This window comes from Neolamprologus multifasciatus, chromosome 6 (genome assembly GCF_963576455.1).
Source record: "Neolamprologus multifasciatus chromosome 6, fNeoMul1.2, whole genome shotgun sequence".
NCBI lineage: Eukaryota > Metazoa > Chordata > Actinopteri > Cichliformes > Cichlidae > Neolamprologus > Neolamprologus multifasciatus.
Window position 1 is genome coordinate 29336454 of NC_140444.1, and position 117998 is coordinate 29454451.

The 117998-nt window shown below is 41.6% G+C and overlaps 1 protein-coding gene across 3 annotated transcripts; it reads right to left on the bottom strand.

The window, feature by feature from the left end:
* Positions 1-1897: 1897 nt before the first annotated feature.
* Positions 1898-116276, bottom strand: grin2ab (glutamate receptor, ionotropic, N-methyl D-aspartate 2A, b). 3 transcript variants are annotated; one of them, XM_085163591.1, is made up of 20 exons: positions 114808-116276; positions 113821-114027; positions 85313-85537; positions 85061-85219; positions 32652-32818; positions 32417-32551; positions 32216-32315; positions 30673-30878; positions 27127-27241; positions 26814-27016; positions 21115-21283; positions 18674-18827; positions 17089-17214; positions 14586-14815; positions 13778-13938; positions 11550-11737; positions 10517-10755; positions 8288-8471; positions 6609-7392; positions 1898-6514 (listed from the first exon to the last, which is right to left on the bottom strand). In XM_085163591.1, exons 1-20 carry the CDS (start codon positions 114823-114825, stop codon positions 5512-5514), a joined length of 4773 nt encoding a protein of 1590 aa, XP_085019717.1. In that variant the 5' UTR covers positions 114826-116276; the 3' UTR covers positions 1898-5511. The 3 variants fall into 3 exon arrangements, with proteins under 3 accessions (XP_085019717.1, XP_085019718.1, XP_085019719.1); XM_085163592.1 differs by lacking the exon at positions 114808-116276 and adding an exon at positions 85657-85722 and having other exon boundaries at positions 113821-113926; XM_085163593.1 differs by lacking the exons at positions 85061-85219; positions 85313-85537; positions 113821-114027; positions 114808-116276 and adding an exon at positions 60538-81663.
* Positions 116277-117998: the final 1722 nt, after the last annotated feature.

A 117998-nucleotide genomic window follows, 5' to 3' on the forward strand; every position in this document is an offset into this window, starting at 1 on the left:
CGCTTATGCGAGCAAAGTGTTGGAAAAGACACTCAAAGGGGCAGAATGGAGGACAGCAGAGAAAAGCAAACCAGTGAGCTATGTAATTGAATTAACACATAACAGTAATAATGATAATACACACACAATGGGACTGCAGTGAAGTGGATACAGAATCCTGCTTTTTTGTCTTCACAGGAGTGTTTTTTCTTCTTCAGTGACACAGATGATAGAGGCAAGTCATACATCATGGCTTTGCAAATTGTACTGCAGTATCTTTGGATCACGATATCATCGCTGTCACTGGAAACCTGTCATGATAGCAGCGATAGTGATAGATGCGTTACACTGTGATTGCCACCTCTCGATGCTTTTGGTACTTTGATTGGATGAACACAAGTGTCGGTTGTGATCACGTTTCATTTTTTGATAATGCATCAGTGTAACACACTGCTTTTCTAAATTCAGTAATCACATTACAGCTATGATTGTGTCTTTTTTGATGTATTTTTTTTTCATTAGGTCATTAGGTAGGGGTTTGTATGTAAGACTGAATAATGTAACGAGCAGTGTATCAAAATACTTTCTCCAGGGAGTAATTAAGTACTGCCCTTTTTAAAAATGTAACAAATGATGTTTTATATATTGCTTTTACCAAGAAGCCTTTCATACTGAGGGTAAACAGGGAGAAGTTAATCAGAACTAGACTCATAATCAAAGGGAACAGGCTTTATGGAGTGATGACAGCAAGTTTGAACATTTTGGTGCAGATCATCATCAACGTGTACGGAGAAAGGCAGGAGAGGTACAGCAGTGAGTGTCTACAACCATCTGTAAAATATGGTGGAGGCTCTGTTATGGTTTGAAGCTACATTTTAGTCAGTGGTGTTTGGGATCTTGTCAAAATGGATAGAATTATGAACACAAATATATTGACAGATTTTGATCCACAAAGCAATACCATCTGGAAAGCATCTGATTGGCAACAGCTTCATTAAAATCATACCTGGATAGAAAAACAATGGAGCGCTGTCAGTCATTGATTGGCCTCCCCAGAGCCCAGACCTCAGCGTTATTGAAGCAGTGTGGGATAATCTTGACAGAAAACAGAACAAAAGGCAGCCAACATTCAAAATAAGAGCTTTGATTGTCCCTGTAAAAGCCTGGAGAACTATTCCTGGAGACTACTGATAGAAATGAGAAGAAAGTTACGAGTTCGGGCTATTTTGCCTTCCATACTGTATTTCCATGTATATTTTCAGATGTTTCCAAATCTATAGGTGTGAATGTGTGAATAATTGTCTGACTGTATGTGTTAGCCCTGTAGCAGGTTGGCAACCTGTCTAAGGTGTACTCTGGGACAGGCTCCAGCCCCTACCCCCCTGTGACCCTGAAGTGGAAAAGAATGGATGGATAGTCATAGAGCTTATTTTTCTGAGGATACAAAAGAACATGGAAAAAGTTCACTGGCTTTTTGTAAATGGAGCTTAGGCAAACCCAACTTAGGGGACTGGCCCACAATGTCTATAAGACCACTCTCAGCCCCAAAAAACAGGGTTAGAAGAAGTTTCAGGAGTGAGAAGGTGAATTCCTCTGTCAGTTACAAGGACTGTGAAAGGTTGTCTCTGGGCCAAAAGCACATAATAAAGAAAATGAAGACATTGAAATAGTATTAAAAGACAATAAAGCATCAAAACAAGAAGATACTACCTGATGGTTGACCATTACACCGCCCCAGAGTTCCTATTAGCCCTGCTAATGCAGACAGTAGAAATGCCAGGAAGGTTCCTGGTTCTCCGGATCTGTTTAGTCTAAAAGTGGCTAATGAATAATTGTGTTTTAGTTTTCTTAAACTTCATGTTTAACACTTAACACAGAAGTGTGTTTAACACAGAAGAACTGACACAACCCAGACAAGTAGAAAAATGTAACCTTTACTTATTTACAGATTGTACAGAGGTACTGAGTGACAAGGTAGTATTTACAACACAACTAGTAGCTTAGAAACCCCTGAACTTATACACAAGTGAGATACACGGCAGGGAGACCCACAGGACTACACACCAACACACTCTGTCCACCTAGTACAGTGTATGTGTGTTTGTGTGTGAACACCTGGGCCAAACTGAGATCTGTACTGAGCCCCGGGAACACTAAGTGTGCTCCTCGATAGCGGCTATGTGGGAGCCAGCCGGGTGCCTTACCGCTGACATCATGGGGCCAGGAGCCAGGAAGTGTAACCATCCAGGCCTCTGACCAAGACATGGAAGGGTACGTGTTGGTTCGTGTAGTCCGGTAGGTCTAACTCAGGGAGAACTTAGGTGTTGCAGCAAAATATGTACCACCAGAAACACGAGCACGTCATGCAATTTGAAAAATCTGAAAGTAAAACCAAAAGGTTGGTGTAAAAACCTGTGATGGTGGACATACAAAAACGCATACCTCATGCTCGCTTAATCACAACGGTACAGACGCAACATGTGTGTGTGTGTGTGCCTAGCTGTATTTGTGTTGTATGAGTAAGAGCCAGGTCAGAAGGTTACGTGTGGGACGAAGGGAAGAGAGTCCAGAAAAGCACACACACACACACACACACACACACACACACACACACACACACACACACACACACCACAAACAACCTGTAAATACACACATCCTCTGTCTTATATAAATGCCTGCACGGTGTAAAACACACACGCACACAGACACACACGCACTCACACTCGCTCACAGGTAAAACAGCACAGACTTGTAGTGGAACTACGTGGGTGGGAGGGGGTTTTTGTATTAACCACACAGGCTGGACGATCATTATTCATTGAGTGTGAATCAGATGACCCAGCTACGTGCAGCTAGTTAACAGGCATAGTTAACTAGTCATTAACCCAGCAGTGACGACTGTACAGTGAGGTCCCAACCAGCAACACACCAGAGGGGAAAAATAAAGAAATAAATGAAAAAAAAGAAAAAAACAAAAGCAAACAAAATCACGATAATCTAAACCATGCCAGTCTTTTTTTGTTTTTAAGAAGCAGAATTAAAAAGCCACGTTGTTATTGAAATGAATTCAACACTTAATACCATTCAAATCAAACAAATGAAATCAGTTTCTAACATTTAAAACAAAGATTTTCTCTGTACAGAAGTATAATATTGCAACCTGATATTGTGCATATAACTCACACATCAAACCTGTTAAGATTACCAAAAGAGGGGCAGCGTTAACCGTTCAAAGGTGCTTTTTTTGTTCAAACTCTCTTGCATTCTTTGCAGCCAATATATATATTAGATATATGTGAGCGTGGTTTGCCTGTGTGTGTGTGCGCGCGTATGAGAGAGAATAGAGCATAGAAAGAAAGAGAATAGACAGACGCTCAGCTAATGGGATATCAAGTCCTTTTTCCATCAAAATCCTTGTGTTAAAAAAGAAATTAATTAATAAATTTAAAAAACAAATCAGTGCCCTTACTCAGTAGATTATGGATTTCTAGAACACTCATACACACATTGCCAGCTTGTTGAGTGTGTCTGTGTGCGTGTGTGTGTCTGTGTGTGCGCGAGTGTTGCCTCTGTAACGAGTCACTTTGCAAACTCTCCGCGTTGCCACGTGACTCTCAGTGCTGAAACACAGCGCCGTGTTCTCGCCAACACAAGAGCCACACAAGTACCAGCTTACTCTGACGCGCGTCCAGGAGCATTCATTAGATGAGTAAATCTGCAACAGCGATACACTCAGCCTCTAAATTCACTACGGAGACATTAAAACCGGCTCCTTTGCTTGACATAGAAAGTTATTAGAAAAAAAGCACTGGGATCCTACGAGAGCCGAACGAGTTCTCACAGCTACTGATGTTAAGTGATTTCCAGCAAAATGTTGAGTTTTTTTTCTTTTTTCTTTTTTAAAAACACCACGACTGAACTTTAATCTTCTCATACTCGGTCTACTCTACAGGAGGAAGCAGGGGGAGTGAAAAAAGAGGAATCGAGGAGGAAACCTGGTTAAGGAGAGGGGTGGAGGAAAAGGATCAGTGGGAGGGGGCAGGGCGAGGGGATAGAGCGCGGGTAAAAGTTCAAAAAGAAGAGAACGATTTAAAGTTTGTGTTGTGTATACTGTATGCATGATGCTGTACCCCATTATCTAACACTGTAAAACGTCCGACCTCACAATGGAACGGTGCCCTAAACCCCAATGCCAAAGAAGAAATTAAGAGAAAAGACATCTATTCAGCGAATGACTGAGAATATTCATATTTTTCAGTATAAAAGTGTTTTTGGTCAAACGTCTTGTGTAGGTGGCAGGGTATAAAATCTACAAAGTGCACAAAATGAAGCTATCTTGTAGCCTCGACACACACACCCAACCCTACACTACTATCCTAGACTACTGCGTATGTGTATATGTGTGTGCGTGTGTGTGAGTCTGCATGTATGCATGTGTGCATATATGACCCTGTATAGGAGTTTAACTGTAACACAGGGCAGTAGGAAGCATGCAGTATGACCTGAAGGCTAGCTAAGAGAGGAAGCAAGGATGCTATACTGTATGTCTCTAGATCGATAAAACACTAGAACACACACCCTCATCCTGAGAGGCTTTTAACTGGTGGCCGCGTTCGGACCACTTTTTGGAATGTTCAATTATCTGACATCAACAGTGACAAACAGTCTGTGGTTTTCCTGCCCCCCACCCCCGTAACAACAGACAGCACGTGTGTGTGTTCGAGTGTTTGTACGTCTGCGGGCGGGCGCCGATACACTTCTCAGACCTGTTTCCTGACCAGCTGCCCGCTGCCCGGTCCGGTCTGTTACATAGATAGTGGTTTCTGTTCAAGTCAAGGATTACTCTAAGTGAAGTTTACTACTCTTTAAGCCATGCTGGCAGTGCAGTTTGGAGGCTCAGACAACATACGGGTTGACTGTAGAAATCATAGTGCAACAGGAGAGTCCTAGAGAGGGGGTGGTTTAGGTTAAATATGCGTGTGTGTGTAATCTCAGAAAGAAAGGGGTTTCTTGTGTGTCCCCTTTATCTCCAAGAGGCTGGTGAGAGGGCGTGACAGGTCGGCTCGTCTTCCAAACACTTCATCACAAGTTCCCTTACGTCCCACTGCTGGCGTTAAGAAACCGTGTACAGTGTCCCTTGTATTCCACAGGATGTCGATCCGTCTTGTCGGACAAATTGTCAGTTCGTGCCTCGTTGCCCGCGGCTCGAGGTTGGTACACACACTGACACTCACACACACACACACACTCTCTTCATCTTGTATTGTGCTTCCAGCTGTCCCTGTGGCCCTCCCATCTCTGACCTATGGAGGGTGTGGTAAAGAAAACATTGATTTATTTACTCGCTGTTAACCTTTTTAGTCCCGAGCTTCCCGCTTTTCACCCGTGTGTGCGTGTCTGTCTGTGTGTGTGTTTCTTGTGCATGTGCTTAGAATCAGAGCTGCCTCGTCCGGTCACACACACCTCTTTCTATGCATGCGTGCGTGTTAGTGTGTTTCAGTGAGATTTTTAGTGTGCTGTGTGTGACTCTCAGACGTCAGACTCGATGCTGGGCATGCGGCGGTAGAGCCGGGGTCGGTTGCCGCCCGCGCTCGAGGCTCGCGGCGCTGTCACATAGCTCATTGGCTGCGAGGCAGCAGGTGGGACCATGTAGGCCACAACGGGAGGCTCCTGCGGAGGGTAGAACACCTGTTGGTCGACCTGGCCGCCATGCTGGTTGAAGTGATGGTTGCCATGGTTACCCAGGGTAAGTGACACAGGCATTCGCTGCTTATAGAGCTCATGGGCGGAATTTCTCTGTGGCATTCGTGTCGTAGCCTGGGAGGCGGGATCGCGTTGTGCCGTGCCCGGTGCCGACTGTAGGAAGGGGTTGTGGGATGGGCGGTCGGGGAAGAGGCTCTTCGAGCGCCGTGGCAGAGGCATCGGGGTGTCTAAACTGTGGTGGTGGGAGGGTGAGGGAGAGGGGGGGCTGCGGCTGCTCAGCGGACGATCAGAGCGCATTGTGAGAACATTAGCATAGGCCCCCTCATCCAGGGTCAGCTCCCTCTCCCTATCTCTGTCAGGCAGACTCAGCCCCCGCATGTGGGGGTGGGCCTGCGACTGCCGCTCGGGAATGCCGTCCGGAAGCACATTCTCGTAAGAGTGCTGGCGACTCAGCTGGAGGTGCTGGGCCGAGGAGGAGGTGGGGAGAGGGGACGGGGAGGAAGGGGTGGGCTCAAAGTGGCTGACAAGCCCGTCCCCCTCACCCACCAGGCCCAGCTCGCTCTGGGGAAGGTAGTGCGTGAACATGTCCGCGCTGTGTGGGTGAGGGTGTGTGTGGGAGTAGTGCGAGTGCAGGTGGTCTTCACTGATGTCATACAAATTCCCCAGGTGGGCGCAGGCATCGCAGCGAGCTTGTGGCGAGCGAACAGTGTAGAGGCCAGAGTAACCGCTCAGCTTGGTGAGGCAGGAGCGACAGTGGCCGGGCCTGACACTTTGCGTCCCTGGACCTGCGTTTGGAGCTTCGAATGAACCTCCGACCTTCTCTTTCACACTAGAGGGAGAGAAGACACCGCTGATTATACACAAAGAGACAAAACAAGCACCTTAAACGGGGCTTTATGTGCGATTAATGCTAAATAAAATACCTGCTGTGAGTGTAGGTGCTGTATTTCTTATCCTTCAGAGAGTGCAGGTCGGCCTCAGCGCTGTGACTGTGGTGTAGGAGGCTGGCGCTCAGCTGCAAAATGGGTGCGTCTGACTGGTGGGAGTGTGTGTGCGGGTATGTGTTGTCAGGTGGAAACAGGTCAGGGGGGTAAGGGTGCTCATCACTTCCCCCCTGGCTGTCTCGCTGGTATGGGGGAGCGGACTGGAGACTGGCCTGGTCTGAATCAATGGAGTAGATCTTGGATGCTCCACCTCCACCGCCTGCTCCTCCACCGCCCCCACCCCTCTTCCTCAGTTGATTGATTGGCTTAAATCCGCCCCTTGCTGCCATGGAGTCAGAATCTTTGTGCGAAGGTGGCCGACTGGAGCACTCCGAGAGGTCCGAGTGTTGTGGGTCCTCGGGTAGGTAGCGCTGGCTCTTCATTTGTGGCGGTCCGGGCCCAGATGCAGGGGCGGGGCTGTGGCCTGGAGATACGACGCTCGGCTGAGTCTTCAGGGTCTCGACACTTTTCTTCCACAAGGCTCGGGGCTTTGATGCAGTGAGGCCCGCCCCGGTGAGGCGGGTCTGGCCGTTGTCATCTGTGATTGACAGCTGGGGCTTGTTGGGGCTGGTCTGGTGGGGTGGAGCTTTTTGTTGCCCAGGAAATGGCGCAGCATTATTGAGGAGGTTTTTGTGCCTCCCGGACAATGACAGGAAGCCCTGTGGACCCGCAGCGTTGCTATAGAGACCTGGACCCTTCTGAGGCAGAGTATGGAGGGAGTTACCTAGGAGACAAGGAGAGATGCACCTTAGACAGAAGATACAAAAGATGGACGATTGGTTGGATGCTCAGCCAGGTCAGCTGATACATCATCTACTGCCTCGACATGCAATGTGTGGCATCTAATGCATTTCTAATCACGAGGAAGGCGTGGACATGACAGTCAGCAAGGTGAAAGTAGTCACCTTTACTCACGCATACACACAGTGTAAAGAAAAGGCAGCTGCTATGTGAACGATCTTATTACAGGTGACACGGCTTCCTGATTTGCGCTGACGCAATATATTAGTTTTGAGCTCACAGCTCAGAAAATACAGTTAGTAGAACCACTCTATGGTTTAGAAATGCCCTTGTTCTTCCAATTAAAGCTTTTATTTAATATAACATGAACCTGATCAGAAGATCTGCAAATGATGATTAATGATTCATGACATCATCATAAATTATGTTTCATTTTTAACTGAATAACTGTGTAGGAAAACAGAGGCCCGTTTCCAGCAACAGTGTGTGAATTGCTTATTGCGTTGCCTAATGTAAGTTTATTAAGTTAGACAGTAAACTGATCGTGTTAGCCCGGCTGAAAACTGTTGATTTAAGAAGCAATAAATTGGATCAGTCATCGGTTCGTCTCCAAATGCCCCCCAAACAAGAACACTTTCTTCTGAAACTTGTCTACACCAGGCCATATAACAGTCGGTTTCACTCTTCAAAACCAGCACATAAACGCTTGGATGATTCTTTCAGTTGACGACCTTTAAGGCACCTCAACCGCTCATTGTTATTTATCATCAATGATTCCAACAACCACTAACAACATCTAACCAATGCCATTTAAAATGATAGACTTGTCTTTAAGAAGTAAGGACATTTCCAAGTGACCCTCTGAGTGTACTGAGTACCTTTCCCTGACATCATGTCCATGATGCTGGGCTGCACAACGACTGTGTTGCGTTTGGGAGAAGGCAAAGCGATGGACTTGGCAGACTTGAGCAGGTGCAGCATGTTGGCTTGAGGACTGAAGTCCAGCTCTGGTGCCTTCTTCTTCATATCTATATGAACGCCGTGGATACAGCTCCATATACCCTGAGAGGAGACGAGGAGAGGAAATTAATGGAAGAAAAGGAAAGGAAATGAGAGCCGGGGAGCAGGGAGATAGGAGAGATAATAGAGAGTTAGTGTAATTCACAACCCAGTGACTTCACAAAAAAAGTTCAGACAATCCCCGAGACTAATTTCCTTGTGAGGTAAATTAGCAGAGACCTCTGCATCCTCTCTCCAGTGCGTTTACTGCAAACCTTAACCTCATTTTGTTTTTGTAATGTGGCTAGAAGAGATAATCACCACTTTTTTAGATGAACTGCTTTCTGAGGCGCCTAGAAAATTAAATTTAGGTGATGATGTCACTGGAGGGGGCCTTTGAGTGCAAGGAGATGTTCTTCCTAGAGCCACTTAACCTCCAGCATCGCTGCTCTAACAGCATGTGCACGCCAAGAAACACACACAGTCACACAGACACACACACACACACACACACACACATTGGACTCTTTTTGTAAAACACTTAATGTGTGAAATGCTGCTCGTCTGGAATAAAAGCCCTGCCTAACACAGAGACATGACATATGAATAATGAAATAGTGGTCTGTCTGTGTGTGCCCATTTTGTTTTTTGGGTGTGTATTTGTGTGTGCGTGTGCATATATCAATGTGTAGCCCTGCTTGGTCAAGCCTGTACCTCATCTCACTCCACCTGCGAATGTGTTGCCATTTTTAGAAGAGAGCCAGCGACGCACCGAACGTCAGAATATTCGAAATCGGATGCCATCAGCCTATCAGCAAACAGGATGACATTTAGCAGTGGTGAAACTGGGAGAATATCTTTGTTCTTTCACTATTTTTTTAACTTTCACGTGTGAGAGAGAAGGGCGTTGTGTGTATGTAAATTAACTCGCGTCCGCGTTCTCATCCTCTTGTCTGATTCCTCTAACCTGTCGTCCGTGCGCGCAGCAGTAAATTCATCTCTGCCTCAGCTGGGCTCCATTATCACACTGCCCCTCCTTCCTTTTTAATCACACATACACATGTGCAAAAAAATTGTTGTATCCTAACAGTAACAACTGTTTGTGTTTCAGACAGTTTCAGACAGCTGAATCACAGCAACACACACACACAGGCCCGTAGATTTATGTGAGTTTCTGATTCATCTGTTAGAAAAGTCCTTGCACATCCCCGTGTGTATTTTCGATGCCCCGGAATAAGCATAAAGATTAGGCAAATTACAGAATGGATTAAAATTTGGATGCTTTGTTTGAGAGGAAATTTTTCACAACAAGACAGCAGCAAACTAATCATTTCTTAAAATTTACTGTGCTGTTTGAATTATTGCTGTTAGGCACCACAAATGCTCTCCACCGGCCCTCACAGCCGCAATAATGTGCTGAGTTGTTTTTCTCTGTTATTTCTCTGCTTCGGCCTGAAATAATCTACAAATATAGTTATGTTTGTTTCTCTTGCAGATTCTCTGTATGTTTAGCCAGCTCTTTCTCTTTATCGGATTTTCTTTGAGAGAACTCTGTTGTGCTGTGCTGTGCTGTTAAACATCAATAACATTATGAGACACTCACAGCCCTCATCCCATTATTGATATAGGAAAATCCAGTGCTTTCTTACAGTCTGAATGAGCGTTGTACATCAGTTGTTATACCCTATAGGGCCCTGTTTTATCACTAAGTGCCATTCACTGCTATGAATTCTAATAGTAGCTATCTATTCCTCAGTCACGCTAGAGTAGAAGAGGACGGAGACTTCCTTGTGACTTGGAAAACTGGCGATTGCATTGCATTGAATATTTTCACATTTGGCAGCCAATTGCACATAGTTGAGGTGACCAACTCGTCAAAGTCTGTTTGAACTGACTGTGAGTGGCTGCAGACTCGGCCCCTGTCTGTGAAACAATCAAAGGCAACAAGACTGCAAGTCCATGCTTCAAAAATGCTGGCAATGCTCCAGTGTGACTGAAGCATTAAAGTCCTGCATGAGATTTTGAAAACTAGGAACCAAAACTTCCTGCTGTGAAAATGTGGGTTCCTGTGCACGCTTCCAGGTGTGTGATGATTTCCTCTCTCTTACCCTGCTGATAGTGAAGAGAATGCCCGGCCTTCCAGAGCAGACACCAGTGAAGCAGTATCTCAGTCTCCAGTAGAAAAGGTGCTCTGAGATGAAGGTGAGGATGGAGAGGCCCATGGCCGTGGCCAGCATGTAGAATACCCCTGCCATGTTGTCCACATCCAGCTGACTGGACATGACCTCATTCTTCTCATTGTGGCAGATCCCAGTCAGCCACTGAGCTTCCAGCTCCTCCATCTCACCTGTTGCAAAGATGAATGTGAAGGGTTAACACTGGAGGGGAAAAAAGAACAACGTGAGGAATGAAGGCAAAGGAATTCGAGACGCAAGGAGAAAAAGTGAACAAGGTGATGGGTGGCAGGGGGCAAGAAAGGGATGTGGTGGGAAAAGAGGCATATGAGGCGAGATGGGGAGAAGGGAGGAGGGGCGAGAGGTGAAGTGGTAAATAGATCGTAATGGAAAGGAGACAGGAGGCGGAGTGGAAAAAAAGAGGTTGTAGGAGGAGGGCGAAGAATTGATAGTGATGGAGTGATAAGGAAAGATGGGAGGAATTATTATCAAACTGAGTGTGTCTGAGAACGTGTGTGCTTGAGCACGAGGGTGTTTGCCCTGAATAAAATGGCCGTGTGTGAAGCGAAGCGCTTTAGTGGTTTCAGCAGTTTGATTTCTGTCCGACTGATTCTCTTTCTTCCATTCGCACCATCTCACAGCTTATTATACAGAACAATCTGGAGGAGTAAACATAACAGGACACGGTGGGCACACACACACACACACACACACACACACACACACACACACACACACACGCATGCGCGCACACAAACCCGGAGAGTAATGATGATGAAATGGTGTGTTAAGACTAGCCCTTGATAGCTTTCTGACAGAGGGAGGGAGGAGGGAGGCTGAGTGTTGGAGGGAGAGGGGTAAAGGAGGAGAAAGCTGAGCGATGGCACAACTGAGCAAAGTCCTCCAACAACTTAGAGACTTTCAGTTTCAGTACAGTGTGTGACTGAGATGGCTCTCCACGGCTTACCATCTCCTATGATGCTCAGTATGGCCAGGTCAACCAGGCGTTTCCAGTAGGATCCTTTCTGCAGGGCAATGCCATAACCTGTAGTGGCAAAGATATAACCGCTGCCGATGGTCACCAGCTTACACCCATCGTCTCTCCCCGCCATGTAGTTCAACACCGCAGCATCGTAGATGAAAGCATCCAGCTTCCTGTAAGTAGTATACAATATACTTATTAAGCACTAACAGATTAAAGCCAGAATATAAAACAATCAGGACCTGGAGCTCGGTTTGGGTGAAGTCCCATTAGGTGATCACTGTGTCCAAGTTAGATGAAAGTCTCACCAATGACGTTGGAAGAGTAATGCTTTTTGTGAATTGTGGGCAGATGATGGATGTCTCACAGTGGCAGACACTGTTCCTTTGGCCAGATGAGCTAAAAAAAAGAGTTTACTAATACTTGTACAAACTTTTATTTCACTGACAGTCAAACTGGCTCAGTTTTTACTGTGAACTAAATTATTAATAATAATATCTAATGTTATTAATTAAAATTGCAAGATTTTAATTAATAACTGATCCACTGATTTTGCACATAGTTGAGGTGATTTTATCCACTGATTTTATACAAAGCTAAAGCCAGTTAGCTTTACATATTACAGAATGTTTAGGTTTCTTTTTTTAAAATTAATATTATATATATATATTATAATATTAATATTATAATATTGTGCTAATTATTCAGCTTTTGATATCATTTGGTGTAGTGTTCATAACATTTGGTGGAGTCAGGACAGCTGTTTTTGCTCTAAGCTAACTGGCAGCTAGCTTAAACTCTTACATTTAGAAATCAAAGTGGCATCACTCTTGTTAAACAGTGAGAAAGAAAACGAATAGGGGTACTTCTAAAATGCTCAGTTTTACAATAGCTGTAACAATTGGTTAGTAGTAACTGAAGTTACTATTTTTATAGTTTTTGTATGAACTTTTGCCATTTTCTCATAAAACCAAGAAAAACGTACTTCTCCAGGGATTAAACCCCCCCATTTCAGTTAAAAACAAATACAAGAAGGAAAGATAATTTTGTGTAACTGATATTTTTCACATAAACAGGCTTGTGCTCTTCAGTTTTTAGATCTTGTTTTTGCACTGACACTATGGGCTGCTAGCTAAGAGGCCACAGTTTGTGTCTGATACTAGCCCAGATGTGAGCCTGATAGGTCTGAACTCAGCAAAGGAAAAAAACCCGAAAGAATAGAGCCTGATGAATGATTGACCAAATACAATGCAACAAGGACCCTCTATCATCATCCCATATAACAGAAGAAGCCTGCACTTAACTTCATTTTGGTTTTATATAATAGAATGAGTATACCTTGGGGCTAGACATGTGCATAAATATAAGTTATACTTTGGATGTAAATGCGCATATACTGTATGAAATGAATACATGGGCGATCTGTTGTTGCTGAGAGTTGCTGCTCCACAGATAATTTTAAACTAATATTCACTTGTGTAACTGTGCACAGCACTGGAAAACAATATAACTTAATTAAAGGATATAGAACGTCCTGAATGTGCGTCTTGGGCCACAGACCATTTCATGACTAGACTGAAATTTTAACTCAGACTCCCAAGTGTTTATATTTTTCTCTGTCAAACAACAACATTTTTTTTGCCTAATAAGTTAGCTAAATACTGATGATTGCTGCTGAACGTCTTCATTATACAGTTTTGATGTTGTATAAACAACGCCTAGTGTATTAAAAAACAAACCTTATTTCTTTCATATGCAGTATCAATAAAGTAATTATTACAGAACAAGAAAACCAAAGAAATGAAAATTATTTCTGGAGAAAGATCAAAGCCCACAAAACTAATGAACAAATAAGAGCACTGTAGCCATCCTTCTATTTAGTGTGTGTTTAGATGGAAGAAAAAAGGTAGCGAACTCCAGAACAAATTACACTCTCCCTGTTTTGGCAGCTCGTTCTTTCCAGCAGCAACAAGACTCTATAATGAGCACTTGCAGACAATGTCAGCGACAGAAACACTCAGCACAGTTACTGCAGCATTTTAGCATAAGCTACTGTTTAGCCCCATGGGGTCGAGTTCCTGCATGATGCAATGACTCTTTTTGTGTTTGTTTTCACATGTTCTTAAGCATATGTGGTGTTTGCCAACAGAATGACCGCCTCAGGTATAAAGAATCTTTCCTTGATGTGAGTTGGCTTGACAAGTTAACAGTACCCGGTCTTGAGGCTGACTAGTGCATCCACGACGCCGGTCTGATGGTATTTGGTCATGTACTGATGCATATCTGGGTAGTTCTTCCTGATGTTGCGCTCGGTGCTCCCGTTCGGAACCGTCCCGAACCGAAATGGAGGGGAATAGGAGTACGGGCTCTGGAACTGCAGTGAGGAAAAATAAGTACAGCGAAATAGTGACAGCGTGAGACAGGAGCACAAAGAGGGAAAGAGAAACTTTAAAACAGAAAGGCTCAGAGATGAAGAGCAGTGGTGAGAGACAGCAGGAAGACAAAATGGGGGGGGGGGGGGGGTCTAAAGTAGGAGTCGGAGCTAAAGTGTGAAAACGAAGGAGAGGAGAGAGGAGGAAGAGTGGAAAGTGACAAGAAGAGACAGAGGAGGAAGGAGGTGGGAGAGACAGTGGAGTGGACTCATCAGTCATCATCATTGTGTGTCCAGTCTAGCGTAAGACTGGCTGGGGTTCTGCTGACACTGCCAGCCCCTGGAAACTACACACACACACACATCCAAACACAAACACACACGGCTTTGATCTATGCAGCTTGTGTGTGTGTGTGTATGTGAGTGTGTGTGTGTGTGTGTGCCTGTGGGTCTGCTGTGCTGGCAGTGTTAGTGTGGTGACAGCTACGGCCAGAGGGTTTGGGCTGTTGAAGCCCAAGGGCGCTCCCTAGAGAGTCCTGTCTGGCTGCAGGGCTGGCATCCATTACAAGAGCAACCCTGACTGTGAATGTGTGTGTATGTGTGTGCGCGCGTGTGTGTTTACATGTCCATTTGTGTGTGTTTAACCCCACCTTCTTGTCAGAGAGTCCAGTGACTTGGTCCACAAACTCTTCTTGGATCATGAAAGCAGCCAGGTTGGCAGTATAGGAGGCCAGGAAGATGACAGCAAAGAAGGCCCACACCGAGACAATGAACTTACTGGTGGTGCCCCTCGGGTTCTGCACAGGCACAGAGTTGTTGAACACCAGACCCCACAGCAGCCATATGGCCTTACCGATGGTGAATGAGGGGCCATGTGGGTCTGTGAGAGAGACGGAGACAGGGACCAGGCAGGGGAGAAGAAGGAGCAACAATAAAGAAAAGGTGAAAAAACGGGGAAAGGACCCGTGTACAAAACCTTAAACTCACAACATGAACTTCAAAAAGTTTGAACTTTGTGTAAAATGTAAATTAGAAAAATGATGCAATGACTTACAAGTCATTTCAACTGCATTTAACTGAAAATGGTGCATGTTTCAAAAAGAAAGTTAAGACAGGGGCAACAGAAGACTGGAAAAGTTGTATATAAAGAAAATAAACCCAGCAGAACTTATGAGGGTTTTTGCTAACGTGAGCAGCTGTTTTTAACATAAAATACAAAGAAACTGGGGATTTTATTATCTACATATACAGTGTTATTGCTCTTAATTGGTTCTGTGACGCACTTTGGCATACCTCTGGTTTTTAAATGTGCTATATAAATAAAATTGTATTGTATTTTATTATTAAATGATTACAGTAATGTGTGGTAATTCCTGTGCACGGGCTCAGAAATACAACAGAAAATCAAAATCTTGGTGAATACAGGTCATTGCTGCACTAACAGTAAGTTCAAACTCTTCAAGAAAATCACAATTTAAAGCTCAAGTTGAGGGAAAAACGGTCCTGTGGTCTGGGGGAATCAATATTTGAAATTCTTCATGGACAACTTGTGTGCGCTCTGGGCAAAAAGATGAGAGGGGCCATTCAGCTTGTTTTTTTTTACTTCCAATTCAAAAGCTGCCATCTGATATTGTATATGGAGTGCTTTAATGCAAATGTGCACATCTGTGAAGGCACCATTAATCATGAATGATGCTAAATGACATATTATTTCATCAAGATAAAACCAAAATACTTTCTGTGAGTAATACTAGAGCATGACCGAGTCCGAGAGCTAAGCCTGGTCAGGCCTGCGGTCCAGAACAAACTGTCAACATATGTTGCAATATTTTACATGAAAAATACAACAAAGGAAGTCCTGTTGAGCAAGGGAAACATTCTGCTGTCAAAACAACAGCAACTGGTTGTTAACCCTTTTTCGAGTGAGAATCACCGAACTTCAGTAAACATCTAAAATGGCCTCAACCCCCTCTCTGTGAAGTCGAAGAGCTTATATGTATTTCTCCCAGCCCCTCAACATCATGGCATCTAACCAGCCCAACCCTAACCCTAAGGTAACTAATATGGTAATTTCACTGACCTTGATTTGCAACAGAAAAATGAAAAACTAAAGAATTAAATAAATTTTTGTAACGTCTTCTACGGCTGATATTTTTAACTTCCAAGTATTTAAATTAATTTAAAAAAATAACAATAAGAATCAGAAAACCCTTGTTTTCTCTTACACCCGACTGTTTTTTTTGCGCAGGTTCTTCTTCCACCTCCTTCTCCTCACCATCATGTGATGCTTAAAACAATTTTTTTATAACTGGCAGCCTATTTTAGAATAGAGACATAATTTGTAAATGAAGGAAAAAGTGCTTTATAATTTAATAGAATCAGGGGGATGATTTTTGTAAAACTGCACTCAACCTGAGCATTTTTCAATGTTACTGTGAAAAACAAGCATTTTCTTGGGTTTAAAAAAAAAAAGAAATAGTGGGGAAAAAAAGTTTTTGGCCAATTAAATCAAAGTCTCGAACAAATTTGTCCACTAACTGATCTAATTTCCAATTTGGTGGGTCGAGCCAAACCCAAATGAATGTTTTTCAGATTAATATGTTGCAAAGGAAAAGACAAAAAAAGAAGATGAAAAAAAGCAAAAGAGGTAATCAGATTTCCAAATTGTGGCTTCAGTCAAATATAAATGGATCTAAATGTTCAGGTTAAAAATCTAGTTACAAAGTTTTAAACCAAGCACTCATTGTTCAATCAGTGGGAGGTGAAAAAAACAGCAAGCTAAACACAATGTATAGATTTCCTGAACTTTCAGAAGTGCTGAGTGGGAAATCAAAGGAAAAAACATTCACTTGCTCCTTCTGGATCGGCCTTTAGCTGATTTAAATGTTAAAATAAGTCACAACATTTTATACAACATTAATCTCCAATTCAGAGCCGACAGGGAAGCTCCAAGTTTTGGTTTTTGATGACGCCTCAGATTACAGGTTTGGTAGTTCTGGGAGAGAAATGCTAATGCTCTGTAGCATTACCTGAACTGTCTGAAGTCAAGTGATAATAGGTCACTTGTTTTGCTTCAGGGCTTCTTGCTCCTGGGAAAAACGATTGGTGTGATATTCTTTGTGTGTGTGTGTGTGTGTGTGTGTGTAAGTCTACCTTTGCCTTGGGCCAAGTTGCGGTTGAAGCCCAGCGGACTGACAAACTCAAAGAGGAAGACGGCGATGGCTGTGACAATGAGCAGCATCACAAACATCATCACCCAAACCGATGCACTGAAGGGCTCTGAGAGGAAGGAGAAGGAGAGAGAGAGGGAGCAGAAAGAGTTAAAGGCAAATCGAGTACACGAGACAGCGAGATATCGTGGAGGAGCAGGAGTGAGGGACGTAGAGGGAAAGTGGAGGCAGTCAGACTCGCGGAAATAAAAGAAGAGACGCACACACACACACACAAAAAAACAGGATTGAGGGGGGAGATAAAGTGAGGAAATGATGATAGAGAAGAAACAGAGAGGGGGAAAAGGGATACAGATGGAGTGAGAGAGGAGGCAAGGAGAGGGAGAGTTAGTCACAGAGAGTTTGACGGAGCACATTTCCATATTTCTCATTATTCCCTTGGATGAGAGCTGAGAGAGAGGGAGAGGCCTGGGGCGGGGGAGATGGTAGAGGAAAGGGTTAGAGAGAGAGAAAGGAAGAGAGAGGGAGAGAGAGAGAGGGAGAGAGAGAGGAACCAAGCCCAGAGTGATCTGCTGTGCCCTGCTGTGGGCATGTGTATGTGATCTATTTGTGTGTTTGGTGTGTAGCAGGGCAGGAGTTCAGAGAGCGGGATGAGTGCCAGAGACATTGAACCCAGACAAATTGTATGTGAGTGTGTGTGTGTGTGTGTCACTGCATGTGTAAGTATGTGACTGCCAGGGTTAGCCAACCCTGAGAGATTGTGCGCTGAGGTGCCTCTAATATGAGTGCGAGATACTGAACCGTCACTGATACCCTGGCGCAGGCTCAACACACACATTTGCTTAAACACACACACATGCATACATGCACGCAATCATACAATAAGCTTTAACATAAATACACGCACAAAGCATTCACCCCTTAACATACATACGGCCACAGCACCTTCGTTCTCCACACATCCTTGTCTCACTACACAAACGTCCCAATATATAAATATATATAAATATATATGTATGTATATATAATATCGCAAAAATGTCTCGTTTTTGTTTTTTTCCCAGCACACACACACGTGCATACTGACACATGGCTTGATACGCTGGGACCAACACACGCATGGTCCAATACACCCCCTCGCTCCCTGCCTCGCTCCAATGACAATACAAGACATTAGGCAACCACAGAGGAGCGCTTCAATTCCTAGTCGTCTGAACAACTGGAGAGGAGGAGAAGGCAGGAGAGAGGAAAGGGGGGAGGGGTGTATCAAGAGTGCTTTGTCTGAGCTGACTTTTCAAAAAACAGCTGGCACGCTCCACTTCCTCTGCTCTGGTAGAAATATTAATGTGCTTAGGGTGTTGAGGCTCAGATAAAGTCAAGAGTACAAGTGGAATTTGGCCAGCATATACTGTCTGAATAAAATATTCCATTTTATGTGCAAGACTTCGCCAACATGTAAGCACCTCCCCTTTTCTCTGCCCCCAGTAGTCAACTGAGTTGGGGGACCGCCAGAGAATAAAAAAAAAAAAAAAAAGGGGGTCGAGTTAAAAAGAGAGCGATGGATTTACCGAGGAAGGCTGAAGGCGAGACGGTCCCGTTGCTGCGTGACACCATGACGCTGATGCCAGTCTCCACAAAGGGCACAGAGAAGTCAATGACCTCCGACCTCTCCTCGTTAATGGTCAACGAGCCAACGGCCATCTCTGCCTTTTTATACACCACCTAGCAACCAGAGAGAGAGAGAAGCGCTGTTATACCGAGAGCATGACTTACTGCCTACACTGTCAGAAATAAATACAGTGAGCTCTGTAAATATTTGGACAACATCACACAGTTTCACTCTGACTTTTTCCTGCTTTTTATTTTGGATGTGAAATATCACATTGTATCACAGGGTATAACTCGGAATGTCAGTCGTAGTTGGAGGGCAGCTCCAGCCAATCCGATGAAAAGTGAAAGTACAGCTGTCTTTTTCATTGTGCCACCATTTGTAAATGTCTCAGTGTATTGTGACAGAGGGACATTCTGCTCATAAAGATGTCTTTTTTAGTAGGAAATAAAATGATATGTTTTTCTTTTTCAAATGTAATTGTTGAAAGGCTTCTAGTGGTCTGATCCGTGAACAATCTGTGGATCGTAATGTCAGGTTTCATTATCTCTGGTGTCAATTTCAGTTTAAAGGTTTCCCTGTGGCAGCGTTTAGCTTTAATATCATTTGTGGCTGAATAAATCATTTCCAGATAAGATAATTGATAGGAATTGGGTAAGACTGATGGTGTCCTGTCCCCCTTTTAAATCAGGACCCACGGACATAACTGTTCAGTGAAAAGAAACAAGCAGCTGGGCAGTTGTTGCATTTCGGTTACATTTTGAAGCTAATCAAAACAGATTAAACAGTACCTCCCAGTGCTGTGTTTTGAGATCTGAGAGTGCAAACTGTAGGTTTGAGAGCAAAGCTGATATTCTATGTTTTTCATATTGATAACAAACTATGTGAAACAACCAGAAACATTGAACTGATCCAACTAATCGCATTGTTTTTATAACCAAAGTCTAAAACATGCCTCGGTGTCCCCAGGGCTCCATCGTTGTCCTTAAAGTAATAAAAAGAAGTCATTAGAATTACAAGTTCCCTCATTAGAATTAACACAGGCACTGCAGTTTATTTCAAGTTCATCCCACTTAAACAGTATTGCTCTTGTACTGAGACATTAATTAATTTAATTAAAAAAAAACAATTGCGATTACTGAGCCTCTTTTAAAAAAAACTCATTAGCAATCCATTTTTTAAGAATCGCTTTCATCGGTATTAAAGGAAATGAAAGTGGGAAAAATGGGCAACTCCCCCCCAAAACATGATGAAAATGCTCTTACGGCTTATTCATTTTTACTTTGCTAAATATTATTGTTTAACTGGCCCCTTGCCTCTCAGGCCATTCATGTTTCTGGGACCATCAATTAATACTCATTTGGCCAAACTAGCATGGCTCATTTACCCACGATGCCCTGACAGACCGGTTTATGGTTAGTGAGATAGGTCTGTCACCCCTAACTTGTCATTTGCCAACAAGTGTCATTACTAATGTGAAGAAGCATATTTTACACTGCATCTTTTAATAAATGTAACTAAATGAGGGTATTTGGGAGTCTCGTTTGGTGCCTAAACCAAAGCAGAAAGTGAAAATAAGCCAAATTAAAAACAAAAGTGTCCAACCTTGAAGCAGATGGCCTATAGCAGCAGGAGACCACACACAGGATCTGAGGCTACAATTCGCACAGGCATACCAACATTTTCTGGTCTTATCAGTCTGGATTTCTAATGTGATTTTTGGAAGTAAAGGTCAACAACATGAAACCATGGATCCATCCTGTCTTCTGATGGCTGCTTCAGGATAATGCGTCATGTCACAAAGCTCAGATCAACTCAAACTGGTTTCTTGAACATGACAGTGAGATCAGTGTACTCAAATGGCCTCAAAAGTTGACAGATTTCAAAACAACAGAGCACCTTTGGGTTGTGCTGAAATGCGATTTTCACATCTTAGACAATCAAAATCAGCGAGCAATGTTTCGAGCAGCTTGCTAAAACTGTTCCATGAAGAATTTCGGTAGTTCTGAAGGCAAAAAGGAATCCAACCCAGTGCTGGCAAACTGTAACTAGCTGTAACTAGCTACTAAGTGAAAACGTGGGCATTGTTGGTTTCTAAAGGCAGCCAATATATCTGTGTGCCAGTATGTGAAGGAACCAACTCTAAACGACATCTTGTGTGTAATTAGAAAACGCAGGTGGCATCTCACAGAACATCATTATATTACGCCCGGAGAGAGAACAGGTTTCATTTTGCAAAAGTAGCCCGGCAGACTAAGCATAAAAAAAACTTAGCAGGCAGCACTATGTCACTGCTATACTTAAAGTTCTATTTCATATCATTGTTAATTGAAATGCTTGCACAGAAAGTCAGACTCACAGAGTAATACATTCATTTATTAAGACAGAGACAGGCAGTACCTCGCCAACCATGCCATTCCAGACGTTGTTGATCTTCTTTCCGTGTTTCCCGTTGGTGACCAGGTAGAGGTCATAGGTAAACTTCACATTCCTGGCTATCTTCTTGAGAATGTCAATGCAGAAACCCTTGCAGCACTGCTTAATATAAGCGCCTCCTGATGTGCTGTTACTGCAACAAACATATGCACAAACAGAATTAGGTCATTTTTTATATCAGAGGACTTGAGTGGATTTGAGTGTTATGTGTGTAACTGTGCGAGCTGCCTGCTCGCTCCACATCTGGTGGTTCCATCAAACTGTAAAACTAGAATTATGACACTACTAAAGGGCAGAGAGAGCTTTCACAGTGTGTGTGTGTGTGAGGGACTGTGTGTTTCCCTTAGTCCCAGCTACCCAAACCAGATGAAAACACAGGGGTACCGAGCATAAGCTACTGGGCTTTAAATAGAGCTACAGAACAACCAACCCACATAATTAAAATATCAGCTGTCCTTTCCTCATCTGTCTTCTGTGTCCTTTTCGCTCTGCCTCCTCGGTGTTTCTCAGCTTTCGTCTGTAGGAAGATGCTGCCCCAAAAAACTCCGCAGCCACACACATAGGATGCACAGAATTCGAGCCGGTGTTTAAGTAAACTTTTCTGACAGCCGTCCCCGAGGACCTCAGAGCAGTGAACTAAACTGCATTGTTGGATCAAATGATTCTCATAATCTATTAAACCCTACCAGCATTTTCAAAAGCATTTCCATGAAAAGTTAATTCCGTTCCCATGTCAGCAATCTTTGATGTAGCGTACTGTATGCGGATGGGAGCAGCAGCTCTGTGACCTTTTCACTTGCCTTTTTCGCTGACTCCAATTCAGGAGAAAGTTCATGAAGAACTGAGGGATTCGCGCACACAGAACACCGAGAACGACTGTCAAAGACACGACACATCAAAGGATTAACAGATCCTTTAACTGCAGTCGACTGTATCTGCGGCGCATCATTACTGCGTGTACGAGAGAGACAGAAAGAGCCAGAGCGAGCATTGTATACATACGTGTGAGTGAGTCTGACTATGTAAAATCTCAGTGTCGCAGGTGTTCTAATGCACACATACTGTGTGCATTAGTTTTTCCCAGCTGTGCTCTCTCTGAACATGCAAACACACAGACACATATACACACACCAACAGGCTGCCTGAGCTTCACATACAGTACATCTCTTTGATTATTTTCATAACAACAAACAGATGCAAATGATATGGAAGTAGTGACTGTGTAAATGTAGCAGCTGTAGGGGGTTAGATGTATGTACTGTATACAGATGTATGGACATCTGCACATGAAGTGCTGCACATAAACATGACAATTGTAGAAGAAACTTGTCTTTTTACCTCAGATTTTACAGCAATCCCCACTAGCGGATGACTGGTTAAGGTCACAAGTTAAGCTCTGTGTGAGAGGTGATTCAGACGTCTAATAGTCCTTGCCTGCAGTGCTGATAATCTCAGAGGTTGTTATGATGCATCCATTTCTCTGAGGCATCTCCCGTCTGCCTTCTTTGAGTTCTACAGATGCAAAACCTTTAATATGGTGGCTTCTGGCTGTTAAAGAAATCTTCAAAGAAAGTAATTACCGGTGAGTTTTTGCACTTCCCCTGTGGTTAGCAGTGACAGTCCTATCCTATCCTATCTATGCTAACCCACGCTAATGACTATCCTGAACAATTTCAACTATTTTCTGCTGTCTGGATGAACCGATGCATTGATGACACAGAATGCTTCAGAAAAGAGATGTTAGTTGAACACTAGGGCTGTGTTGTGGTTAATGAAAGCACACATATGGTACTCAATAAGTGACAAAATGAACCTCAGTCGATTATAATGCATATTTAGTTGCTCCAAACTGGACATCCAAAATGTGCAAATGAGCAAAAAAGAAAAGCTGCCTTATCTTGTCACGCAGAGCCACTGGTCGAGGTGTCCATTTGTAAAGTAGATAAATGGAGCAAATCCAAGAGGAGTTTAATTGAGAAAGTTCTACTTTCACTGTATATCTGAAAAATATCTTCTTTTTGTTTATACATTCAAGACGGCATGCGACATATTTCAGCCTCTACAATAATGCCTTTTAAGTTCTTTCAAAGAGAACAGTCCTCAGTATTGTTTGACATGCCGCTGCTGAAAAAAGGCTCAAAAGCTCTCTGCAGGGCTGACTTAAAAACAAATGTCATGTACGTTAAAACACATTGAACTGATATGACATCTGAGGAATCTATATTTGATGTTATTAAAGGCCTATTATCAAAAATATCTTTTCATCATTTTCATCTTAAATCAACTGAAAAAATATCAATTTGTTGCAACAGAAATGACATGCAGTGCAGAACAAACATCAATCAATGAGGTGGACAGTAACAGTAAAAGTGTACTATGTTGTCATATATATATATATATATATATATATATATATATATATATATATATATATATATATATATGTATGTACACATAAAATAATCACATTAAATGAAGCAGCATGGCAAAGCCTGTGTGAATTTGTGATACTGTTGTCAAGAGTGCTGATAGCAGATAACAAAATGTTATGGGATCCAGATAAAGACATCAGATATCAGATAAAGACTTGCTAAAAATAATGATAAGAAAAACATTTAAGCAAACGGGTATGAGGGATGTTTTTAATGTAAGTGAGGAATCGAGATATTCAAGGGAATATTTTACAACACAGGATATGGAGCAATTCTGCTTTCCCGCCTGGAGTAGAAAGGACATTTTGCTGTCGGGGAAGAGCAAGAGGAAAAAAAAGAAGAACAAGTCAAGGCCAGGTGAAATGACGACGAAGCTGCCGCAGGGAGCAGAGAGCTAAGTGGCCGGTTGTAGCAGAGCACAAAGCACAAGCTGGTGAATTTGGATAGGCCGCAGCCTGCAGATATGGACGCACGACTCCCCGAGGAGCCTTGAGCGCCAGGACCAGAATTTAGAATTCGATGCGAACAGCCACCGGCAGCCAGTGAGGAAGAAGAGTGTGGAGGAGGTGCGGAGCGCAGGGAGAACTTGGGGAGGTTGACGGCAGGGCAGGCTGCAGCGTTCTGCTGAACAGAATACTTTACGAGGCCGGCTTGGTGGATGTTGCAGCACTCCAGATGGGCGATGACAAAAGGTTGGGCAGCGTCCCACATGAAACATCTTTTCATTTTCTGTCTCCAGGCATGGTGCAGGCTGGGGTTTGTTCTTTTTTTTATAATATAAATTAACCTCTGCTAAAATTGTTACACATAACTGAGTGCCCCGGAGATGCCCAGAAAGCAAGATTATGTTCTTGGTATGAAAACAAAAAAAGCTGAAAGAAATTTAATGCCTCTGATGATCTAGATTTTCTAATCTACTGAACACTGTGTTGATGCCAAGATAAGGTGCTTTTTTCACAGAATACCACATATCAATAATTTGATATGTGCTATCAATTCAGTTTACATTAAGTTTATTGATATAGCACCAAATCATAATAGCAGTAGCCTCAATGTGCTTTTTATTGGAAGGTAAAGACTATAATCAGACGGCTGCCTGTGAGCAAGTACTTGGCGACAGTGGGAAGGAAAAAGTTCCTTTTAACAGGAAGAAATCTCCAGCAGAACCAGGCTCAGGGTGGGGTGGACATCTGCCACTAGTGGCTGGAGGTGAGAGGAGGGAGACAGGACAAAAGACATGCAGTGGAAGAGAGTCGAATAATAACTAATGATTAAATGCACACTGGTGTATAAACATATAGAGAGTGAAAAAATGAAGAAATACTCAGTGCATCATGGGAAGCCCTAGCAGCCCAGACCTGTTGACATAACTAAGCCTAACTAAGAGAAGGTTTAGGGTCACCTGATCAAGTCCAAAAAGCTTTATCCAAACAACTGTCTTAAACCCAGTTATTTAGTGTACTGCATGTACTTTTCACATGTACAGTAAATAATTTAAATAATCGGTCCATCAATGAATCAATTAATAAACAGTAAAGTGTAAAAAATTATTTAAAAAAAATACCTTTCTATAGAAAAAACTGTCCAAATTTAAACTGGAATTACCACCTTTGGGGTTTTTGGCCTCTGCAAACCAATCAAGATAAGGTTTACGGCCATATCAGTCCAGATTCATTATGTATATTCCATGCAGGCTCTGATATAGTTTAAAAGATGGACACCCAAATATTAAAAATGGCCACAATGTCCCCTTCTGTACCTGAGCTGTGACATAGAATAATAGCTACAAAAGTGTGTTTGCAGAACAGCAAAGATGTTGCTCGACCTTTTGGATATAAAATGTCATTCTCTCACCATTTTATCCTGTTATAAAATTATGTGAAGTTTTTGTTATAATTGCCTTATGAATTCTTGATTTTAAAAATGTGTTTTGTGAGGTCAAAGTGAGCTTTGACTCTAAGACTCAAACCAGTGCCTCCTTGAGTCAGGCTGAACATCTGTGCCAGATGCAGTGTTCCTGTGACACTGCAATCAAAACAATGTTGTGTTAAATTTCCAGAATATACCCCCTTCATAAGAATGGGATGGACAGAAGTACGTGATGACGCAGAATCAAAAGATCTTATAATCAAGCTCAGGCTGAGAGATCCGTTGGTTGTTTTTGAACCCATAAATTCAAGCCAACCTCTTTAAGAAAACAAAAATCAGGAAGAAAAAACTGTATTAAATAATATTTTGAATAAGTTCTCCAAGTCACATGTAAAACCCAAATCATGAAAGGTGCAGAGTACCACCGGGGGGTTTAATTTTCCCATTATGAGTAATATCCACATTCTTCCAGGATCCAAGCACGCACAGCCTTAATGAGAGCAGTGTTAATGTACAATATGCAATATGAGGAAAACAATAAGCAGGGTTACTAATTAGCTGTGTTGCAATATTTAAAAACAAGCAACATATTTAGAGCATTTAAAATAAAACACAAATCAAACCGAACTAATGAAACAATAAAACCACAGAGGGCTGCACTTGCCACTAAAGCGGCAGGAGAAACAAAAATCGAGTATACCGACAGATTGGCATTAGCGAGCTGACAGCAACAGAGAGCAATTAATTATTAATGCTGACAGAACTGATTACCTCTGAACCAAATGAGAACTCGGGCTGTGTGTGTCGGTTCTGTCTCTGACACAAGACTTTTATTCTTGTACAACACTGGCAAAGAACAGAGAGCGGGAAAAGAATACAAAAATCGAGCTAGGCGAAAGCTGCTCCTCTTATAAGTGCGAACATTTTCAGTCAAGTTGTAACATGGGCTGCAGAGTTTGTGAGTTTAGTTTAAGTTGTGCTGAAGCGTAATCGAGTTTGCCTCGATTACAGTGCAAGATACGTACTGTACATTTGGATTTCAGACTAGAGGACAAACAGATGGTGAATCATTATTATATAAACTAAAAACGAGTGGGCCCAGTATAGATCCCGAAAAGTGCAAGAACAAAGGGCAGCTGATTGACAATCATCCCGTCAGACACACTGAGACTGGTCAGAGAGGTGTGATTCTGTTCAGCCAAGAGATACACTACCTGTGTCCTAATGAGACTGAACCTATTCGAAGAACAAACAGGTATCTGTCTCTTGTAGCGTCACCATTTCGGGGCATGCGAAGTATGGCTAACAACCTGGCTTGTGATTTTATGTGGGCAGTGGGCAGGTGTGGGTGCAGGTACTTACTTTTTGACGTGTTTGCGGCAGGGCACTGAGTTTCTCATGCAGGTGCCAGTGAGGATGTCTACGTTGTCCACAATGACGAAAGGTTTCTCTTCCAGAGTGACAATGGAGAGGTGGTTTTCATCGGCATCCTCGTCCCCATAGGAGTTATACCTCGGCCACACCGGGAACATCAGCGACAACGTCCCGTTCTCCCAGCGGCCCATCTGTGAGCACGGGAGAAAAAACACACCAAAAATCACAGTCACAAAAATCACTCCAAAAATCCACAAACTTATTAAAGTTTTTTCTTTAAATTTTCGCACTCATTTGTTACCTTCTCCCACTTCCTTTCCACATTTAGGACGATCACCACCAGTTTTGGGTTGGCCTGGTAACCGTCTGGAGTAAAGGATAAATCTCGGCCTTCATTCCACACGTGCATCATGTGCCTGAAACACAATTGTGTGTGGGGGGGGGGGGGGGGGGGGGGGGGGGGGAAGAGAGATTTGTTGTTGATTTGCATCTGCTGGAGTGTTTGTATATGTGCACAACAGCAAATACGTTCAAAATAACAAGTTAAGCACTATGTAATCACCGCAAGTGTCTCCACTTCAAATCAATGTTGTCTTCACCCACTGTGTGTGCGCAGATGCCTGAGTGTGTACGCGTGTGCGTGCATATATTTGTGTGTAGGAGTGGGAAGAGTCAGAGGCCACGTATCTCTCCCATCAACATTCTGCATTGATTTCTCCACAGATATATGCCTGAAAGACAAGTCTCTGGTGCAACAAGGCTGCCCTCACTCTTTTACTCACTAAAGCTGTCCTGCATACGCAAACAGATCCTATGCTGAAACGTTTACACACTCGCTAAAGTGAAGCAGCAGAGAGAAGTAAATGAACCGGTATCACACACAGTGATATGGGGATTAAAGATACACTCGCTCCAGTGAAACAATTTTCAGAAGGAGAGGATTTCTGAGTGTGAGGACTGGGATAATAGTGTGGATTCCCACTAGGGGAGAGAAGGCCTGTCCAAGAACGTTTACCTTAAAGACTGAATCACAGGCAGGACAGCAGCTGTCCAAAACAGACAACACCTTTTCTCTGACACCTTGTGTTCTGTTTTATTAGAAATTGTCTGAATCATCTCGACACCGCATCGGGTGATGCCGTACGAATGAAATATCTTTCAGCTAAAACAGAATATTTCAGAAGGCAAACATCTGCTTTATAAACATATTCATACTCTGTACAAGATTCCCCTTTTCATCCAGAAAAAAACTGTCTCAGTCCATCATCTATCTAAACATACATTGTCTGAATTACTATTAAAAAGGAAGAGTTACAAGCAGTTTTTTTATGTGAGCTAACCAGGGCATGGGGCCATGAAGGAGTCATGCGTGCACTCAGATATTGCGACAGCAAGTCAAGATGCATAAAAAGAACCATGTGAGCACTGTTTAGCACGCACCCTGCAGCTGAAAACAATGATAATTACACTCCAGTTCAAACAGGTGGGATTTTATGTTGTCCCATCTCCAGGAGAGGTATTAGAGTCAACACACATAAATATTGTAGTCGGACAGTGGATTAGAGGGAGCTACATTAATCATCTGTTCTTACAAAGACTTGGAAAAAGGCCTGTGCTCTGTGAAAGCTGGCTCCACTCACACTGAGAAAAAGTAAACAAAAGGTCCCCATCTCCCTCGTGTACTGGCACTGCAAAATAAATAAAAGTAAATATAGATATATGCGGTTTAGTTATGTCCTCTCCCAGCAAACACAATAATTAAATATGAACCTACACAGCCAAACATCACAGGCTTCACTCTACAACCAGACCTACCTCTGTCACAGATCACAATGCTTTGGACTATAAGGGGCACGTCAAGACAAATATATATTTTTTGTGTTGGAAAAATCTTCCCGGTGCAGCAGGTGATGCCCTTGTCACAGCGCATCGCCACGGCTGAGTACACGTAGCGGAAACGCTGTGGCAGTTTATTCTGGGAAACTGCTGTCGCCTCCTATTTCAGGTTTGTTACCATTTTGGGGGAGAAAAAAGTTTCTGATGTAAACGAAAGACGCCGCTGTGTTTTTGAGGCACGCAGGAGAACCAAATCCTGTTTGTATTGTGATTCCTTGTGTAATGAAAATGAAATGTAAAGCTACATTATGAAGTGGGTTCAGCGATTTTTATATAAATGTATCATCATCGCCTAGAAATTCAGTAGAGGTTTAAGTAGTACGTGGAAGAAAGAGTTGCATCATAGAAAGATATGAAACCCCCTCCTTCAGTAAGTGCAGTTTTTAATGTGGATCCTGCTACCACTATGTGAGAAGCACTTTTCTATTAGCTGAAATACTCTCTGAGCACTTTTATGAAAGTATGAATAAAGAAGAAAGGCAGGCTTCTTCCCAAATTCTGTATTATGGCAGAGAGCATATTTTTAGAGGAAAGTGACAGCTTAGGGGTTTGCACGCTACACTGGTTCCATCAAAAAGAATAACCTTTTGAAATTTACAACAAGGACAAACCTTCCATAAAAACCTGTATCATTGTGGAGACCAAATAAGCTCAACTAGAGTCAGAGATATTAATTCCTGTCAAGCAAGAATGACAGAAAATCCGGCGGGTCTGATAGTGTCTTTTAAGTGCCGGATTATGTTGTCCTATTCCTCCCCACCTCGTGTTGTTTATATGCACACTGCGGCAAGATTGTATCTAGACTAATGTATGCAGAATCCTGATCACAGCCTCACCACTTTTCCGAATCAGGGTGGGGGAAATCCAACCTGTCAGTTTATTATCACAAAAAAATTGGCTGCAGTTGTTTTGACAAATATGCAAATTCTATCTAATAAGTTAGTGAGACAAATGAGGTACCTCTGACAGTAAGAATAGAGCTCTGAATAAACATTTGAGTTCCTGCCGAGGTCTGAGTTATATTGGATCAAACTGTCAACAACAGCAGTGTTGTATATGCCTTGATATACACTGTAGCGGCCTAATGGGAGAGAAAAATGGGATAATAAAGCCATAATGGTGAAAATCACACTGTGGCTCTCATTCTAATGAGCCAGCTCATAAGTCATCACCAATGTGCAGACCCTAACAACATGACCTTTATATTTTTAGTTAGTTTAATATAGACTTCTGGATTTATAACAGCATATTCGCCACTGCATGCTTCATATTCAAGATGCAGTCACAATATCACTCCGAAAAAAAACTTTACAGAGGCAGTTTAGCTAACGGCCCTGTAGCAGCGACTGCTCAGTAGCTCAGTATGAATCTGCATGCTTGTGTTTCTCTGTGTGTATGTGTGTGCGCCTGTACATCACAGAGACTTCAGAGAAGAGTACGTTATCTTGCATGCTGGTATGCACACCTACACACACCTTCTGACATACACTGTATGAGCCCCCCACAGATCAAGTAAAAAAGAAATCCAGACAACAAAGCCAGTAACACCTGCTCTAATCCAAACTTAATGACAGTCGAAGTGAAGCAAGGTGCACACGCAGAGGTTCACACTATCATACACACACGCATACACAAGACACATCCTAAGCTCTAGTTAACACAGGGTGGCAACAACAAGGTCTGCCTGAGGTCTCCCAGCTAAGGAGGCAGAATGAGCTCACACACCGAGCAGCCGTGTACACAACATCTAACAGTGTTAAAAGCCATTAGAAATCACAGTGTTTAACACTGCTGTCATCTCTGCTTCCTTTCTCTCCTCTTCCTCTCTCATTACTACATTAAAAAGAGTTATGTAAGGCTGCCGAACAGTCAGCCACAAAGCCAACCGAGTTATGCAAGTCCCCGGACCTTGATCTCCTCGCAATCGTCACACATCCACAGTTACACACACCTGCGCAGGGCACTAGGTGGGAGCTTCCCCGGGCTCCTGTCTGATGCTGTGCTGTAGCAGCTGCTCTGGGCCTCTGGTAGCTCTCCCTTCTCCCGCAACATGAAGGTGGCTGCAGAGGAAATGATGCCCACCCCGTCCCGCACCCGTGTCTCGAGCGGGTACTCCCAGTCATCATAGGACACAGAGATCATACCCAGGGGGAAGACCTGAGAGGGGGAGGAGAGGACAACTAAGAAACGACACATATGGTTTGTAAGCTTCAAGTTTAGTTTAATTTGACATTTTTACCCCAGATTTGAAACATCCATATGCATTTCTCAAAGGTGTCAGGCGGATGATTTATTGGTTCTGTCTGTCCTCCGGAAATAATTCATAGCTGGCTACTAGATGCGTGTGAACAGACTGTATGTCTATAAACTGAATTACTCATTCAGGTATCGCCTACATCTTGCAGCTGTCATTGAAAAAAATAACTGTATAGCTCAAACTTTATCTCTCTGAAGCAGACTGAGCAAACATCAGAAAAACAAATGCAGGCACAGCAATCTGTCTGTCTACCGTACAGTACTTTGTTTTTACATTTTAATTTGGCTTTAGTTGTAGAGTCAGATCCATGACTGAGAAAGAAATCAGAGACGGAAACCCAACACAAACAGGAAGACTCGAGTCAGAGATGGAGAAGAATTAGGAGAATAAACACTTGAAAGGCTTTTGAAAAGTGAGTATTTTATGCCTTTGGGGCTGATCATATGTTGTTACGTACAAAGTAGTGTAAAAGATGACTTTTTGCTGGATTATCTGTAAATTAGTATGCTCTGACGTGAACTGTATTAGCGGTCAACATGATTTGTCTTTGAAGCATCTTTTAATATGTAATACATGGATTAAAGATGAAGTTTCACAAATTCTGGGAATTCTGCACAGACACACAACGTCACTTGTCTATGTAATCGCATCTGCCTGCCAGCCCCTCTTAACCCTACTAATTAAGAATTTCTATCTTGCTTGTCTGATCTACAGACAAACAAAAACAGGTAGAAACACAATATTGCAACCAGGGTTCAACTGCCAGGGTAATTGTTTTGGCTGGAAGCTTTGATTTCCTGGAATCTTGCTGTCGTGAGGTTATAAAGAGTTTAACAGCGTTCAAGAGTCGAAACCAGCCAGCCCCTCATAAAACATCTATCACAATTACATTTGATATTTTAATCTGTAATCTTCATATATATATATATATATATATATATATATATATATATATATATATATATATATATATGATGCATATATACAATATGTCAGAGTTTTTATTTATTTAACTAGATGTGAAACAATTAATCTGGGGGTACGGGGAATTATATTATTTTTTATTTAACTTTTTTCAAAAAAGCTGACCATGTATCGTATGTCAGCATTCATAAATAAGAGGGGAAATCTGGGATAGTCAACAGATGACCTGCAACAGCCTGGGATCAAAAACACTGCTTGTCTTGTCAAACCACTCAAAAGTGGCCACCTGTTACTACATATGGGACCTCACTACCTCAGGGGTAAAGTCTGGGTTGCCAGTGGTGAGACTGGACACGATCCAGATGTAACCAGCTCCTATCAGACCCAAGGACCGAGCCTCCTCCATTATATACCTGTCAAACAAAGGAGACAGATCCAAAGCTGAAGTCTGTGAAGGCAGTGTGTGACAAAGAGACAGAAATGGCGCAACGAAACAACACTCGCAAATACTTACAAGGCTTCATCCTTGGAGCAGTAGAGCAATATAACAGGACTCTGGATCCTCTTGAGTGCAATGTGTGATTTAGAGTTTGGGTCACCATCCACAGCATCTAGAGTCACCACACTCTGCATGTCCCATCGCACAAAGCTGTAACAATAAACCATTAAACAATAACACACAGCTTGTCAGCTGTCATAAATAAAGGAAAGAAAACAACATGTGCGTTTGTATGTGGTGTTTTCATTACCTGTGATCCACAGTTACCCTCAGCGTGCTTATGAATTCCTGGTACCCGGGGAACTTGGATGTGACGATAGAAAAAACATGCCAGTCGTATTCCTCCATGATAGCAAGCATGAGCAGAGCCTCCTGCTGCAGAGCCGCGCCGAACTGGAAGAATGTGGATTTCTCATCCTGCAATGACATGTGGCGCCAGCAGCACAGACAGTCAGCAGATTTTTCAGAGGAAGTAAATTAATTGCAGAAAAAGGGATAAAAAAAGGCACTGGAGTCTATGTGAGCAAAAAACCAGAATTAGAGCCCTTTTCAATTTTACAATCAGCGAGACAGACCGAGGGAAGAAGGGAGATAAGAGAGACTTGCAAGAGCTGGAGAAGCGACAAGTAGAGAGGGAAAATGGGAAAGGGCCGAAGAGATGCTGAGAGATTCAGACAACAAGTGAGACTGCACAGCAAGAAGAGTGACTGCTGGCAACAAGGGGGGCCTAATGGTAGGAGATAACTGCCTCATAACTCACAGGTTTGATTCACTTCAGCACTCCGTAGCCAATATACCAAACAGCCAGGCATTGTCTTGAAAGGTAATTGAGCCAAATACTGATGTCTCCGATCATGTGAACTGACTTAAAAACATTTGAGTCATTGAATGTTTTGTTTTTTTCCTTTTTCCCCCCGTGCTAACTGCAACAATATAAAGTCATCCTATAACTGTCTCATTTGGAAACCATCGTCTCTAAACTGCGGATCGAAATGTTCACAGCTTTGGAGCAATAACTCACAATGCCATGCACACTTAAATCATTTCGTCTCAGATTCAGGAGGAAACTGTGTGAGAGTAAAAGAGCAGTATGCACTATCAAAACCAAAGCAGCTGTTAAGCAGAATGAAACCCCAAACCGAGTGTGAAATAAGTTGCTAATGATCGCAGAATGTATATTTGCATGAAGGATAATCTACCCCCAACAAACAGACAGCAACACGGCCGAGCCACTAGAGAGGGAGGGAGAAAAGAGGAGGACGGGGTGGGGGTGTGGACGGGGAGAAAGAGAAAAAGGCTGAGAGGGGTGAATGAGATGGAGAAAAATGTTCCAGCCCTCTGAGTGAGATTGAGATACCTGCTGCAGAAAGAAGTGGGGGGAAAAGTATGTGAGCGAGAGAGAGAGAGAGAGAGAGAGAGACACTGACATCAAACCCTCCTTCACTATGACTGTGCCTCTATTCTGCAGGCAGAAAGATCACACGCGCACATACATGCTTTAACCCTCTTTCAGCAGAGGGCATCGAAAAACGTGACACATTAAACATCAAAGCCCTCGTGAACACAGACGAAGAGTCCGTTCTTCTCTTCAGTTGTGCGTGCATGTGTGCGTCTATGCTGTTTGCGCACGTAAAAGGGCTCAGGCCCAGTACTTTGGTCCAACAAAAATTTCTCGGCTGTAGCCGTAACGCACATCAGATCCAACACGCCTCCCTCAACCACAAGAAAAAAAGGAGAAAAGTGGGAAGGGGAGAGGATGAAATTGTACTTCAAAAAGATCTATCTTGCTGTTTTCATCTGTGTGTGTGTGTGTGTGTGTGGCTTTATACTTTACTGAGGTTTAGAAAAAGGAAAAAAAAAGAAATCTCCCTCTGTGTGGCAACAGGCACATCCTCAGCTCTTCCTAGATAAGAGGGACACACAAGCACAGGTACTACCACACACTAACACTCGCTTATATTCAAGTGCACAGCTGTACACTCACATATAAATCAGTGCGAGTGAGATTACAAGCAATCTGATTTGTCAGGTAGCCGGTCAACCTAATTATCTGCCAGAGCTTTAATAACGGTGATGATTTTGGGTCACTCTTTTCTACTTTTGACCACTGCAGATTATTAGTCGTCAAGGCAAATTGTTAAGATCCGGAACAAAGGAACATCCTGACATTGCTACAAAGTCCGACTTGCCTGATTGTCTGAGTCGTCTTGTAAACAAGACCAAATTTACATATAATAGCCACATTATCTAAATCATTCATGTGTAAATGAGTGCACTCAAAATGACAGTAATAATGCATGTGCACAACTGCAGCAACAGCAAGTGCGTCAATATCGGAACGAGGAAGCCAGCAAACCATGAGTGATTTTTACCACTGATTAGGTAATTATTGTACTATGCACCTCGGTTTTCACATTTAAATAAGTTTGCCTAGCCTGAAAGGTTTCGAGATTGTTGGTTGGACACATAAAGCAACTGAATATAAAATATCTTGTTTTAAATTTTATCATTGTGCGCATTGTATTGCAACACACACAAAGCTTCTTAGGTGGTGCTAAAAGTTATATGTACTGACTGGCTTCTGACTGTACTGACACTTCATTTGGTACACCTGGTCAACTGCTTGTTAAACCTAATATCTTATAAACCTAATCTACCCACACATGGCAGCAACTCAGTGCTTCCAGGCATGTAGACATGGTCAAAACAAACTGCTGAAGTTCAAATAGTGCTTCAGAATCAAAAAGAAAGGTGATGTAGGTGACTTTGAATGTGCATTGTTGTTGGTGCCAGACGGCCTCGTTTGAAACAAGCTCCTCTGCTGTAATTTTTTCACACAACCATCTCAGTTGTATAGCGAATGGTCCAAAAAAGAGAAACTATTGAATAAGTGGTAGTTTTCAGGGTGAAGATGCCTCGTTGATCTGAGAGGTCAGAGGAGAATGGCCAGACTGCTTGAAAGTGACTGGGAGGCAAGAGTAACTCAAATAATCACTCTTCTCTATAATCAAGGTATGCAGAAGAGCTTCACTGCAGAAGAGAATCTCTGAAGGTGGACTACAGCAGCAGAGGACCACAGCCTGTCAGCTAAGAACAGGACACTGTGGCTATAATACGCACTGGCTCACCAAATTTGGACAATAGAAGATTGCCTAGGCTGATGAGTTTTGATTTCTGCTCCAATATGTAGATGGTAGAGTGCGAATTAGGTGTAAACAACATAAAGTGTGGGTCCGTCCTGCTTCGTATGAGCAGTTCAGACTGCTGCTAGTGATGAAATAGTGTGGGGAATATGTTCTTGGTAGCTTTGGACCCCCTGGTACCAACTGATCATTGTTTAAACACCACAACCTACTGGAGTATTGTTGCTGACCATGTCCATCAGTTTATGACCTCGTTGTACCCATCTTCTGATGACTGCTTCTAGCAGGTTAACAAACCATGTCACAAAATTCAAAAAATCTCAAACTGATTTCTTGAACATGCGAATGAGTTCACTGTATACAAATGGCCTCCATAGTCACCACATCTCAGTTCAAATTTGGCAAGTATGCAGCGGTGTTTCAGAAGCCAATTAGCCTGGGACTAGCAACGCATACCCAATAAAGTGTCCAGTGAGTGTATGTTCATGGTATATTTACACCTGTCATCGTAATCGAAGCTGTGCTTTATTGAAAATGAACAGCCAAAAGAAAAAAGAAAAAAGATGAAAGCCATAGAAAGAAACCTCTTTGTAGGAAATGAGTCTTCTTTGTCTGAGAAGGCCTTTGTATTAGAATAGTAATCTTATTTTAAGACAATATATCCAACTTTGTTATAATAGGATACTCCAGCTAACACTGAGCTACAGTTAACAGGCTTGAACAAATCGCTTACATAATATTCCAGCAGAGGAACAAGATTGTTTTCCCTAATTTAAGAGTAAGACCTCTTGCATAACTTCTCAATTTAAGCTTCCTGGTAAAACTCTGGATCTAACCAAGACTTGCAGTCTTACATCTCACCATAAAGTCCTATTCATCTCATTTTGAGAACAATATACTATGTAAGAGCTGATTGTGTAAGATTATCCAGATTGTTTTAAGAATATATGTTTTATTTCTTAGTGAAGCTGGTGGATCTGAAGCTAGTTATTCTACAACAAAATTCAAGCTTAATTACCATCAGCTGTATGAGGCAACATCTTCTTACACTGCTTTCAGCTGCAAGACTGTTGCAAAGGCAAAGACTGTCCAGTAACAAGAGCTTAAATCACACTTATATTTCTTATTTATATAAATGCTGGTGTTGCATTTGCATCAAACATTTTGTATTATCAGCAGTATCATCAGACACCCCATTATGGTTATTAGTTTCTGATTTTAAGTAGAACATCAGAAGGGTGCACACTGTTAGAATAAACCGGTTGAATAACCTGATGTGTGATCATCCACCCTTTCAGCATCTATCAGCTCTGTTTTCCTGGGCAGGTGTATTAGATTATAGTAGCATATGCTCACAGATCTCTATTCGGAGCAATAAAATGAACAGTCCAGATGTTTTTTTTTATTAGTTCACAGACACTTACACTTCCTCTGGTCCTTTCATTAGTGAACTTATCACCAGTAAGAAAAAGTCACTTTACAGCGCCTGCATTTTAACTCATCCCAGCCGAATAGGTGCAGGTGTAATGAATAACCCTAATGACTATTGAGATGCATTAAGTGTCACATCAATCCATTTCAACCAGCCAGCAAAATACCTGGAAAGGACTCACCTAAATGGGATGCATCCATTGTTACTGGCATCAGCTACACCTGTGTTTTTCCTGCCTCGACAGTTAAAAAATGTTGGTTGTTTTCTCCTCCATATGCATCACTTTGGGGACTTGACCAAGCTCCTTCTTAACTTAAAAAAAAAGCCACCCAAAGCAGCTTTGTGGTTCAGTGACCTGACACAATTTATACAGTTGGAAAAAATAAAGTACGCTCGCAAGGCGTCGAAGGAGAGATTCTTTGCCGTTTGGGATACATTAAAACCATAGCCACCTGATAGATGCTTGACAGCTGCCATACATCCTTTTTCTGTGTGATTATGATTAATTTTGTGCAAACTACTGCCCTTTAGGTGCACATCTTCAAATATGGTGAATTTTCTTGTATCTCATTTAAATTCACTTTATTCATCTATTTATTTTAATTTTTTTCCCCTCTGGATCGGTGTCCAACATGTTCTTGGGGTGGGGTAAATATATAAAAAGGAGCATTGTGGCCTTGCTACATGTATATCTTCGTATTACATTTTGATGCTCAATAAACAGAAAAAAAAGGTGACCAATGACTTCCATACACTTTGAAATTCAGTTCAGACGGTGGTTTGATTCCTCAAACCTCTACACGCCAAAGTGTTCACTGCTCCACTCTCATTGGTACGTGAGCTCATGTTTGAACGGGTGAATGAGAACGTCAAGCAGTTGTAGAACTGCAAATACAATATTTGCAGTTTCATATTTCACATTAATAAACAAAAAAACATTTTAAAAAAGAACTGACTAGATTTAAGTGTCATTTCTCTTGCAGTTTAAAAAGAAACCTTCCTCATTGAAACATTCTTTGGAGAAACCCTTTTTCACTGATCTCAGTTAGTGTTTAAGAAAACTTCAAGGACATTTAAGCTAGTTAAAAAAACATATTTGCACTGAACTGTGTTGCCATGGATAAGAGTATCAACATGTGGCCAGATTTAGGCACAACTACGGCACACAGGTCTCACTCAGACTCACTGGATGTGATGAAACCGATACATGTTGCGAAAGCAGCTCGGGTGAGTTGAAGGTTAATGCCAACAACGGATGGAAAGAATGTGACAGGCAAAAGAGGATGAAGCAAGGAGTGTTTTCCACTACAGAAAGGTGCCTGTTTTTAATGCTGTGCTGCCTGACACCTCAAAGATCACGGCCGTTCCATATTGATTTTTGGCCTTGTCTCTTGTGTACAGAGATTTTCACGGATTCTCTGACTGACTCTTTTAAAGATATTGGGAACAGCAGATGATGAAATTCCCATGTCCTTTGTTATTTCACACTGAAAAAGGTTATTTTAAAATTGTTTGTGTTTAAGAGAGTAGTGATACCCTCCCTGTCTTTACTTCTAAAAGAGTTTCTCTTAGATGCCCTTTTAATACCCAATTATCAAATTTTCCTGCAGGCAATTAACATAATTAGAAGTGAGATTTTCCGCTTGGTATTTTTTTTCTTTTCGTATAACTTTAATAATCCCTAATTGTCCCTGTCTCAGCTTTTAGACAAGATCATATATTTAAAAAGACATTTTCAGAGTTTCAAAATCTGATGTGTTTCATTTTTGCCTTTTTAACACTGTAAAGACCCCTCATACTTTAGACAGATACTCGAGAACGTGTTTTCCGCAGCCGCTAATTCCATAAAACCTCACATGAGATGTTGGTGAGGACTTTTAGCCTGACTCGCAGGTTTACCTCTAATCTTTTTCTGTTCTTTTTTGTAGTTAAACCACAAATGTTTGTGCTCTTTTTTTGTTTGAGGGGTGTTAAAAATGTACTGTGTGTGTTTGAATTACACGAGTGTGTTTGGATACCTGTGCATATCTGAGTTTAAAACATTTATGGCAAAACATTATTGCAAACTGCCTTAGATTACCAACTTAGACTACTAACTGCCTGGATGACTGAGAACCTACACAGACATATATTTGTAAACTGCTACACAGATAAAGCTAAAGCCACAGGTGTTTTTCATTTCTAGTATTTGTGTCTAGGCGTTTCTTTGTGTAGTTATTTAAATGATGATTTATGTTCCAAGCAGTCTGACACATTTTATAACACTTGTTTGATTTTTGTTTTTTTTGGTGAAATGGGATGTTTTGTTGGTTTAGTGACGAGTTGTTCATTACTCCTACAGTTTAAAGATTGTAGCTAAGCATTCATTTATTTTCTTAATAGCTCACTCAATTCAGAGTTGCAGGGAAGCTGCAGCCTATTGCAGTGGTCACGGTTTAAAATGCGGGGCACTCCTTTGACAGGTCTCCAATCTATCACAGCAGTGAGACACAGACACATCCATTCTCATATTCACGCATACAGCCAGTTTAAAATCACCAATTAACTTAACATGCAAGTCTTTGGATTGTAGGAGGAACCAGAAGTGCTGTGCAATACTCTAAATTTTGGTATTTGCGTCAGAGCAAGAATCTTCTTGCTCTGACGCAACAGTGCTGCCGAGGCATCAGAACGCCCCTCCTTTAAAACAATGTTTTGAAATACAGAAATGTTTGAAGGAATCAGTATTGTGGAGCTGTCCACCACTGACCTGTGCCTGCAGCAGTGCGTGGATAAAGCAACTGCACCCTTTGAGTACGGATCAAAGGAAAGGTCAAAGTCCGCTTACTGTCCAGACCTAATACCCAGACATGGCTTTGATTTTACAGCTGTTTATTGTGTCCTGTAATGTGTTGTTCATTTAGATTCAGGATTCTTTGTCCTTTTTCCTTTTCTGTGTTATAATAATAATGGATTGCATTTATATAACGCTTTTCTAGGCACCCAAAGCGCTTTACAATTCCACTATTCATTCACTCTCACATTCACACACTGGTGGAGGCAGCTACAGTTGTACACACCAAAAACCAAAATATGAATAACCGTGCTGCAGCTGACTGCATGCTGGACTCTTGTTGTTGGCGGAGATCTGACTGGTATCGAAATGAGGTCCTCCAAATTGTACCTGTGCCACTCTTCCAGGAGGATCCTGTCCTATGACTGTTACAGCCGGACAATGCCCACCCAAACACTGCCAGGAACGCCAGAGCAGTGAAGGCCTTTCTGGATCAGGAGCATATCCAGACACTTCCTTGGCTAGCATTTAGTCCAAATATGTGTCCTACTGAGCATGCCTGGGAGATTCTGGGTCGGCATTTTCATCAGGGTTAACCACAACCAATGACCATTGCACAGCTGCAGGCTACACTAACCTGGATGGAGAGCCATTCCCTCAACAGATTGGGACATTTTTACAGACCTTGGGCAGACAGGTGTGCTGCGTGCATTGCATCCAGAGGAGGCCATGCCTCACAGTAAATATCTCGCATGTACATATATGACAGTGTCAGTGTAATAAATTTATTTAAAATAAAAACTTGTGCTTTATTTTTAGTATAGATATTCTCAAAAAGCAAAATGCATTTACTTTACACATGCTTTTTCTGCAGTGAAGCACTGGTACCTTATTTCTTCTTGTGTAAAAAAAAGCATAACATTAACAGTCTCACTGCACGACCAGATGAATTCATCTTTCACAGGTACACATTCTCAAATCTCATGCTTTTTTTTCAGCTACAGATTTGTGCAGTGTGCCTTCATTACCTCAGCGACGAGGGCAGAGCGAAGGACGGCGGGCATGTGGAGAATTTAGAATGAATGAGGCGAAAGTCTTTTTGGAAAACTGAAGGAGAAGATGATAATTGCTGGTGGTTGCTGAATTATAAAGGATAAGAGACGTTGACACAGACCTGCACCTTCTCATCAAATCACACAAGTCCACCAAGAAGCTTACCTATGAATAATGCATGACAAACTGCAAATGTGTCTCCACATTATAACCGCACATGCCTAGAGATTCTCTGTGCATCAATTATACAAATACAGTGAACTTCACGTACAGTTTCACATCATTCCATGTGCATGCACACGGCACATACGCATGCGCACACGCGCACAAAGAGCGGCTAAAATACAGCCTTACTCATGAGCCAGCATACTGATGAATAATACACCATCAAAACCAAGACAGTATCTCACTTATTCTCGCTCCCCCTCACACACACATGGTGCTTTATGTCAAAATTCATTTTTGTTTACAGCAATCAGATTAAGAAAATATGAAAGTGTAGTGGGAGCGGTGCAGATTCAGGCTAATGACGGATGAACTGACACATTTCTAGAAATGGCTGGGAGATGGAGTCATACGGGATAGAGGATGGAGGAGGAGTTGGAGTTGAAACTACCGTTAGTGAAGGTGGATGAAGCAAGAACTGAGCAATCACATGCTAAGACACCACAGCCAAATGACTGGAAGGAGAGTACATGACATGGGGCAGAAGGAAATAAAAGAATAAAGCCAGTGTGCGGGATGATGACAAATAGATGGGTGTGAGGGGGGAGAAGGAGGAGAAGGAGGAGGAGGGTGATGAGGCCAGCAATGTGCTATATTAATATTTAATGCAGCAGGTCAGTTAGGATAGAGCAGCTACATTAACTTAGACTGACAAAGTATGGCCCCCAAGTGCAAACAAACTAGCATGGCAAAATAAAATCTGTGTCAACAAAGTGAAGCTTCAAGGGTCACTTGTAGAAGAAAACAGCCACAGTGACAGTGGCAGAGGTTTTTTTTTCTTTTTTTCATCCCAGAATTAGATTCTGCCCAAAGTTGAGTTGTAGAAAGCTTAAAATAAATCCCCACATTATTCTAGTGAACTGAACATCAAAGTCTACTGGCTACATAGTGCAGAAAATGTACTACCTCAGTTCCCTGTGGTCTGAGATACAGGTGACTGACAAAAAAAAAGAAGTACTTTGGTATATAAATTATGGGATGGCATCAGTAAGCACATTTGGGGACAGCTGTACACAACAGATTTTGTTTTTTTGTCCTAGTCTTCCTGTGATATTAGATCTTAGTGCAATTAGGAATAATTTAACACTGCAGGTTAGTGCGTTAAGAGGGTGAAACATCGGGGCATGACAAGAGGGCCTGTCAAACATTAAAACTGAACTAAAGAGCTTCACTGGCGAACGCGACACATTTTCTGCTGCAGTCTAATTCTCTGTAAATGCTCAGCAGATGTTCTGCAAACCCAAGTGCTGACAAACACTGCTCTAAATCCATGCGCTAACATAGAATTAGCTCAGGAAATCTACTCGCAAACAAACACCTCGGGTAGCCAAGGAAAGGAATATTTTTTTACTTGACCAAAACCAGAATAATCAGGCCAAAGAGGAGTTATTCAAAGAGAGCTGCTTGTGTTAGAATAGCTTCAGTACAACGGGGGCATTTTATTCTACATGTGTACTTTGATTTCTTGGTGTTTGAACTGTGCTGTGACTTCAGGAACTCTACAAAGAGCAGTTTTATGAATATAATAGTAACACATGTTACATCAAACATCAGTCTGTGGGTATTCCTGAAAGCTGCAAGCAGGGACATCACAGTCGACAACCTCTGCTGCATTAAAAACACTGACGTAAGGCAGGTCCTTCAATAGCTAACAAGCAGAGGTCCCTTAAGCTCTATAAGCTCTTCAGTTTTAGAACACAGAGACAGGTCCCAAAGCCCACATCCACCAACCATGCACAGGCTTTCTACTTTTCTGGGATTGACAAAGAGCTATAGCATTTAGCTTGCAGACATTGGTTCCCAGTGCTAACAAAGACTACTTTAGTATTTAACAAGAGGTAAGTCCCACTGCTTAAATCTACTGTAGTATTTAAAAGTCTTGCACTCCCCGTGGAAACACAGAATACCATTTAACAGAGCGCAGAGCCCCAAAGCTAGCACAGCCTAGCTTAGATTAGGTCTCACCACACAACCATGGGAAGCACGTAATGGACAGCAGCGCAGCCTCAGATAGACAAAGCTCACAACGAAACCTCAGAATGTAAATGGGCCTGGAATACGGCGGGTCTCCTGACATTTAAAACACTTTTCCGTCTCCGACCAAACACTTAAATGGTTTTAATGTTATTTTACTGCTGAGTTATCCAGAACACACGGTCCTAAATGGTCACACTGCTGAGGATGTTACTTTTAAAGTAAAGGTCTGCATCCACTGATGTAGAGAACTATGGAAGAAGAAAAAGTTATTTCTAAAATACTTTAAAAATACGCACTAACCAGCCATTGTATCAGGTACACATGTTCAGCTACTCATTAACACAAATATCCAATCAGACCATTACATATTAGCAACTCAATGCATTTAGCCATGCAGACGAGATGACCTGAAGTTTAAACCAAGCATCAGAATGGGGAAGAAGGCCATTTTAAGTGACATTGAATGTGGCATGGTTGTTGGTGCCAGATAGAAACCTCTCTTAAACTGCAATTTTTACAGGATTTACAGAGAATGGCCTGAAAAAGAGAAAATATTATTATAAGTACCTTATTCATTTGAGCTGTGCTGCTTTGAGCTGATAGGAAGACAACTGTAACTTAAATATCCACTTGTTACAGGTAAGGTATGCAGAAGAGCATCTCTGAATGTGCAACAAAGTGAAACTTGAAGCAGATGTGCTACAACAGCAAAAGACCACAGCATGTACTACTCCACTCTCTCAGCTAAGAACAGGAAACATAGACTCGCAAAAACTGGACAAGAGAAGATTGGAAAAATGTTGCATGGTCTGATGAGTTTCGACTTCTGCTGCAACATTTGGATGCTAAAGTCAGATCAATATGAAAATCTGAATCCATCCTGGCTTATATCAGGAATTCAAACTGCTGGTGTCTGGGACATTTTATTAAAACGTTATGGATTCCTTAGTCCCAACAGAGCATTGTTTAAACATCAGTGTTTTTCTCTGAAATTATAGGAGAAAGAAATCTTTCTATCTATCTGTTATGCGAATCACCAGACACCCCATGATACAACATTATCACAGTACTTACAATATGAAATTATTGTGATTTTTAACATTTTCCAATATTTGCAAAAAAATTCAAATTCATTTATATATTTATTTGTATATTTATTTGCCTCAAGGTGGTTTATATTGTAAAGACCCTGTAATAACAGAGAGAAAAGCCCAACAATCAGATGACCACCTATGAGCAAACACCCAGCAAGAGTGGGAAGGAAAAACTCCTTTTTAACAGGAAGATACTGGGGGTATTTGCACAAATTGCATGACTGCATCACTAAAAAAAAGGCTGCCATGAGATAAGATGGACTCAGTCTGCTATCAGTCTGCCAACTTGAATGGGGTCAAACTGGTAATAACATGCAGACTTTTTATGAAAATACACCAATTAACTGTGAGAAATAACTGAAAATCACATATCTGTAGCTTTCTATAGAGACAGAAACACACATTTCACTATCACATTTGCACTTATCAACCTTTCTGTTCTACAGGAAATTAACTAGAATGCAACCAGCTGGCCTTAAAAGAGTCAAATCCCCTCAGGTTGCACTCATTGACAAAGACTCATTCATAATGATGGCAACACTTTGGCAATCTGTCTGTATTTAGAAATTAGGCAGCAATTATTTGCAGGTTGCTTCCTGTCAGACAACCTGTGCAGTCGCCGTGGTCAATTTCACTTGTGTGACTGAGCCATTAGCCTGCTCTGAATTGGGAGGAAGCTTTGTCAAGGCGAGTGTGTCCAGTGTTTTTCAGCTGAACCAATTTAATGTGAGTGTGCTTGACTAACGTTATCTCAGGATGGTGTTGAAAGAGAGGACCCTCTTTTTCTTGTTCTGTTTATTTAATTAAATACATACATTTTTGATGTCCCAGCATTGACATAACATCACCAAGCAAAAATATCACAAAACTATCTTGTATCAATTTTTTTTTATCAATCTATCAGTGTAGCATCATTTACACTTGCTCATTTACATTTCCCGTGCTACGGGAGTATGGGGTGTCTGGCCCATTGCTACGGGCCATTTGATCCCTATACAACCGTTGCAAGAGCTTGGTTCGCATTGCCGGCAATAAGTCAGACTCGTTCCCGGTGGGTGATGGGCTCCGCCAGGGCTGCCCTTTGTCACCGATTCTGTTCATAATTTTTATGGACAGGATTTCTAGGCGCAGCCAAGTGGCGGAGGGCTTTCACTTCGGTGGCCTCAGAATCTCATCTCTGCTTTTCGCGGATGATGTGGTTCTGTTGGCTTCATCGGGTGAAGGCCTCCAGCTCGCACTGGAACGGTTCGCAGCCGAGTGTGAAGCAATGGGAATGAGGATCAGCACCTCCAAATCTGAGGTCGTGGTTCTCAGCCGGAAAAGGGTGGAGTGCCCCAAGTGGAGGAGTTCAAGTATCTCGGGGTCTTGTTCGCGAGTGATGGGAGAAGGGAGCCGGAGATCGACAGACGGATTGGTGCTGCGGCCGCAGTGATGCGGACGCTGCACCGGTCCGTCGTGGTGAAGAGAGAGCTGAGTGTAAAAGCGATGCTCTCAATTTACTGGTCGATCTACGTCCCTACCCTCACCTATGGCCACGAGCTGTGGGTAGTGACCGAAAGAACGAGATCGCGAATACAAGCGGCGGAAATGAGCTTCCTCCTAAGGGTGGCTGGCCTCTCCCTTAGAGATAGGGTGAGAGGTTCAGCCATCCGGGAGGGGCTCAGAGTAGAGCCGCTGCTGCTCCACATCGAAAGGAGACGGCTGAGGTGGTTCGGGAATCTGACGAGGATATCTCCTGGGTGAGGTCATCAAGGGGAACGCCTTGGTGTTCCCCCGGATAAGCTGGAGGAGATGGCTGGGGAGAGGGAGGTCTGGGCTTCTCTGCTTAGGCTGCTGCCCCTGCGACTGCGACTTCTTACTGTATTAATTTGACTTGAAGTATTAAAAAATATATATAATGAAAGAAAAAAAAATATATATATATATATTTTATTTCAAGTTTTGGAATATTTCATGCTTATATAAAAATTTTAAACCCCTTTTAAACACACAACTAGAAAGATTTTGATATATTTAGCAAAATTTTTAAATATGGATGTTTTTAGGACGCGTTTAATTCATCATTATAATTACAAAGCCAGTAAAACTTTCCTCCTGTTTGTTTTTGCTTATGTTCGTCAAGTTTTGGAACATTTTAATGCTTATAACTGCTGCAGGTTTACCTTCATTATCTCAGAGAAGTCATAAACTCACATTTGTTTTCCAAAAATCCATTAAAAACAGCTCGCGGACACGCTGCAGCGTTGAAGAACGTATTGTAATCCATCACACTCGTGTAATGCATTCCTCTCCTGCGAACATGTCTGTGAGTTGGATTTTTTTGTTTGTTTTTTTACAGTTTTGTTGGGAATCTCTGTGAAGCAAAAACAAATTATCAGTTATTAATGCATGATGAGATTAGCAGATTAGTGAGTTAGTAATCCGGTGTCACACTCCTCTTAACGTGCCAGAGCAAATCCGGATGATTAAATCAGGTAAGATATCTCTTCTCCACTCTGCCATCAACACCAGCTTTTATTTACAATGTTGCTGTTGTAACACTGCACTCCAGCTCTGACACCTGAGACGTGTGCCTTAGTTTGTCAAAGTTTGTTTTTTGGCGATGATTCGTATTAATTGAAGAATCGTTATTGCAAATATTAATAAGGAGGAAGAAGTGGATTACTACATAAAAAAGGCTGGTTAAATAATTTCTTTTTGAAGCTGGATTTCACTGAACTTACAGTGTGAAGAGTAAAAAAAAAGGTTTTCTTTTTGTCTGATACGAAGTAAATGTATGCAACTGAAACAGCCTGCTTTTTAGGTTAGGACTGTGAAACACAAACAGGCTCTTACAACATTTGGATCCAATTAGCAAAACTTTTGAATGCAGATGTTCTGAGGATGCATATAATTCATAATTGTGACTGCAAAGCTAACCGAGTCATCCCCCCCAAATGTAATCCTTTTGTTTGTGTTTACTCATGATCGAGTAATTTGACATTGATCGTAATGGTGACACTTTATTCCTATTGCTGGCACGAAGGGGCTTCAGAAAAACAAAGCACGTTAAAAAACACAGAATTACACAAACGAAAAGGCCTCGAAAACAAAACCCATTGTAATCTGGTGATAAATACTGCACGCACACAAGAGTTCGTGCCTTTTCTTTAAATATATCGCGTGTGCTCACAGAAATAATCCATCAGCTGTCCCCGATAAATCAAGATGCACTCTGCAGTGCTGACTCCATCACATATGTTGCTGCATCAGCGTGCAAAAAGTCAATGAGAATAATGTAAAGAAATAATGTAATTTTTTGGGCACAGCCGCAGAAAATTCATTTCGAGCACAACTTCAACAAAGCCCATTGTACTGGAGGGCGGACGTGCGCTTGCCAAGCACTGCTGGTTAAATCTGTCTCCAGAGTGGCAGCTGATGGTTGTGTGTATGGTTGGCCCTGCCTATCCAAGTGTCAGAATCCTGCTCACGGCAGAGGTTAATCACAACACCTGTTTAGGAGAGATTACAGCAGGATCTGCCAGAGTATTCAAAGGCCTCTGCTTTATTAAAACCAAAGTGTCTGTCCAGGCTGTGACAACCACAAACATGCAAGCATATGCGTGGCAGGAAAAAGAATGCGATGCCTGTTTATATATGGTCTGCGTGTGTGTGCGTGTGTGGCCATGGCTGTTTGAGTAATAAGTGCTTGACTTATAGAGCTTCAGAGAGAAGGAGATGTTAACGTTATTTCATCCCTCTACATGGAAAATAAATGACAAAGCCAACCCTATTCCTCCCTCGGTTCCTCTCTTCCCCCATTGGTGAATGAATTTAAAGCAGCTCGAGAACTGAGCAAGACCCTGCATCCTCCTCCCTCCTTTGGCAGCCTTCATTGGTAAATCAAAGAATTGCCAGTTTGATATTTATAGCTGGAGTGCCTTGGGGGGGTGAAAAAAAATCCTACTTTCTCTCTCTTTCTCTCTCTTCCAGCCTACTGACGGTGACTCCGTTGGACTTTAGAAACCTTAGGCCTGGTGTAAAAATGGCAGCAAGCTTTGAGTCAGCCCATCCTGGCTGACTACCGCAGCGCTGATCGCCGGAGCACGCTGGTGCCGCAGGTATGGGAACCGGATGGTCAGTCATTGTCGGGGTCAGGGCACTTGTCCAGAGTCACTGCAACGCAAACAAATCTGGCTGATGTAGGAATACCGCGAGCCAGAAGATTAATTAGACAATTCAAAGAGTGTTAGTATTCCTGCGTTTAGAGAAGCGCTTCAGGCCCTGCTGAATATTAAAACACTGGTTTATCCACATTTTGGTTAAAATTACAATAGACTAGTGTTGCTTAAGTGAATCTATGACAGCGGCATTATGTCTACTAAATACCACAGTATAAGTTTATACAATGACACAGATGCCCCCGGGGCTTGTCAGTTGGGCGCAGGGCTGATTCTGGGAGCAAATGTTAGAAAGCCGTGAAGGCGTTTTGCGAAGATTGTTTGCGGGGAAAGGAGTGTGTGTGTGTGTGTGTGTGTGTGTGTGTGTGTGGGGGGGGGGCTTAGACAAATCACTAATTCTGCAGAGGAAAGAAAAACGGTAGCTGAAGGGGGATTCATTCATTATATATAAGCCTTACTCAGGTTTGTGTAAGCCTTTTTATACCAAAAACACTCCCACAACTCTATTGTGCACCCACTCTCCCTTTGTGAAATGCACACATAAAAATCTTGTTGCTACATTTAGTTAAGCCAGCAACAGGCTAGCGAGCATTACTCCTCCGTCTTGTGGCCTCTGTTGAATTTGTCCCAGTGTGAGTCCACTTGTGCCTGTTTAATGCCACCACCGGCCTCCTCGATTCCCAGCTCCCCTTGTCTCCTTTCTCGGTGCCCTTCCAATCCAGCCACTTGTTCTCATCGCTTTTGTTCACACGACAGTCACCAGCCACTGTTACCATGGCAAATCAATGGCTAGTCTACAGATGGGAGCAGATTCATTTCGCCCTAGCACATTCTTGCACACACACTGACACACACAAAGACACACACACACACATGCCTGAACACACAATGTATTTGGGCATTCCACCACTGTGTTAATGGTTTAGTGTTGATTTGCTGTGGCTGAGTGCATGCAGGCAGATGTGAGTGCACACGTGTGTGTGTGTGTGTGCGTGTGAGTGTGTGTGGCCAATATGTTGAAGATCAGATAAGCAAATCTATTTCCTTTACTAATTAAAGGAAGGCAGTGCTCCTAAGGAAAAGAGAGCATACCAAATGCCAGGGCATGGTGCTTTAGATGTGGTGATAACCGCACACACACACACACACGTGCACAGATACACTCACACATGCACAAATGACTTTTGGCAGTGTGTATATTATCTCTGCTGTGCGTCGGTATGGGGTAAGATTGTACATGTGTGTGTTGTCTATTAGTGTATGTGCTAAGTTATTAAGTGTCCACTGGGGGAGTACGAGCAGCTACATGGCAGATGCTTAAAGCCAGTGGCTGTTAGACAGCAGAGCAGAGATAATAGGCTATGGCTGCCATTACCTACTACGCCCTATTAGCCAGTACCCAAGCTGGAGATAAACAGACAGACACACAAATGGGGGCAAATCTGTACTTTTGTGTTTGTATCTGTGGGTGTGAACGAGCGTGTGGGAGAGAGAGAGAGAGAAAGACAGAGAGAGAGAGGAAGGATAGAAGGACTAATTTACCAGGCCTCCTATTAGTGAGACAGATCTTTTCCAGATGGGGAGGGAGTGCAGGAGAAGGTAAGGCAAGACTCGGAGGATGGGGAGGAAGCAGAGGAAGTGCTAACACATTCAGAAAACAAAAGTACATTACAGTCCATGTAAGCAGGAAGATGAGCAGAGAGTTGACAGGCAGAGCGGAGGGGATGGGGAGGAGCAGTGAGAGAGAGAGAGTTAGAGAGACTGACAAACAGAAAGAAGGAGAGAGTGAGATATGCAAGAAAACCCCTTCCATGTGACATCCAGTGAAAAAAGAAACAAGAGGAAAAGCCTCACTTCTAATATCTGACTTGTCTGCAGATGATGCTTCCTAATGTGCATGCGTGTGCTGAGCAGAGCACGAGTGTGACACACACATCACATGCTGGCTCTCTATATCCATCTGTCTCTCCATCCACCCCTCCTTACATCCTTCTGTCACCTGGTTTGATGCTGCAACTCTCAACGCATGCAGGCTTTGCCTTCGTGGCTGCTCCTGCTCCTTGAGAGTTACTCTTAAAAAAATGGTGAGAGTGTATTGGGAACTGGCATGGGAGGGGGAGTGATGACAACGATGATGATGATCAGGCACTATCACCACCCCCCACCCACCCATGTCCTCCCTCTCCCCTCTCTCTGTGTCTCCCTCTTTCTCCCTTCCTGCTCAACACACTTTACAGAAGTTTGAGCCACTGGGAGATCATTAGCACAGGATCAAACCCCAACACTCACTGTCCACACACACACACTGGCAAAAACACACATACACACTGAAAGAAAATTCACACAGACCACACAAGAACACACACATAAACAAGAAATGGGGGCACACACACACACACGCACACACAGAAGAGAACTGCAGCTTGAAATCCAAAACACAGAGCAAGGGAGACAGTGCGTTTTAGCATGAGTGTTCATATTGGTGTGTGTGTGTGTGTGTGAGCGGATCAGGCAGGGAACACTGACACACAGTGTGGTGTGACAGAGGGGACAAAGAGGACTGATTGACTACAATTTAGTTTTTTTTTTGAATACGAGCAAAAAAGTAGCCGAAGACAGAAAATACACATTTACTTCAACAGACTTGACAGACGTGTGTGCGCACTTCGCCACATGCACGTAAAAGTGAGCAGCCACCCACACATTGCGAGCCCATTCAGTGGCTCTGAGCAGCCTCTCTCTCCTACACTCCTTCTAGCACACAAATAAAGAAAAGTTCAGACAAATGCAAACCAAACTTGCATTTCTCTCTCTCAACAAATGAATTCACGTGCTCACGCCCATACGCGCACGCACAACGCAGGAGCCAGACATGCAGACGCACACACACAGTCATAGTCAGTCTCTCCATCAGGCGGGTGCTGAATAATTCAGTTTAAGGGAAGTACACAAGACTGTTAGGAGTGTATTCAGCGCTGGCCTGAGGGCCGGCCTCTGCTCTAAAAGCATGATGTCACTTTCAGCCTCCTCCTCCTCCCCGTCCTCTTTGCACCTTACTTTATCATTTCCACTCTCCGCCCTCTCCCTCCTCCCTTGATAAAGCCGATGGTTAAATTTACCTTGGTGGCTCATCGTTGCCTAATTGGATCCATAAATCACAATGTGTGTAACCACAAAACAACAGTAAAAATAACCTTAAACAATTTTAGGAATGTTCATGCTTTATCAAGTATATTTAAACATGAGAGTCAGGCTACCCAGATTTTTTCTCCCGTCTCTCCAAATTTCTCCCTCATTCGTTTCATCACCCCTCCCTCCCTCTGCAGGTCCGCCAGCTGTTCTGCTGATCCACCAAAAGCCTCTCAGATGTAGGTCACTTTCTCAATTAAGGCAATTAGCAGCAACCGGGCGAGACTGAGAATGAGACTCTCTCATAACAGCAACAGGAGCCATAGGCCCGCAACTCATGGCGAGCACTTAACACTCCACTTGGCACCTGCATTAGCCTCGCCTAGCGCCAATCTGCCAGTATTTACATGCACTAAGGCGGACTTGGCCCCAGCAGAAAAAAAAAGAAAAAAGAAAAAAAAAGAAAACCACACTGCTCAAACTGCACTGTTCAAATCGGATTAGATTTGCTCAGGCTGTAATTTCCCAGATCATTCATACAGCATAAAGAATCTCTGCTGATAGGAGTGATGTAAAATGTCCAGTTCGCTTCTGGTCTGCCAAAAAGAAAAAGAAAGGGAAAAAAAAAGCTAAATATTCCAGCGAGACTCCCAAAAATTCAGCCCAGCAGCAGAAAAGAGACGTTTGCACCTAAAGAATGATGCTTGTTTTGAGGTCAAAAATCTCCCTCCCTCCAGTACATGTGTAATGACAATCTGCTGGCTGCTACACAGGAACGCCATTATTGAGATTATAGTGGTGTCACTTCAAGCTGGATTGCTATTATCAGATGATTTTGGAGTTGCTTGTTCCCCTGTTGTTTTTCCCACATTGATAAAAAATGTAGACAAGACAGAAAGGCTGTCAAACAGCGCTCCCAAAAAGCTCGTTTTGTAGCACGAGTCGTTCTCTGAGTTCAAGAATGAACCTCTAGTCCACACATCCTAATAACTACTATTTCAACATCTTGCAGTAAAACTAATAAAATGTGAAGAGTGCCTAAAATAATCTACATAACCCCTGCCAGACTTGTGATGCAAGCATCTGCAGTGTGCTGCTCTGCATTGCAATCTTTTAGGATGTGCCAGGCTTGTAGCACCGCTGGCCATCATTAACCGGCCTTAGTGATGTAGGCCTCTCTCACACTACTTTGATTCAAGTCCTCTACTATGTAGCCTCGTACCAATAACACTTGATTAGCACTGGTCTGCAGAACAGTGTTCTAGGATGCATCACAATCAGCTAGCCCAGCAACACCTCTGGCCATCATTAAAGTGCTGTAGCGAGGTAGGCCATGTTGTTCCATATTGCTCACACACAGCCCGGGTACATTTAATAACGCTTTAATTTTGTTTACAACTTCACATGTTCACATTTGATAGAAATGATTTCCTCCAAACAAGTTTTATATATATAAACAAAAGCATTATTACAATTCACAATTAAGTTCTTTTTTTGTCCACCGGGAATCTATACATCAATAATATCATCTATTATGTCAGCTACCTTTGTGTTTTGATTTATTACACTGAACAGACTCACGTGCCGTGTAATTAGGTACATGCAGAATACATTTAAAGGAGGATGTACATAAGATAGACGGGGAATTTGCAAACCCAAGATAATTAGTTGACAATCTATGAAGTACATTGCACTCGCTGGACACTTTAATAGGTACACCTTGCTTTTGCCTCTAGAACTGCTTTAATTCTTCATGGCAAAGATTCAACATGCTGCCAGAAACATTCCTCTGAGATTTTGGTTCATGTTGACACGACAGCATCGCAAAGATTGCTGCACAGTTGTTGGTTGCACATCCATAATTTGAATCTTCCGTTACATCACATCCCAAAAGTGGTCTACAGCATTAAGTATGGAGGCCATTTGAACTCACTATCACGTTCAAGAACATGTTGGAGATGATTTGAACTTTGTGACATGGTGTGCTATCCTGCTGGAAGCAGTCATTAGAAGATGGGTACATAAAGGGATGGACATGGTCAACAGTTGGACTGGCGTTTAAAGCAATGCTAAATTGGTACTAATGGCTCAAACAGCACAAAAAATTGGGACCCTACCATCTGAATGTAGAAGAAACTGAGAGTCAAGGGAATGAGCAGTGCTTGTAAAACTTCCTATTGTCCAGTTCTGGTGAGCCCATGTGAATTGTTGCCTACTGTTCTTAGCTGACAGGAGGAACACATGGTTTGGTCTCCTGCTGCTGTAGCCCATCTGCTTCAGTGTGTTGTGTGTTCAAAGACGCCCTTCTGCATATCTTGGTTGATACAAAGTGTTATTTGAGGTACTTCTGTCTTCCTATTAGCTTGTTTGGCCATTCTTCTCTGACCTCTGATATCAAAAAGATTTTTTCAGCTGGAGAACTTTCCCTCACCCATGGCAGTGTGGTGCAATGGAGAATTACACCACAGAGAAAACACCACCAGAAAGACACCTTGTTTGTGTAGATCGACTTATTTCAGATTTTCAGTAAAAAAATTCCAGTAGATGAACAGTTTCTGAAATACAAAGATCATCCCCTTTGACACCAACAACCATGTGATAGTCACTTCAATCAGCTTTCTTCTCAATTCTGATGCTCAGTTTGTACTTCAGAAGATTGTCCTTATCGTGTCTAAATGCCTGAATGCACTGAGTTCCTGCCATGTAACTGGCTGATACGATATCTGTGTTACCAAGGAGTTAAACCTGTATACCTAACAAAGTGGCCAGTGAGGGTATATCAATAAGTGTTTTACTTCTTGCAGTTCAAAGTGTTGATGCCAGCTAACCACATAAATCAGACTAAATGAGACGTTGCCTGATGTTCCAAATGCTTATGTTAAATGCATTGAGGAAAATCACTAAATAATACAGGAAATTTATTATGACTATGCACGCAATAACAATTGGTCCATGTACAGTACACATAATGAATCTGTCGTAACATATTTGGCAGAAATCTAAGCTTTACTTTTTTTGATTTTTCATCTTCTGATGAACAAAAGAAAATCTGAGAAAGTTAAAGAGTTAACAAATGGTTAATGCTTTCCAATGGTGGTAATTTTTTTCGGCTCTGAATAAAACTTGCATGCATATTAACTGCAGTGTTAATAGGTACAGTGATTTTGGAAAAATTCTGCTGAACACGCATGCTGCGGTGTTTGTAAGACAGAAAGGGTTAATAGATTTATATGGGAGAATACAAAACCCGGGCAGTAAATACTGCTTTCCTGACACATGTTGCTGGTGTCACAGAGATACATGAAGGTGCCCTTTGGTGTCTGTGACTTCATGCACTAGCTGCAGAGAGAGAGAGAGAGAGAGAGAGAGACCTCTTTTAAAAAGCGAGAAAGTCCGCATTGGAAGTTGAAAGGGTGGAGATGGAATCAGTCACGTCTGCCATCAGAGAAACTGGTTTGCTTCCTGCTTTGCACTGAGTTTATCTTTTGTTATCATCCATTCACTACATTTAAGCCCCAACCCCCAACAAAAAAAAAAGAAGCAAAAAACAAAAACAAAACAAAAAACAAACCTACTTGTACCCTGAATGTTTGTGATGCTTACCTAGTGTTCAATTTTTTTCCTTTACAAGCATCCATATGCATGAGTTTGAAAAGAAACCTGACAGAGAATTAATGACATTATGATGAACTGGATTTTCTGCTTCACTTCCAGTTTGTTGTATTTCAGTTTATGAGAATATTAGGGGTGCACAGCAACAAAGTCCTGGGTTAGAATCCCTTCTGTGTTTAGTTTGCATGTTCTTCCTGAGCCTGCATGGCAGAATTTCAAGCTTGCTCCCACATACATGTATGTCAGGTCAATGGTGATTGTAAATCGGCTGTAGGTGCAAATGTGACCCCTTTGATAGACTGGAGACCTGTCAAAGTTACACTCTGTTTTGGCTGGGATACCCCCCTGCGACCCTAAATTGGATATGCACTTAAGAGAATGGATAGATTTGAATATAAAAAGTTTGTATCTGGTCCCTGGGCTATTCAGTTTAACAGGCAGTGTCGACCAAAGCAACTGGAGACAAACCGTTTGACCAGCTGGGAGCACTTGACAGCACTTTGGAGGTGTAGCGGAGCAGCTTTCTTTGCTATGATACAGAATATCCACAAAGGTATTTGTACAGGTACATCCACAGCTAACAAAATGTTCCTCCGTGTGAATATTGTGGCCGTGCGGTGGTGCCATTTGCTACAGATACGGACACTTATAGAGCAGCAGTGTTAATTTCTCCTTCACACTTGTTTGGCACTTGTACTTGCAGGATGTGACCATTGATCTGTGTCATATTTGCCTCCTTCCTCATCCACTAGGACTGGACAGCTGGTTAATTGACAGTGACGAGCACACGTACCTGAAGTCGAACGTTTTTCATTTCTTGCTTTTTCAGCGCAATGTGAAAAAAACTAAACAACAACACTCGGATTGCAAAGATGTGAAAAAAAGGCCACCTGCCTCGGGTAAAAACCACTTTGATGGACACACACACCCCGAGAACATATTTAACATTTTGTGAGAGAAAAGCTATGTGACCCGACTGAATTTAATTACTGTCACTGTGACAATGGCCACTTAATTATTTAGGGATCATGTGAAGGGTAGAGGGAGAGGTTTTGTCATCCATAGGGTGACGTGAGGATGGTTTTTAACGGCTTACTGTGGAAAAAAACATTGATTTAACTTCACAAGTTAGTCCATTAATTAACGTTTCTTTTTATTTTAAAAATCCCCAAAGATTTAGGAAGGTGTTATTGCTATAAAACGCCTACACAAATTGTATAACTGTCATTTATTTCATCTTTAGGAACGAATCTGCAAAAACTACTGTGACGTGTGTCTCACTGTAAACGTGCGGTATCTGTTCATCGTGTTGTGCGTGTGACTCGAACATGGGGAAAAAAATGGCAGAATTAGCTGTTGTGTATGTAAGCAAAATCATTAAAGATCTGCTGTTTGGCAGTGATGAGCTGCTGCAGTATCTTTACACTATTAATCATCTTCACCATGACTAACGCTGATGGTGTCACACAAGCACCGCCTAAGACAGTCCATCTCATGAGATCACAAACACACAAACACACACAAAACTCTCCCTCTCTTTCTCTCTGAAGGGTTTGTACTGTACATCTTCACATCCATTTCTCTCTCACACTTGTTCTTTCTCTCTCTCTCATCTTTTCAGATCGCCTCATACTTAACTGTTACCATATATGGTTCAATTATTCTACAAGCGCTCTCAATCTCCTCCATCTCTCCCTCTCTCTCTGCAGTACTTTTCTCTTTGCTCTCTTTTCCTCTTGAACGCTAAAATCACTCTGATCAACTGTTTCTCTGTCTTTCTCTTTCTCTCACCATCTCGCTTGCTGTAGCCCCTCCAACATTCAAGCCCCCCCCCCCGCCCAAATCTCCCTCACCATCTCTTTCTCTGCTGTTACAGCCTCCCTCATCCTCTCTCTTTCTCTTTCTCTCTCTCTGATCTGCTCTGAGAGTGTTATTTATACAGCAACAACCCACGCAGAGTAGAGCAGAGCAGAGCAGAGCAGAACAGAGCAGTGAAGGGAGTTTGACTTGCCAAAGTGGGCATCACCTCAGAAACACAAACAAAACTCTTCTTTCTTTTAATCCATCTATGGCCACGTCGCTGCGCTTCTTTATCTTTGCCTCATCAAATGCTTGCAGTTCACACTCTTAAAGCGACGTATTCTTAATAGTTCAAGGGCAGCAGCTTAAAAAAAATGACAGTAAACAGGATAAGAAATGACTACGTAAAACACGCAAGCTCTCCTTCCAGTGTAATATGGCAGAAACTGTTTGAAGTATTGCAAAATATATTCAAGTATAATTATCATAACGGATTAATAGCGAGGTTGTTGAAAGCTGTCTAAAAAGCGTTTGAAGGCTCTTTTTTTTTTCTCCTGCAGCACATTTTCCTGATTTGGATACTGAAACATCATATTATGTGAAGTGAGTCAGAGCTCTGTATGGAGGTCAGAGAAGTGGGACTATGACTCAAAGGTTGCTAGTGTGAATTATTGACTGGCTGGGAACATCTAATAAAAAACAACATGGATACTCACTCAAGTTTAGTTGGATAAAAATAGAAAAATAAATCCCACTGCCTACCCTGACTAACATGACTTCCTCGCTTATCTGTACTCTTTTTGAACTCACACATATTGTCCTTTTTCTTTTTCATATTTTAGAACAACACTTTTAGTGTGGGCTGCAGCTACTATGATTGGCCCTGACAGGGATAACGGGTCATTTTAAGAAAATTCAGCAGGAAACCATTTGCTAGACTTACCCTCACAGAGCACGGTGATAATGTAAATGGCCTGTAAATGGCCTGTATTTGTATAGCGCTTTACTAGTCCCTAAGGACCCCAAAGCGCTTTACACATCCAGTCATCCACCCATTCATGCACACATTCACACACTGGTGATGGCAAGCTACATTGTAGCCACAGCCACCCTGAGGCGCACTGACAGTTGGTTAAATTAGCCCAGAAATCAGCTTCAGTCAAGTGTGAAAACAACAACATACATACATATATGTATATGTCAGTTATGTCTGAAAATGAAATCTTTGTGTCACCCTCCAATGACCCTTAGATTTTAATCACTTTAGGCAACAAACACACCGACAAGTACAAACAAGGCTATGAAGGCACATGAGGAGATTATAGCAGCTGTTGATGTGCAGCCCAAAACTAAACAAATGACTTCACTGAGCATCGCTGAAGCACTGGACTCCTTATGACAGGAAAAGGAAACGATGGATAGAAAGTACTGATGCGGCTTAATGGAGATGTGGGACGGCTTTAAGCAGCTGGCTAAAATGCTCAACTCAACATACAACAGCACAGGTAGAAAATAAGCTCCTGATGAGGAGAAGGTTATTTTAGTTATCTCTACACTAGTCTTATGTGCAGTTATGTCACAATTTTACATAATTGTTTTTAATGGGAAAAACGCTAACGACGCCACTTTTAAGCTTGTGTTTGACTTGGGTTGTATCAGTGGATATAATGCTGTGTCACTACCGTTACACTATAACGCTGCTGCTGCTGGCACCTTGTTTTAGTAGATTCACACTTTGAATTAGGCAGTCTGTCATCTACGACAGCAGCTCGTTGGAAACAAAGGATGGAAAAATGCTCTTCATGTTGTTTGCACTAACAAATGCTGCTGCCAGCGAGCTGCAATCTTAGTATGTTTGTTTTCTGTATCATCAGAAATATCATCATCTCAGATTTCCCTGAAATGTTGTGATATCATTTTTAAGCTATATCGTCAACTTCCAATGAGCAGAAATTTTTAATTATCTTTCATTTTTTCATAGCAGACTTCATTGTGGCTTAATTAACATATTCCTCATGGATATTTTTTTAATTAAGTTAACTTTTAACTCCTTAACCGTTTCAGCTCTAGTTTAGGTAGCTCAGCTAGTGAAGCTACTACAGGGTACGGTACTGTCAGTGCATAAATATCAATTTTCTGAAGCTGCCAGTTTTTTTACAGGACTATAACTGAATGTGAGGAAATATAATGGACAAGACACAATTTCCCAGGTAACATCCTTCAGCCACACTTAAAGGATCCAGTGGCATTGGCACTTCCTTTCCAAGGTGACACTTCCAGTAGGAAGCACCAAGGACAGTTTCTGCCTGGACACGCTGACCGTTCTTGGAAATTTTAAGGCCAGCAAACCTGTGGATAACCACAGTATCCATATCCCCAATTTCATTTCTCAGAAACAAGCTCAGGCTCCTGAAAAAACAATAGATGAGGACTGTGGTTTATCTTAACCAGCAAACTGTCTCTTCTAAATTGGCTCTGCCTCTGCCACCGCATTCTGGTGCAGCACCCACGTAGCAACAGCACTTGTCAACTTCCTGGCCCCTCTTTTACACTCATAAGTGACAACGACCCAAAGGTATTCTAACTCCTACACCTGATGCAGACGCTCCCCTCTGTCTGAACACAGCCAGCCACAACCTCCGATTTGGAGGTGCTAACCCTTTTCTCACCAGTCAGAAGTAAAAAGCTCAAACTGCACACTGGAGGTCGCAGACTGATGAAACCAGAAGGACAGCACCATCTGTGATTTAAAGAAAGCGACATAAGTGGAGTTTTTTTTCTTTCTTCTCAGCACACCGCACCACAGCTGCAGCTCCCTGCCTCTCTCACATATGACAGGAAACCAGGTAAAAATGCAAGATCCTTGTATTCTTGATCTGTCTTGAACATATTAAATATAATGGCAGGTATAACAAAACAGCATTCACTTTGGTATACAAGAACTAAACGTGTCATATTAGGAGTTCGGTGCACAAAATTGTCCAGTTTGCCCGTACCAAATAAGCCTTAAATCAATATCACAGGTGGTGGGGTCACAACACGGCAGCTTCCTGTTGCTTTTAGTCAAAACACAGGCACTAAGTGTACAGCTTGGCTGCAAGCTCAAGTCCCCAGCCCAGCTTAACGAAAAGGAGCCACTAAAAGCAAACTCACTGCCAAGTACTGAAGATAAAAGTCTAACAATAAAATATGAGATATTCTGACTTAACAGATATAACTCAAGAGACAGTTTCTCTGCAGCACAGACACATCTGCATGCATGTCTCACATAATTATTGGTGATTGAAAATAACATTTAGTGCTCCATTGCTATAGAAAGGAGAAAAATGAGAAAACAAACCAAAACGACAAAAAGATAAAGGCTCTCCTACCATCTAATTAATACTTCAGTTGACTTCACTAATTGCATCCTCTCAGCTTTAAGGTATAGCTAATCAGTGACATCAGCTGCCATATGGTGACTATAAAGTCACACAATCTCAGAAATACAGGTAAAGTAAAAGTCTATGTCTCTACACATGCAAAATGCACAGGGCCAATTAGTGCACCTTAAAGTAACCATGTGCACATTTTCAAAGGATTAAAAAAAATACATACACATATATTCTTCAGCAGTTAACACATATTTGCACCATGTTTGATGTTTTTTTTTATGGCGCTGTTTATTTGCTTATTATTTGTTTATGTCAGTCCTGTGAGAGACTGGCAACCTGTCAACATTTCAACAGTCTACTCCACCTTTCCCCCTTGATGGCAGCTGGGATAGGCTCCAACTCCCACCTGCAACCTCGAATTGGATAAGCTGAAGAAACTGCGTGGATGGGTACTCGGCTTCCTCCCACAGTCCAAAGACATGCTTGTTAGGTTAATTGGTGATTCTAAATTGGCCGCAGGTGTGAATGTGAGCACAAATAGTTGTCTGTCTCTTTGTATTAGCCCAGCAGTAGGCTCACTGCCTATCCAGGGTGTACCCAGCTTCTTGTCCTATGACAGCTGAAAAAAAAATGGATGGATGGAAAGATTAATGGGTACCTCTGTACGCATTTTTGTACCCTTATTTAAAAGATTAGCTTTTTTCCTGTCGTTACATAACAGTGCAGCACTTCCACCAGGGGTTGGATGTCAGTTTTATCATGACACAGAAAGCTAGGGCCAAAAAACGATCCATTTATTTTGCAAAACAAGCATCCGGAGACATAACCTGGAGGGAGTTTGGAGGCTTTCCTTGCTCGTGACGGCAACAGTTTTTTCATTTTTTTCATTAACCCTAAACTGTCTTCAAGTTGATGTGACTGAATAGCTCACACGACACCCCCCCTATGTCACCTTCTACAGTAATGTGCTTTATACCTTATTTTCTAAATGCAGAACACTCGGCTACAGCCAGTGTAGTAAAGAGATAATCATGTAAAAGCACCTGGAGAGACTGTGTACTCCTGAACAAATACATGGATACTTCCCTGCATTTAGAGATGGGCTGAAAGCCTGATATTACACAAGATCAATGGCTTGGCATTTCCACTCTCTGTGCACAATAAGCTACAGACTAAATGAAATGTCATGAGAGAAACATGAGCAAATATAAAAAAAAAGAAAGAAAAAAAGCTGAGTTGTTTGTTTGAATGGAGATGCAGCACACACAGTGAAGTCAGCTCTCCAAGGCATATAATTGAACAGCACAGCTGCATGTAGTGTTTTGTTACCAAAACTATCACTCTGCTTTTGTTTTGCTATCTCCTCATGTCCTTGCTATTGTTTCCAGTGTCCGTGTCTCTTCTTCGTTTCTGTGTCTCAGGGCCAGTTGGTGTGTTTTCCCTCTGAGGGAGAGAGAAACTTCTTAACATGGAGGAAGAGGAGTGGAACTGACACCAACATGGTATGCCTCTGACACAGGCTTCACTCAAATCTACTTTTTCTCTACCTTTTCTTTGTCTGTTTCCCCCTCTACCACCTTCTTCCTCTCTCCCAATAGATCACATAAAGCACGTTGAGGGTGGATGCCTCGAGGTATGTGCTCACAGTCTTAGCACAAATGGTTGCCCGCCTGTACAGTAGATAGTGGTGAGAAACACTATGTTGCACATATGCAGGTTTAATCATTCATTGTAGCTGTCTATTATGTAGAGCAACAGCTCATTTGTAGCTGTTACATGTCAGTAGTTATGTCAGTGTTACATATGATTGGGCAAATTACGTAACGAATACCGCTGGGCTGCTGTGGTAATGATAATCAGGGATTGTAAATATAGTACCACATATTCATGAACCCATTAGCATGTAAAAGTAAGACTCTTTAAGTACAAAGCGTTTTTTTTTTTTTAATTTATCTTTCATGTACACCAACATAGCTAACTTATACAGGATACATTAGCTCAGCATTCATAGTTTAGGATGTCCATCACAAGCCCCTGGAGGCTGTTCAGTGACCCCCTCGCAACATCCAGGCCAGTCTTGATTTGCCTTGATTTGTTGCTGGAGGTGTCAAAGAGGTAGACGGTGCTGTGGTTGGCATGGCCACCTGTAGTTTGTGTGGAAGACACCAACTTGTCTGCAACTATTCCCCAACTACTCACTAAGCAGTAGCAAACCTGTAAAAAGGTATGTTTGAAAGTAGAAACAGTTTGCCTTCAAAGGAAAAAAAAGTGCCTTCAGCCAACGTGGTTCAAAGGGCACGTGTTTGCAAACAATCTATAGCAACTAAAGCAATCACAAAGAGCTTTCTGCTGACAGCAATATGGCCATTGGCTGCCCACTGCTTCACTGAGTGAATGGATTAAATGCAGAGAGGAATTTCCCCACGGGATCAATAAAGTATACATTATTATTATCACTAGTATGTCAGACCAATGACATATGTTATATAAGTTGCGCAACAACTAATTGTTCCTGAACTAAATTAAATTAAAACAGCGACAGGACTTTTTTTCATGAATAATTATCTCATATACCTTGTATATTCTATTCAACCTGCTGCTCCGGTGTTTAACTACAATTTAATAAAATGGATCTAAAAATCTCCTACTTTCAGTATTTTGCAGTTGCTTTCAGTTGCGAGATAAGTGATGTGAAACAGAAGCTACTGGTCCCTCATGTCTTGTGACTTTGTCAAGCACCGTCCTAACTGTGATTGATTGGGTTACATGGCAGCTGCAGTAATTGGCATATCAAAACAATCGAAAAGTTAGGAGGTGGTATTCCACCTATGGAGAATATCTGCTCTGGAGAATTCAGCCCTTTGTTCACCAAACCAATTACCGTGAGTGAGAATTGCAGCAGTAACTCTACAGTAGAAGTATCAATAAATACAGAACTTTTAGCCTGCCACCTATCTTTGTTTCAGATAATTACACAACACTCTGCTAGTCAATAGATGTTTCTTCTGGCCGGGCTGGAATAGGCAAGGATTATTACAGACTGTGATCGCACCCAGATTTTATAAACGTTTTTGGGGGATTATAAAATTAATCTTAACTACTGGGGGTTAACTAGGAGGGAAGCACTCATTGGCTTGAGAACTGAAAAATATGGCAGCATTTTAATGTTATTTTTTACCACCACTGAGTCTTTGCATACAGTAAGAGTGTGACTGCTTGATTAGCTGCCTCTGCCTGTCATGCTTTCCTGCAGCAGAAATAAGAATAAGATGCCTGTTTGCAAAGTTTAATGAATGCAGTATGAGCCTGAGCCCGTAACGCAAACAGGTCCTATTTATTCAGGCCTGAGCTCGGGTCCAGATAAACAATCCAAAACAATGTTTGAGTATGCATTTGCCTTGAACTTTAAAACTATAATCTCATAATAGTTTTATTACCTCCTAATTAAAATATGCTCTGAACGTTGGGCCGCTATTTTGGCTTGGGGGTGAAGGCATGGCCAATGAACTGCAATGTCCCTGCTTTGCATCCACTGCTGACCTTTGTTGCGTGTCATTTCTCATCTCTTCTCCTCGTTTTTTTCTCGCAGCTACTCCTCTTCTGCCATCTGTCTAATGAAGGCAAAACAATGCGGTGAAAACACCTTTAAAAACGCTCACGATGCATCAGCTAACTAGTGGTTAACGCAGTGTTCTTGTCACCAGTCTTCCGCAAATCATCAGCCATCCATCTAATCCAGGCGAAATCGTTAACTCTCCTCCCAAGAGAAGCATCACTGCCGTCTGCCGAGCGGCTTAATGGACAAGTTTGTTCAATCGACACGTGCATAAAACACTGCTTCAGTTCATATCAGGTCAGACCCAGTCAGGCTGTGTCGTGCACCTATTTTCACCGTGTTGTTTAATTTGCCCCAGTTTACCACCAAAAGTATGAGCATGTGTGTGTCTGCATCATTAATTAAGTTATTGGAATAATAACAAATGTCAAAAAGATACCATAAATAAAGAGTCACCATGGCTTCTGGTTTAGTCAGTGTTTAATTGCGCTGATTTGTCTTGATTTGAATTCCCATTCCCCCTGTCCCCCTGTCTAACAACTTAATTAGGAAATGTACTTTCCTAACGCTGATGATTTGGATGATGCTGTTCTTAATCTGTGGTGCTAAGCACATGTTTTCGCAACAACAGCTCTTCACTGAGCCGAATCGCTGATAATATATTCAAACAATAACTTTGAAATGAAATTCTACATGATTAGTGGGATTTTGAAGGCAAACACTGCAGTGAACAGCTTTGTTTTTCAGGGGACGGACCACTTTAATTACACAGCAGATGTTTACATTATTAATGTAGATGTTATTTTACCGTTCATTAGCATATAATATGAACACTGTTTCCATATAATCTGAATATTGCGCAGAGACATGTGAAATCCTTTTTAATAAAAATAAAAAAATACATAAAAATCTAATTACAGAGAATGACCTCAGTGCTGCTGTGATGACTATTATTTCCTATTTCCTGACATCAGAGATAAAAAGAGCTCTCTAGTCTTCACAGTATCTTCACCACTCATCACCATCTAAATCCTTGTCATTGTTATCTTCATCGCTGTCATCATAGTCGTTATCATCTCTGACATCACTGTCATTATCATCGACAACTGGAGCTTAGAAGTCCATATGTCAAAGACTTGGACTATTCTGATATAAAAGGCTATTAAGTTCTTTGTCCTGATAGACAGTGACAGTGGTATGTAATCTCGTCAATGCTGATCTTCTCCTGGTGCTACGAAGAGGTACTTAATTTTCAATCCCATAAATTCACTCATGCACAGAAAACACTGTGTCCTCATAAAGTGCAAAAAAAAAAGGTTATAAAATCCATTTTGCTGTGAGCAACATAGAAAAGAGTTGATTTAAATACTCTATGCCAGAATATGTCAATAGTCTAAGAAAAGGCAATGGTGACTCCTCTGAATATGGATCAATAAAGAATCCCCCGTGACATAAACAAACTGTTGATAAAGAGGAACTGATGTTTGAGCCATTTCAAGGGTCTTTAAAGAACAACCACAGTTAGGCTTACAATGCCAGACCATACGCAACACATCTGTGCTATGAAAGCGCAAGTGTGAGATTAAGACAAGCCGACGGGGAAATCTGGTTTACCTTTCTCTTATAAGACTGGCAGCAATGTACTATTCGTCAGGCAGGACTTGAAAGACAGACCAGTCCATATGTGCGAGGATTTAAGTAATCCAGCAGAAAAAGGATAAAAGGCAGTGGTCTCAGAATTAGAGACAGTCTATAGATGCTATGTGGTATCCTATCGGCCTATGTTAATACAGTTTTTTCAGTAAATGAAAAGGAATTATAGTTATACAATAATGTGCAATGGTGTTGAGCCACCCATGATTTCTTATATTTTGCTTCTAAGGAACAAAATATAATTTTTGACATTTTTGCTGTCAAAAATGATTAAACTATGAGTGCAGAGTCGGCAGTGGCTTCATTTTTTTTGCCAATGCGGTAAAAACATAGCTGGACAGAAAAGCACACAGTGGAACGCTATCGGTCGTAGATTGGCCTCCCCAGAATTCAACATTATTGAAGCAGTGTGGGATCATCTTGACAGAGAATAAAATAAAAGGCAGCCAAGATCCAAAGAAGAGCTTTGAGTGTCGTTCAAGAAGCCTGGAGAAGCATTCTTGAAGCCTACTGACTAAAAGAGTTCAGGCTGTGCTGAAGAATAATGGTGGTCATATTCTTCAGCACAGCCTTTCGAGACAGTAATAATTTGTACAATCTCAGTTTTTGCCTTCTATTCTGTATTTCCATGTATGCTTGCACATTTTGATAAACTGTTGCACCTTTTTTCTATTTTTTTAGCAAAATATAAGAAAAGAAGCGGGTGACTCGAAACTTTTGTACAGTAATGTATTAAAAAGATAAAATAATGTGGTCATTATTTATATCTTTGCAGCAATACACTAGGTAAAAACAAGACAAGACAAAAAGTTTTTCATATCAGTACATATTAGATAACAGTGTGAATACTCCATTTCTAAATTGTACAAATCAATAGGTTTTAGCAGGACATATCACTGGGTGTTCTCAACATAGCAGTGAAAGGAAATGTAAATCTTGAGTTTATGACTTAGTAAAGTAGCAAACTAATGTAGAAGACAAATGTCTTTTGAATCGAACCCTGTGGGACCCCGTGAAAGATCTAAGTCGAAGTAAATGAAAAACTGTCCGAATGATTCTGGTGCCTGCTTATGATGTAAGCACAGCCAGGACAGAGCTGTCTGCACTAGCCCTTCTCAGAACAATCAGTTTTAGTTGTATGATTTACTTTATCAAAGGCACTGCAGTAGTGTATGAGGAAAGCACAAACAGAACCAGCAGTCAGGCAAGTGTGCTTACTATTCAAAAGCAGCACACAGTCACCAATATGTAAATGGTTCAAAAGACTGTGTAATTTTAACAAGAGTCCAGCCCATTGCATGTATAAAACAGGACGGAAAAGCCCCAGTGGCCAAAGAGCTATTTACAGTGGAGATGACACTTGGACCGACAATATCAGAAAGCCCTTAAGGGGGCTTGTGGGGATAATGTCAAGAGGCAGGTTGTAGATTTCATGTAGGAAACAGTCTCTATTAAGAAAGAAAGCTCACAGCAGTTCAGCACAGCAGAATTTCCCAGTGAAATAGAAATGTTGGGGGACATTTGTAGGACACCACCAGAGCAACACATTTATTAGTGTGGAACAGGGCCCATGAGACTGTCCACTCCAGAAAACAACAGCGCTGGTCATTTGTTTGAATTTGTAACAGCAGATGTTAATGTTCAGAGCGGCGATGGTGGAACACACATACAACCGCATTTAGTCGCGTGCTGGAAGTATTCACTTAACTTGGTCTATTTTCTGTTATCATTTCAGTTATACTGAACCAAGAGATTTATGATCAAATTTACGACCTGTTAGTTTTATGCTGTGCTCCTTTTTCATACTAAAGCCACAAAACTCTTGTGGGTGATACAAAGGTACTTTTACATTGTTGTATCTGCTATATGACTGTAGTACTTCTATCCATCCATGAATCCATTCTCTCCCACCTATCCTATTCAGGGCTGCAGGACGACTGGAAGCGATCCCAGCTGGGATTGGGCAAGTTTCTGTTGCACTCTGGACAGACCGCCTGTCACAGGGCTCATGATTGTAAGATAATATATACACACGGTGACCTTGTAAATATAACAATTTAGTACAAAATTATTTTAGTATAAAGTATGTAACAGCTGTGTACAGCAGTATAAGTCTAAATTAGCTATAAAGTTTAAATCTAGTGTATACTTTAGGCTTAAATGTTAACAAACTGCAAGGCACTCCCTTTCTAAAATAAAACGAACATGCCTTTTTTTTACGGTGAGGTTATGTAAAAACTCCACCATGTTTTACACACAAAGCCTATATGTATCCCTTCCAAAGAGCACCTCAAATAGAAGCGGGCTGAATTCAGGAAGCGCTCCGTCTCGAAACAATACCAGAGTGTACTTTATTTTAATGAATCAGTCATAACACGGGATAATATATACAGGATATATGACTTTTAGCTGCTAAAATGCATTTTGTTCTCCTTAAGTGACACTTTATTGCTGGGCTTTTACCCTGTTGGAGTAATTAGCATGGTGAGTTTTTACTGTGAGGGCAGAGAAGTATATTTCTCTCATGACCTTGAATGTCTCGTGATGTTTTAAGCAGTCTATCAAATAAGTGAAAATCCCTCCTCTTTCTCACCTTTCCCTCCAAGGAGCACAGGTGCAGCGCTGGCTCAGAGCCACGGCTGTGCCACTCTTTATTTTTTTATAAGTTTAAAAGGGGCAATGACTCAGAAATGGCAGACCAGGCGCTACGGAAAAGAGAGAACTGCTACTCTGTGCTAATAACGGACATATGACGAAGGCCGAGGGATCAAACAGTTCACAACTGGAGATATTACACTGCTGTGGCAAAAATGAGCAGGCAATATTCTTTGAGTCAAGTTTTACTGCCAGGTTTATTGTCTGGAGATCTCGCCTGTTTTATTAAAACACCGGCTTTGCTTTTTAAATATTCAAGTTGACTTTTTTTTTTGCTGAGACGCTAACAGTTTTATGACCCAGCAAAAACACAAATGTGACTCTGCAAAAAAATTAACATAGCACATATAGATTCAGAAGCGACGGCTGCTTTCCAGGTATACACTTGCTCGCTGTTCAAAAAGGCTTTAAGTTCATAATTTTGACATGAAGCCTAAAAATGCTACGTGCGCTCAGCTGCCACGACTGAAAAACATACAACCATAACTAAAAACTCACACGCTCACTCTTTCTCGCCAAACACACTTGGTGCACAGTACGTGGACAAGCTTTCCCCATCGAAGCTTCTTTGAAAAGGTTTATAGAATCTTAAAATAGCAGTGTGGTCTGTGAGCATGGGGATTAAAAAAGAGAGAGCCACTATGGAGCTGCTGTAGTGTGACATCACACAGACAAACACACCGCACCGCACCACACAGCCCTGCCATTGCCATCTCATTGTACTCCCCAACTGGGGCGTGAGAGAAGGAGGAGAGGAAAAGGAGGGGGGGGGGGTGACAAGAAAAAAGGAGAAGAGATAAGGCAGTGGCTAGATGTGACGGGAAGAAAGGGAGTAAGAGGTTATAAGAGGAGTGAAACAGGGCAAAAGATGGAAAGCGTGGACTGTGACAGATGACAGTGGTAAGCAGGAAAAAAGATGAAGATATATTAACATAGACTCAGAGCGGGTGCGTTGGGCTGGGCTGTTTGAGGCAGAGATGACTGCTGACAGATCTGAGTGATTCGTGAGCACTCGTGCACACATTCTTTTTCATAAACACAAACACAGGTGGGGGACGGCGGGTCCGGCTAACACAGCTCGCTCAGTGCGTGTGAGACACAGGAACCTGTTGGCTGACAGCGACATCCTGCTGTTCCATCACACAGCGCAGACAGACATCAGGACGCACCAACACAGTGTATGCTAAACAGCTGCAGCAGCTCTGCTGTGGAGAGACTGACATCCTCAGCAGCCGCTTCCAGCGAGCAAACACCAATAACTGAGACTCACTGCCAACACAGACAGATAAACAGAGAGTAGACACACACAAACACATAATTACACAAGTGCTGTTACACTGTCAACAATGTTTCACAGAAAAAAAAGCCAGAATTTTGCAGGGGTTTTGTTGTTGTTGCTTAAAATTAATGAATCGTTGGACGAAACGTAAAGTTAGACATGGATTCAACTGATGTGAAATGTGTGGATGTGTGAAATTAAACTTCAGTGAAGTTTTATTGATTTCTTTTTGATACATCAAGGCAACTCGGATCTTTCTGCGAGATATCATTTGAATCTGTTTATTTCCTCCATGTGGAAGATGGACACATTATGTAGTAACAGACTCTGTCAGGATGAGTATTAAGGGTACCTAATAAAACCCAGTGCCCCACTATGTCTCACTGTTTGTCATGGAGTCTGTTGTCTTGACTTAGGAGTCTTCATGTTCATGTTATTCACTTATTATTATTCAGATTAAGTTATTCTGGTCATCTCAAACTGGTTTTGTAAGGATGCCAGTGAGATCACTGTACCTAAATGGCTTCCACAGTCACCAGAGCTCAATAAAAAAAGCACCTTTGGGATGGGATGGATCCGGAGGTGCACATCAAAGGTCTGCAGCTGACAAATCTGCAGCAACTGTGTCAATGTGTCAATGTGGACCAACATCTATGAGAATGTTTCCAGCACACCTTGGTGAACAAAGAATTCAGCTCATTCTGAAAGCAAAAGGTGGTTCAACTAAGTAGTGAGAAGGTGTACCTAATAAAGTGGCTGGTGAATTTCTTTGTGTGTCTTTGTGTTATTTTTCTTCCGTCCTTCCTTTTTTGATTGCCTGAGCAACCCCGGTTTAACCTGAAGTTCACCAAAACAAGGCTATCTGTATCCTTATCTGGCTTCACTTACCCTAACATCAACAGGCAGCGTCAGGCTTTCACAGACGTGGCTATCAACTCGATAAATCAACCCAGGGTTTCCACACATAAAAGAACGGAAACCTATAATATTAGAAAAATCCAAAGAGGTTAAAGATACAACGCAGACTAAAAGGAGCACAGCTGCTGCAATCAAAGTAGCGCTGCGTGAGTGGTGGTGATGTGAAAAGCACCGTGCATGGCATGTAGGTCTGTAGTATTAAAAAGCCCTCCATGAACATTTGCGTGCTTTAAGGCCTTTGAATGTAAAAGCTCTATTTACTGCAAATAAAGACATGCTTGGGAAAAAAAGCCCACTACGTCAGGTATTAGAATTATTAGTATCACTGCACCATCATTAAAACACAGGCAAGATCTGAGTATAATTACAAGAGTGCAGCCTCTCCCGCTTGAATTAATTTATTCAAGCGGACAGAATTTCCTACAGTGTGCAAGACACTTTTTGCCTTTTCCTACAGCTCCAGCAGCCCTTAGCTGCTAACACCTGAGAGAAGGTAAAGAACAAAGAGACTTAAACCTTTTAAGTATCATATGGTGCTACATTAAGGCATATAGAACAATACAGGTTTTTAAAAACTGTTTGTAACCATCAGGGAAACATGTAAGGAATACAGTTTCTCGTGAGAATATATATATTTCTACTGAATCCCATCAGGGAAAGACAAAGACTTTAAAAAGTCTCCTATAACGACTGACCCTCTTACCATCTGTGCACCAAGGCCAACTGGATCTTTCAGGAACTCCAACTATTTTCCAGAGAACTGATTGCCCAGTAGGCTGCGATTTCTTACCTGCTGGCCTCTTATCACAAACACAACCTGCCCCAGAGAAGTGAGCCAGTGAAGTTGCCTCCTTATCCTAACGCAGGCCTCTGTACTTTGCTCTGCACTCCCCTCAGTCTTTTTCAGATTGCCTGTGTGCGCTGTGCCACTCCACGTCTGTGTTCCTCATCTCTAGGCTTTGTCAGTTCCACTAGTTTATGTCTCATTTAGTTTTTACCTTTGTTGCACAACACTTTGGTTTGCTTCTCCATGCTTTCTCTATTGAGACTTCTTGCTTAGCTAAGTCTAATAAAGATCGATGTTGCTTCTACCTGTTTGCGTTGGCTGCATGTGTCAGCGTGATGGAAGTCCATGGCAGCATTTAGCGCTAACCTTTTCTCTCTCTACTTTTAGAGATAGAGCATTTTAATGTGGACACATATTGCTTAGCTGTTGCGATGCAAGGAACTTTTCCAACTTTAAGCCAAAGGAACGACACATCCTTTACTTGTTATCACTATGGCCAGATGTAGCAGAGTAGTTTGAATCCGGTGACATGTTCTGACTTCAGCTGATGGTGAGAGAAGTGCAGAGGGAGTTTTTTTCTGAGATAACATTCAGGTTTTTTCTTTCCCTTTCCTTCAGCTCTGATGAGCTAAGGGCACCCGAGTTGACATCGGCATTTTGGACAGCCAAAATGACTTCCCACTATAAGCAAGCAGATGACGCTATGGATTATTTCACATTTGATAATAGGTTGTCAGCATTGCCTTGCTCAGGCAGTTTTCAGGGGCATGGGCAAAAAATAAATAAAGGCTCTAATTCTAACTCAGCTGAGCCAGAGAAGGTCATGAACTATGAAAGGGCCAGGGCAAGGCCTGAAAAGTTTTGATTGCTACTTGAAAAGGGCAATTTGCACCCAAGAGGAAAAAGGGCAGACCATTCCTGCCCCCATGAACGCCAGGCGTTGTCAGTGTCAAAGCTGACTTGTATGAGCCTGAGTCACCACAGTAGGAAAAAAGCAGAGGCTTAGGCTGGGCAGCAACACCACTAGCCAGGACCTTAAAGACGATGCTGTCAAATATCAGCTGCGACTGACAGCACTTCTGCTCCTGGTGTCAACAGAAACCAACTGATCACCAAAGGCTTTTTATATCTACGGACTTTTAGCACAACATCATCGCAAAGAATGGTTCTGTGTTACTACAATCACTGGCTTAAAACAGTAAATAAAAAGTGAATCTGCACGTCCTTTAAAATGAGTGTTTCAAAGGGTTGGTAAAGCAGGGATTACTTGCAGAGCCTGATCCTAAACATCTTGCTGCGTGCTTAGCACTTAGCTCGACACACAGCGAGATGGGAATATGACGGTGCTTGAGCATCACAATAGCTGAGATTCTTTCCATTTTCCTCATACTGAGTCATTTTACTGACATTTCGAACATTTTGAATACAATAACGAGGCGCTGAAATGGAATAAAACATTTCTGAACAAGCAAGTTAACTTGGTTTATTCAAAAGACATATTCGTAGTTCTGTTTAAAGGAGTCATTGGTACAAATGGCTGTCTACATCGATTTATACTATCATACAAAGGAGGCAAAATTAAACTCATTTTCATCATAACCAATACATGTATAATTTCAAAAGCTGCAATTGTGCATACCGTAGAGGTCAGAATCACCAGACACCCAACAATATGATATTATCACAATACTTAACTCTCAATACTGCTTTTAACAGTATTCCAGTAACATATACTTCAGCTATTTTCTTACTGCAAAATGACATTAAGCATATCAACACTCACACTACAACCTGCTATTAATGCTGCCATAAGACAGATTCAGTCTGCTATCAGTCTGTGACTGAATGGGGTCAAGTTAGCAATTACATTTAATCTGCTTCTGATAATACAGCAATTAACTGAGAAAAATAGCCAAAAATGACATATCTACCGCTGTCTAAATGAAAGAAATTCACATTAAATAGAAACACTGATCAGAAACATTTAATGATTACATTTGCACTCAGCAACCAAACAAAATACAACCAGCTGAAAGCCAGACGAGTCCAGTCTTCTTGAGCTATGCTCATTGATGAAGACAAAAGAGCTCGAAAATAAGTCAACTGGACTTCTTCACGTTGTTTTAAGATGTTTCACTTCTCATTTTCTTTTCAAGCTCTTAAGACCTATCTTAGGATCCTATCTGGTGACCTGTGCCATCACTTTGTAAACAAAAGTGGTTATGAGTGTGAAACACCCTCAAGCTATGGGTAATCACTCACTCACCAAAAGTTGCATTCAGTGGGAGAATGTGAAAGAATTCAACACAATCACCAGGCAGCCACTGATTTTCTTGTAGATAGAAGGAGACTGCTGTTCTATCTTTACTCGTGTGACTGAGACATTAGCTTGTTGTGAATTAGGAGCTAGCTTTATCAAGCTAAGTGCGACCAGTGGTGGATGTAGTTTGTTCGGCTGACGTTCTCACAGGATGGTGGTACATCAGATGAGCCCTTGTTTTTATAGTATTGCCAGAGTTTTTATTTTAATTTATTTAATAAAATATTGATATTTATTGTCCCTGGATTGATGTCACCATGCAAATTATCGTGATAGTATACTGTATCTTTCCCCTCACCCATAACTGTTTGTATTCTTACTGTAATTATGTACTGTATTTGTAATTTTGGATAGAAAGTGGGTAAGTTATCAAAACTGACATATTCCTTGAGTAAAAATAGCAGCGATAGCTTAGATGTAAAGTGTGTGCCTGCCTTCCTTTCTGAGTATAAATATAGAGTTTAAAGTCACGTCCAGGTAAATACACTCATTCTCCTAATTGATAGCACTGAATAAATAGCTATTATAGTAATGAATACATTGTGCACTGATATTCATGGTCCTTTAATAGATAAACTGTAAAAAGAACCAAAGTAGAATGGCTTTAATGGATGGTATTGACCTTTCAGACTGGTCGTCCACATCACTGGATGCAAATTATTTCACTTAAAGCAATCATGTGAAGAGTGGGAGCAGAAGGTCGGATCAGAGGAGCTTTTGTTTAACGGAAACAAATGGATTGCTCTTCTGTCATCCTTCAAGGCAGTGATCCACTCATTCAGCAGTTTGCAGATTAAATGAAAAGCAACTTTTGCTAATGTGCTTATATCTACAAACGTCGACTTTTAAACAGGGACTGTTGTTATATGTCTTTTCCCCTTTTTTTCTAACATCTTTTTCCTTTTGTGATCAACATTTCACTAATAACTATATTACTATAATAACAAAATCCATTCCATTGATGGTGGTAAAAAAAGAAAGAAAGAAAATCAAAAGATGCGTGTAAAGCACAGTTCACCAGAACTGAATAGGAGTATTATTTTTCTCCAAGCTTTTGTTACCTTACTACTGTGCCTCAGTTGCGTTCTGCTTGAATTTGGATTTAATATCTCAAAGGAGGTCCAGTCAAGTAAAATATATATGTAATATATAGCAATGGTTTCTTTTTCTTTTCTTCTTTCCACAGAAATGGACGGCGAAAGCATGAATTCCCAGATTGATCTTTAACAAGTCTGTAAGGTCTTGTCAGTTTGTTGTAGGTTTCTTTAGGACAACCTACAGAAAATCAAACTTCATAAACAGAAAATTCAAGGACAAGGAAAGTGGAACATGTACTAAAAGGTAAGAACAAAAGTAAGAGAGAACATCATTGTTCACAGATAAAAAGCACTCCAAGTTAAAAGGTAATGATGATGAAAGGGAGACGTGTCAAAGCTGACACTAGATTGGAGGCTGATCTATAGAGGATTTCTTGGGAAGATGTGGCTACTGAGGGCAAAATTCTGATATTGTTTTAGATAGGTAGATACCACTGTCATACATAGCATACTGTATGTATGACTTTTAAAGACTATATATAAAACATTTACCTAATCCTGCATTATTTCTGTTAGCAGAAGGGGGTCATTCCCATCCATCCATGGCTTCATGCATTCTCTTCAACTTATCTAATTGAGGGTTTCATGGAGGCTGGAGCCTATCCCAGCTTTCAGGGACGGTACAACCATCAGATTTGCACCTACAGTCAATTTAGACTGACCCCATGCATATCACTGAACAGCGGGAGGAAGCTGGAGAGAACATGCAAACTCCACACAGAAACCTATGGTCCTCTTGCTGGGACACAACAGTGGAAACCACCTCATCACCAGGGCACCCATTTTAATACATGATGTTCATTCGTAAGTTATTGCCTCTATTGTAGACAAATAAGGCAATAAAGTAGGAACAGCTCAAAAATGCTCAGCTCAAAGCTTTAGGACTGCAGAGCAGTGGGGTCATGTCAAGGTTACTTAACAACTTGACTTTACTTCACAAAAAGTTTTCAGTTTTTTACTGAAAAAGAAAAAAATGATGATGTCTATTAATGTTACACAAGAGTCGGGGGATCTTTGTGTTTTCACCAAATCCACTTTGTTACATTTGGTAAAAGATATGTGGCATCTAAAAGATTGTGGTATATGGTCCATCACAACATTGATCCTGCACATTGACAAACGATTGACTATGACTGAGATGCCAAAACATCCTTAACAAGCATTCATATTTGACAAGTTGCGAGTGAGACCGACCACAACTGCCGTATCAAGTATGATGGCAGTGAAGCTTTTACAAAATGGCAGAATTTGACACCCAGCAAATTAAAACAGGCTGTAATACTTTGAGGCTCTAATGAAAAAAACATCAACAGAAAACAGCATGACGAGGAGACGCGCTTCAGCTCTTTTCTTCTTGGAAATGGTGACCTCACCACCAGACAGCCAAGTTCCAATATCCTGTTTAACACAATAGGGCATAGACCAGCTTTTTTTAAATCGTTCAAGTTTCAAATATATTTCTTCAACCCACAAACAATTTTGATGAATTTTAATGAAATATGCTACAAATGTGATGTTTTTTTGGTCTTTTTGTTTCTCTTTCATTTTCAGTTGTCCATTTTCTGATTTGTGTCAGTGCACATTTTGTGCTGTTCTATGTTCAACAATGGAAAAAAAAGTCTCAAAATTTTGTTTCTATTTGAGTTAAACACACCGGATCTTTAATTATACTGCGTAGTAAAAGTGACCCTGTTTTTTTATAAAAGAGAAACAGCTTGGATATAAAGTATGAACACGCCAAAGGTGGAAAAACACACACAGTGTTAGACATTAAAGAGTTCTATAGGACCAAATATTAAGTGCATGTAGTACTTACTGGTACCTCTGAATGCACACGAGGTATTATTTTTATTGGTAACAGCTTTGACATCATGTCAGCTGATGACAGCAAATGCTGCAACAGGAAATGACCTTAGATGAACTCAGTAATGTTGATGTTTGAAGCAGTAAAATGCTGCCTAGTGATGAGCTGGCAGTGGCCACATATATTATTTCATCACCACTTTTAAGGGTAGGTGTGTAACATTAAAGCAATGATAGTCTTTGATGTGCTGCATCAGTTGGCAGATGTCTGGCTCCGCTGCAAACGGTGACTTCACTGTGCACTTAGGATAAGTCAAAGTCTGTTCGTCAGCTATGTCACATTCACAGACTTGATGAACAGAATATCAGCAAAATGGGGGCTATTCCCAGGATAACCGTGATATGACCCACATTATGGTATTGTTTAGTTGTTTTTTTTTCTACTGCATTACCATAAGAAAGTGCCAAACAGAAACTGTAAACACATTTTTCCCCCTATGTGTCGACAAAACCGGAGTTTCCATTCACTAAACACATTTTTAAAAACAGTCTCCAAAGTGAATGACTCTAAAAACATCTCAGTGTAAAAGGAAAACTGAGGTTTTGGAAACAAAACAAATGAATTTCTTATATTTTTTGTACATAAAACTGAGAGACATTACTGTGAAATAGGCATGGGCACAACTCACCACTCACTCAACTCAGGCATATTTACACCCCGGGTGCTATAACATATATTTTATATTATACATATAGAATGTATGTATAATATAATCATGTGTGACAGACAGTATTAGTCATGTGATAGACTGCTAACCTATCCAGGGTGTAACCTGCCTCTCGTCCTATGATAACTGGACTAGCAACTCTGAACTGGATTAGCAGAAAAAATTGGATGGATGGATTCTTTAGAACTGTCTTCTGATTGGTTTGAATAGGAGGTGGGTGGGGCTTTTGCGAAAACAGCCAGGCAGGATCTTAAGGATACTCACTCTCTCTGATATCATAAAAAGCCAAGAGTATGAAAAATCCTGTCAGAGATTGAGCGAGCAGTATGAAGCCTGAACCTTTGGTTCACAGTGATTACATGTAAATACATTATTTCAGACTCTGGCCATGTTTAACAGTGTGTTTATTCCAGAAAATACTGAAGACCTCTTTTAATTTCTTTAACCTGCATTTGAAATACACAGCGTCTGCTTGCTGTGAATGTTGCTGCTTAGGTGTTTGTCGACCAAAACAATAAGACAGAGAAGAGGCTTCCTATTTTTCAGGTATTTTAGTGTGGATAAAGACCTTTGCTAGTGTGGACATACTTCATATTTTTTTAATTAGTCATAACTGGTTCATTATATTTGGAGAAAAAGACCTCAAATGTGGTTCACACTGCCAGTCGGTTGTGTCAAAGTGGTGCTCAGCCAAGCTCAAGGAACCAGGCATCAAACCCTGTGGAGCCAGAGAAGCACAGGAGCCAGGAAAACAGGACTAAATGATGTCGTCTGGTTTAGTCACCATTGTAAGCATACTAACCGAGCTACTCTCTCTTTCCCTCCCTCCTCTTTTGAGGTTTTTCTTTATTTCTCTCACATACAGACCCACAAAGCCATCATCCAAGCATGCTTCACAGGCTTCAAGGCCAGCAAGACTTCCCAAATCCTTCTAACATGGCTGGCTGTTCTTCACACAACCCGAGCCTTCTGAGAATAACAACCACGGAAGTAAGAGTGGATAAAATGAAAAAAACAGAAGAGAGAAGGATAAGGTGGCAGCACAAATGGAGATGTGTGGGAGAAGGAAAAAGCAGAGGAAGCTCAGAAAGAAACGTGGGACTGGAGGAGACAGGGAGATACGAAGGAAACAAATGGCAGAGAAAGGGAAAGAATTAGAGGTGAAAGCATGGAAGAGCTCAGCGAGTGAATGACACAGTAATGTGTCTTCAGCAAGTGACAGCAGGTGAGGGGAGCAGGTGTTAAATATTAAAGAGTCGCAGCAGAGAACCTGGGCAAATGGCCCCTACTGATATGGGACATCCCAGGCTGGGACACACACACACCCACACACACATGCACACGCAGATACAGAGACACTAAGAGTAGCATCCGACCACAGTGGCAGAGCAAAGCAGAACATGCATGTTTAATTCACAACCCTCCATTTCAGCATGTTCCTGTTCTTACACACTGTGACCCTCTGCTCCCCCCTCCACATACACACACACACACATGTGAAAATAGAAAGTTTAAAGTCGAGATGAACAAGGCTGGCAGAGAATAAGCGAGCATATATGAGGCTGAGGTAAAGCCAACAACATGTCTTATTTCCCAAAGCAGTTTCTTTGAAATGGAAGCACAGCATTCCAAACTAATCCTGTTCCTCTCCCGGGCTTACACATACACTCTGTCCACATCCATTCCACGTTCCCTAACCATGTCTCTCTCCTAACTGCACAACATCAAACTTCCCACTGTTTCTCCCCTGACATGCATTATGAGGGATGAGGAGGAGGCAGAGACTGGAAAAGAGAGAGAAAGACAGCAGGAAAGAGTGGACAGATCTCTAAGCTGTTTGTCTTTAATTAGGAGAAAAAAAGCATCTTGGTCTGCAGCTGGCAGAGGCTGATTTAACTCACTTAATTTCAGTTCAGGAGCCAAAATTCTGCTGTGCAATAACAATGTAGCGTGATGGTGGATAAGGTTACTATCTAGAGGGCCAGTCTGTTACTAGTGTGCAACTGCAGAATAACCCTGAGGTATAAAGCTTCTTTTATAAGGTGTACCGCCAGGACTTATTAGAATTTCAGATAATAAAATTCTCAAAGCCACAAATATAGACAAAGACAAAATTACTGAACTGAGAACAAACAAACTGCCATACCTTTCATGTTTTTTACTGAACACACTGTGGAAAAAGTAAGCGAACAATTAAGGAAATGAGATTGGATGCGTAGGTTGCCAAGGTGCCTCGCTCTACAAAAAAAGGCAGACAAAATCTGGTTAAAGACAAAGTCTGCTTTTCTGAGGAAATATAGCTTTGTGTGAAGCATTCCTCGATGACAACAACTTTTAAAGGGGTTAGAAAATCTTTATAGAGACATATGAAGCTGGAAAGGCTGCAAAAGATTCTTAAAAACCTAGCTGGTCATCAATTCACAAAGACAAGCTGTCAGCAAATGGAGGCAATTCTCCCTGGGAGTGGGCGTCCTGCAAAGTTAACACCAAGAATACATTTTGAAATCCTGAAAGATTTGAAAAAGAACTCAAGGGTGACAAGAAAACACCAGCATGAACTGTGTTCATGTATCATTGATGAGAAAATTCTGTGTAAAAAAGATGTAATGGAATGGATAGCATGCAAACCACATTCAAAGTAGGTGTAGGTGTTAAAGAACACTTTGTTCTTTGGACAGAAATCCACAACACTATGATAAGGATGAAATTAACTGTACCCCAAAAACTTGTTCTAACTGTGAAGCACGGTGGAGTGAGCATCATGGTTGGGGGCTACTTTGGGTCCCGGATCCAGTGCAGTCTTTGGAGGAACAATGCCCTCATTAATCCAATCTTAAGTCGGAAGCTGTATTTAAAGAGGACTGATGACAAGCAGTCCAAAATTCCTTTGTGCTTTGCAAGAAGCTACATGAAAGCCTGGTAGACGGTTCATTTAAATATGTGCTCACTTAAGCCATCTTGTTCCAGTAGCCAACTTCTCAGGGTGTAATTGTTCCTCAACACCTGACGTGGACCTTGCCAGGTGTGACGTCCGAGCCGGTATTCATATTTATGTCTCTTGCTCATGTTTGAGGGAGGCTTAGTTAGCATAGGGGGGGGGGGGGGGTCTAGCCTAGGGACCCTTACTGGATGTAGAAGTCCTGGTATGGAGTCAAACTCATAACTCCCGTTCCATGTAGTCTTGCCACTACGCTATCCAGCTGATTATTGAGCACAAGATCCATAGAGGCTGGGGTCTATCACACCAGGTGATAGATGTAGCGATACTGAATGACAGCAACATCAGGAAGAAGGACATGAGAAGCTGCAGAAGTACCAAGAGCTCAAAGAAGAAAATGGGGAGGGTAACAGTGGGCCCAGTGGTAGTCGGAGGGTTCAGTGCAGTGATCCCCAAGTTAGGCGAGTGGCTCCAGCAGATCCCAGGAATAACATTCAAGATCTGTGTCCAGAAGAGCGCAGTCCTAGGAACAGCTAAGATACTGTGCAGGATACTCAAGCTCCCAGGCCTCTGGTAGAGGACCCGAGCTTGAAGGATAGACTACCGGGAGGGGCGAGAGGGGAATTTAAAAAAATGTATATATGTATATATAAATATATTAGTGCTGTCGGTTAATCTTGTTAAAATGACGTTAACGCCATAACCACATTAACGCAGCAATTTTCCATCAACATGCATGGCACCGTGCAAGGTTTGCACGGCATCAACGCGTTAGCACAGTTAGCTCCTTAACATGCTAGTGCCATGCAGGCCCTCGCACGGGGCGGTCCGCATTAACTCACTAATGGAGATTTGCCGTGTTAATGCAGTTATGGCGATAACGTCATTTTAGCGAGATTAACACTAACAGCACTAATATATATATAAAACTAAGAGGACCTCTGCCTTTCCCTTACAGTATAAATACCTCATTGTATTTTTGGTGACTTAGTACAAGATGGCCAAAAATTATGAGTAATCACTTCAGAAATCCTGGTAATTCCAAAGGATTCATGAAAGATTCTTGAAATCCATAAATCTGACAGAACAATCCTGCTCATAAGTCTCCAAGCTTCCCTCATTCCAATCTACAAGATGCTGAAAAAAAGATAATCGCTGTACATACATGCACTATCCAAGCCAACTGGATGTGGATGCACCGTTATGTTATTACAGTACTTTATTATACAGAAGCCTGAAAAACCAGAAAAATGTACACATACAACAACCTTTAAGACTTTGCTTAACTGTGAGATATGGTAACCTGCCAAGATATCTGAAAAATGTATACATTAAAAAGCAATATTGCTTTTTTTAAAGGTGGCTGGGGGCACGAATTTCAATTCCCTGATTTGCTTCAAAGACAAACATTGTGGAGCAAAAATAAGCATAATTATTATTTTTATGAAAGTTGACCAAAATCACTGATATTGATGGTTTTGGTCAGTTTAAAAATGGCCCCCAAAGCTACATTCTCACTACTATGAAAAAAGTAAAAAAAAAAAACTGAGCCAAACACAACTTGACAAAAAACCTACTTGAAATTAGCCATTATCTCCAACTCAAAATTACTGAAAATATTCGAGTTTGTGGGAAGAATATTCAAAAGCTCAGAATTCATATGGTGTGCAAATGAAGACCACCTTGAAAAGCAAGAAATACACACACACACACACACACACACACACACACACACACACACACACACACATATATATATATATATATATATATATATATATATATATATATATATATATATATATATATAAATCCTCGTTTTAACACTTATAATTGCCTTAAGTCACCTCACCCTGGTTCTTTATCAGTTTACATGGATCGCTTCAGTGCCCTTCCCTGTTTATAGCTAATAAATGTGACAACTGGAGAAAGCCTTTACTTGAAATGTGACACAATCATGACAGTTAAGTTGGCATTCTGGCAGCTTAACACTGCTTTAACACCGAGGATTTCACACTTGCACTGCCCACCTCTATGTATATCCATTATTTTAGAGCACAAGTTTTTTTTTCTTCAGTATTTTCTTGGCATCATCCTCTTCCTTCTGTTTTTGCTCTCCATCTAAAGCATGCTGTCTAAACTGATACTGTGGCCAGCTAACATACCCAAGGTACCACAGGAGGATCTGCTCTTTTTTCCACTCCTCTAGTACAAACTTGATTGGCACACTAACAGAGTGAAATTTATGTATACGTGGTGACAAAGAGCACACAACTCGCTCAAGCTGCAAAAAAGCACAATATTGTTTGTTAGTCCACAGTAATCAAGCTGAATTGTTACCAGCCCACTGGGATTTATTTCGATCCTCCAGATTATCACTACACCACTGACAGCAGGTATGAAAGCAGTGGTCACACTGCCAAGAGATATTTCACATAGCCAGACCTTTTTTTTCTTCCTCCACAGGAAATCATGTTTGCTGGAGTTGGTTTGTTTTTATTTTTCAAAGTCTTCAGACCATTCCTGCTTAAATGTGTCTGATGTTGTGAGATTAATGGGAGCTAATAGAGCTGAAAAAAAAAGTGCTGAAGGGGGTTATTGTGAAGCTGTCACGATCACAGAGGGAGCATCAAGTGCAAAGCATGTGTCAGCCTCACTGAGAGTCCTCGGCACCTCTGTAATTATTTTTAATAGGCGCCATCAGCAAATGCTGTAGCACACCAGTATGTCTGACGCTCAGAAATATTATCAAAAGAATCAATCGGTTAATAAACAAATAAATGCCAGCTATATTTTACACCTAATCAAATAAAAATACCAAACTTTTGATTTTTTCTTAAATGTAATATTTTTGTTGAATTTATGTATTTGTATCTATTTATTAAGATTCTGAACAGTAACAGTATCCATTTATTCAGAAACGTGTAAAGAGGCCTTTTACATAGCATATCTGCCTCCCGAAGAAAATAATAGTTATCTACGACTAGCCGCCACATCTTGTTATTATCATGCCATGTGCATTGTAGCAGTTTTTATGTGGCTCGCTTTATCTGCAAATATGCAATAAAAAACCTCTTATCTCAAAGAGGTGATCATGTCTCCCCTTTAAAATATACGCATCTCTTGTTAAAGGTACAGTGTGTAAAATATCACGACTACATGTCAGGTGACTGCAGATTACAGTCACCTGAGTCCTTCCAATTCAAGTGCTTAATCCTAGCTATGGTGGCAACTCTGGTCGTTATTCATCTGTAGTGAGTGCAGGCTGCTGGTTCACTGTTTACCTCTGCTGTCAATATAACAAGTGTATTCACTCTGGAGGGCGTACGAGTCGGTGAGTCAGTAAAGCTCAGGTCTGTGCAATGACAGCAATACTGAAGTGAGTTGTTGACGATATATCAATAGCTAATGAAAACCTATAGTCCCAATCGTGTCTACAGGAAACTTTAACACGCACAAGGAAGTTCACTCGTGCCCTCTCGTGTCCTTTCCCTACATTTCTGATCTGACAAGGTAGATGTGAACTCGAGCAACCGCATGTCTGAGAATTTTCGATGATCTGCTGATTTACTGTGCTTCCATTCCTGCCTGCTAGTGGGATGGTTTCGCCCCAATTTAAACCAGGCGTGGAGTCTTTGTTATTTACAGGTAAACCCTGCAGGAGCTGTTGTGGAGGAGCTGGTTAGTTACAGGCCATACACACTCACTTTTACACCTGGGAGCTGCCAGAAATGACCGCACTCTTGTACTTTTGGCCACCGAGCTGTTCAATAAGAGCAGTCGGGGGCTAAGTACTCTGTTTAATGGAACATTAACGGCAGCGATTGAGAGCGAGAAAAAGGTTATTTATTTATTTTCCCTATCGTTATAAGCTCAGCGGGGAGTCCAAACTGTTGACCTTCACGTTACAACCACAGACCCCCTCACCTTCATGCCAGTTCTGTCTCCTTTACCTCACTCCTCATCTCTGTTATCGTTCTTTCTTGTCTTTTTTTCTCACGCACGCTCGCGCACTGCATCCCCCGTCAAGGAGCACTTCAAAAGGCTGCTGTACTGCGGCAGTTATTGGTTCCTGTGTTTTGGCTGCTGTGCCCTGAGAGATTTAAAAGCTAAAGAACCAGTTGTGTTTGTTTGTCTGTCTGTCAGTCAGCGAGGTCTACAGAGCCAGCACCAGAGAGAGAATTCAGCTTAGAAAGCAATGTACATCCTTAACTTTGCACTGAGCACCGCACCAAAATAAACACACAAACATACACACACACACACACACACACACACACAAATACCCGTTCTTAAATGATATCTCCTCTTTTTTTCTTTTAAAACTAGAAATCAGTTATATTGTTGTTTTGTTATTTTTGTTTTTTCTTGCATCCACTGAGCACGAGACATGATACAGCTACATACAGCTCAGGGTTTCTTTTTCTTATTCTTTCTTTTGGTTTTCTTTGGGGGTGGGGTGGGGGGGTTAGGCTTTGCATAGCCCAGTTCTAGACAAAGCAGAAAATGCATTATTACATATTTAAATAATCCTCGATCATCTGCTAAAATAAAAACGATGTACCAGAGGATGCAGCGTGCTCCATGCAAAGGCTTCTTCTGACCTTACAAACACCTCACTTCTAAATGTGTGCTTTGTAACCTTTTAAAAGCCTAATTAACATAAAATTGCTTCGGGTGATAGCAGCCATCAATTCAGAGCAATTAACATTCTGTTTAACTTTGACAGCAGCATTTCCACTTTCAACTTAAACAAACACTAATCTGATGGAGCTGTTGATAGCACACACATCATTCAGAAACCTCCCGGTGTATTATTTTCTCATCTAGAGCATTCATTCATAAGACAAACAACCTCAAAGAGGCATCCCCAAAGTAACTCACTGGAAGCAAATGATTTTTTCCACTCATGTACCTACCAGCTGAGAACATGCAATTCACATATGTAACGCATGGAGCTTATCGTTTTTCATATTGGAAACCAAGTGGACTATATTGCATTTTCACATCAATCAGTGCCACAAACATCTGGAAAACAAAACTTTAATGGGGGTCCTTATTTTCACTTCCAAAAAACAAACACCGATGTATGCAAAGTAGTCCGCCTTGCATGTGTGTCCTCGAAATGGCCAACGCTGCGTCAGGTCACTCACCTTGTCAGCCATAATCATAGAGGAGCCTCCGTGGACTCCCAGGACTGGAAGTTGAGTCTGAACGGACAGGAAGTCAAGGATCTGGGCAATGGCCTCCTGATCGGTGCCATCAGCAAACACGATGCCATGGAGACGAGTGCGAGAAAGAAGCTCACACACCTTGGGACAAAGTAAAACAAACTCCTGCATCAGTTTGTGGCAGGCGATGCATTCGTGTGCATAATGCTTGGTGAATGCCAATGCGTTTCTCACCTGTGTAATCACAGACTTCGGGTCTGTTTGGTTCATCTTCAGCGTGACCACTGAAACGTCGAGCGCATCTTCGGGGCGCCGAGGTGGTCGGAGATCCTGGTCGATAACGGTGCGCGTCTGGCCCATGATCACGCCCACGCTGAGCCCTGGGGGCTTTTGGGATGCCACAGGCGCCATCATATGGGAAAGTAGGAGCAACATCCAGCCCACTACACCCATTATACCCTGTAAAACACAGACACACACACACACACATCAATACAAATAAGAACCAGTAGCAGAACATTTTACTCCTGAAATGATGGCGGGGCTCATATACTGAGCCTGTAACAATATTTCTTTACCTTGACAAATTCTGCCTGTTATCAGCAGCCTGTCACAGGTGCAGATGAGAGATGCAGCACCGTGCACTGTCAAGGTAAGAAAATACCTGTATATTCATATTTTATGAACATCTTAAATCTTAAAATAATAATCCTGGAGGTTATAAAGTCTATAGCCAAGACTTTTTAAGTAAAATAACCAACAAGTCACACAGTTTCCACCACAAAAAGTGAAATATTTACTATTTTAATTTAAAGAATGATTTTGAGTCATAAAAAAACAAGAACATGTTCAAATCTACAGCACTTTACTCCCTATTTGGCAGGATAAATTTTGGCAGTGTATTCACGTGTCTTCAAAAGCCACAGAAGTGATATCAAAGCTTTCTCACAGACTGGGTTTTATTTATCTGAACACAGTGTGACTCCGATGCATTTAATGATTAATCTCAAGTGCAAAACCAAAGATTACATGATAGGAAATGACTGCAACTAGAAGCCCATCATCCTCTTTTTGTCCTCTAGTGTTCAAAAATAACTTCTTTCAGTGTCAAAGTGGGCAACCGCATGGAGACCAGGGCTAAACCTAACTAACCGCTAATCGGCCTTCATGAGATGCCCCAAATCTCCCTTCCACTGTCTGCTTTTATTTGAACACAATCTATGCCTTGAGGCAGTATTCACAGCAAAGTGCCAGCTATTAACAGATAAAATAACCCCGAAATAAATAATCTGATTTTACCTCATTCCTGGGGTGGGTCGATATGAGGGGAAACCAAAGTGCTAAAGGCCCACACAAGTGTCTGCATCAATCAGTAACATTTGCTGAGATGAAAACGCTCTTTAGCTCTATATCCTAACCAAATTCTAGTCTGAGACAAGCTCCTGCTCCCTGTTTCAGCTTACTCTGTATTACCTTCTTTTTTCTGTAATACGAGCGGATCTAAGAGAAGCAGATGAGTAGAGGAAATGCAGTGTGAAATGCCTTGGGCTGAATGAGAGCTAATGAAACCATGATGCAAATGCTACGTTGCATCTCAGCCAATTTCTTACACCGCCACAGTCCAGCAGAGCTGAAAAACACCCCAGGAGGAAACATCACGTCCACAAAATTAACCTACTGTCTTTTTATCTCTTCATTTTCCCCTCTCTTGGTTTTTAACTTTCCACCCATTTCTCCTAATCATCCGTATCTGTTCATTTTCTCTTAATGCACTCATGTTGTTTTTTCTTTTTATTTAATTTTTCCCAATCTGTCTTTCCAGCTGGGTTAGTATGTGTATCTGATCCATGTCATCTCACACCCGGTCTAATCAGGCCAGTTAGTGAAGGCAGTACTTTCCCAGCTTGCTCTCTCTGCCCTGGTGCCCACATACTAGCCCGGAGCTCCAGCAGCACTTAGCATACGCCGCTAAATCACACACCGCTACACTCCTGTCCCAGGGAATTAGTGTCAGCTCCAACCAATGGGACAAGATTACACTAACTTTCCCTGGAGTTAGCATCAGAGTTAACATAACTGGGAGTCAGTGTGCTGCACCGCAGTTTTCAAAACGGTCAACGTAGCTGGAAAACTTTGGGTCACTGAGTGCTCACGCTGTCTTGGAGGATTTGCATTTGTGCTTAAAATCACATCCGCTGACTCCTGTGATGTGTCATGAGGGATAACTGCTAGCATTCATGCTAATGTTGCCAGATGAGGGCCAAGCGAGATCTTAATGAAGTAAAATGTTCAGTGAGATAATTCTCTGCCAACAAAAATTGGTGTTCACTCTTTTAAAAAATGACTATAAAAAGGATTTTTTATTTTTTCCCCCAGTGGCTGATTTACTGCAGTGGAACAGACTGCAAGGAGCTTTTTCATTTGTGATTATTAAACATGCTTTCTAAATTGAACAAGTTTGCCTGCAAGCAGAAAATAAGCCTCGTCTAAAAGAACAAAAAATGATGTTTTTGTAGCTGAACTTGAATCTAGATTTGTGAAAATGATGTATCTGTCAAAAATCGAGACAACACACCCAAATGCAGGATCTCGCATTAACGGGCCCCTCAAGCCGCAGCTTCAGTGACAGTAAATCAGAGGATGTCTGCGTGCACGCTGTAACACAACCCAGAGTGATTTTCCTCGGATATAAGCACATTTTGTGGTTCAACAATGTTAGCCCCAACTCCTATTAAATAAAGCTCATGTGGGCGTAATTGCTTAAATCTATCAGTCCACAATTTCATCCTTTCATTCATCGCCAATGAAGCAGATCTACATAGTGCCTCTACATGACAACACAAATTATGCGCTTGGTTATATGGCTGTTTCCCCAAAATACCTTAAAGTGGTATTCCACTCGATATCTCTCCTTAAACCTTCAGAGGCCTCTTGTAACAGATTAAGCTTAGTCAGTCACTGACGGAATTTAAGTGACAAAAGTCATTTGCACAAATATGCAAACAGTTTTTGGTGGAGATTCTCTTTTAGGCATCTGTCACACAAATCTGAATTGTGCGTGTGGAAATGCTGCTTCGTGTTAGAGTTGATCAAATTTGTCTTGCTATTTTTCTAACTAACGATCTGCTGTCATATGCGTAAAGCTGACAGGCATTTATATAGCACCCTACTAACCTGACTAACCACTCAAATCTATCTATTCACACGCATGAAACTCTCATCTATCACACTGACACGCTGATGGATCCATCAGGGCTATTTGGAATTCAGCATCGTGCTCAGAGACCGGAAGGGCCAGTGATCGAAACCCCTACCGCCGACCTCCTGATTAGCGCCCGGCCTTCTCTACCTCCTTAGGCACAGCCACCCTATGTCAAGTGTTCACTGCAGTATAAGAGCTCAACATTGTATCATACAGTCAGATTTCGAATATGATCAAATCGGTGGTCAGAAACAATGCAGCTGCAATGGAGAGCTTAGAGAGGGAGGAAGAAAATTAGTCCAATAAGAAATCAGTAAAACAGGCTTCTTTAGTGCTCCTCTTCATCATGCTGTAGCAATAATATTGTTCTCAACGGTATTGGTACAGAAGCACCTGGGAAATGTGTTGCCCTTTTCCTGAGAAAGCATGTAGCAGCGATCGCTATTAAATCTACTTTTGCTTAAGGGCGAGTTTCTTTAGCGAGAGAAAACGTTAAACTGCACATTAATGGGAGCACAAACGCAGGGTTTTTTGCATTATATCAAACCGGTAGGTTGTTCTCTGCACTCTCAGGGTTCAATAACTTAAAACATATTAGCATTTCTTTTGATATGCACAGCCCCGGTGGTAGCACAGGACAACAACTTCCAAACTAAAATATCTCACCACCCTCTTTCTAGTGTGAGTGGTACAAAAAAGCTTATTTTTTTATCATAAAAAAAATATTTTTTTCAGTTTGGTATGTTAATCCCTGTAATACCCGGTTCTAAAATATTAGTGTCAGGGCCAGATTTATGTGCATATTTGAATTGGCAATCTGCATGAAATTAGCGTTTGATTTTCTAAACAGAAGCTAATTATCAGTAACTGGGACTGTCTTTAGGTGCTTTCCGCCTGTAAACGAGATCTCCAAAGATGCACCTCAACAGTGAAACTAGGATGCAGAGGGGTGATAAATCAAGAAAGAAATCAAGCCTAGAAAAGCAAATAAAAATGTGCTGATACTGAAATAAAGGTCCCCCATTAAAGGAAGTTTTTAACTTTCCGAACCATTTACTGAGGTCTTGATTAAACGCTAAGAAAATTACTGGAGCATGTGAGGCAGGAGTCACTCGGAACATAAAATGTTTGGGGAAATAAAAGCCACGGCAGCTTAGATCAAGATCAACATCACAATCTCCACAGTGGCTTCGCTCGAATTAGCTCTAGTGTCAAGTTCAAGTTCAGCTTTAATGATCTCAGCTTTCCATCCTGCTACTCTGCACAACCTTCCTTTAACAGCTCATTTCAAATCTGAGAATCATCCTCCCAACGCTGACCCCTGACTATTGGGCGAGCCTTAATAAATGTACCAGAATGTGTAGTCGACCACAAAATGTGCACTCTCCCTCTGATGTCTGTGCAGTCCCTTAAATGCTAATTGCATTTGCATTAGGAAGAGCGGCACACTTCACTGGATGCACACAAGCTGCATCTCAAACTGCGCTTCCAGGCCGATGCACCCGGTCGATAAATAACACGCACGCCAAGTAAACTTGAACTGATGTCGGCTTTCATACTTGCTGATGACTTGACGAGACTGGAAATGTTAGCAGCGTTGTCTTAAGAAACTGGCAGCCAGTGCATAATGCATACATATATGAGAAGGATGAAGAAAAAGGAGTCCGTGTCTCTGTTGAAGAGAGCAGTTCAGCGTTTGGAAAGATTATAGTGCACAGAAGTTAAAAGAAGAGTTGGCCACCCACCTTTATTGTTCCTAAGTTTTATTTGGCTGCAATACTACTGTGAGAAGCTAACCATGCTCGTCACATTACCAGCCAGTCTGTGCTAAACTGTGTCTCAGTTGGAAAAAACTTGCAGATGGCAGTGTGACGTCTTCAGGGGCATATTTCAGGAAAATGTTTTAAAAGGTGTGGAATCTTTGAAAAAGAAAAAAAAACCTCTGAGCTTGCCTTTTTATACACACATATACAGTGGGGCAAAAAAGTATTTAGTCAGCCACCGATTGTGCAAGTTCCCCCACTTAAAATGATGACAGAGGTCAGTAATTTGCACCAGAGGTACACTTCAACTGTGAGAGACAGAATGTGAAAAAAAAATCCATGAATTCACATGGTAGGATTTGTAAAGAATTTATTCGTAAATCAGGGTGGAAAATAAGTATTTGGTCACCTCAAACAAGGAAAATCCCTGGCTCTCACAGACCTGTAACGTCTTCTGTAAGAAGCTTTTCTGTCCCCCACTCGTTACCTGTATGAATGGCACCTGTTTGACCTCATCATCTGTATAAAAGACACCTGTCCACAGCCTCAACCAGTCAGACTCCAAACTCCGCCGTGGCCAAGACCAAAGAGCTTTCGAAGGACACCAGGAAAAGAATTGTAGACCTGCACCAGACTGGGAAGAGTGAATCTACAATAGGCAAGCAGCTTGGTGTGAAAAAATCAACTGTGGGAGCAATCATCAGAAAATGGAAGACATACAAGACCACTGATAATCTCTCTCGATCTGGGGCTCCACGCAAGATCTCATCCCGTGGGGTCAAAATGATCATGAGAACGGTGAGCAAAGATCCCAGAACCACACGGGGGGACCTGGTGAATGACCTGCAGAGAGCTGGGACCAAAGTAACAAAGGTCACCATCAGTAACACACTACAACGGCAGGGAATCAAATCCCGCAGTGCCAGACGTGTTCCGCTGCTGAAGCTAGTGCATGTCCAGGCCCGTCTGAAGTTTGCCAGAGAGCACATGGATGATACAGCAGAGGATTGGGAGAATGTCATGTGGTCAGATGAAACCAAAGTAGAACTTTTTGGTATAAACTCAACTCGTTGTGTTTGGAGGAAGAAGAATACTGAGTTGCATCCCAAGAACACCATACCTACTGTGAAGCATGGGGGTGGAAACATCATGCTATGGGGCTGTTTTTCTGCCAAGGGGACAGGACGACTGATCCGTGTTAAGGACAGAATGAATGGGGCCAAGTATCGTGAGATTTTGAGCCAAAACCTCCTTCCATCAGTGAGAACTTTGAAGATGAAACAAGGCTGGGTCTTCCAACATGACAATGATCCAAAACACACCGCCCGGGCAACAAAGGAGTGGCTCCGTAAGAAGCATTTGAAAGTCCTGGAGTGGCCTAGCCAGTCTCCAGACCTCAACCCCATAGAAAATCTGTGGCGGGAGTTGAAAGTCCGTGTTGCTCGGCGACAGCCCCAAAACATCACTGCTCTTGAGAAGATCTGCATGGAGGAATGGGCCAAAATACCAGCTACTGTGTGTGCAAACCTGGTAAAGACCTATAGTAAACGTTTGACCTCTGTTATTGCCAACAAAGGTTATGTTACAAAGTATTGAGTTGTATTTTTGTTATTGACCAAATACTTATTTTCCACCCTGATTTACGAATAAATTCTTTACAAATCTTACCATGTGAATTCATGGATTTTTTTTTTTCACATTCTGTCTCTCACAGTTGAAGTGTACCTCTGGTGCAAATTACTGACCTCTGTCATCATTTTAAGTGGGGGAACTTGCACAATCGGTGGCTGACTAAATACTTTTTTGCCCCACTGTATGTATGTATGTATATATATATATATATATATATATATATACAGTATTTTATATATATATGTACATAAATTCTACCTCTCAGAAGTAAGTTTGAATCAGTGTGAATCAGCAAATGTCTTGAGTCATTTACAGTCTTGTCTTTTAACTGAGCCAGTGCACTGTCACCCTAATATAGATTATTGAGTTTGGACACAGCGCGACTGTAGCCTGTGATGTTTACACAGACCTCGGCAAGGCAGAGACACTAATGTGTGACTGATGGGAGCAGAACTGCATGAAGTCACCCAACATCTCGGGCACGCTGGCTGCTGTAAACATGTCAGACGTGGTGTGGAGTTGGTCTAATGCAGGTAAACAAGTGGCAAGCACTATCATTAGGTATCAATGTCAGATTTACAGAAAGGAAATGGCTGGAAGGGGTGAATGTCGTTCAATGGACGTTTCTTCTTTTTTTCACTGCTGCACAGACAGTAAATAAATCAATGCGTGTGCATGTTTCTGATTTATTAAGGACTCCTAAGAGACAATTTGTAGACAGACAGCTGAATTTAGCACCGTAAGTCTGCAGTATTTGCCCATAATCTGCTTGTTTGCAGGTTCAAGTATCGTGAGAAACCTGAATGCTTAAAGAGGGAAAGTTTTTTTTGAATGAAATTCATAGCAAGGCAAGTAAATATTGAAACTAGGCACACACACACACACACACACACACTTAGACACACACACTCTCAAACACTGCACACTACATTTAATGGGTATGAAAAATGAGACTGACAGCTTAACATTCATCCGTCTGTCATTTAGCATTTAAATCAATTTTAGCTGATAAAAGCGATATTTTAAAAAAGTCACTAGAAATACAGCACTTGCAGGCACTGAGCGCACTGAGCGCTTAATGGTGATGCTGGAATTATCTACATCAGATATGTCATTTTAATTGTGATAATATACATCAAAAGTATTTGATACTTTGCAGCTATGCCTTTCCTTTATGTAGGTTTTACCCCATCTGTTGGCAACCAGTTAAATCTCTCCATTCATTTCAGACACAAAGAAGCAGATAAGTAAGAACCTACAGCCAGCGGCTAGTTGCTTTAGCTTAACATAAAGACTGCAAACAAATGGAAACAGATGGCCAACATAAAGAGAAAATCTGCAGATATTACTGAATGAGTTAAATGGAACAAGAATCCGTCGGGTAACAGGAGCAAACCGATATTGTGGAGATCAGGATCAGACAGGAGGAGAATCAGTAGTTTGCCTTTTAATTACTTGGGCTGCATCCTCGACAATAACCTAGTAATGAGGTGCAGCTTAGCCTGCTTCCAGACCTTTTGAATCTCTGCCCACCTCTCAGATTTGTTCGGTCATTTATTAAAGGATGATTTTGTGCAGAATGATTAGCTGATTCTGCCAGTTGGAGGAAAAGCGCTGAGGTCAAGCTGCACCAAAAAGGAGATGATGCATTTCAGCCCGTTTATCCTCAAAGAGCAAGCAAGATAAATAACAGGTGGGTGAGATCAATGCGCCTCCAAGCACTAAAAGTCAGCATGTGGACATGGTGAATCAGCATATCAGTTTGTCAACTGGAAATGACACTGACGGGCTGGTGCTTCTAGTGGTGGGTCGTTTGCTTCAAAACGTGGAATCAGTTAATGCATTTCAAGAGTAATTATAAGCCAAACAACTCTAAGTGGTCCACACATCCACATGCTGCATCTTTTGTGAAAACAGAAAGGAAGAAGCAGTCGAACATTGTGCAGATTTTCAATAGAGCTGTTAATCAATGCTCTGGGCTCTTACAAAGACCTTAAAATGCAAACTTCAAGCAGCACAAAACAAACCAGTCAGCGTCACTGAATGCTCCGAGGCAAGTTGGCAGCTCTCAGCTTCTTGGGCTTTCATCGGGGGACTGAGCATGTCATTTTCAATTAAAAACGGTCCTTATAGTACTTGTAAGTGCACCCAGCCAAATTTACAATTACTTCAACATATGAGGAGACTAGATATGCATCCTAATAAATTTGAATGCAGTGTTAATGTGGTGTGGCTGGTCTTGTTTTCATTTTTTTGTACGTATGTTTATATGTGTGTATATTTTCTTCAAAATGTTTTTACAGACACAAATCAGCAGACGCTACCATGAGAGCAGGTTTCAGGAGTTCGGCAGGTGTCAAGTCATTCTGTCTGTTTGTATGTGCACAGACACTGTCAACACAATGACGTGCAAAACTTCATGGGTGTGTAGTTGGAATCAAATGAAGGCCTAGTTTCAGTCTTTGAATTCAGGTGTTCTCAGTCCCACTGTCACAGCGCCCAGTCACACAGTCTGGTTTTACAAACATCTGTGAAAGACTGGGTCGCTCCAAACAGCCCACTGAATTCAGGTGTGCTAGGTTGTGAAATTTCTTCCCTCCTAGATATTCCACAACTAACTATAACTGGTTCTACTGCAAAGTGGAAGGATCCACAGCAGCACAGACCACAAAGTGGCAGATTGCATAAAGTTAAAGTGCTAATGTCCATAAAAAGTATGAAAAAGTCACCAACGCTCTGCTGAATAAATCACTGCAGACCTCCAAGCCTTCTCTGGTGTTAACATCAGCGCAAAGCAGCGCTGAGCAGCTCCTGTTAGTGTAGTGTGTAGGTGTCCCAGTGCTTTTGTCCATTTAGTATAGCTCTGTCCATCTTAATAAAGGTTCTTATTATACAGTTAAAGCAGCATGGAAGGGTTTGTGACATTATTGGTTAAGAAGAACTGAAAATTCTTCTTGTTCCTTTTTTAAATTAACATCATAGAAAAGTCAAACATCAAATCCATAAGCACGGATATAGTGCACCAGGGTGACCCACATGCTTTAAGGCTATTGCAGAGGTTTGGTTTCAAATCTACGTTCATGTTTTCCCAGTCTCTCCCTGCTTTCCTGTCTTCTCTACACTGTTCAACCTCAATAAAGACTAAAAAGCCCCCCAAAAGACCAAGTCCACATTTAGGGGAACCTGTACATTTAATCCAAGTATCTTCTGTCACTCGACACAGAATGTCTAACTTAGGGTCAGACATTATTATCTATAATGAAACGCCTTCTTGATTTTGTAAGTGAGTATGGCTGTCGATAGCTCAGGTTCTTTGAGTTGAAGAATGAATGAGCGCAATCAGACTCCTTTGACATGGTCGTGTTTGAAGAACAGAAACATCTGAAGCAGGGGTGAAAATCTCATTTAACTTCATAGACTGCATGTACTCCAATTTCATCTTAAGTAGGCTGGACCATTACAGCTATTGCTTAATAACATGCATAAAAAAAGAGCTCCAACTTTCAGTGTTACAAAGTTTAACTACAGATTCAGTCACTGAGATGTCTGAATTAAAAATGTATTTGGCTGCCACAGCTACCCATCACCATCCTAGCAGATGCAGCTATGGTATAAGATAATCCTATGTGACTACATTATTTTTAAAAAACACTCGATGTCTGACCTTGATCTCAAGGTCAAGGACACTGAGATTCAGTCCAAAGATTTTTGTAAATACACCTTTGGCATCAAGTTGAAAATCCTGAGTGAGTGAGAATTGTCAGTTGTTCACACCCCCCTCTTGGCAGCCTGACAAACAATGACAACAATGCCCCATCAGCTCCTTATGGCTGATGGGTTAACAGTGTAATTGTAAGCATAATACTGGTCTTATTTTTTCCATATTATAAAGAAATGCTGCTGTATGAAATCAGATATGTGCGAGCATGGCTAATCGGGTTTATACTGTTAGAAATAAAGAAAAACAGGACTTTATCCTGTAATTAAACAACATAACTTACCTGTGAATTCACAGAAAATGTCTCCTTTTACAAATATTCTATTGTACATGGTGAAAAAAGGCATGTTTTTGTTATCTAATTTAAACTAAGTTTATCTTTTTAAAAAAGCTGTCATTTTTACTAAGGCAGTCTCAGTGTTATGTCTTTGTCAGCAAGAAGACTGTAAAAACTGCTGAAATTACAATAAAAGGTCCACAATTTATGCTCTCTTATTTAAAATATTCAGGTTTTCCAAAGTCATTGTGTGGGCTGCATTGGACCTTTTGGTGAGAAGGTTCTGAGTTGCAGGCTGTATGTTTGACACCTGATCTAAAGTAAAGCTATCAGTAAAATCACACAGTCATTTATTCATAGAGAAATGTCATATTTTACAATCCTACATTTTATAAATCTCAGTGAAAATGGTCAGGAAAACAAATTAAACTAAAAATTACTGAATTAAATCAGAATCATCCCAGAACAAAAATAACACATTTAAGTGCACAGCACAACACTTAGATGACACAGGATCATTTAAAAAATGGTTTCACATTTCCACAGGTGCAGTGCACCACCTGTGAATAATCTTAATACATCTTTGCTTTCAAATTACACATTTCGATGTGATTCTCCTGACCTTCGATTGCCGCGGTTCATTTTTCCAGGGGTTGTCGTGCGTTTGCTAAAGCACGGTGTGTATCATTATCCACCCACCCAGACACTAAATTGTAAAACAAAAATGTTTGCTGTCTTGATTTGATGGCAGAATATGGTGGAAAGAGCTTGCTTGAAATATCACACTTTTATTTGTTTAACATTGACACGAGCTCCGAGTGCCTTCCTGCTTGTCCTCGATAAAAACGGCTGCCCTCTAGACGCAGTCTTTTAACAGCCCAACAGCCTTATCCCACATCAAAATTTCAGTAACTCTGAGAAATGTGTGTTCATCTGTTAGCCGGGCAGACTTTTAGCCAATTCTTTTAGTCCTCTTTTTTTTATGTCACTCTTGTATGTGCGGATATATGTGGTATATGTTAACTCTGCATGACTTCTGTCATTTATATTTCATTGCTGGTAAATATGAAAAAACAAGCACAATGCCAAACACCAAAAAGGACATGCTGTCTAATTCATAAGGGGCCTGCACTTGTTCTCTTTGTTACTGTGTTTGTGGCTATGACTACATGCTGTGTGAGTTTGACTTTGAGGGCATTTGTGTTTCTGTGCAGCACCGTGTCAAGAAAGAGACGGGTAAGAAAGACGCAGCCCCTATGGTGGAGACTAAAAGGCAAAAGGTGAGACAAGATGAGGGAGGAAAGAAAGGGAAAATAAAGTTATTATGAAAGTGTGCCAAGGCGCAGAAATGTAGTCTTTGAGGCTCGATGCTGTCTGAGAGATGGAGAGAGGACTTATTATAAGGCAACATTAACTCTCATCTAGGATTCTGTATTTGGGATGTATGAAGTCTGACTGTGATCGTTTTGGTTTGGTTTTTTAGTTCCAGAACTAATTAGTTTACATGTAGAATTCTTTAGAAGTTAATTAATTAAAATGATCATGTAAAAAGTGTGTCTGACCCAAAACTGTGAGAACAGCAGGGTTACAAGAACACTGCGCAGCGTGCTGAGCTGGGACTGGCCCGCTCTTATGAATATACAATGAGATTTTTTCTAGATATCAATTATTGAAAAGGACCTGAAACATTAAAATGACACAGGACAGTTGTAGACAATCATTGCCTTGTTAGACAATCTGATGTAATGATGGAATAAATTCACGCTTTAATTTTTAACCAAAAAGCGAACGTGCTCTCGTTTTCATGCATGACATGTGCGCCAATCTCTTACACGATCCATTATTGATGAAAGCAAAGACGTTTATTAATCCGCAGAATGCCGTAATGTCTAAAGAACATCACTCCGTACAAAGTTGAGAAAGTGACTGATTTCAGCAGAGCAGATTCATGCATGTAGAATGTTGTTTAGTGATTATCTGCGGAGGAATGACAGAGCCGAGACACAGATGTGTAATCAGTACTGTTGTAGAAGTATTTTCGCAAGCACAACTAATCATAACCTAACAGGGTCAATGTAAATAAACTTAGTGTACAGGTAGGGCCTTGGTAAAGGTAGAAATCCCTGCCTTGTGGTATGAATCTGACTCCCTATTCCTGAATTTCCGAACTTGAGAGTACTGACCTTGGCAGAACATGCACTCTCTAATCGTTTTTCCAGTTATTTGATTTGGGGATAATTTGGGACTAACTTGGCAGGTGTGCGTATGTGCTGTAACGGCATTTAAAAATCAAAGGTTTTGTTTATCACTACAAAATGATGAAAAATGATCCAGGCAGCTTGTTCTTTTCGCTTCCATGCCCCCGTCAGAGGCACTCATCATGGTCCAAATGTGCTGCAAATTTTACAAGCTCCAGGTCAGAATCACTTCTCTTTAAAAATCACGACAGTAATCTTATCAACATGAACCTGATCCAGTTCTTAGTTTCTCAATATCAAATGCAGTGCTTAACAGAAACTCTGAATCAAAACAATATTTTTAATGCTAAAATCTAATTATTTTTGTTATCAATTCATTTTCAAATGTTTTACAAAAACAGAAACATTACGATCACATTGCATTTTTTAATTTACATTTCTAAAAAGAAAAATGTATTTTATTGGCTGAATGTTATGCTTAATTGTTTTCTGACTTCTCGTAGGTCCAGTGTTTCCTCTCAAAGGTTTGTGCAAAAATATGTTTCCTCCCTTGAGATGCTTTGCTCGGCCTTTACTGCAGCCCACCTTCAGTAGCTGCTTGTTAACCTGATACAACTGACATCCATACATGGCAATGCCCTAACATTACTTCCACCATGTTTGACAGATAATGCATTACGCTTTGGATCATGAGCTGTTTGTTTCCTTCTCTGTGATTTTCTCTTTTCATCATTCTGGTCTTGGTTTCATCTGTCCTAGGACATTTTTTCTGGGCAAGTTCTTTTAGATTTCACATCTCAACTGTTCTTACTGTTCGAAAACTTCTGGAGCGAACTGTGCCGAAGAAGCCACAGTACTTCTAATCAGAGCAGTAGTGGCCGTTTTCCCAAAATGTCACCATAAACACTGTAATACTTGCACAAGCTCTGAAAACAGATGGGAACGTGCTTCCGATTTGGCACACGGGTTTTCACTGGAAATCAGATTTTGGCAGCTCAGACAGCACGAAGGACGCTGCATAATGTCAACATCTATGGATGCATCCAAGGAAAAAAAAAACAAACTCTAACTTACTCTTTGGCAACAAACTCAAAGATTAAATTTTGCTTAAGAACACGAAGAGACATCTGATGAATGCATTCTTTGATCAGATATGACAAAGATAAATTAATTTTGCTGATGTGGAGTCCCACACGTTTGACGTGAACCTAATCGGGACTACCAAACTGAATTCTTAGTGCCTACAGAGAAGCACGGAGGCTGGAGTGTGATTTTAACGGGCTTTATGAGTGCAGTCTCCAGAAGTCTGGCAGGTAAGGAATTTTCCAGCGCTAGTGATCAAACGCACGCTGCCAAAACCACACAGGAGATTTCTTTAAGACCAAAAGTTGGAAAAGCTATGACCTGACCAAGGGTGAGTCTGAATACATAAGGCACCTTAAAGGAACGAGCAGATATTAGAAAATTACAAACATAAGGATTAAATCCATCATTAAGGACACAGAACGTACTGAAAAAACAAAAGACTTATCAAAGCTCTTACATAAGAGCAAATAACCAACCAAACCTCAGGAGTAATGTAATTATGTAAGGTGACACAATTTTGAGTCATTGGACAATGAAGTGATATTGCAGAGTGATTTACGCACTTCTGTTTTATACATAGAGAAGATCTAGTGTGTGTTTGAATGCGATGGACAGTTGAAACCTGCAACGTTACACATTCGGCATCTGAAATATTGTGATGTGATACATTTGATGACAGACTCCGACATGAAATCAATCCCTGATCATACGTGTTTGAGCACGGGAGCCTGGTCAGCATATGGTTTTTGATGTGCTGCTCATTGCTGTTAAAAACTACACTTGGCAGAAGGCGACAGAGGCTTCAAATATTCCCATATCACCAGATGCACTGTCTGGCTGAGACAGCACCTGTCGCCGGCGCAGAAGGGAGCATTATACCTGGCGTAATATATTTTGGATGATCTGTGGCTGTATTGGGAATATTTTTGGCCTGTGCATCCTGCTGCCTGGCAGAGTTCTCAACAAGATCGTGTTGAGGGAGGAAAAGGAATGAAAACTGACTGGACGTGACACACTAAATCATGGAGTGATCAAGGTCCTATTCATGGGGAAAGCTGGTAAAAATTACAGCATCTCCAAGATTTTCAGGAAAGTAACAGCATCATTTTATTTGATGATGCCTTAAAAACTTCATCGCATCTACCAAGATGCATCTCAGCTGCTTCACTGACCATTTCTTTTTAATACACCACATCATCAGGAGGGCCGAATCAATCGGGCAGTGTCATACTCCCAGACATTTGATTACAATGTTATATTTTATGGGCATGTATTAGTTTGCAAATGTGTTTTGGATTGGGAAACCAATTGCTGGTAATGCTTTTGCTCACATATTTATCAAATCACCGTGTTTGTATCTTCAAGGTAAGAAGCGGACTTTTGAAAAACTGCTGCACTGGGTTGTTAGCATTAAATTACGCTAACTGCTTAAATCAAAGTGTGGTTTTTATTAAAAAGCAATCACCCCCTCTCCCTTTGCAGATTTATTGTTTGTTTTACAGTTACATAATTAAAGCAATAATTATTTTTGTGCAGGACTTTCAGAGCTGCACTGCCCTCCACACGGCTTGAATAACACAAAAGAATCAACAGCAGAATCAATAAAAACAGAGTTGGTGCTCCAGGAAGTCTCTTAGGTGCCATGTTTGTACAAATTGGAGAGAAGAGAGGCCTCTGACTGAAGCGAAAAAACACAAAGCAACAGCTGACTACATGAGAATACATAACACCATGGATGACTTTAAGCAAATCAATAATAGATAAAAGAGCCTAAATTTTGAAAGCATTTCTTTTCTTGACAGAAACAAGTACAAACAGGTCCTCCCCGACATGGGAAATTAGGGTTTTTTTAATAGTTTTCTGATGAAAGTGCAAATATCTGTGCATAACACTGTAGGTATGCCCCCTGGGTGTCCATTGATACTTTGAGAATTTACTTCTATTCACGCCATCAAAAGATTTGAACTCCAACTCCATTTGCATGGTGAGGTATCATCGCTCTGATCTCTGGAGGGACTTATGCCCTATTCAGACATGAGATACGTAATCCTGCCGCTTTCATCGCTCTGATAATGTGACAGTTTTGTGTCATTCAGACGCAGGTCACTTTTATGCTCCTCACGTCCTTTTAATGTTGCTGTTTTCTGGCAGAGACATTTTATAAGGAGGAGGAGACTGAGCGCTCTGCAAGAACGTGACATGCTAAACATGGCGGTTTTCCTGCCCTTCTTCTAAAAAAAAAAACAATCAACGGCCCAAATAGGAACATTTATTGGCCACTCATATAGCTGACCTGATGCATGGCAGGTGCAATTCGCAAATCATCATCACAGGAAAGATAGGTAGGTAAACGTACTTGCCGACTTTGTTTTGGCTTACTGTCTCCATAACACGACTGCTGGGTTGAGATTTGCCCCTAGAAGGATATTGGACATTCCCATGAGAGTGAGACAGAGAGAGAGACAACCACGCTGGGTGTGTTATGTTTTGCCATATGAGCAAAAGATTTGGTGCACTGATAACGCGCACTGTCAGCACCTAATGAAGTTTACCAGACTTTCTTTACTGTTGTCACTGACAGCAGAGTCAATATGTTTGTGCAGCAGCTGCCCCCACTCCTGGATTGGGAATTACAAAAATGCATCACAGAGGATTTTTTCAATCATACTGCAAATTAGAAGCAGAGCTGATTAAATACCGGAGCCACGTATAGTTGACATTTTGTGTCTGCCTATCAGTTAACACGATGTCATGCAGTTCAGGCCTCTGATATGTCAAAGTTAAGAGATCAGACGCAGCTAGTTCTCATAGTCATTCAAATACGGCTCTGATATGTTCACATGTAAAAGAGGGCATGTCTGAAAGTCCACTGTGTGACTGGAGGTCGTGGCAAAACATTTGTCATACACACTCAGTTCCTGGTATCCATATTTTTATTCTGGATTCTTTGAGAAGTGAGTCTTTTTCTTCTGCCTCCAAAATCAAACAGGTGTAAAGGTAATGACTAGGGATGGGTATCGTTTAGGTTTTATCCGATACCGGTGCCAAACCGGTACTTTTGAAACGGTGCCGGTGCTTAAACGGTGCCCAAACCGGTGCTTAAAGAATGGAAAACACAAAATTGGTCCAAAAACCTCTCATGTTCAGCTGTTTTTTTTGTAAAAAGATAACAATGTTAGTCTTTTCTGCAGGTATAGGGCATATATGGTATCACTCTGGGCTGGAAGCAGTGCTTAAACAATGGAAAAAACACAAACTTTGTCCAAAAACCTCTCATGTTTAGCTGTTTTCCACTTTTTCTTCGGTCATTTTAGCCTTTTTGGCCAGGGTGAAGGGGGTATCTGACATCAAACAAGAAGACAGCCGCATGTAGCTATGATGGTGTTTGCTAGTTCACGTTACATGCATTAATTTAATAACGCGGTTAGCTTACTCAACGTAAATTACACACGAACAACATTAAGCTACTCACGCAGAGAAGAACGGCTGCTGCTGCCATCATTTCTGCTACACTGGCAGGGCTAGGTTCATCGGATTTAAAGTGTGACCTCCTTTGACAGTATCACCTTAAAGCACTTGTTGCAGGCTGCTGAATTTGCATCTTTTGCTGTGAAGTACAGCCAGACTTTTGACCGCTTTGCCTTGGGCATTTTTAATCTGTAGCTCTGCTCTAAAAGAACGTACGTACCTGGACCCGTGACCCGACCCACTGGAATCTAAAGTGTATCATTCCATACCAGTTGGTGGCGGTAATGCACCTTTCAGTTGTTTGCCAACCGCCAATAGAAATGTAAGGAAGAAGAAAGTGTATCACAGCTCAGGAAAAAAAAAGCACCGAAATAAAGCACCGAAATGCGCGCTGCTTTTCGGTCTGGTTACTACCGTTTATGTCAGAACCGGTGCCATGATGGCACCGGATACCGGTACCCATCCCTAGTAATGACAGAATATTGGTCCAAAAATTTGAAAGATCTCCTAAATTTTCCCTCTTTTAGATGTGCCAAAGAAACAATAATGTTATAGATAAATAATTCCATGTGACACCTTTCTCAGCAACACTGTTCGTGATTGTCAATTCCCTTAATGCTTAATATAACATTAGTTACGTTTGTTACCGAACACGAATCACTTAATTATTTCCCACAATTTTATAATTAATGTTATCACAGGACTGGGACTTTACTTAACATTTAACAAGAAACTTTGTAACACCTGCTAAACGCTGTCTTTTCTCTGAGGTCCAGGCCAGGTTTCATCCACGGGCAGTGACAGGCAGCAAGGCAATTTAAGTTATAGTGGCCAGACTTGGTGTTGGAGTCTGTAAGTTACTTAGCTGTGAGGGTTTTTCTGCTTTCACGGTATAAAATCAAACCAAGTGCCAATATTTTAGGACCATGCAGTGATTTAGATAGTGTCTCTATGCTGCAGAAACTGAAAGATCCACCCCTCTGTGTTGAGTCCAAGAAAATCTTTCTTACTTTAACATAATAACGCACAGATTTAAAACCACTTTAAGTGATGTGACTGCAGCAATTGCCAGTATTTTTGTGCTAAACTGAGTAAAAAATCATCACAAAAACCCCAGTTAAAGAATCTCAATGTAATAACTGAACCATAAATCTTTTTTCTTGAGTAAATAAACAGGTTTTTCCTGCACTGAGGTTTTATTTCAAAATTTAATTAGAGGAAAAGCCCCTTTGAGATGCACCATGTAATTTTTTAAACAGGGTCCTCAGACGCAAAACTTCGAAATTAAAAATCATTTAAACAATAACAAAAACAAAAATTACATGCATAAATAATGATGCTAATTAATTAAACAGTCTAATAGCACAAAAATAGCTAACAGTAAAATCAGCAAGGTCATACACAGGAGGGCTCTCCACCATACAAACCGAACTACCTAACACATCAGCCACAAGTGATATCCAGTCAGTTTAAAGTCAAAAACTGAAATTCTGAAGTACTAAAAAAGCAATCAGTTCAGTTCCACCAAAGTCCTAGTCTCACAGTTAAGTACATATGATGATTGAACTAAAAGGAGGTTTTAATAAATACAAACTGTATTTATAAACGATGGATGCATCCACCATGACATGTTCCCATGTTTCTCGATCGACTCATTTAGAGCGCTTCGAAACCTCAAGTGGCTTGGAATATTAACCATTACTATTTTGGTGTTTTGGAGACATATTTGGATGAACCAAACTATTCATTTGTGCTAGCTAACATAGCTATAAAAGTGCATCCACACTCACAGAAACCTGCTAATTAGTGCAAAAATAAAATGCTGATATTGTTGAACGCACTTACTTCTCCAAAGGTTTGTTTTTACAGTTAACTGCACAGCAAGCCACATTTCTGACAGAAAATTACACCACAGTCCAATTAATATAGTCCTTATTTGTAGTCCTTTGTAGTCCAAAGTCCTTATTTGTAGAAAAAGAAGATTAAGCACAAAAAAGAAAAACAGTAATTGAAATTAAGTATTAGGGCCTGATTAATATTAGCCATCTGCTGATATATCAGTGTTTAACAGCTGATGCATGAAAAAACGAGAGGGAGAAACACCCTTCAAACACATTATGTGTTGATATTGCACAGTTGGTCCACCAGCGGGCACTCTGCAACTTGTTACCCTGTTGGCAGTGCCTGATTGGAGCAGCACAAACAGACCCAAGTGTGCGGATTGGAGCATAAAGAAGTTTTCCACAACTTTTTGTGACAATAAAACAACATTACTTTTAAACGGCATTTTCATATTATCTACATACTACATATAACACATGTTAGGGAAATCTGCTGGTGTCTCTGAAAGAATATTGCACTTTTAACTCACCAGAAATCATGATTATCAGCAATTTCCTTGCATCTTCAGACTTATTCCAGTCTATTGCCAGAATTTCAGCAACTAAAATATCAAGATTCATATTTTTAACTCTGCCTCATGCATATTGGAAGATGTTGGATTTTAATATTCCAAACACAGAAGAGAATAGAGTGGTCACTGAAAACGAACTAAAAGCATGTCTGAATTATTAATCTGTAAACAACATGGAAAATTGGAACATTATGTTGGAAGACATGGAAGATTATGATGTTTCAGTAAGTCTAAGATTACGTTACATTTATGCAGTCAAATGCATTTTTATCAAATAGACAGCAGGCGGAAAGCCAGTCATGGGCAATATACATTTAGTAATGCACTAGGTTTGTTTTAAATAAAATGTATCATAAAAAATGTGACGACATCAGTCTAGAGGTGACATATGCCAGCCTTCAGCCCCCTGAAGTGCATAAACTAAAAATAGCACAAAGACAAGACGAGCAGACTTGAGTACAGATTGTTCACATTTTCTTTTCAGCAGACCTAGAAAGTCAATAATCCAGATCAGCAGGCTGACTCATTTACTTGAGGCTAGAATTTACAGTTTGAAAACTCCACATCTAAAAAATGTATGCTGTAGTGACGCTACACTATAGACAAGATAGAACAGGGAAAAAGCTCAGCAATGACCGAGGAATAAGATGAAGCGGGCACAGTAACAGACTGTTCATGTCAGCAGATCAAACGGTTAACTAAATTTAACTTAATGCATCCCAAAACAAAACATAAGAGGAAAAAACAGACATACACAACATTTTTCATTCAAACAAACTTCAAAATCAGATACTCTGATTACACTGTGGGAGAAGAGTATTGTGCATTTCATTGTGGAGATTATAGTAAGAATTCAAAAAGAAAAAAAGACTGTTTCTTCAAGGTAATGGAAAAGTCAGGGATTGCCATCATCACCATGGATGGATAAAGCACGGACTATTTTAACCTGAGGTCATGAAATTTCCTGTAATGGAACCATTTTCACCTTTCCTTTAAGTGAAGAAACTGTACCAGTGTTGGTAATGGGTGAGCTCTAGCCTACAGGGTCAGGGTCCTGCCATGAAAAGTCAATCAAAATTTAATGAAGCCATGCAAAAATTTACCTTGACACGATGAAAGATTTTCAAGTCACGGGCACTCAAAGTGCACTCAAAGTTTTCATTTTTTTGTGTGTTATTTTTCCAGCATTTTTAACTGTAACCGAATCAGTTTTATATGCAGAATTCCAAATCTCGCAATCTGAAGCCAAATCTGTGGATTTGAATTCTGCATGATTTTTATAAACCCCAACTTTGAGCATCAGTGTCAGAGAGTATGGATAGGTTAACTGGAAACTCTAAATCACCCATAAGTGTGAATGTGAGTGCAACTGGTTGTCTGTCTGTATGTGTTAGGCCTGTGACAGACAACCTGTCCAGGGTGTGCCATGCCTCTCGCTCTAAGAGAGCTGGGATAGACTCCACCCCTCCCCCATCCCCCCCTCATGACCCTAAAAAGGATAAGCAGAAGAGAATGGACGGATGGATGGATGTCATTGGAGACGTCATAATATGTCTATGACACAGACTTGCTGAAACACTGAATGTTTTCTCTGAAAAGTTGCACTTGGGGTTTGTGAAAACTCTCATTCCCCCCCCATATTTTCATACCAGGCACATCTTCTAGCTGGGATTCCTCCATTGGTGTCCACATATTCTATGAAATAGTTTAGATAATGTTCCTAAACGTCTTTTGAGTTTTGAATCTGATATTCTTTCAAGTTCTACTCTGATGGTGTTAAATTCTTGTTATGTCAGTTTGTACTGGTGGCCCATTTCCATCATCAGATTGTAATTTTCCGCTGGGCTGGGGAACCGACTGTATGGCACCAAGTAAGCTTCATTTGCTCATGAAGATGCTCAGTCTTATTTGTGTTAGCTCTCTGTTGTACTTCCAACAGATGTACCCACATTTTAATCACCAGTACTTAAATGTTACTATCATTATAAATATGATTTGCTGTAAAGGATCCAAAATTGTTTTAAGAGAAACCTCATACAGGTCCACTGTGAAAAATCCATTCCAAAAAACTGCCAGCCTACAGCTCAAACAACCATATTTGATGAAGCATCTGCATCACATGACAGCAGCCAATGTGTTTTCTTGTGTTTCAGCCCAAACGACAGGAAAATTACAAACACAGACATGATAAGAAGTTAGAATAAAAGAGCAAATCAAATCCTTTTCAAAAGTCTTTAATAACAAATTATCAAACAACTGCTGAACAAGCTGCCTTTGACGTTCCAGTCAGCTCACTTCAACACACGCTGGATTGGACAGCAGGCAGCAGCCAAACGAGACAGTTATTAGGTTTTTACTGTGCCCAAATGCTCCCAGTATAAAGTATAAAAGTCGTAGGTTTACAGCTGTGTTGAGTTGCCCTCTATCCAGGGTCACTCTGAGTCTGAGGAAAAACCTTGTTAAGCTAGCAAAACAGGTGGTGCTCAGTGCCACACAGGCTTTTTTTGTTTGATACACACGGAACGAGGGTTTCATTTCAGCTAAAGTCACCTCACCAAACTGTCTGGTAAACAAAGTTAAGCACGTGCTCAGAAACAAAACGAAGCATTTGTGGGCTGCAATTCTCGAATCCTTTTAGAAGCTTATTTCTTGTGTACGCATGAAACAAGTCTTAAAAGAAAACCCTCAGTGATGTGTGTGTGTGTGCGTGTGCGTGTGTGTGTGCGTGTGTGTGTGTGTGCGTGTGTGTCTGTGTGTGTTTTAACTCTAATTATATTTACTGAAGTAAGGAAGAAATAATATGGGGAAGAAAATAAAGCCATGTTACTTGAGCTAAAGCTGATTGATAAAATTCCTTATGGACTTAACATCATTGGCACAGTTAGTGCTGTGCACACAGTGCCAGCCTTTCCTTTTTGTAGCTGTAGCTGCTGGGTTTTCTAGAGAATTACATTTACTATTTTTTATACATTGCCTTTTGCCAATAGAAAGACAGTGCTGCAGTAAAAAAAAAAAAGTGTGTGTGTGGCTCCATAATACCATTGTCTAAAGAAAGCCCTACTGTGCATGTGTTATCTCCTCTGGTTTAATAATGTCTGATTCATTGTAAAAATGTCTTAATCATCTCAGTCACACATTGAGCTAATTGTGCCATAACATATGTAAGGCATGAAACTGTGAGAGCAGGAACTACATTTCATGGAATTAGAGAGACTTCAGCTACACACCGATCTGTGTTAGAGACAAAAAAAGTGATGAAGTAATGCTGATACCTTTATGTGAATGATCTGGTCCTCGTAGCCATGAAAAACTGAATCAAATTGGATTTAAAAAGCTAAAGAATGTCTTAACTAGGACAGTGTTATATCAGTCTCAACCAAAATCTGGTGTCTGTAAAAGCATAAAATTGGAATATGGGTTTTGGGTGTTAAGTTGGCCGAAATGACAGAGCCAGGCTGGCCGCACTTAGGCACCTCCTAAGCCTCTTTCTCAGCCTAGGAGAAAAAAAACCTTCAGTGACAAAGTGTAAGAGGCATCATTTAAGGTAACAACCCGGCCTCCTAGGAATCTGGGTTCTTCTCAGAGCCACATGTTGTGCCTAATACTAATCAAGCTAATTCTAAAGCACAGCATTCAAATAGGCACATAAGGGGGAGGTTACAATCCAAAATGAAACTTCCACCATCTTGAAAGCCTTAAGCTTTCAATTGAAAGATTAATACGGACATCAAAGGGGAGCAATCTGTCCGCATCCATTTTTTTAAATATATATTTTCAGAAAAAAGCCTGCTATCAGTATTAAGGATTAACTATTTTGAAGGAACATTGTCAATTCACAGTGACCCCAATCAGTAGTTTTATAATAATTATGGATATAATAAAATTATAGGTGTTGATCCTCCTGCACTACACTGCAGCAGATCCTCTTGGCAATATGACTTTTAAGTTTTATTTTTGTTTTTACCCATCCGTGTTTTGGGAAGGTCTCTCCACTCATCGACTAGATTTCCGGCGAGAACAGGCAGTTTGATTTTTGTTTTTTTCAGTAAAAACATCAGATAACTCCAGTAAGTGCTCTCAGCCTCGCGGTAGTGACTCTAACTAGTGCCATATACAGTGTGTTTCACTAGGGAGTTACTGTAATTGAAAACAGTCATTAAAAAGGGAGCATTCTTACTTCATTAAGTAGCTGGAGGCACCTCTCAACATGAACGTTTATGTTGATCCATGCCTGCTGGATTTCTTAATAAGCAATTGTTTGCTAACATGTCCGCTATAACATTGGAGGGTGCTAATTTATTAATATTGTTTTTACATAATTTTATGCTATGGGCAAGTATACCCCCGCCCCCCAAAATTAACGCTGCTTTAAAAATAAGTTTTACTTATCAGCCAGTTTCAGGTCCTTGAACAAAGACTGTATATAAAAGATGCGCATAGCCATTGCCATCCCTCATTGGTTAGTAAAGTCCTGTCTTTGGGTGAAGTCGTGAGCGAGGGAATCTGACAGTACATTTTTCACACTACAGTTTTCACTTGTTTCTTCAATTTGTCCTGACGCACTTGGATTTAAATCCGGCTTCTTGTCTCTCTGTGTACCTGACCTGTCCCACTACATGATATTCACACAATAGTGTGATTCTTGTCTGTCCTTGCATGTGATTGGCCACATGCTCAGCCCTGAGCAGAAAGGGCTGAAGACTTGGCTCTGCCCGACGGGGTCGGCTCTTTTCGTGCGCTACAATCGGCTCTTAGAGTCATTTGTGAACAACACATCACTAAATGAGATCATAAATTTATCAGGGAAAGCGTTTACTGAGGTCATAGATAAATGGGAAGGTTTTTTTTTTCACAAACTTCTTTTTGCAGTCAAAAGAGTCGACCACCTTAAAGCCCTTCAACACTGTCTTCCCTTTTCAGACCCAGATGTTACATCCATCTTTTATATAGAGTCTTTGGCATTGGGCTGCTTGGAGACGGTGGCCAGTAATGACAACCAAGATTCGCCTCAGATTGATAAGGAGCCTGGCAGAGCAGTTCTATTAAGACATTTTTTTACCTATTTAAAAACTGTTCTGTTGAGTCTCTCCCCAGAATTGGACTCCCTTCACTTTTTACTGGGAGAGTATGACTGTTATGTTTCGCACAGTGATAAGCTGCTGAGATGTCCTGCAGCCCTGTCAATACAGGTCAATAAAAGTTATAAATTACTTAACATCCCACCCCTCCTTATCTCACTACAAGCTCAATATAAAATGTTAATAATAACAGATTGCTTTTCAGCTAAAACTATTCGTATGGACAAAGTAAAAATGGCATGAACCGTGTTATAAGGTAAAGTGAATACGGCAGCATGGATGGTGTCGCTAAACAGCTACCATAATGAAAAATAAAATTAATTTCTAATTGTATTACTGAAATGTTAATGCAGTATAGCAGTCTATATGAATTCAAAGACATCTATAGAAAAAAATAAAGGAATTGAAAAGGCCATTTGATGGACTATCCAGCTGGTCCCTCCATCTGCAACAGAGACATTTGGGATGAAACTGCTTTGACAGGTTTGCTGATGAAAATAGAATCATGAAATGCTAATTCTTCTCAAGATGTATAGATGGCAATTTCTTGGTTACAGCCCTATTATGCTTGTCACGTCTCTAAATCCACCCCGAAAGCACCTCTCAAGCAGGATGAAGATTATCTTGATTTCCAGCATCACAACTATCTGCCTTTGAGTCATGAAAAACACAGAAACAAGTTTTGAGATTGATTAAAGGTGGGGGTTTTTTCATTCTCAAATCCAAATCCTCGCCTGAGCAATGAGAATATGATTTATCAGGTTAAAAAACAAACAAACAAACAAAAACACCAATTTTAAGATTTATTCCAATCCGATTACTTAAATCCTATCCATAAAGTTCTGAAAGACTGTGCTGAAACTGGATAAGACTTATCTGAAATCTGAAGCAGATGGAAACACTTTAAAACCATTAAAAATTCACTAGAGATGTTGTGCACCAGCTATAACCATTAGGCACAGGCACATAGGCAGGTCAAACTGCCAACAGGATCAGTTAGAATCTAAACTGTAGAGCTACAGCTTCGACTCGCAATACTGGTAACCGCAACAATGATGCAGTCATGTCTTTTAATCTTAGTTATGAATTCATATAACATTTAGAAAAATTTAGGTTAGGCGATAAATTTATCACCACTAGCAACTTTTGGGCCTATCATGTTAAAGCAGGGACTCTCACACACCAGAAAAGTGTGTTAAGACACGCAGTGGTTCTACGAAATGGCATCTACTGTCAGCTTGATTTAAGAATGATCGGTTTAAAATCCTGTATTAGTCAAACCCTACTTAATATCACACATGGCTCACTAACTCTTTAAATGAGAGTACCAGCTGTGTTTTGATTAAATGATTAAACAGTGCACGTTTGTAAGAGGCGTTTGGGTTATTAACTTGCATCTGAGACTGCACTATCACACATCAATGTACAGAAGATCAGCAGGGGTCAAAATACTCATTATCATATGTCACTCAGTCCTTTTTACTGGAAATGGCTAAGAAAAGGAAAATGAAAACACTAATTTTCATCCTCTCAGCCCTCGGTGTAAGACGAATCTGAACTGCCATTGTATTTACAAAAAGGCACTGGCTTTTTCGTTATTCTAGGGGTGAACACGAAAATGGGTTCAAACTGTCCGCCACCGGGTCGCGGGTAACCAAATTTCGACGGCGGATGTTTTCTTGCGACGAGATTATCCGAAGTAACAAAGTGCAGGCCCAGCAGCGGGTTTAATTGACTTTGAAGAAAGCACTCACTCAGCAGATGACAGCTAAAAGGCCACCCCAGAGGCTTGGTGGCTGCACGTGGCTTGGCTGTTAATGTCGTAGGCAGAATTCCGACATCGAAAACCTTAAACCCACAGTTTGTCAACTTGGATAGGGAGCTCCAAACAAAAACAGTGTGCGCATAAGAGGATTATTTGCTGTAGCTCCTATCACGGGATATGTCAATACTTTCTTCTGGACAAATACAGCTACAACACAGGGCAGTAAGGTAAATAATTCCACCCACAAGTTTCCCTGGCTTTTCTTTTCCTTTCTTTGTGGGTTTTTTTTTTGTAAGTATCTTTGTAATTTTTCTCATAATGCTCAAGGTTGCAGTCTTGTGTGAGCACTCCTACCTAAAATCCACTAAACTGTAGGAAAAAGAGACCATGTGAGTAAAAACTTAAAAATAAAAACACAGTATCTAGCACCTGAGAGGCACATTTGTACAGTTCAGTCAGTGTTATAATCAAAGAGTCAATCTTCACACAAAGCCATTCTGGTGGTACGACCACGTCACAGTAAATGCTCAATAATAATTGCATAGTTTTGGATCATTTCAGTATATCTCACAGTTCAACAGAGGTAAAAAAAAAAAAAAAAAAAAAAAAAAAAAAAACCTCTATGTATCTTTCATGAAAAGAAAGACTTCTGCATGATCGCTCCCTGAACCTTTCCCACACTTGCAGGCATATGTAGATTTTGGGCTAAATTTGGGCTCTGACTCTAAAAATGTCTTGCACAATATTAAAAACCAAAACACAGAGCCCTGGTTGACACAGAGCAGTGTGAAGGCACACCTCCTGCAGCCCCTCTGATGCAAGAAACCTCTCCGAACCCCTGTGTAAATGTAGTACATTTGTGTTTCAGCAGAGCCATGGGGAGAGAAAGACAGTTCCACTTAGGTGCCACCAAAATAATCCCCAAGAGGACTGCCTTGTTACAGGCAGCACAACAACATGTTGGCACTGGCACATTAAAAAACGAGAAATTAAAATCGATTTAACTGCGGAAATCCAAAAAAACAGGGCGCTGACAAGAAGCTTAGACGCAATGAGTTCTGATGTACTTTACCTGCTTGTCCAACAATGGAGCCGGTTCAGTGCACAGCTCAGTCAGATGCATCTCGACACATCACTTCAACACTATGTCATCCCGGAGCCCAAATGGGACTCAGAATATGGTATGCATCACATCACAGAGATTTTTTTAAGGTCTTTCCTGTTTAGCTTTGTCTCAGTAGTTGGTTAATAGCAGACTGCAAAGCGATGAAAATACAAGGCCCAACTGAGCAGGAAATTCTCTCTGGAGTGATAACAACAAGACAGAAAGTGAATAGAAAAGTAGGCCTGTTATAAAATACTGTTGAGCTTTTTTAAAAGGTGCTGTGACATCACACCCAGAATTCATTGCTGCTTTGCACGAGATATTTATATTAATGAAGGTAGCAACAGCACTCGACATTCTCTGCTCCCCACTCTATTGCGTTTATGCCCTACAGAGTTGATCTCCTTTTGTGTCATCCCACTATTCAGGAAAATAGGCTACTGCTGAGCACAACATCAGTCTCTCTTCTCAGTTCTCTACAACACCACAATGAGTCTGGCGCAGCACGGATGATAATTTGCTCTAAATGATTATGATAAATGTGCATTCATTCATACATAATATTAAGTAGTCAAAATTGAGGGCATCCGTTTGCCAACAGGAACGATGGGGATCATTCATGATGAAGATTTATGGCAATTCAGGGCTATACATCCTGTCATCCTGTCACATCACACTCCTATTTTCTTATATTTACCCCCTCCGGTGTAACATCTGTGTGTGTTTATGTGTGTGCATGTCAATGAGCGTGCGTGCGTGCGCGTTCGTGTGAAGGCCTCAGTGTCCCTGAGAAGAGGAGAAGACACTTTGTGTGTCAGACTTGGCACGCCAAGCAGGAGGAAAACGGAAGAAAATGTGTTTCTACAACGTGACTGCATTCAAAGCCTGAAAACTGTAATTTGAGATATGAATTCATTACATGGCTTCTCATCAGCAGCCGGGGGATAATGTGATGCAACAGCGCCGCTTAGCGTCGCTCGGCGCTCCGTCTAAAAGAAGAGCGTCGCTCTCTCCTCCTTGAACGCAGCTGTCCTTACCTTCGGTGTCACAAAGCGCGGCTGCTGCGGGGTTGTGTTCGCGGAGGTTTTGCGCCTTCTTCTGCGGAGTCCGTGCGATGAATGTTGACTTGTGCTGCCGTGGTGCGAGGGCCCGTGCGGGCAGCCACCGTGACCTGTCCGTTTACTGGCATTTTGGTTCCTTCTCACGGCGTCGGTGAAACCAGAGGAAAAGTGTTCAAACTTGATCTGAAAATAAAAAAGAAAGAAACGAAAAGATACCAGATTTTAACACTGCGCCGCAAGCTCCCAGGACTTGATGACTTTGTCGCTTTTCTATAAATAGGCGCGAGCGTACAGGCAGGTGCTTATGTGAGCTATAAACATTTTTAACCAATGTCGTTTTACTTCTCGCACCTCATTAGCATTTTAACAGTTTGAACAGCATCAAATACCAGCTAGCTGTCTGCGTGTGTTTTTTGTTTCCGCGCGCGTGCGTGGCTATATGTTCGTGTGAGTCGGAGCAGAAGTGCGCGCGTGCCTGCGTCTCTCTATTGGGGGATTATTGGAGGGAAAAGCTCGCCGTGACGAAAACACAAGTTCATGTTATAGGTGTAGTCTATGGTGAAAAGGACGAATTAGTGCTCTCTCCCTCCGTGCGCGTGTGCTTGTACGTGTGTCTCAGAGGGGGGGGGGGGGGGGGGGGGGGGGGGGAGTAAAAACAGCCTGTGGCTCTTTGGCGAATATTCCCCTCACGCTCCTCTCTCCGGTGCCGGGCTTCGTTTATGTAGGGCATGCAGCAGGTTGTGTGACGAGGACTCGGACAAGCGTAAGAGCGCGGAGGAACCCGAACCAGGCACACACCACCCCGCCGCTGTTCCACTTTAAGGAGAGTGAGAGTGCGGCAGATATTAAAACCACCGGACCCTGACAAATGCCGCTCATTTTCAGCGTCTTTGGTGACAGAGTTAGTTTTGACCCAACCTAAAAAAAAAAGAAAAGAAAAAAGAAAACACTAATTACGCTCACCCCATTCCCGTGACACATCTCTCCAGGCGGTCAGGTGGAGATGACATTGCAGCCTGTTACTCCATTCGGGTGCCCTCGGCAGGAGTGGGAATCGCATACGACTCTCCGTCAGATTAATCCATCAATTTCTCCTCCATTCAATTTCCCTTCCCCAAAAAAACCCGAAACCACACGGATAAATCCACCTGTCTGGTTCTGAAGACTTCCCCCCTCCACCGCCACCTCTCCCACCCGTAGATAGGTAGTATTCCTCTCGGTTTAGATGTCAAACGCCGTCCATTCAACGGGAGAGACGGGGTGGGGGAAAAAGCCCCCTGGCGCGCGGGGATCAGTTAGACTCTAGAATCCAAAATAACCGTTGGTTTGGAATCTCCAGCGGCAGCCCCGCGCGTTCCGCAGTGAGGGCTCGTGGACAGGTCCGCGCGCCGCCTCCTCCTCCTCCTCCTCTCCTGTCCTCCTCCTCCTTGCGCCGCTCGCGGATTCTTGGAGACTGAAGGGGGGGATTCCGTCACAAATAACATCAAAACACACACACATACATATATATTCACACACTCTCTCTCTCTCTCTCTCTCTCCCTATCTTTTCTCACTTGCCCTCCCTCTCTCCCCCCTCTTCTCCTCCTCCTGCTGATGCTCCCCTCACGCGCTCTCCAACGAGCACCGCACTCCAAGCCGCCCTAAACAATTCGGAACAAGTTCAAGCGGGTCGAGTTATTTTTGTAGCTTTCCGCGCCGCACGACCGAGGTGACGCTCGGCAGCCGACCGAGCCGTCCGGGCAGAGAGGAAGAAGGAAATATTCTCCCGACAGTGTCTTTACCCCGCAGCAGCCCGGCCGCCCACGCTCCGCTAGCTGAAGGTACTTACACATCAGCTTAGTTAATTAAACATATAAGGGGTAGAGGAGGCAGTGGTGAGGGGGTGCAGACTTGGGTGACTTCATCTTCCCATTATAAAAAAAACGAAAAAAAAAAGATATGTGGGGAGGTACGAAGGAGCGTGCTAGGGAAATTTCGCCATGTCTACCCCTCTAAGAAAAAAAGAGCGACTCCAACTTCACAGCTCGTTAAAACTGACATGTCGCTTCCTTGTCTGTCCTGGTCGTGTTTTCTCCCTCTCCGGGCCGTTCCCTTTCCCTCGTGCGTCCTCTCCCAGGCAGAAAAAAAGAAACTAAAGCGCGAGAGGGGGTATGGCGCACAGCATCATCCGTCGTTTATGGCATCACCTGGTGCCATCTCTCTAAAGCGAAGCCGCGCGCGCGTGTTTGTTCCTGGATGCCGGTGTCATTGTGCGCGCGCGCGCGTGTGTTTGTGACGACTGTCTCGGCGTCAAAGAAGTCGCCGCGTCGCGCCTCCTCTGCTCTTCAGCTGCGCGCAGATAAAACATTTCAATATCCGCTCAACTGTTATAACCCAATCTATTGGTCCCCCTGCAGACACCTCAACTCTTCCTCACAATTAAAACGCAGAGCCCTTAAAAATAAATAAATAAATAAATACAAATTACCGCACCGGAAAACGTTTTTATTGCTGATTGTGTGTCATGTTCTCTCATCAGCGCCGGAGTTTGTTAAGAGCCGCGGCTCAGATAAGGGGGAATTGAAGCAACGCGAGTGAATTACACAGTCTCAATTGAACATAATTAGCAGATCAAAACTGAAGCACAGGGGGTCCTCGGGGAACGCTGACACCCCCCATCTCTCTCTCTCTTCCTCCCCCCACCTCCATCACTCTCTCTGCATCTCCCTCTGAGTGTTGCCTTGGAGTCCCATTGCAGACAGATGGTGTAGATCCTGCATGGGGTCATGTTAGCAGGCCGGGGCTCTACTAGGACTGGCTGTCATAAGCCTAGTTACCCTTTGAGGCAAGAAGCAGCGCAGCATAAGCAGATCAGAGGGCTTATTATTAAGGAACAGTTCACTACCCTCTTCTTCCTCCTCCACCTCCTCCGCTTATATCCCTAGCAGAACGAAAAAAAGGAAAGGAAGGAAGAAAAATCTCCACCTGTTGAGGTCCTCTATCCTCCTCCGTCAGAGCTCGAGCCTCCCAGGCTTGGAATAAAAGAAATACATGATTGCATAACACGGGTATGGGGGGAAAAAGAAGGGAGAAGACCACACAAAAGTAGATAATTGTCTTACTTTTTTCTTTTTCTTTTCAGGAATAATAAATCCCGGTTTCGAATATAATAGGTCTGCTTTCAGACTCTCCCACCCACCACCAGCTCCCACTGCTATTTACCCATTAGAGGCATCCTGGTGGGACAGGCCAGACTCAGACACTGCCTTGGGAGATGTACGTTGTGTGATGCCATTAACAATGACTTTCATTCTTAGCATCTTAAACAAAATAAAAAAAGACAAAAAATAGCCCCAATGGAGTACGATTGTCTCATTCTATTTAAACACCAGGCTGTTGCCAAGGAAATAAACTCATGCGTTTGTTTTTTTTCTCTCCTGACCACATAAATAAGCTTTTAAAAGCCGTATTTTCCTTAATCTCATTCAAGGGAATTTATGCCTGAAAGACCTCCCTGTTGTAATTTCGGGGACGCACAGGTTTGAGGATGGCTGTGATTTAGACTATGGACTGCACAGTGTCCTGTGTGCAGTCTGGGTATTTAAGCAGCTGATGGGAAACCAATAGAGTTACAACAGCGTGAACGCGCACCCCTGCTGATGTAATAGATTTATAACTGCCGGTCTCAGTCATCATGCATCTTTCATTGGCCAGCAGCACGCTAAATAGAAGTTACCCAGGCATGTCGTGCCGCCCAGACAGTGCCGGACGGACACACACACACACACACACGCACACGCACACACACACACACATACACACACACACACAGAGAGAGAGAGAGAGAGAGAGAGAGAGAGAGAGAGCTCAAGTTCAGATCTGGCTCCCAGCATTCAAACAATGAGCCGCCTTTTGCTTCTTCATCTGTGCCCTCTGATTAAATTTCACAGGGGTGTTGCTAATAGCTCATAGCACGAGTGCGATTATAAAATATTTGAAAAACAAGGAAGAACCCATTATCACTGTGCAGTGCGTCAACAGCGTGCTAACTCTTTTGTTATCACTGTGTATAATTATTCAAGACAAAAGCTCATTTCACTAATGTTGTTTGGCTAATAGTCAAAGCCCCGCACTCTAATATTCCTGGAATGAATCAGAGGAAACGGAAAAGGA

What these genes read in the sequence shown, in the direction of transcription:
- grin2ab (XM_085163591.1), bottom strand. An exon ending in TTCTCTTCACTATCAGCAGG is followed by an intron (nt 8,472 to 10,516) that starts GTAAGAGAGAGG and finishes GTCTCCTCTCAG; the next exon opens with GGTATATGGAGCTGTATCCA. An exon ending in GGACATGATGTCAGGGAAAG is followed by an intron (nt 7,393 to 8,287) that starts GTACTCAGTACA and finishes CTTGTCTCCTAG; the next exon opens with GTAACTCCCTCCATACTCTG.